We start from the raw sequence: 134,487 nt of genomic DNA, 5'->3' as shown, positions 1-134,487 counted from the left end.
AAACCTGAGAAGGTCAATCACCGGTAAGGGGATTGAAAAAGTCATCAAAATCCTCCCAAAAAGCAAAAATCCAGGACCAGACAGCTTCAGTGGTGAATTCCTCCAAATATTCAAAGAAAATTTAATACCTGTAATTCTCAAACTCTTCCAGAAAATTGAAGAAGAGGGAATACTTCTTAACTCATTTTACAAGGCCAAAATTACCTTGATACAAAAACCAGACAAGGACAACCCAATAAAAGAATATTATAGGTCAATACCTCTGATCAACATAGATGCAAAGATCTTCAATAAAATACTAGCAAATCAAATACAACAATACATTAAAAGGATCATACACCATGATCAAGTGGGATTCATTACAGGAGTTCAGAGATCGTTTGACATGGTCAAATCAACCATAGTGAAACACCATATTATCAAATTGATGGATAAAATCATATGATCATCTCAATAGATGCAGAAGAAGTATTTGACATGATTCAAAATCCATTTATGATTTAAAAAAACTCTCAATAAAATGGGTACAGAAGGAAAGTATCTCAACATAATAAAGGTCATATATGATAAACCCACAGCTAGTATACTGAACAGAAAAAACTAAAAACTTCTTCTCTAAGATCAGGAACAAGACAAGGAGGTCCACTCTCACCACTGTTAGTCAACATAGTATTGGAAGTCCTCGATATAGCAATCAGGCAAGAAAAAGAAATAAAAATTGGAAAGGAAGAAGTAATGCTGTCACTACTTGTGTATGACATGATACTATATATAGAAAACCCTAATGTTTTTCCACCAAAAAACATTAGAAATAATAAACACAGTAAAGTTGCAGGGTACAAAATTAACACATGAAAACCTGTTGCGTTTCTATACACTAACAAAAAAATCAGAAAGAAACATTACAAAAACAATCTCGTTAACTGCAACAACAAAAAGAAAAAAACCTACGAATAATTTTAACCAAGGAGGTGAAATACCTGTACACTGAAAACTATAAGACATTGTTGAAGGAAATTGAGGAAGACACAAAAAATTGGAAATATATTCCATGCTCGAGGATTGGAAGAATTAACATTGTTAAAATGTCCATATTACCTCAAGCAATCTGCAGAGTCAATGCATTTTCTATCAAAATATATTTCACAGAAATAGAACAAAAAATCCTAAAATTTATGTAGAACCACAAAAGATCCCAAATAGCCAAATCAATCCTGAGAAAAAAGACAAAACCAGAGATATCACACTTTCTGATTTCTAACTATACTACAAAGCTATAGTAACTAAAACAATAACTGGCAGGGGAAAAAAGAAAAGAAAAGACACATGGATCAATGGAACAGAATCAAGAGCCCAGAAATAAACCCACACATGTATCAACAACAAATTTACAACAAAGGAGCCAAGAACATACAACGAAGAAATGAAAGTCTCTTTAATAAATGGCTTTGGGAAAATTGGACAGCCACATGCAAAAGCACGAAACTAGACCACTGTCTTAAACCATACATAAAATGTAACTCAAAGTGAATTAAAGACTTGAATGTGGGGAACCGGTTGGCTCAGTGGTTAGAGCGAAGTGCTCATAAGACCAAGGTCACCGGTTCGAGTCCCACATGGGCCAGTGAGCTGTGTCCCCCACAACTAGATTGAAAACAATGACTTGGCTTGGAGCTGAGTTCCCCTCCACACACATACAACTAGATTGTAAAAACAATGACTTGACATCCTGGAAAAACACACTGTTCCCCAATATTCCCCAATTCAAAAAAAAAAAAAAAAAAGACTTGAACGTTAGCCCTGAAACCATGACAGACCTAGAAGTAACATAGATAGTAAGCTCCTTGACATCCATCTTAGTGATGTTTTTGTGGACTCAATTCCAACAGCATGGGAAACAAAAACAAAAATAAATGGGACTACATCAAACTAAAAAGTTTTTGCACAGTGAAGGAAACCATCAAAAAAATGAAAAGACAACGTACTGAATGGGAGAAGATATTTGCAAATCATACATCTATTAAGAGGTTAGTACCCAAAATATATAAAAGAACTCATACCTCTCAACAACAATAAAACAAACAACCCAATCAAAAAAATGGGTAGAGGATCTGAAAAGACATTTTTCCAAAGACATATAGTTGTCAACAGGCACATGAAAAAGTGTTCCACATTGCTAATTAGGGAAATACAAATCAAAACACAATGAAGGAGGATCAAATATATGGTGATGGAAGGAGAACTGATTCTGGGTGATGAACACACAATGGGATTTATAGATGATGGAATACAGAATTGTACACCTGAAATCTATGTAATTTTACTAACAATTGTCACCCCAATAAATTTAATTAAAAAAAAAACCACAATGAGATATCACCTCATACCTGTTAGAATAGCTACCATCACAAAGACAAGAAATGACAAGTGTTGGTGAGGATGCAGAGCAAAGGGAGCCCTCATACACTGCTGATGGGACTGTTAAGTGGTGCAGTTGTCATAGAGAATAGTATGGAGGGTCCTCCAAAAGTTAAAAATAGAACTACCTTATGACCAGCTATTCCACTCTGGATATTTAGCTGAAGAATACAAAAACACTAATTAGAAAAGATATATGCAGCCCTATGTTCACCGTAGCATTATTCACAATAGCCAAGATATGTGTCCCTCTATGGATGAATGGGTAAAAAACATGTGAGATATATAGATATGTATGTGAGATAGTTAGATAGATAGATGATAGATAGATTGAGCCATACATACCATGGAATATTACTCAGCTGTAAAATAACAGGTGAAGTCCTGCCATCTGTGTCAACATGTATGGACCTTGAGGACGTGGATGCTAAATGAATAAGTCAAACAGAAAAAAACAAATACCATATGATTTCACTTATATGTAGAATATAAAAACAAATGAACAAACAAAACAAAAACAAACTTACAGATGCAGATTGGTGGTTACCAGAGAGGGGGGTGAAACAGGTAAAGGGCTTGACTATGGAGATGGATGGACACTGGGTGAGCGTGACACAGTGCATACAGGTGTCTGTAATGTCACACACCTCAAACTTACATAACGTTATAAACCAATGTTACCTCAATTAAAAATAAATTTAAAAAACCAAAATAATAAAAATAAAAAGTTTCTGCAAAGCAAAGGAAACCATCAACAAAATGAAAAGGCAGCCTATGGAATGAGAGAAAGTATTTGCAAATCATGCATCAAATGACGGGTTAATATCCAAAATATGTAAATAGCACATACAAAGCAATAGAAAATCCAGTATAAAAACAGGCAGAGAGACGCGCAGGCAGGCAGCCCGTGTGGGAGGCAGGCAGTTAGTGCAGCTTCTCCCCGAAGTGATGCTTGTGTGAGAGGCGCCTGTGGAGCAACAGCTGCGAGGTTCTGCTTTTCAATTTGAGCCAATTAGCTACCAGGAGTCCTTCTTGGTAGGTATTTTCTTTCTCAGCGTCAACACCTGGCTCCTCCACTAAACTGTGAATTCTTTTCTTTTCTTTTTTTTTTGTCTTTTTTTTTTTTAATTTTATTAGTTTCAGGTGCACAAGACAAAGCACTACTTAGACATTTATCATTTATATCCCTCACACTGTGTGAACCCCCCTCCCCCATCCACTATCCCTCCGACATCGCACGGAGCCATTACATTACCACTGTCTCTATTCCTAATGCTGTACTCCGCTTTAAACTGTGAGTTCTTAAGAGAAATGAAATACCTGGATCATCTCTGCTTCTCCAATATTTAGAATAGAGAGATGAAGAAGAATTGAAAGAGGAAGAGAGAAAAAAAGGAATAATTTTCTGTATACACTGTACTTCATTTTTCATATATTTTATTTAATCTTCACAATAACATGATAAAGTCATTATCATTATCCTCAGCTTATAAAAAGGGAAACTGAGTCCTGAAAAGAGTAAATAATTTGTCAAATGAGCCATTAACAAAGCAAATATTCAAATATAAGTAAATTTGTCTCACATCATATCCTGTGTATTTTTCATGATCCTCCCAATAAGCATTCAATAGAAAAGTGAACTAATGAATAAGTGACCTTTTTGAAGCTAAAATCAGTTTTGCTTTAGCTATTCAGTCTTAGTACATATGGGAATTTGACTCTTTGGCCAAAAGTGAACCTTAAAGCAAAATCTCTGTGTTGCTAGTTCCCTCTGAAATTTATGTAGCAAGAATTACTGATTCTTGTCAGTGGAAATTCCTTCCTACGCAACCAGTTTGTCTTTCTTTAGAGCATGAGGCACATTGCTAATTTTCAAAGTGAATTTGTGTAATGGCTACATCTAGATCAGAGGTATCCAAACTGCGGCCCGCGGGCCAACTGTGGTCCCCGATCCATTGTTAATTGGCCCGCAGCAGATTCTAAAAATATATTGAGTTTACTTAAATAAACCAGGTGAGGCAATACGTACTTCACCTCGAGTGAATGGCCCGGCTGTTTGTGTATTTTACCGCATATGGCCCTTGGTGAAAAACGTTGAAAAAAGTTTGGACACCCCTGATCTAGATGGAATAAAACAGGCTCCTCTTTGTAAACTCGTATGTTCCTTAACTTATACTTTACAGAGTTTGCGGTAACTTTCATTCTGGATTTGAGATATCTAAAAGGCAATTTTCAATGCCATAAGTCTGTTTCTTTAAAAGGCATTATTGGAATTATAAGAATATGTTTCTTTGTGACAAAAGCCAAAGTTCACATTAGAGATACAAACATGTGGACAGAGTTCCAGATGTTTAACTTAAACTGAATCATCGTGAAACTGAGAAAAATGTCAGATGTAATGATGTTTAAAATTGATAAAAAGGTCCAGAGTCTATTAAAATATATAAGAATAGCATCTATTATTAGTGTATCATGTCAATATGTTTCTGTCATGTAAATATTTTTAAACAACACATTTTAATCATGTGAGTTTTGTTGAAATCTATATCAGCTCTGTTCTCTCTATATTTCTTGTTAGTCTTCCTCATAAGCTTCTCTTCATTCAGTTATCCTTGATTGGGTTCCTCAATTATCTACTCTAGGTCCACTGTTCTTCCAGTAGAATAACTGTGTGAAGTTATGGAAGTTATTTGGTCATCCTAACCAATTTGGCTTTATGTAATAGATGAATTGAAATTACTAGTTTCAAGCAGGGAATGAACGTTGGTATGTGAGGATGAAAGTATATCATGTTTCTTTCTTCTACAAGTTTTAATCAAATTGAAGAAGGAAAGAAAAAAGACACAAGAATCAAGCAGATGAGCAAGTACCCACTTCATATCTGACAAAATTGTACCCGAGAATGTGGTCAGATGGTTGGCCTTGATTAGACTTCCTAGTACTTTCTCTCTTGATCTAAATCTCAAGACCACCCACCCCAGGAAGAATTTGTGTTTTTTGGTTTGATGCACTACCCAGGATCACTGCCCCACACACTGGTGTGTTTACTCATTCATTTAGCCAACAAATATTAATTGAGCACCTATTATGTGACAGGTTCCATTTACTGTAGTAAACCAAATAAACTAATTCTACTGAAAATTCCTCACTACAAGGAAATAGAAGCTAATAAGAAAGACTATGTCCATCTCTGGGGGAGGCAGATCTGAAAACGGGAAAGAGAATGGGCTGAGAAATAGCTCTTCTCTAAGTTTCATTCATCACTGTACCATCCCCCTTCCTTCCTTCAGAAGGAGTGAGAGGGTGTGGAGAAAGACGGCTGACGTGTTTCTCCCAGGACAGTCTCTCCTGTGGAGTATAAGTTTCCTCTACAACCTAGAAAAAATAATATCATCAGCTTGTGAGTTAGAAAGATCCTCCTAGTGGCAGAACGGAGGATGAAGTGAAGAGGAACATGTTAGTCTCAATAGCTTTTGCAAGAGATCCTCTTAAAAATCTTCGGGCAAGTTACCTTAATTATAGAGGCACAATTACAATAACATGAAGTGACTTCTGCATTGAACTTAGTGTCATTGATAAAGGTTAATGAAAATAGTATTTGTCCCCAAATTTCCTTTGCATTATCACCTCTCTGGTGGACTAGAATTTTTTTTCTAGAATGCTTGAGAATGTGAATATATTATTACATTAACAGGCCACAGCTTTGCATTGCAATCACTAGAAAATATGATAGGAATAAAAAATTAAAAATTTAAGAAAAATAAAAATGGGCAGAGAATCTCAATAGACATTTTTCCAAAAGAAATGAAAAGGCTAACTCGAAAAGATAAATGTAACCCTACGTTCATTGCAGCATTATTTACAATAGCTAAGACACGGAAACAACCTAACTGTCCATTGATGGATAAATGGATAAACAGAATATGAGATTATATAGATAGATGATAGATAGATAGATAGATAGATAGATAGATAGATAGATAGATGGATAGATAGATAGATATTATTCAGCTATAAAAAAGGGATGAAATCTTGCAATTTGCGACATGGATGTACCTTAAGAGCACTGTGCTAAGTGAAACAAGTCAGACAGAGAAAGACAAATACTGTATAATCTCACTTACATGTGGTATCTAGATACAGAAAACAGATTGGTGATTATCAGAGTGGGAGGTGAGGGGGCCAAATGGGCAAAGGAGGTCAAAAGGTACCAATTTCCAGTTATCAGTAAGTCATGGGACGTAAGTACATTGTGGCGACTACAGTTAATCATACTGGATCGCATATTTGAAAGTTGCGAAGTGAGTAGATCCTAAAAGTTCTCATCACAAGGGAAAAGAATTTTGTAACTGTGTGATGGATGTTAACTAGACTTACTGTGGTGATCATTTCTCAACATATACAAATATCAAATCATTATGTTATTCACCTGAAGTACAATGGTCTATGTCAATTACATTTCAATTAAGTTGTCTTAAATAAATGGTAGCACTTTAGATTCTTATTGGCCATAGATGTATGGGTTTATTTCAGGATTCTCTTTGGTCCCTGTCCCTTGAGTGACAGGGAACTCAGTCCTCTAAAGTCAACTTCTTCCAGATTGGGTAAGCTCTCACACTTTTTGTAAAATGGAGCAAAAGTCTGCCTTTCCTGGGTCCTTCCCTGTCATGCTCTGTTGTCTCTTTGGGTTCATGGAGAGCCTCTTCTCCCCTAGCTCCAAAACCCGCTGTCACAGTCCTCCATCCCCTACTTCCCCAGTCAGCTATCCTCCAGGGAAGGGAGTAATATTTATTAAGCACGTACTATGTGCCAAGCTCATACATTTTCCCACTTCCCACTCATCACCACCCAGAGTGGTAAGTAAGTACAATTATTATCCCCATTTTATAGATGAGAAAACTGAGGCTCCCCAAGGATTAGTAACCTGCCTGGGGTCATACAATCAGACTCCAGAGCCCACACATTTTCTAATAAACCAGGGTAAACCTTGCCAGCTTTTCTCACCTCTTTTGCCAAGGACACAGTGTTGAGTTGGTGTTGCATGTCTGAAGGGAAGAGGTCAGTGTCCCCAGCTCACAGAGGGAAAAACTGTCCAAGGAACACATAGCTAGTAATGAGTCAGAGCCAAAGTTAGCACCCAGGTGGCCAGACATGGAGGAGTGGAGAAGGTCTAGCCAGGTTATAATTCTCCCTTCTAGCTGTGTGTCCTTAGCAAGTGAAGCCCCCTTTCTGAGCTTCCCTGCACAATGTTTACAGATGATAAAACCGGACTTCGCTTCAAGAAATCAAGTACAACAGGTCCTCGGATAATGTTTCATTCAACATCATTTCATCATAACATGGATAAGGTAAAAAAAAAAAAGAAAAGAAAAATGGATAAGGCGCCGTAGGAAATTAACTCCTGTTTATATCAGTTAACTTGCAGTAAAATTGTTTTCGTTATACTTCGTTTCTCTTAAAGTCACAGAACCTGTCGACGACGTTAAGCGAGGCCTTACTGTACACACTAAAACCATCCATCCCACTGCAAACATTTAGAAATGGCAGGAAAATACTAACATGAATGAGAGTCCACAGCAGAGGAGCCTGATGACATTGGCCATGTCCCCACTCACCCACGGGAGGCTAGGACCAGTGCTGGGACCCCTAATATGTGAGGCTAAGAACACATGCTTTGTAAGCCCTGACCAGGTGCACAGGGGAGAAATCCTGAATGATGATGGACTCATTCCTTCATGACGTTCCCACAAACTCCCCAACTAGAAGAATTTGCATCTGAAGAAACAGAGATTAAGAGCAATCTCAAAAGGGTTTAACAACAAATATCTTAGATGACTCAAAGAGATCCAGGATGGCATAACAGCCATGAAACAAGAACAGGAGACTCTGAAACAAAAAACAAGCAGATATAAAAGAGGTCGGATGTATAAAGCAGAGTTGCTAGAACAAAAATTCAATAGAGAGCGAAATGAAGACCCAGAGCCGGGAAGGAACTAAACAAGATCACGTCCGATTTTGGTGGCAGACATGGAACCAGAACCAAGACAGAATTCAGGAGTCAGATTCTCCAAGAACATTGGATGTTCTGTTTTCCTCTCCCTCTTTCTTGTTTCTGTTTCTTTCCCTGAAGTGTAAGGCTGGTGTGGAGCTGAACCCCACAGCCCCTTCCTAGATGAGAAGCAAGGCTTCCATTCCCTGACTGGGCAGGTGAGACAATAGGTTTCCCTTGGAGACAGACAGGTAGCAGCCACGCTGCTCTGGAACCTGAATGAAATTACACAGAATCAGAATGTCTGAAGAGGAACTGGTTAAATGAAGCCAAGAAAAGCAGCCAATAGAATTACCTTTTACATATTGGTCATTGGATGCTGAGTTTGTGCCTTAGCCTCTCTGAGCCTCAGTTTCCTCATCTGTAAAGTGGGTAGGTGTTTTGAGAATTAAATGGGAAATTATGTGTCTACGACATTCAGCACATGAGACTTTTCTTGAATGGCACACCTTCCTGGGGCTTCATAGCCTTGCCCTTTGAGTTCAGACACCCCAGACAAGGACAAACGTACAGGCACATGGGACCCCAGCCTCCAAAAAAGAGAGAGATTTAAAACTGTGAAGGGACATAAAAGGGGAGCGGGGGGCGGTGGGGGGGAGATGACTCAAAGAAGAGCAAGAAGACTTCCCAGTCCTTTCCACCCCTCCCCCCCAACCCCCCTGTGGCTTTCCTCTTTCTCGGGAGAAGATGCATGTTCTCTGCTGGGTGTGAGGCCTCAGGCACATCTGGAACCACCACCCAGCCACTTACAAGAGGAATGCTAATGTGTCCTCCTCTCCACAGTGAGAGACCATTTTCCCCATGTGAAGTTGAAAACGTTTTTTAAATGATAAAACCCAATGCTAGGAAGGATGCAGTTCTGTACTTGGGGTGGGGCTGGGCAGGCGTGTAAGTTTCTTCCTGGCAAGAAAACTAGGAAATACAAAAGGTGCCATTTGTCTCCCATGGGGGTCACTGTTCCAGGGCCCCCTTATCCCTTTGCTGGCTTCACCAGCCCCCCTCAAACACAGAGCTCCAGCCAAAGTTTCCAAAATGCTGTTATCTCACCTGCATGCGCTATTCCTTCTGCCTGGAACACTTTCCTCACCTCTTCCCCAGCCAAATCTCACTCATCCTACAAGGGAACCAGCTTAGACATCACCTCCTACAAGAAGCCCACCAGATTGACCCCCTCTCAGATCAGGAGCCTCTTCTGGGCCCCAGGGCCCCGTGGGCTTTCACCGTCACAGCAGTGGTTACTCTGGGTCTGTGTCCCCATGACACCCATCTCCACAATAGGCACATGACAAATATAGGAAGACTGAAATGTTTGGAGAAAGAAGTGAATTTTGTGTGTCCTTGGGACCATGGAGAGAGTGGTCTAGGTTGGGGTCAGCATTTGAAAGAACATTCTAAGAATTCTAGCACACCAAGAAGCCTGGGCTGCCTTGGTAAGTAATGAGCTGCTCATCACGGGAAGGTATGCAAGCAGGTGTGAGAAAGTGTTTCCCTTAGCGCTGCTTCGTCACATTCAGAGAGCTGAGGCTGAGGCACGGCCTCCCTCCAGGCCTGTGTCCAGAGCACTGAGCCCCAAGCTCGTGCACATGCCTCGTACTCCCTCCTGGCTCAGAAGGCTGCCCAGGGGTGCTGGGGTCAGGTGGACCATAGGGGCTGTTTCCAGAGCTTTGCCCAGCCCAGCCCATTCCTCAGAAAGCCTTGGGCCCTGACTCACCTCCTGGCACATGAAAGCCTTGGTATGGTCCCCACCTGAGCTCAATCAACACTACATCTGCCATGGCAGAAGGCATGATGCAGAGGCTGTGTGTGGTGTGCCCTGGTATGTGCTCAGAGCCCGTACATGCCCAGCCCCAGTGGTTCACACCTCGCTTGGAGTAAAAGCCAAAAAATCCTGCACACTCTGCCCCCACCTCCCCCACCTGCCCCTCACTCTGCTCAGCCACAGGCCTGCTCGCTGCACTGCAACACACCGGGCCCATTTCCATCCCAGGCCTTTGCACAGGCTGTTCTCTCTGCCTAGAACACTCTCCCCAGATATCAGCATGGCTGCTCCCTCTCCTGATGCCTACGACCCTTTCTGTCCCAAGGGGAAGCTCCCTGCACCTGCCCGGGGTCTGTGGCTGGGGCTTCCTGAACCCCACATACCCAGGCCCATCCAAGCCCCTAGGACTTGGCATTCAAGGAAAGGAGCCTTAACTTGAGACACAGTGGCCAGCCCTTTTGCCCCACCAATGATTTCATTCCCAGGGCCAATCTTCAGGGGAGGGGGCCCCCCGTCTTCCCCATGAGCAGGGCCCAGAGCCCCCAAGCCCCTGCTCCATACAGTATACAAACATACAGCAAGTGTTTGAGTGGAAACAGGAGGTCTGGGGCCAGGAGAGGGGCAGATAGAGAGAGCCAGGTGGAGACAAAGGAAGACAGAGCAAAACACAGAAAGAGGGAAAGATGGGGCAGCTGATCTTCATTAACTGCACCCCAGGGTACCCCACACAACTCCGACTCCAGCAGACGATAGCCCGGAGTCTGTACAAACTGACTGCCTGCAACAGATACTTCATCGTCCTCAGGACGCCCAGAGGCTATCCCAGGCCCATCAACCCTGGACCAGCAGGGCCCTGCAGCAGCCAGACCCCCACAGCCAAGGACAAGCACGACAGCCCAGCCCTGGCGGGGACAACTCTCACCCCAGACCATGGAACCAGCCCACACAGGCTCCGCAGTCAGAGCCCTGTCACCACATAGCTCCCCTAGATGTTCACAACTGCTTCTCCTCAACAGTCAGGTCCCACAGTGAAGCTGGACTCCCCAGTAACAGCTCCAACCCTTCACAGCAGAGCCCAGGAACAGCTAGCTACCCCAACAGCTGTATCCCTGCTCTGCCAGGAGCTGCTTCCTGAGCGCCCACAGGCGCTGCCCAGGCCACCTACACCGTACCCCCACACACACCCCTGCTAATGGCTGTGTAAGGACTTTTCCGTGGTGACTAGCCTAGGATTGTCTGCAATTAGTGTTAAGAAGGCCGGCTGCAGCGGCTGCAGCAGCTGCAGCAGCTGCAGCAGCTGGGCAGCGGGTGATATGTTTTGGGAACCCTGGAACAGGTTCAGACCTGCTGGTAGGAAAGATCTCGCAAATGGTCTGCGGTGAACGGATTGCAGGAGTCAGGGAAGAGACAGCCACAAGGAGGACCGGAGCAGAGGGCCGGATTGGAGGAACTGAGCAACCTTGGCATGGGGAACAGCGGCACCTGGTGATAGCTATGGGGAACCGCACCCTCTTTCATTAATTCAACAGATACGGGGAGCACATTTAATGTTCCCAGTATATTTGACATCCAGAGCGGGTCGTTTTTAACACCTTCTATAAAATAAAATTATTTTCAGCAATAATACTAAAAAAGAACAAATAATAATGGGGACCTAAAAGAGATTCAGTTTAAAGTTATTTCCCTTCTGATATACTTTATATAGTAATGTAAATAATTGTCCATTAACAAGTAAATGTAATAAAACTGAAATATCTGTGAACAGTACAATTTGCAGAGCCACAAAATTGTACCATTGATGTGATTTTTTTTCTTGATTTGTCCATTAGTTTTAAAACACTTCATTTAAAACAGTTTGCCTTTTAATGATGTTCAAATTCAGTAACATAGTTCACATATGAATACGCATTTCCCAACTAAAGACCTTACATTTCATGGTTTGCAAGGCTTCACTGTTTTACATTTTAAGCACAGATAAAATCTCCAAGTGGTCACATAGGAGGACAAAATGGAATTCAAGTTCTGTCTTTATCTTTACAATCTCTGTGCTTTCCTTGTCTGTTTTGAGCCTAAATGCAGCAAGACAGTGTCCGGCGAGCTCAGAGACTTCACACAATTCCAGTCCTTCATAGACTTGCTCTCCAAATGCACACACACGGCTCAGGACCTTTGTGTATGTGGAGTTGGCTGTATAACTGGGGGTCCTTTGAACTCACTTCCATGTAGGATACAAAGTTCATTAAAGAACATGCTAATATGAAGCTAACACATAAAGCATGAAAACGCGATAGCAAATGGCAAAGTCACAGCAAGGTGTGTATGTAACTTAATAATCCCAGTGTCAGTTTCCTGGTTTCAACAATGTACTCACAGGTCAAGAGGGCTCAGGGGTTTGCTCCCCGGCGTCACCATCTGGAACTCACGCTCCCACTTTGCACAACAGCTAAAACCCCCGCCCCACAGCTCTACAAATACCACAGGCATTCCAGATCTCCACAAATAAGGACTGCTGTCTCCTCCTTGCTCTCCCCCAGCGGGCAGGCTCCACATGGGTCTCTGGAGGGCCAAGCCATGACAATGACCGGTCTTCTGAGCAGGACTCAGCTGGCACTTGAGGGCACCAGCTGATAAAAACCCCAACTATGACTGTCCAGCCCAGGGAGGAAGGTGGGGCAGCTGAGAAGGATTGCAGGGGGCAGGATGGAGGGCAACCACGGAGTTTAGGTTGTTCCTGGGGGTAGAATTACCTGAAGACACTTTAAAATGCACTAGTGTGGGGTGTGGGGTTAGGAGAGGGTCAGCATTTGTGGAAGTCTTCCCAGGTGATGCTACCATACAATCCACAAAGACAGGGAACCTGACCAGCCACGCACACAGCCCTTCGGTCCCCACACTCACTTGCCTCAGTTTCCCCACTCTGCGATAGCCCCTCACTCGCATGAATATTCCCAGGGTAGAGAAGTGGGAAAACCAGCGCCACACAAAGAACGTCGTTTTCAGATATTTCCTTGTCCCTCCCTCACCCCCCAAAAATGAGGGATTTCCAGTAAGACAGAAGCTGAGTTTATTCCAATGACTGGGGTCTTGCCACCTGAACATGTCCAGAGTCTTCCCCTTCAGGGCCCAGAAGAAAGAGGGTCCTTGCAAGTAATACCCCTCAGAGGCCAGGACCAGGCTACACAATCCCCCCCTCCCTTGAGCTTCCGTCCTCCCCCAGCCAGAGGACAGGTGACTCGGTAGACAGTGTGGGCCTCAGGCCTCAACTGTCCCCTTCCACAGCCCACCTGGTGGGGGAGAGGAAGTGAGCTGGCCCAGCCAGACTGCAGGTCCTGAGACGGGGCTGAGCACACAGAGGAGCGGGGCACAGGGGCCTGCCGGCCCTGGGCAAGGTGGGCGCTCAGGCACAGGCAGCCTCAGGCCCCTGCCCACACTCCGGGGGGCCCTCCATCTTGCTGGCCAAGCTGTAGTAGTAGGTCCGCATGCGCTGCTCCACGGTCAAGAAGTCGGGACGATCCTCCCACCTGTGGGGATGGGCAGAGCTAGGCCACTGATCACATGGCCAGAACCAACTTCAGCTGGAGGTGGACACACAAGGGGCTCAGAAATCATGGGGCCGTCGGGCAGTCCTGGCTAAGGGGGCAGCCTCTCAGGTGTGAGATCTGGAATTCAGGGGTCTGAGAGAAGAAGGGCTGACAGACGGGCAGTGGGTGGTAAGGAACAAGATTGTGCGTTGGGCTGACACTACTGACCATGGGTGACCAGCTGAAGCACTGAGCATGGGATGTGCCCAGGGCCGGGTGCAAGGGTGCTGTCTGCCCTGACCTGCGGGCACTGAGGCGGTGGGGCTAGTGGGGAGCGGGACATTAAGGGCACTACGTGTAGGATACCCCTTTATCACTGGGGTGTCAGGTGCCAGCCTCTCTGGGTGTTGGCGTGCTGGTGTACTATGGGTAGGTTAAGGCATGTTGGAGTAGGAAGGGCTGATCACTCATTGTTTATCCTCCATATTGGATTGCTTCGGCGGCTGGGTATTCATGTCTTCAGTGTTGGCCAGGGAAAGACAGCTATTGAATGTGGGATGCGTGTACTGCACAGCCAGTGTGGGGTGACAGTGCATTTGGGCGCGTGCTGCCTGCTGTCTGATGGGAAGGCAGGATATTGATGGTGTTAGGAGTTCGAGCTTTGGGCTTCAGCCAGAGATGTGGTTCTGAATATACTGAGTGTTGGTGTGCTTTCCTGTTGGCCTGTCTGGGTACCTGTGGGGACTGAGGAATTCCATACCGGAGTCATAGCCCATGTATGAGTATTGGTACCCTGTGGGGACAGAGCCAGGAGAGCTGTTTCCAGGCCCTGGACCTCACATGGAAAAGTGCTGGCTCGAGTAGTAGATGGCCATCAACTGTGACTACTTGGCCATCAGCTGTAACCAGTTAGCCATTAGCCATGAAGATAATTGCCATGGCTATGCTGGCAAGTTGGTTGGTTGGCAGAGAAGCGGACGGGTAATCGCACACCGTGTGGAGCCTGTTTCCTGTGTCTCCAACCCAACCACCAGCGAGACTATAGTGGTGTGACTCCCCTATCCATGGCTCCGTGGGTGTTCCTTTTCGGCCTCACCATGTCCTGCATTCTTATGTGAAGAGCAGCACCAGAGTCCCTGCATGACTTGCAGGATTGATGAGTGGAGTGTTGGCTAGTGGGGGACAAAGGTTTTAGATGCTGGAGCACTGGGTGTACACAAGTAGGGTGCTGGCCCACTGGAACACTGTAGTGTCAGTGTGTTGGGGAGCCAAGCAAAGATATGGGGGGCTAATGGTGCCGAGTGCTGGAAAGGCCGTGAACTGGGGAGCATCTTTGAGTGGGATGACACCAGGGAGTTTTGTTGGACCGAACGACTGAGCACTGAGACCTCCTGTCCCAGGCCCACGTGTCAGTACGGCCAGGTCCCCACCCGCCAGCTGGCACTCACTTGTAGATCCAGCAGTCTCTCATGAGTGCGTACATTTCAGGCGGACACTCCGGCGGGCACTCCATCCGCTTGTCCTGCTCGATGAAGGCCATGACCTCGGGGCCCTTCATCTTCTGCTCAAGCCAGAGCCAAGTGCACACGTAAGTAACCGGGGCCCTCGCGCCGCCCCCCAGCGACAACCCACCCGCCTGCATGCACGCATGCCTGCCTTGTAGGGCTTCTGGCCATAGGAGAAGGCCTCCCACATGGTGACCCCGAAGCTCCAGACGTCACTGCGGCTGGAGAACTTGCGGAAGTTGATGCACTCGGGCGCGTACCACTTGAGCGGCCACTTCCCGGCTGAGCGGGCCTGGGGGTGGGAGACACTGCTGAGGCAAGGTGTGGGCCCCCCACTCCTGCCCACCTGGGCAGAAAGGGGCGGGACTCACGGTATAGTAGCTGTCATCGGCGCCTAGGGCCTTGGAGAGGCCAAAATCACTGATCTTGGCGTAGTGCCGGTTGACCAGCAGGACGTTGCGGGCTGCCAGGTCTCGGTGCACAAAGTTCTTCTCCTCCAGGTACTTCATCCCCATGGACACCTGGTGCAGCAGCTCTGCCACGTTGCTGACAGGGATCTCCTCCCTGGGTGCAGGGGAAGGCAGGGTCAGCCCACGTTCCCAAGGGGGCCAAGCCCATATCTCTGACCCAGCTGGGCGTGTGTTAATGAATATTAAGCATCTGCTGTGTGCCAGGCACGGGGCTGGGGACACAGCAGTGACACACAGGCAAAAGCCTCGGCACTCGTGCAGTCTGAGACTCGTATTTCACCCACATGCTGATTCCCAAACTCATATATTTGTTGCATCCTCCATGAGCCCTCCAGGGTGTCACGGCATCTGACAGTAAGAACAAAGCTAAGATCAATTGTTCTCTCTCTCTCTCACACACACACACACACACACACACACACACACGCATGGCCAGCTCCTTCTCCCCACCCCCTCTCTTCTCCACCTCCATTCTCTCACCCACTCAGGCCAGAAGCCCTGTCCTTGCCCTCGGTACTTTCCTCACACCCAGCATCCAACCCATGGGCACACCTAGCAGCCTTGCCTTCAGAACCCCTCCAGAACCCTCCACTTCTCCCACTCCAGCTTCTGCCACCCTGGTCCATCACCTCACTCAGGGTCAAACCCAAGTGCTTCCTGTGCCCACCAGGCCCTGCATGACCTGCCTGTCACCTCCCCAGCCACATCAGCTCCAGCCACAGGCCCCCATGTAGTGCTCCCACACCACAGCAGGCATGGGTGCACCTCAGGGCCTTTGCACTGGCTGTGCCCTAGCCTGGAACGCTCTGCCCCAGAGCTGCGCTGGGCTGCCTTCCTGTTTGCAGACCTCACCTCCTTCTCACCTCCCACCGACACTCACAACCCTTTTTCCATAGTATTTATCTTCCAACATACTCCATACTTTACTGTATTATAATTATTATTTAAAGCCTCTCTTCACCCAACCAGAATTCAGGCAGAAACCTTTGTCTCTTTTACTCACTAATGAATTCCAAGTGATGTAATAGTTCCTGTCACAGAGAAATTGCCCATTGAACACCTGTGGAATGACCAAATGCATGAGCCAGGCCCACCTTGAAGGTGAGTGTGGGCTGGCAGCACAGGCCTCAGTGAGTGTCTGTGAGGATAAGAACTTGAGGCACGTGGGAACACAAATGAACTGGCAATTTCTTTAGATCAGAGGTTGGTCAGTTTTTCTGTAAAGGGCCAGATACCGTGTTTCCCTGAAAATAATGCCTAGCTGGACCATCAGCTCTAATGCACATTTTGGAGCAAAAATTAATATAAGACCTGATCTTATTTTAGTTGTAAGACCTGCTCTTATATAAGACCGGGTCTTGTATTAATTTTTGCTCCAAAAGATGCATTAGAGCTGATGGTCGGGCTAGGTCTTATTTTCAGGGAAACAAGGTAGTTAACTATTTTATAGCCTTTGCAAGCTGCATGTGGGCTCTGCCACATATACTTGTGTGGTTTTTTTCCTTTACAGCCCTTTAAAAATGCAAAACCATGCAGGACAAAACAGTGTCTGCAGTTAGCCGACCCTGCTTTAGACAGTTGACTTAATTACACAGGTTGTGAATGTGGCTGACAGTAGGGTGGCAATGATGACAACATTTAGAGCCACACTTAGTTGACAAGCAGTGCCAGCCACTGTTCTAAGCACTTTATAAGTATCAGCTCATTTGACCCTCAATGGGCCTCCTGAGGCAAGCACTGTGAGCACCGCTGTGGGACAAATGAGGAAACTGAGGCCGGATGAACTGAGAGAGTTGCTGGGGCACACCAGTTAGTGGCACAGTTAGTGTCTGGGTGTGCGCAGGGGTAGGTGGGTCCATGAACGTAGAAACCCCCGTGTGTCTAGGCAGACCCCACGCCAGCAGCCGCTCACCTCTTCCCGAGGAGGAACTTGTGCAGGGGCCCGCCGCCCGCCATCTCCATGACGAGCATGAGGGCCTCGGCCTTGCACACGCCGATGAGCCGCACGATGTAGGGGTTGTCCAGCTGGTGCATGATCTGGGCCTCGCGCATCATCTCGTCCTTGTCGGCCTTCTCGGTGCCGTGTTTCAGCACCTTGACGGCCACGTCGATCTGCTTCCTGCCATGACGCACGCGGTGTGGGAGGTGCGCGTCGCGCCAGCACCGGCCCTGCTCCGCCGCCCAGTGCCCCCAGCCTGCCCCTCCTCCTGGGACGCGAGCCGTGGACGCTGTAGGCGGCTCCCTCACGCCCCATCTCCCTCCAGGGCCCCGGCACGCAGTCCCCTAGCAATGTCTTCGGCTGGAGCGGCACTCAGCCAACTCCCTCCCCGGGAACCGCCCCTCGCTGAGAAGAGCATCTCATTCACCCTCCCCGGAAACAGCCTTCACCCAATGACCACTCGACGCAGGGGTTCAGAGGGGCCCTCTGCAACTCCCGGGGGTTGGCCGAGGCCTCTGTTACAACCACGGCCCAGCCAGTCTCCCGTCCCAGGCTGCTTCTCTCACGCCTCAGGGGCTGTCCCCACTGCACACTCCCAGGAAGTCCTCTAGCAAGTTCCTGTCCCAGGGCCTGTTTCCCAGGCACACAGGTGTCACATCCTGGCCCCCACCCCATCTTTGCCACCCCCCCATCGGTCCCCACACCGCACAGGGGCAGCCATACTTGCGCATTCGGTAGACACCCTGGCGCACTGAGCCAAAGTTGCCGCAGCCAAGTTCAATGTCAGCTATGAGGAGGTTCTCACGCTTCAGGAAGAGCTTCTTGTCCTTGAGCTCCTCAGGGTCACTGTAGGGGCTCTCATACACACTCGTGTCCATGGGCAGTGGCCGCGCTTTCTCTGGGGGTGCTAGGCATGCTGGGTAGGGTACACACACAGGTGTGCACTCCCAGGTCAGGGGAAGGGCGACGGACAGGGGGATGGGGAGGGCAGGGCAGCCTCGGCACCCACAAGGCATATGCCCCAGACAGGCGTGTACCACCCAGAGCGTGCACATGTACAAGGGTACAAGTGTGTACGTGTGTGTGCACACTTCTGGTCCCATCTCTGGGAAGCCATGTCCAAGTGGACTAAAGGCAGGTGCCTGTGTCCACACAAATGCACCCATGTATACTCCCCCCCACATCTGTGTGCGTGCTGGCACAAGCATGAGCGTGCCAGCAGGAACATGCACATCTGCCTGTGTGTGCACTGATGTGCGTGCACCTATGTCCATGCTTGCCCGTGTCTATGCCGGCACCACACAGCCATGTTTCAAGGGCTCCAAAGGGGAGCCTCCGTGCACCCATAACTATGTGTGTTCTCTGAGCCACACACGGGCAGGCTAGCACCACACAGCAAACACAGGACCATCGGCAGCAGGGCATTTTAGGGCTGTGGGCTCTGGAGCCTGTTTGCCTGGGTTCCAATCCTGCCTCACCACTGCCTAGCTGCGTGACTTAGAAAGTGATTGCCCTCCTTTCTCATCTATACAATGAGACTAATTACTGTGACTACCTCCTATGGCGTTTCAGGAGAATCCAACGAGCTCATATGCCCGCGAGCTTGGAGCATAACTGGCATATAATAGGTGCTTAACAAATGTGTGTCTGTGCCTGGTGGCCCAGGCACAGCCATGTGTCCTCCCCTGCAGGTCAGCATGAGCTCATGTACGTGCACACAGGTGGGTGTGACGGGAGTGCCCCCGTGCAGGATTCTGTAAGCTCAGTGTATGCACAGAGCCAACCAAGCCGACTGCCACAGGCCAGGCCAGGCCCATGCTTGTTCCCCAGCAGACTCAAAGCCAGCAGGGACCCTGCCCGCAGCCTGGCACAAACCCCATCATACACCTCTGCCTCTGCCAGCTCACCTGGTTCAGGGGTGTATCCATCTGAGTTGAGGGTGTCGATCCGTCTCTGAGGCTAAAGGTCATGGAGTCAGCAAGGGTCAGCAGGGCCTGAGCTGGGGCACCAGCCCCTCTCATGAAACCCATATCCCCTGACAACTCCCAGGGACAGTGCAGGTAGGGGAGTCTCCTGTTCCACGGCAGCCCTGCTCTCCACCCTAGCCTCACCCTGGAAACAAAACCCATGGCCCCACCAACTCCATCCCTGAGGCCCCAACCTTGGGGTGCCACTGACTCACGTGGGTGAACGTGGATGGGTGGGCTGGGAGTGTGGGAGCAGCGGCCCCTGGGAGAGCAGAAAGGGGGGTGAGGGGTGAGGGACGCATCTCCCACTCCCACCCCACCCCACCCCCGCTGCCCTACTCACCTGCACTAGCGCTTGTGTTGGGGCAGGCCTCCTTCAAGGAGTAGATGAGCCCGTCAGCCTTCAGCTTCAGGTACTCCACCAACTGCAAGGAGGGCATCAGGGCAGGGCTCCCCTGCTCCCCAGGAGCCTGAGAACCCCGCCACAGCGTCTCCCCAACAACAGGGTGGGCGAGCAGCTCACCTGCCACAGGGTGTCAAACTTGGTCCCCTCAGGTATGCAGTATTTGCCCGCCTTGTCCTGGCTGATGAGGTAGTGGTACACGGTTTTCCCGTAGATCAGGGACAATGCGTACGTGCCTTGCTCCTTCCGGGGCCTCAGCCTGCCAGGGGCAAGGAAGGAGGCCACTCCTACAACCACCTGGGTCCCTCTAGTGGTGCCCCCCACCTGAGCCCAGCTCCCACACACACAGGGCATCATACAGAAGCAGCAGAGACAGGGGAAGCCAAGGTCAGGCCCCACTCAACCTCTAGACCTACTGGTAACCTCCAGGCCAGTGGGGCATGAGGCTGGGGGGGGGGGGGGAGAGGCAAAGAGGAGAACCAGTAATCCCAGGAGATAGTCATCTAATGTGACATGTGACCATCCATCCACAGGGAAGCATTGGGCTTCCCACCGCAGACATTTAGCCTGCATTGCCTGATACTCAGCCACCCACAGCTGGACACTGGGACACCCATGTCCCACTCAGCCATCCGCAGGGGACACTCAGCCAAGCACAGAGTACATTCACTCACCCACACGGGACACTTGGCCACCCATGGAAGGCTATGTGGCCACCTCTGGTGGACACAGAGCCACTCACAGGGAACACACAGGTCTACTACACATGTAGACTTAGGACCATTCTCTTGTGGAGAAGTGCATTCCCATGTACTTCTACATGAAGAGCAACAAAGGTAAGCACAACTCTATGGCCAGCACACGGGACACCTTCGTACTAATCAGAACAAGTCACCTTGTCATCACAATAGACCCGCCAGTTATCCTAACAGACCAACCTTTGACAGAATAAGACCCTTCACTGTCCTCTGCTGGAAATTTGCCAAAATAAATAATTCTTCCATGTCTATGAAAGGGAATTGAGCCCCTCAAAAATCGTACCTGTCTATCCACACACACACACACATGCACATACAGACCAACTGACCACACATGTGCACACACACATGCACACACACCAATCTGATCACACACACAGATGCACACACAGGCCAGCCTGACACACATGCACAGACACATACATATGCACACACACGTGTACACAAAGACCAACCTTACCATATGTTCACACACACAGACCAACCTGACCACACACACGTGTACACGCACACAGACACATGCGCACACACGCTGATTTAGACACCAACACCCACACCCTCACACCCCACGGTGAAACTGGTCATCATCTGCCACCATGAGTCACCGGCACAAGATTCTATTCCACAGTTAGGGGCAGATGTCCACCAGAGGACAGAGGGCAGCTGGTCCTGGAGGTCTCGGGCTCTGTGGAAGGTGTAGGCGTCTGACCAACAAACTAAGGAATTGCACTGAGTACAGAATAGCTGGCTGGCAGCATGCAGCCTGAAATAGCACTGGAGTCCTGACTAGTCGTATAAATTCAGACAGCGCTTGGGATCTGCCACGGATATCCATTCACAGGACAAATGTTTACTGAGTGTCGACCCCGTGCCAGGCACCATTCTAAGGCAGGGATTTAGTGGAACCAAGTCAGATGTAAGCCCACGTTGCAATCAAGCACTTCCTTGGATCAAAGGAACAGAGAAATCTCCCCTAGATCACCATGTGAAGGACTGAGGGGTGGTTTGTGAATGTCCCATCCATTCAAGACAGCAAGTTCCCCAGAGAACCATACAGGTCCCAGGCTAGGCCACAAAAGTGAGGAGATGCCTGAAGAGATAGGAAACCAGAATAGGGTGATGGGGAGCACCAAAAGGCTAGGGGGGAACCCCACAACAAACAAATGTCCCGCAGAATAGAAAGCACTTCCATAGCTAGACTGGTGGGCTAGCCTAGGCGTTATGGTCTCTTATTACTGCTTCTCTTCTTTTGAGAAGTGAAAATCTCTCTTAAGGTCAAAACCTTAAGTTTTGAACTGACAACAGAAACTCAACGCCCAGCCGCTCACCAGCAAATGTGGAATATTGAAAATACAGCCACACATTAGGCATTTCTGCCCATCGGTGGCTGAAGCCTAGTTCCATGTTTCCTGAATCAGAGCTTGGCCATGTGACTTGCTTTGGCCAATAAGACATCAGCAAACATGACACAAGAAAAGGCTTGGAAAGTGGTTGACCACCAGGGCTTGCCTGACCTCTCTTGCTTTTCCTGGCAACCCTGCAACCACTGTGGTTCTAACATGAGTCCAAGTCAGCCTGCTGGAGAAGTCACGTGAAGAACAAGGCACCCAGCCCGCCAGCTGCCCAACATGGGAGTGAGGCCATCCGAGACCATCTAGCCCCCGGAAACCCACCATCTGACTGCAACCACAAGAGTGAGCTCCAAAGAAACCAGCAGGAGAACCACCCAGCAGAACTAAGCCCAGGCTGCCAACCCATTGAATCAAAGGTGAATAAATGACATGTTTCAAGCTGTGACATTTTAGGATGGTTTGTTATACAGCAAAAGCTAACTGAAACACTCGCTTTGGAAAGAGACATAAAAGAGGAGTCACCAATTCCCAGAAAATAACCACTTAGGCAAAGATATTGGTGTGGTCACCATATACAAGGTGTGATCAAAAAATACAGTGAATGTTTAAATTTTTAAAATTTATTATAGTAAAAGACACATTACCATTAATCCCCTCAAAACACTCCCCCTCGCTTTAAACACACTTATCCCATCGTTCTTGCCACTTTCTGAAACAGTTTTGGAAGTCCTCTTTCGTGAGTGTCTTTAGTTGCACTGTCGTGGCTGCCTCAATGTCCTGAATCGATTCAAAATGTTTACGTTTCATGGTCATTTTGACTTTGGGGAAGAGCCAGAGGTCGCACAGTGCCAGATCCAGTGAATAAGGTGGATGAGGGCACCCTGTAATGTTTTTATTTGACAGAAATTGTCATATACCAGAAGTGATATGTAACACAGAGCATTGTCATGATGGAGGATGATTTACGGCACACTTTAAAACACACCTTCTCTCAACCATGGCTCACACCCGACTGACTGCACCAAACAAGTTGAAACTTGTCACCCACTGTTACTAAGGTTGATGCGCTGCTTCCTGTATTGAAGATCCTGCCTTTCCGTTGGGTGGCACTCGGCAGTAGCATTTCACAATATGTTTTGATCACACCATATATTTCAACGCCCCACATTCTACTTTATTCACCAAAACACCACTAGGTGGGGCAGTTCTTTGTCCTTGCAGTTCAAACTTGAACTTAAGCTAGAGGTTCAGGCGAAGAAATCAACTTGCATCTCCACTTTTAAAAGAATATAGATAACCTGATAATGGTGATAAAAGTTAAGAGCCCAGATTTATGAAGATACTGGTTCTAAACTCTTCACATTTTTGTAATTTCGTCTTCACAGCATTCCCCACAAGGTAGGTACTAGTGCTATTATCCCCGTTTTGCAGATGAGGAACTGAGGCACAAGAGCTCTTGCCTACACTGCACAATTTGTTGGAGGTAGAGCCAGGATTCCATTTGACTCTACCATTAATTCTACGTAGGACTGACAGCCAGCTCTGTCACAGATTACCTGTGCAACCCTGAGCAAGCCACTTATCCGCTGTGCCTGTTTCCTCGCATGTAAAATAAGAAAACTGAACTAAATCAGAAGTTCTTAATCGGAAAAGATCTCTGAGAATGAGATTCAGGACCAATCAAAAACTCATATAAGTATATAAGGGCTGACAACTAAGTTCACAAACTTGCCACCATGCGCTTACATTGGCCGCACTGTACAAACAGCTCGGTAATGTTTCATAACCTGGGTGTATCAGTGTCTCACAGCTGTGTTCGTGTTGATGTGTGGCGGTGTCTTGCTGAGTGGTGTTCACTATTGTTGTTGCATGTTTTTGTGTGCTGTCGTGAGAATGTCTGAACTTGAATTAGAGCAACGAACAAACAATAAATTTCTTGTTAAACTTGGCAAGAGTGGAAGTGAAATCAGGGACATGTTAGTCCAAGTTTATGGGGATAATGCCATGAACAAAATGGCCGTGTACAAATGGATTAAATGTTTTTCTGAGGGGAAAGAACGCTTCACTGATGAAGAGAGGTCAGGGCGGCCAGTAACGAGCAGAACTGAAGAAAGCATTGCAAAAATTCATCGAATTGTGCATCAAAATCGTCAGAGTACTGTGAGATGCATAGCAGACCAAGGAACATCAATAGAGAAACAGGAAAAAATCTTAACTGAACATTTTGGCATGAGAAAGGTGTGTACAAAAATGGTCCTGAAGGAGCTCAGCGATGAACAAAAGCAAAGGAGAGTCGACGTTTGCCAAGACCTTTGGGAGAGACAATACGATGTTTTAGGCTGTGTTATCACTGGTAATGAAACATGGGTGTACCAATACGATCCTGAAACAAAGTGTCAAAGTGCACAATGGATGTCAGCCAGTTCTCCACTACCAAAAAAGTTCCGTCAGTCCAAACCAAGAGTCAAAACAATGTTGCTAACCTTTTTTTATATCAGAGGGATTATTCATTATGAATTTGTACCAGCTGGACAAACAGTAATCAAGTTTCCTATTTGGAAGTGCTGAAAAAGCTACATGAAAAAGTTAGACGAAAACAACATGAACTTTTCACCAACAATTCATGGTTCTTGCATCACGACAATGCACCACCTCACACACCACTGTCTATGAGGGAGTTTTAGCCAGTAAACAAATCACTGTATTGGAACACCCTCCCTACTCACCTGATCTGGTCCCCGGTGACTTCTTTCTTTACCCGAAGATAAAGGAAATATTGAAAGGAAGACATTTTGTTGACATTCAGGACATCAAGGATAATACGATGACAGCTCTGATGGCCATTCCAGGAAAAGAGTTTCAAAATTGCTTTGAAGGGTAGACTAGGCGCTGGCGTCGGTGCATAGCTTCCCACGGGGAGGACTTCGAAGGTGACCATAGTGATATTCAGCAGTGAGGTATGTAGCACTTTTTCTAGGGTGAGTTCGTGAACTTAATTGTCCGACCTAGTCTGCAAGATCTCTCGCATAAACATGTTTTGGGAGGTTGTGAAAGGGGTTTGGCTTCAGTAAGATTCCGAGGGATCCATGATCCAGAAGTTCAGAACCACTTAACAATATTCTCTTGAAGGCCCTTCCCAGGGGTCAAGTTTCTTATCAAGTTGAATCAACCAGTACCGCAAATGCTGCAATTATGCAGAAATGCAGGGAGCTGTGGCAGCAAATATCATTAGGAACAATGCCACCCCTTCTATAATATTCTGAACAGTCAGTGGTAAGCGTGTCCCTGGTCTCACTTCCAAGCCTGAGTGGCATGCATATCTTTCTGTCACACCCTGACCTCAGAACTAGACCAGTTCCAGGCATGTCCCAGGCCCCGTGATAGCAGGGGTGTTCCTCTCACCCCTGCCCCACGAGGTTCTGTGCCTACAGCTGTGACCTTTGGCTCTATCCACTGAGAAAGCAGATACTGGCTACAGGAACTGCCAGAGAATCGACAATAGTTTCCATCCAAAGCACTCTTTGCCTAATTTTCCAGCAATCTGGCTCATTGTAGCTGCTTCTGTCTCTTGACATTTCCCGGCATGAGTCACTGTCCCTCATAATGTCACCGCTGCACCTGCTTCTGAACGTGAGGGCCAGCTTCAGTCTCTGTACTGTACCCAGATTCTAGGTCCTTCAGCCTCACCCTCTGTGGCCATGCCAATCCTGCCTGCCTCTGAGCCTCCAGGCCGCCGGATAGGCAGAGCCCAGCAGCTCAAAGCCACAGGCCCTGGTTCTCCTGAGAGTCCTTTCATCTCAACAGGCCAGTTAATTTGAAGCCTGTCATAACTGCTGCTGCATTGATGCAAAAACTTTGCAAACTTTTCCTTTTGGCAGTGGATTTCTTTGTCAAACAACATCTTTCATGAAAGCTTAAGCTATGAAACAGGTCAAAGCTGCACTGGGATGGGACCTCAGAAGCCCCCTGGCTCCACCCTCCACTCCTTCCACCAGTTCCGCCTGGAGTGGGGAGTAGAGAAGAAGAAGAAAGAAAAACCAAGACAGAAGGGAGGCAAAGACCAAGGTGATGAAAAGCTGAATTAGGGACTTGAGATGAAACCAGGGAAGGGAAGCCTAGACTGTGAAAACAACAGAAAAGGAAATGACACGTCATGAGGAGAAAGCAGAGACCAGGAGAAGTGGCTGTACCAACTGGAGGGTCATACAGCCTCCTTCGTGTGGCCAGCTTGGAGAGAGCCCCAGACACTCAGGCACCGGGGGTAACATGTACACGAGAAGTGAGGCAGGGATGTGTGCGAGACACAGGACCACATGTCCGCAGCAGTTTCGTGAGCATCTCACCCTAGATGGGGAGTGTGCCACCTCTGGATGAAGACAGGTAACATCGGGACAAGTGCCAGCCCTCACTAGAAGATGGAAGGCTCTGCCCCCAAGTTTACAGTCTGAAAGGAAAGTAAGAGCCCCAAACACTTGTGTGTGAGATGCTCGTCACCTCCATTATGGCTCCTTATTCCAATCCTATGACAGACTGCTTGCAAAATTGGCTGCTTTAATTTCTCTCCTGTGGGATTAGCCTAAGTCATTAGGCAGGGTAAAAAATTTAGTTTATCAGCTGATAGCACCGTCTTGTGGAGGAACGTGCATCCTGTGGGATACCCGCAGGTAATCTGGTACACGCACAGAGACCGCACATGGGTGGGAAAACCAAGGAAGGGGTCCGCGAGGTGGCCCCAGGAGAGGAACAGGGAATGGAGGCCCTGAGAATTCAGACACGTTGGGGAGGATAGGATGCTGGACTTCCTGGGGTCACAGGAAAGAGGTAGGCACCGAGTTTCACTGTATCTTGAGGCCTGAGTGATGTCAGCTCACATCTGGATAACATCCATTATATAAAGGGACCTGTGTCCAGACCAGAAAGCAGCAGCCAGCAAGACTTCCAACACGCAGCAAGGTTATGTAAATAGCTTCAGAGATACCTTCACAATAACCAATTCACAAATAGCCACCTGGCTCAGCTGTGGCCCAGACATGGGCACATACCAGTACATGTGTCCACCCATATATACTAACGGCTAACATTTACTGCACTTTTAGTACATACCAGACACTGCATGTTGCTTTACACATAGTAAGTAAGTCATGCAATCCTTGTAGCAGACCCTTGGGGGGGCACCACTCATCCCCAGAGCAGTCAGAGGGAGTCACCGCCTCCCTCCCTCACCTCTTCTACCCCAGCCCTCACTCAGCTCCAAGCACACTGGCCTCTTCGCTGTTTCTTGAACGTGCCACCAACTTGCCCCCTGGTCTTTGTACTCACCTCCCTTATCCCAGAGGGCTGCACAGCTCACTTCTTACCTCCTTCGGTTCTTTACTCAAAAATCACCTGATCAGACAGGCCTTTTCCGGCCACCCAATCTCACCCCTCTCCCCACCTACACACTCTTACCACCACTTGACAGACTGTATTTTATTGATTCACATTTTTTGTCTATCTGCTCCACAAGGACAGGGATCTGTGTCTGTTTTGTTCACCACCATGTCCTCAGTGCCTGCAACAGTGCCTGGCACATGGTGGCTATTCAGTATATTTGTGTTGAATGAAGGTGCGGAAATGGAGGCAGGCGGAAGTTCAGCTACTTGCCCAGTGTCCCCAGCTGGTAAGTACCAGACACTGGATTCCAACCCAGGCGGTCCAGCTCTGGGGTCCTCACCACTGCTGCTCCTGCCCCGTGGAACGGCCCTTTGCAGACTCAGAAACGCATCCCCACTTGCACGTGGAGCACAGGCACGCTGCCCACCTCTACCGGCACACTGACACCTGCGCCCACCTCACTGCCCCAAAGCCCAGGCCCAAGACCCACGTACAGGAACTTGCCGTCGGTCTGCGAGCCCGAATAGAGTTTGCGCTCAGCCTCCTCACGCGTCAGGTTGCTGTGGTACCAAGGCATCCGCTCGTGAGCTGTGGTAGCAATGAGCTTCTCCACCTGGGGGGCCTGGCTGATGATGGCCTGCTCCAGAGCATCTCCCTAGGGAACGGAGGATCAAGGGCACTTATACACGTGCCAAGTGCGTGACCACAGGAACCCTCTTCTATCTCCTGGACCTTCCCAATTGCCTCTGTTCCCATGAGACCCCACTCCCACCCCAACCAGGCGCACCTGGGTTAAGTCCTTCCGGTAGTTGAGGACAGCCACCCTCCCTTGTCCATGTTTCCACCTCAATCCATTCCAGGCCCCGCCCATCCAGGACCGAGCCCCAGACCCCGCCTTCCAGCCGGCTCCTAGCACATCTCTGGCTTGAAGTTCTGATACTGGTAGTCGAACACCTCGGTGTATTACATCTGGTCGAAGACCACAACCCACCGCCCTTCTGGCCACCCTACCCCAGGGCACCGCCCCCAGCCCAAGCCTCTCTCCTTCAGGGCCCTGAAGGACCGCCACCTTCCGGTCTATCTTCGCTTAGGCCCCTGCTTCAGAAGACCCCTCGTAGTCCCGCCCCTCCGGCTTCCAAATCGGACGCAACACAGCCAAGTGCCGGCGGAAGAAGAGGCTCCGTCTCGCCTAATCCCCAATGCTCCCTCAACCCCAGGGTCCGCCCTCCCCAGCCCCGCCCATTCCGAGCCCACCCCTGGCCCCGCGCTCTCACCTCCAGCTTCCACGTCTGGCGCACGTAGTCGCGCACCATGGCGTCGCGCAGGCAGTCGAAGACCCCGGGCTGCGGCTCGAGCCCCGACGGCCGGTTGCAAGGCTTGCGCAGGTTGCAGGGCAGTCCGTCGGGGTCTCGCGAGTAGAACTCGCAGAGCTCAGCGGGGCCGCAGTGCGCCTTCCCGCCGGCGATGGCGTAGGTGCCGTTGAGTTGGCGCTCGATGGGGAAGTGGTGGAAGCGCACGTCGTGCACCAGCGACAGCACGTAGCCGCCCAGCGAGCGCAGGCACTGGCGCAGCAGGAAGAGCCCGTCGGCCATGCCCGCCAGCTTCAGATGCTCCTCGGCCTCGGCGCGCGAGATGCTGCCGTAGAAGAAGGGCAGGTGCGCCGCGGGGTCTGGCATCGCTTCCGCTGCTCCGCGCAGGTTGCGCGCCCCTGCGCCTCACCACACCCTGCGGGTTCAGAGCGGGATTTGGGGCATGTCAGGGCCTCGCTTCCCTTCCTGAGCTCCGTCCGTGGGCCCAGAGATAGTGAGAGAGAGGCCGCAATGATGGGGCATCCGTGCCGATCGTGCAGAGCATGCTTTGTGCCAGAACCAACTTGGAGAGGAGACCCAGCCTGCGTCCCAAACCCACCTCTGACTTTTCAGAGAACTTGTGCGGGAGCGCCCAGACTACACGACTGGCCCCACACACCAGCTCCTGGAACTATTCATCTCCAAAACACGTGTTGAATTCTTATTGTTTCAGGCCAATGCTGGAGATAAGCTGGAAAAGACAGACATGGTTCCAGCCTTCTTGAAGATAACAGTCTTGGGGGAGGGAATGCAATAAACAAAGAGACAAAAATAATAGCTACGGATTTAGGTCAGTGTTATAAAGGAAATATAGAGCGATATTAAGAGAGAGAAGAGGCCACAGTAGCTCTGATGGTCACCTTCTCTGAAGAGGTAGCATTTGAGCTGAGATCTAAAGAACAAGGAGGAGCTAACATTTCAAAAAGCAGGAAGGAGAGCACATCAGGCAGACGGAACAACAAGTGCAAAGACCCTGAGGTTAGAATAAGCTTTGCTCATCAAAGGAAGCTTACTCTGTCTTCCCGACTCACTGATTATTTCCCCCACAGCCTTAGAAATTCCCCTTGCCTTCCCACCTCTGCCTTCATGGACACGTTTCTAGAAAGCCTAAACTAATCTGAATATCCATCAATAGGGGATTGGTTAAATACATTAGGGTTTAACTTCAATGTGAACTTTGATAGAGCCATTAAACAAAACGAGATATGTGATTGGGAAATATCATATATGGGGAGAAGGAGTTAAGGATATTTAGGTAAATGGGTATCTGGTGAGGCAGATAACCTAAAATTATCTACCTTCAACTTCCTGGGGTAATGGTGATGTCCGATATCTTGATAAGTGTTGTGTAACACAGGTGTCTGAATTCCTCGAAAATTAGAGATTGTACACTTAAGATTTATTCATTTCATTGTATTTGGATCCCTCAGTAAAAAAGAACCATAAATTATTGAACCATAGTTAATGATCTGTGTGCAGAAATATTTATCGATGACTGTAATTTACTTTGAAAGGCAACCAAAAATTAATATTGACTGATAGATGAATAGATAGGTCCAGTCAAATCTTATTATTCGCAGTAGTTCTGTAGTCACTGCAAACATGGAATTAACAAATACTAAACCCTTACTCCTAGAGGAAATCCAAGGCTAGGATTCTCTGAGACTCTAGTTACATTTTCATCCACTTATCAATACGTAACCTTGTTCTATGTGTACTGCTGTTTAAAGGCACCTTGGTTTATGTTGGTGATCGATTAACATTGAACTCTCAGCCAACAGCACTATAACTAGAAGCTTATCTAACACATTCTTTTTGGCACCCCACAGCCTGCCTGCACTTGGGAACACTAGACAGCACTTCAGCACTGCACGTGGGACCCATTGGAACAGTGAAATCTACAAACAGCACAAAAATTTGGCACCAAGTGGACTGAGGACACTTGTTTATGATATGAGAGCTGAGACAGGAAGGTAGAGTGTCTTGTACAAGCTTGGCTTTCTTGCTGCTCTGCGTGTGTCCTTGTGACCGTGAAAGTACCTCAAGTATTAGTTTTGGGGTTTCAAATAAATTTTAGTGATAGGCTAATTCGCAAGTACAGAAAGCACTAATAATGGGATCAACTATATGTGATCGAGCAACTATAGCAAAATGTTAATTGTAGGATCTAGGGGGTGGCTATGGGTGTACAACTAATTCTTCCCATTTTTCTATATATTTGTAAGTTTTATGTGACATTGAAAAAAATTGTCTCCCCATAGCAGTTTCTGGTCATTTCTCTACTGAAGTGGGCCCAACAAAGCCACCCAGGCATGGGTTGTGTTCAGGGAAGGGGCTTGGGAGCCTTTCTTAGTTAAGCAAATGTAAGCAGGGGTGCAGAGGAAGCTGTTGTGGCTTGAGCAAGGGAGCCTGTCCCCTGGGTGTCCAGGGACACGCAAGGACGGGTACTGGGGCTGGGAGGAAGGTACAGGTCTTCACTTAACGTCAACAGGGTCTGGGAAACAGTGACTTGAAGCGAAACAACGTGTAACAGATCAGTTGTACCTGAGACTAATTGATAGAAACGAGAGTTAGATTCCTACAGCATATTTCTAGTCACAAAAACATCATCAAACTTCAAAATAAGACCCAAAATACTTCTAATATTAAGCATTGGAATAAAGGTGAGCTCAACATACATTGAAGAAAGATGAATGAAAACAAGCAATATCATTCTTTTCCAACCCTCTGATTCTAGTTCAGGGTCACGGTGGCCAGAGCCTCTTGGTAGCTCAGGGTGCCAGGCGGGACCCAGCCTGGACAGGACGCCCTTCCATCACAGGGCCACTTACACACCCCCACTCACTCAGACGGGGACAATGCAGACACGCCATCCCCTCACATGCTCATCTTTGAGATGTGGAAGTCCCAGGAGAACACCCACGCAGACACAGGGAGGATATGCAAAGTCCACACTGACGGTGGCCCCACTGGGAATCCTGTTTGTTTGTTTGGTTTTTCCTCATCAACATTATGACAAAACAACATTGAATGAAACATTATTTCAGGACCTGCTGTACTGAAAATTTCAGGTGAGGTTTGGGAATCATTTTAGGCATGGCCCGTGATTCCTTTCAGGTGAGGCCTGCGAATCATTTCAGGTGACATCTGGGTTGGGACAGCTGGAGGAGGGGCCAGAACCTGCATTCTGACCAGATACCTCTGACACCGGGGTTAGGAGGGCCAGGGTTGTGGGGATTCCTGGTTGTCCTAGCAGTTACCCGGAGGCGATTAATCAGGGACTGCAGCTGTGTCCCCATCTGGAGCCATCATAGGCCATCATTCTGTAATATATGCAACAGCACGGGCGACCCTCAAAGGCATCACGATGAGTGAAAGAAGCCAGACTCAAAGGCTACTACTGTGTGATTCCATCAAACCTATCAATGGGGAACACTTCAGTGGCTGCCGGCAGTGCGTGTGTGTGTGTGGGGGGGTGGGGGTGCTGACTACAAACGGGCATGAAGGAATTTGGGGGAATAGTCTAATATTGATTGACATGGTAGTTTCTTGGCTCTATGCATTTGTCAAAACTCAGAATTTTTCTCTAAAATGAGTAAATTTTACTATATGCAAATTATTCCTTTGTTTGTTTGTTTTTTAATTAAAGGGGAATAAAGGAGCTGGAAGGTATAGACACACCAGGCACTAAAAATAATAACTGAAATCGGAAAAGGAGGGCTGTCTCCACTCCTGCTCCCCTTTCTTGACCCCTGCCTTCCATCCAGCCTCAGAGCCTGCCCCTCAAACACAGGCTGCTCCCCAGTCTCCGTGGACTCCCCCCGGCTGGCCTCCTCCCTCTCTGATGCCAGCTCTCTGCGTCCCCAACCTGGTCCCCTCACTTGGGCCATCCTGTCTGTGGCTAACTGCTGCCACTCCCACTTATCTAGTCCAGATCTCTCTCCTGAGGTCGGTTTGTGCTGCCATCACCTCCTTTGATCTCTACCCACTGCTTCTATTAATAAAACTTGAGATCCAGATCTAACTCATGGTGCCTGTGATTGGCTGAACCCCACAGTCTGTTTCCAATATGAGCTGAGCTCAGGGGTCTGCAAGTTGCTTCTACGCATCTCCTACCCAGGGCCTCCCTTATTCAAGAACCTACTGTGGCTCCCTCCTGCCTACTCCACTGACTCTAACTAAACTCCTCAGCCCTCCCTCTGCTCCAGCCAGGCTGCACTATTAGTCTGCCTGCAAATCTGCTTACAAACTCTTATTCCTAGCGTGCCCTCCCCTCGGAAGGCCCTCCCCACTCCTCTCCACTTCCCAAGTCCAGCCAGCCCTGCCGCACAGGTTCATAGAGCTGCTCCCTGTAGACACAGGACAAGGCAGTAAGGTGGGGGCCTGTCCAGCGACCGTGGGGAGGGGTGAGGTTGGGGAATCTGGTCTCTGGGGCAGGAAGCTGTGGCAGGAAACTGTCGACAACACAGTTTGAGAAACTCCTCCCCACAGTGGTCGCAGGTGCAGCCTGGGTAGCCGAAGGGGGGTTGGTGCAGAAGTGGGGGTGGGGAGAGGCTGGCCCCTAGGGCCATAAGCCATGCTTGGCCACCGTGGACCCGAGGCCAAGGTGTCCCAGAGACAGCCATGCTCTCTGTGCGTCCTCAGCGTTACCCCAACTTGTCTGCCTCACTGCAATCATGACAACAGTATCAACAGCCTTCAGAGCAGCTGGGCCCGTCTGCAGCCTCCTGTGTGACCCCAGACTCGGCCGGAGGATCCGCTGCTTCTGTCCTGAGTGGTGCCCCACAGACTCCATGGCTTTCCCAAGAGATGTGCCCTCCGTGAGACTCCCCATCCCATTCCTGCCTGGGCTGGCTGTGTCCTGCCTCCCCTCAAGTGTGTGAGCATCTTGTGACACCCTAACCTGGCCTTCTCCGAGTGTGCAGCTCCACCCAGACACCAAGGGACAGCGGCCCTGAGACGGGGAGGAGAAAACCTCTGATCCTTGGCCAGACACATCTGCCTGAAATGCCACCATTCAAGCGCCCTCCCTGTGTAAAGGCTGGGTTCTGTTCCAGGGAAACCTGACACCCCAAACGTACTGCAAAGGGAGGAAAAAGGGTCAAGGGATCAAATATATTTTGAAAAACATATTAGCATATTAAAGGTTCTGATGCAAAACAGTAAGGAGGTTCCTCAGAAAACTAAAAATAGAACTACCTTATGACCCAGAAATTCCATGTCTGGATATTTATCCGAAGTAATCCAAAACACTAATTCAAAGAAATATATGCACCCTTATGTTCACTGCACCATTATTTACAATGGCCAAGATGTGGAAGCAACCTGGGTGTCCATCAATTGACGACTGAATGAAGACGAGGTGGTACATATAAACAATGGACCATTAATCATAAAAAAGAATGAAACCTTACTATTTGCAACTACATAGATGGACCTAGAGGGTATTATGTTAAGTGAAATAAGCCAGACAGAGAACTACAAATACCATACGATCTCACTTATATGTAGAATCTAAAGAACAAAATAAAGAAATAAATACATAAATAAATAAATACCTGCGTGGAAGGCCCCTCTCCAGCTTTGTTTAATCCCACAGCTATGTAGCAGGGCGTTGAAGGTCCACTGTTCCACACAACATATTCTGAGCATTAAAAGCCCCAATTAAATGGCCATCGTGAGAGCCCAGAGGGGAGGCAGGCTGCAGAGGAGCTGGGTCTGCTGGGAGTGGGTAGGAGTGGCCCCAGCCAGGCCTGTAGGCTCTGCATGCCACCCTCAGTCAGATCCCGAAGCATCCCCACCCAAGGCATTTTGGAAATGAGGGCCCGGCTCCTTACTGTCCATGGCTCATCTCACTGACCCCTAGTCCTCTGGCCCTAGACCCCAAGGCCCCCCTGAAACCATGTTTCTTGCTCCTACTCCACAGGCCATGGTGGGGCCCCCTAAGCCCACACACAGAGGCAGCACAGGCATTTGTCAGCTAACAAAATGCCACCTCAGTTACATTGTAAGTCACAAGCACAACAGTTAGCATGGTGCCATAGATGGCAACAGGCTCCTTCATATCTTTTCTCTCAACAGGGCATCAGATTGGAATCATGGAATCATCGATCCATTGCATAGGAGCAAGTGTGGTCCTGAGCAGTGAGCTAAGCTCGCCAGACCCCACCTGGAAAACGGGTCAGCAAAGGCGCCCGACACTGGGGCACTGCAGAGGTTCTGTGAGCGACGGCTCGCAGAGCACCATGCACAAAACCTGGCCCACCCTTCCGCTTCCATGTCCTGCCTGCTCACAGCCATCCAGGACCCCCGCCTCACGCAAGGTTAAAGCCCAACACTCGCAGTGACCCCAGGCTTCGCACCATCTGCCCCATCACCTCTTTGCACTCACTCCCTCTCTAGCAGCCACACAGGCCTCCTTAAGTTACTTGTTCAGGTCACTTAAACAAATCAGGCAAGATCCAACCTCAGTGACTTTGCACAGTCTGTTCCCTCTGCCTGGACACTTTCCCCAGTATCCCTCACTTCATTCAGGTCTCTGCCTAAATATCACCCCCTCCTCCAAGAGGCCTTTCCCGACCTCCCTCTCTAAAATCACCTCCCCTTCTTCCTCTGTCCTGAGCCAGCTTTATTGTTCTTTACCACCAAAAATGGGATATATATATCAACTTGTTGACATGTGATCTTTGACATATGTTAACAAATGTTATGACATATCTTATAATATGATAGAACGGGAACAGTGTGAGAGTGGAGACCCTGTCTTGTTCCCCTGCCTATACCAGCAAGGTACATAGTAGGTGCCCAATAAACGTTTGTGGTGTTTGCAGAGGCCACTGATGCCAGGTACCTGAAAAGGTATGCAGCCCGCTGTGATGGGTGGACACACCTCTGCGGGTCCCTGGATAGGGACGAGGGGCCGTGGGGGCTTCCTTAGGAGAGGGGGGGAATGGTGGGTCTAGAGTCCTCCTCCACTAACAACGGCGGGAGAGGAGAGGACCAACGCCAGCAGCCTTTGCACAGGCTGCTTTCTGTTCCCAGAAAGGCGCCCATACCCTTCCCTTGGCCAGATGCTACAGGTCCCCTCAGTTGTCCCCTCTCCTGGAAGTGTTCCTGCCCAGGCTGAGTCGGGCACCGCCTCTGCTCTCCCAGGGCCTGTCCTCCCACATCACAGCCCTGATGGCTGCAGAGGACCGCTGTCAGTCTGCTCCTCTGCCTCTGACCAGGCCGGTCACCCCAAGACAGAGCCTACAGTGGTCTTGTTTTCTCCTGGAGCCCCTGCTGCCTCCCAATAAATACCTGTCACCCGGGCAACAACAACAGCCTCTGTGCCAGGGACTTGATGGCACGTCTTATGAGCATTATCCATTTAATCCAATCCTCACCTCACCTGCATTCCCAGCTAGCCCCATTCCTCCTCAGCTAAAGAAACTGAGGCTTAGAGGGGTCAATGCTGTGTCCAGAATCATGCAGCCTGCAATGGCAGTTGGGATTTGAACCCAGGCCTCTCACCCAGCAGCCGGCATCAACCACTCCAGTCCCTGAGGAGAGTGGAATCCCTGGTTCCAAGCTGTGCGCTCAGGGGCTCCGCCACCCCCAGACCCCGCATTGACCCAGGTGTCACTGTCCCCTGAGCTGCCTTCAACTGTCAGGGCCCAGGCTGTTGGGGGGTCAGGGGCAGGTCCCCACATCCAGCTGACTCTCTAAGTGTATGTTGAGTGACTGGATGATGCCACGACACCAGCCTCCCCACCCCCACCCCAACCTCTGCTGCCTGGGTTTTAAGGGCTGTGTGACCGCGAACAGGAGCTTTCCCTCTCTGCGCATCAGGCTCTGTGACTGTGAAAGGGAGATGGAAAAAGGTTTAGGGGATGAGTGTGGAGGACGGAGCCTGGTGGAGATGTGGGGACAACATGGTCCTATGCGTTGCAGGATGCTTAGCAGCATTCCTGGCCTATAGCTACTACTTAGATGCCAGTAACACTCCCCAAGGGACAGGGGGAAGGTAAAATTGGCTGTGTCTTAACCCTATGCTTGGGGAGGGGCCGGGAGTGGTCAGCATGGAGCAGTCTGGCTGCTGCAGCCCCCAGAATGGTCTAGGAGATGAAGTCCAGAGCCTGAGACCACCCGGAGTGAGACCGATCATCACAACTACAGTTATGCTGGAACTACACGCGTTTGAACTGCCTGGGGCCACATACACGCAGATATTTTTCAGTAACTATGCAGTCGGCCCTCCATCTCCCGGGTTTCGCATCCACAGAGTCAACCAACCCACAGGTCGAAAACAGTATTTTTGATCCGCGGTTGGGAATCCGCAGGACTGACTGTAGCCATTGTTCTAGGACATTTTCTGTATCGAACTTGAGCCTCTGCAGGGTCCTGGAACCAGCCCCCATGGATACAGAGAGACGACAGTAGAATCAAAAGTTATACACAGATTTCCGACTGTACAGGGGTCAAAAACCCTAACCCCCACATTGTTCAAGGGTCAACTATAGCAATATACTTATATAGCACCTACTGTGTGCCAGGCACTTAGATGTATTCACTCACCTAATCCTTGCAAGAGCCCTGTGAGTGAAGGATTTGTGGATTTGGGACTGAAGCACACAAAGGTGGAGGGTGCTTCACTTCTGTGTGCCCAAGGTCACACAGCACACACAGTTGGTGGCAGAGCCCGGAGGCTAATCCAGGTCTCTTGTGTCCCTGCAGGGCTGCAGGCATGAGGCTGGAGGACAGGCGAGAGGAGGAAGAAGCAGCTCTGGGGTGGCAGAAGAGCCTTGGCAGGTGGCACCCAAGGATGTGGCACCCCAGGAGTCCCAGAGCCTAATCTCTCAGGCAAGCTTTATTAAACACCTACTGTGTGCTCACTGCCTTAGCTGAATGAACAGTAACAACGATCATCTTGAGTTGTTCACCACACGAAGCCCTGATCCTTTCTGCCAAGACCGTTTCCTGCCTGGGGCACCTTTCCAAACCTCTCACCCAGCAGTCAGGAGCCAAGCACCTACTAGGTGCCAGTATTTTTATCTACATATATCAGATATATAAACTGAGGCTCAGAAGGGCCAAGCAACTTGCGAACGACACACAGCGATTGAGCAGGATTCAAGCTCTTTGCTCCTTCACCCCTCTGGTCCCCCTTTAACCTGAGCTGCCCTACAAGTGGCCCAAGCCTGCCCTGGACCCCTCATGGTACTCACTGGCATTTTGTTGTTCAGATTCACAGCCCTGTTGAGCCACCCTCATATTCATGGCCTCGGGCCAGAGCACAGGTTTACTTTCTCTGGAGGTTTCCCTGCTTCCTGGAACCAAGGATGCTGGCCTGGCAGCGCCCAGCGGGAGGCCAGCAACTGAACAGGCACTTCTGTGTCCCCAGGACACTTCTGCTCGGCTGAGCCTCTGAAAGGGTTGGGGGTGGGGGGTGCTGCTTCCCTCAGTGTGGCCGCGTCTGCTTCCCTCTCTAGCTGGACACCACCTGTCCCAGTACAACAGCACTCCGGACTCTATCCTCCTCCACCAGACCCAGGCCACCCCTGGAGACAGCAGCCAGCTGCTGTTCCATCCATGATGACTTACCTGGGGACGGATGTCCAGTCAAACGGGCTACCCACAAGGTCTCTGATCCCCAACGCAGACACACAGCTGGTTGTAGATGAAGAATGAGGGCCCAAGAAAACAACTTGGGTCTCTCTGTAGCCCAAGCCCCCAGCCTAAGGCCCCCGCTGGCTAACCAATGCCTCTCAGGCAAGGTGTAAGGAGGTCCTGCCCTGCCAGTTTCTCACTGGCGGGAGTTTTATTCACCTTCTGTCAGCTGCCCCAGAGTCCCCTGGGGTGGCTGTGCTGGCAGGACAGAGGCAAAAAACAAAGGATGGCCACTCACCTGGATGCAGCAGCGACAGCACGAAGGCCCCAGCCGGGCAAGGACCTGGGCCGGAAGGCCTGATGTGCTCTCAGCAGCGGGTTTCTCAGCCTATTTCCTTGATGCGAAGACAGGAAAGGGGGCTGTGTTTGAAGTTTACGTATAAGTCATAAAGTGCTGTGTTCAAGGAAAATCGCAGGCCACGTGCTCCGGAGAGGGCAGAGGGCATTTCCGGGGCCAAGCAGTGCCTGCCCCAGCGGGGTGGGGGGAGGAATTGAGGCCAGCTGCAAGCAGGGGATATGCACGAATGAGGATTCCAATGGTACCCCCAAACCTCAGGAGGGGAGCTGTGTGCGCTGGAATTTGGGGGAGTGGGACAGCGGCAGTGGGAGGGGGATCCCCAGGACTCACTGGAAACTAGAATCCCCCCACTTTCCCTTCCCAAGGGGTCATGGACACAGGCCAGGCCCTGACTGAACTGCCCCTACGAGTGATTCATTATTTATTCCATGGGCAGGTTAAAGCTAACAGAGGAGAAACCTACAAAGTCAGTGCACACCTCAAAGTTTCCAAGCACCCTCTGTGTGCCAGGCATCAGGACAGTGATGACAGCCCTGTCCCTGCCCTCAAATGGTTTCAGGCTAGAGGAGGAGGCAGCTGAGTCACCAGGGAGACAGGGCATGATAGCAGAAACCTGGGCACTGTGTGTCCCCAAAGGAACCCCACGCAGCCTGGGGGTGTCAGGGAAGGCTTCTGAGAAGGATTGGCCATATCAAGGCACGGAGGCAGGGTGTCCCCAGTGCCCACGCAGTCCGGCCCCACCTGGACCTTCCCCTCACACTGCACCTGGCTGATCACCACCTCCGCTCCGGCCACAACCGCTTCCTCATCCTCTCGCCCTCCCTTCCCCACATGGCCCACCCGTGATGGCACACACCCAGCCTCTGACCAGATGGCGCACCTCCATCCGCTCCTTCAGTGGCCCGCAAAGTACCTGTTGCATGGAGCCCACTTCGCCCCATCTCTCCCTCCTGTGCCCCAAGGTCTCTGGAGGCTCTCTTGTCCCCACTTCCTTGTCCTCTTGGACCTGTGTGGCCTCAGGCACCTGTGTGGGGCTCTCCTAGGTCCACTGTTGAGATCCCAAGAACCTTCCTTCTCTGGGTCCTGCTGCCCTGGGGGAGGTGGGCTCAGCTCCCCAATCTGACTGCATTTCCTCCATGATGCACCCAGGTCTCCTCTCCTGGGGACCCTCTCCCCATTTCTGCTATCCCCCAGTTCCCTGAACCTCCCTCTCCCCACTCAGGAAATCCTTCTTCTGGGCTCCAGGCTGGGACACTTTTCTCCTACATAGATTTTCCCCTAAACCTGCTTTTGGTTAGAAGCCTTTCCTTTCCTCACAGCCATCATGAAACTCAGGATGTAGAAAAAAATCTTTGTTTCCATACTGGACTCCCCTTTCCTGGGGTAGTGAGAGAAGACTGCCACAGGCTAGGAGAGGACAAGTCACAGCATCAGAACCCCTACTCTGCAGAGGTAATAACAGGAGCATTTAGCCAGCACCTACTATGTGCCAGACAACCCTGTAAGCAGCTCACAATTTAATCTGTTTTCCACATAATGTAAGTGAAGCCCAGAGAGGTTAATTAACAGATGCCAAGTGGCCAGGCGGGATTGGAGCTGAGGTCTGGCCCCACAGCCCACCTCTGGACACAGGAGGAGGATAGCTCCCTGCGAGCTGGCCTCCCAGAGACCTGGAAGGTAAGCAGGCTGCATGTGGGGGCTTCCATCTGGGGTCTTCTGGCCTGGGAAGGGGACTCCCAGCCTCTGAGAGGCACTGGCTCAGCCGCCCTTGAGCCCCCTTCCGGTCCCATAGGCAGCCTCCTGAAACTACATGGCCCCAGATAGTCATTCTGAGATGGGCCTGCAGATAAGGCTGCGAGTTCTGCCCAAGTGAAGATAGATGGATGCGTCTCTTGAATGTTCAGAGGAAAGAGCAAACAGGATGGAAACGTGGGCTGGGAAAGTTGTGGTGCATTTGCTTGGGGTGGGTTGGGGTAAATATTCATTCCAGACATGCAAAGAGCCTCAGAAGAAACTGATTGCTCACTCTCACACCCCACACTAGTCTCCCCGCCTGAACTCTCTCCCCCCACCTCTTCTGTCTGACCTCTTCTCCTCCTCCACGTCTCTGGTTCCATGTGGCTTCCCCCAGAAGCCTTCCGAGCCTCATACTGGGCAGGGTGGGCTCTGTGTCAGTTCCCCCCGACCCGTGCACAGGCCAGATTTGATGCCAGAGTTCAAAGGACCCCAGGCCAGGGAAACCTGCAGCAGGGAGGGGGGCTGGAGGGAGAGAGCTCACACCTCAGAGCATGATCCCCCAAGAGAGGATAGCCCCTCCCCCAGGATCCCTCCTCAATTCCCTCCCACCTGGGAATCTTCAGCCATGCAGCTCACTTGCCTTTCCTCTGGATGGTCAGACAATGGTGATCTTTCTCTTGTTGTTCTTTTCTGGTTCTGCCACTTACAGTCCAGGGACCTCAGTAAGTTCCTTGACCCCTCTGTGCCTTCGTTTCCTCATTTAGGAAATGATACCTATCTCATAGGGCTATTGTGAAAATTAAAAACAGACCTTGACGCACGTGCACTATTATTGCTGTCATCGCCGTCGTTATCATCTCTAGGTTGTCCCACTTTTTACAATGTGCTAGGGATTCCAAGTCCAAGGGCAGCAATGGGACTCCCTTGCGCCCTCCAGAGGCTTCTCTCTAGTACTGCACCCTTCCAAGTACAATGCAGGAGCCTAGAGGTTGAAAGTGAAACCCATCCCCACACCACTGCACCAAACCCCGCCCCCCAAAATTAATCCAACCTGGTTTAAGTCACAGAGAATCAACTGGGCACAACAGCATATGTGTGCTTTCCCCTGGGGTCATCAAATATCTGGGTCCTTAAACATTCAAACCACGATGACAGTGTCACCTCTTCAGTCCTTTTGGGGCTCCCTATTTATTCAGCCCTGAGCCCCTACTCTATGCCAGACTCTGTTCTAGGCACTAGGGATCTGCTGTCAACAACTCATATGAAAATCCTTTCCCTTGTAGAGCTGACATTCTAGTGAGGGTGAAAGAGAAGTAACAAAATAAATAAGTATTCTATAGAATATTTCAGGTGGTTTCAACTGCTGAGGACTAAAATAAATCAGGAAAGGGGAGAACAAGTGTGTGGGTATGTGATTTGAAACAGAGGGGTCAGGGCAGGCCTCATGAGGGGATAGTCTGAGAGTTTAGACCTGACAGAGGTGCAAGAGGAAGCAATGGAGAGAGACATCAGAGGAAGAGCATTCCAGGCAGAGCGAACAGCAAGTGCAAAGGCCCTGGGGCAGGTCCGTGACCTCTGAGAGATGGGGAATGTCTCATTCCTGGCTGCATCCCCAGCAGCGGAGTGGCACTTGGCTCAAAATAGTGTTCGATAACTGTGGTCTGAGTGGAGGAAAAGCCCAGATGAGGGCTTTGAAAATGCTTCCTCAGGGTTTTAATGCTGGCTCAAAAGTTGCTGCCTCTTCCACCTGTTGGTTTCATGCTCAGACAGCTTTTCTCCCTGTGGTCCAAGACAGTGATTCAGCTTCGAATGTACTTGGGGAGCAAGAACTTCTCTCTCGGTGCTCCCAGAAAAAGCCCCAAATAGCTCATTGGCTGAAGGGATCACATGCCCATCCCCCAGCCAGTCCCTGAAACCAGTGGCTGGGCCGTGAGTGGCTTAGGACCAGGTCACATGCCTTAGCACACCACACTGAGACAGGGGAGAAGAACCCCAGGGAAGTCAGAAGCTATGTTTGGAAGGAGGGGGAAAGGGTGCTGGGCAGGCACAGAGGCAGTTTCACAGAGTAATGATCACAGCCCCATGAAACAGGCTAGCCCCATTTTCCAGGTATGGAAACTAAGGCCAAGAGGTTTCACAGCTGGTAAGTGACACAGCCTGTGATCGCCTGTTTCAGAGGAAGCCCAGAGCCTCCACAGGGCTGGACCCTGCAGTCCCCGTGCTGCTGAGCGGCCATTCCTCCCCAAGCCAGGGACAGGCTGCTGGGGCTACCACTGAGCTGACGGCAGAAGCCCTTAGCGGACAGCACACTGAGAAGGCAAAGGGAGCCACCTCTTTGATAAAGAGGGAGATGGGAAACAGCTCAGGACAGGCTGCCCGGGGGCCCTCAGGTAACTGGGGGGGGGGGGGACTCTGGCAGAGGCTAAAAGTGGCTGACCCCATTTGTTCCTCAAATGGCAACCTGAGGGAGAGACAGGAGGCCAACAGGAGGGTGGGCTGCCTCTCGGGTCTGGGGTCCCAAGAGATCGGAATGAGGGTGGGGTACCACTTGCCGGGAGCGCGAGGAAGAATCCAGTGTCTGTGGCATGGCTGCTGCACACCCAGGCCTGCCAGGCGCACCACACTGCATGCTCGGGAGGATGCCAGCCAGCTGCTGTGCCACCTCCTCTCCAGGGTTCTCAGCACCCAGCCCAGCAGTGCCAGGCACACAGCCAGCACTCAACTGTACTGCTGAGGAAACACCCAACAGCCCTGCAAAGGAGGCAAATTCCTACCCCCTTTGCCAAGACCAGGAAACTGAGGTCTAGAGAAGGTCAGAGTCCAGCTGGGCCCAGCTTCCCAGGGGCCATGCCTGGAGTTATGAGGTGTGGGGCAGTCAGATGTCAGGCAGAACTGGCCACACACCCGTCTCCACCGCTCCCTCATGGGGCACCTGCCCTGCACAGGCACCCACAGGTCTGTGGGGCAGCGTTCGCTCTTTCCCTCTGGCCTCAGTTTCCTCATCTGTGAAAGGGGACTGGTCGTGCCCTCCTCCCAATGAAAGGGATACATCAGAGGCCAAGGGCAGGCCCATGCAGGGCACCTTCCCGCAGAGAGCTCTGGGAGGCCAATGAGTCAGGATGTGTTTGGCACAGGGAGGTGCCCCATAAATGCTTGAGGGGGACCGGGGCTCAGTAAACTCCAGCTATTGTTGCAGCTGATGGGGAGAGGGCTCTCCCTTCCTGCCTCCATCCCTCCACCTCGTTCACTAGTCCCAGCCAGTTCTCCCCCACCCCTCCTGCCTCATCCCCACCCCACCCGGCTCCCACCCCTCCTCCATTCAGATCTTCCCCTCCACACCATCCCCTCTTCCTCCACTTTCTTCCCACCCCACTGCCCTACTCTCCTCACACCTGCACCAGTTCTTCCTTCTTCCTCCCCCCCCAGCGCCCCCACCTCCTTTCTCGCCCATCCTCACCCTCCACCTTATTCCACCTCTCCCCGCTCAACTCAGTCCAGTTCCCACCCACCTTGCCCTCTCTCTACCCCCCCCACTCCTACATCCCTCCCCCTCACAGGTGTCTTAGGCCAGTTCCTGCCCCCCGTTGATTGGGACCCTTTGCTTAGGCTGCACTCCTTCCTTGCTCACTGCCTCCTTCCTCTGATTTCCCTGTCCTTGCCCCTTGGGACCCCCACTTGGTGCTAGAGGAGCCTGTGCCTCTGCTTGGGTGTGGGGGTGGGGACTGCACTGCACCTGCTGTGCTCGGTCCTCCCCAGCTGCTGCTGTGACAGCCCAGGACAGCTCTCAGGATCCTCTTCTGACCTCTCCGGATCCACCCTGCAGTGTCCAAGGGACTCTCCTGCCCCCGGCAACATCCAACACCAACTGGAGGGCCCCAACCTTGGAACAGAGCCCTAAGGGACCACCTGAGAGCTTCAGCCTACCCCTGCCATCGGCTCAGAAACTTGCCAGGGCTGCACCTGCCTCCCATACCTTTGCTTGCCAAATGTATTTTGATATTGTCTACGTATTAGCTGTTCGGTTCATGTCTGCCGAGGAATGGCTGAATCGATGAATTAATGCTTTAATAAAGTCCATTGGTAGGTTTGTCTGCGGGGAAATGAGCTAGGTCCCCTGCTCTGTCACAGTGCCATTCCACCATAAGCATCCCGGGATGAGGCATTTTCTCTTGGTCCACCCAAGGTATGCATGCAGAGCACACCGCACAGCCAGAAATCCAGGGGCCTCTCAGGGGTGTGGCTAGAGACTGGCCGGGACTCACAGCTCCCAGTCGCTGGGCTGTCCAGCCGGCCTAGACACGGGAATCGCAGGTCAGCTGTTTCTGCTTTCCTGCAAACTTTTTGGAGTCCTTTCCTTCAGACTTTTGCCACCAGGTCTTTCCGTTCATTATAAAAATGTTATACGTTATGTTTGCCGGAGAGTATCTGAAACAAAACACAAGAGCCACACTGCACAACTGCATGATGGGAATCCCTGCTGTGCCCTGCTGAGGGGTGGGGACTGTGTGTGAAGTCCATTCTGTCTCTGGGCAGCTCCTTCCCCTGTGGCCTCCCCGTTCAGGCTCCCACAGCTTTGGTGGATCTCTGTGGGATAGAGCCTATCTTGACCCAGTCTTCTGATGCCTCCAAGAGGCACGGAGGGAAATGGTGAAGCTAATGGATGAGCCCCCGTCAGAAATGGGGAATGGCTCAAGCTTGTTTCCATGAGCTCCTTCCATCTTCCGTCTCTAACCCCTGCCCCCTTAAGAACTGTCCTTTGCTTCAGGGGACCCATTCCTGTCTCAGGGAAGGAAGCTGGCTGTGAGGCGGTGGTGGCTGGTGGCATGCGTCGCCAGGCCTGGGAACCTTGGCATTTTAAAGAACACCTTTAGGGAAAGCTGCGCCATGCTGCTGGGGAATTAAAACACTGCAGCCTCGGAGTCAGAGAGTGGGCAGGGCCAGGGCCGGACACTTAACCCCTGGTGCCACACCAGTCCCCTTTCTCTGTGCAGGAGCTCAGCGCCCAGCAGTGTCAGACAGGACCTGAACGGCCTGCAGGGAGCTGCTCCTCCTGTGACCAGAGAGATGCAGAACAAGGACCATAATATCAAGGTGCAATGATACATATATACAATCTTGTAAACGATTTACTTCCTGGTGCCTGCTCCTGGTTAGAGCCACTGTGCCCTCTAATCCAGGGGGATAATCAAAATATTTAACATCTGGTAGGACAGGCACTGATGAGTCAGAGCGGCCACTGCTGGGCCAGGCGTTAACCCTTCATTGGCAGGGTCATGGGGAGGACAGAGAAGTCTGTGGGAGGTTCTGGAGGGGCGTTTCCCAACCAGGAGAGCTGTCTTCCAACACCCAAACCACCAGTGCTGCTGTACCAGTGAGGACAAAGCCTGCTGCCACCTCCTTTACCCTTTTACTGTACTTTTCCTTTTTTTCTCCATCCATGTTCCTATGTTTTGGTCTTCCAGCCAGAGGCTGCATCATCTTTTTCAGTAGCCCTCACACAGAAATAGGGGTGGCCTAATCTGTGTGGTCTGTAGAGGCCAGCATGGCCCAAACCGGAGGCCCCCAAACCCCGCTGCACACAGAACCTCCAAGACAGCACCCAAAAACCACCAGCTGGGTTAGTTGTGCTGTCATGGCTCCTACCAGGTGGTGCTGATGACGCACCACCAGGTTAGTCGCCGGCCTTCCTCCTGAACCCACCCTGAATCGGCAGGGGCACGGGACAAACACCCATGAGTTCTGGGAAGGAAGGAGGGAGCTGAGAGCCACTCACAATGGCCGCTTCCTCCTGCTGTGTATGGTCAGCATGAGCAGCAACAAGCCCGTGGCCACCAGGATCCCTGCCACTGAGGCGGCGGCAATGACGATGTTCCTCTGGAGGAAGCTCAGAAGCTGCGTGCACGGCACAGCCCTGCTTTGGGTGTCTAGATGAGAAGAGCCGTGGCAGGGTGAGCGGAGAGGCCCCCACACTGATCTGCAGGGACAACCTTACTGCTGCATGGAGCAGACATAGAAACTTAGCATCTGTGCTGCTGGCTCCAGAAAACTTCTCAGGGGAAGGAACTGGCTTTGTTCAGGAAAACACATTTGTAAGCTTTTCGGGGGTGGAGGTGAGATGTTCTGGGTGTGAGCTGGGAAGCAGCAAAGCAACCAAGAAGAAGGTCCCACAAACCACACCTTGTAGAAGTGAGGAGAAGAGAGGAGAGTTCGGATGGAGGGAAGAGGCAGCGGCACCAGGGGAGGTGACAAAGTCGTACTGCAATGGCTTTTAAGGACAATGGCATCAGATACTCGTTTGAAGCTTTACCCAGGGCAGTGCTACAACCTCTCTGCTGTCCCCTTCCTCCCGCCCCCACCCCACTTTCAGGAAATTGTACCGTATACACGGCCTGTCTCATGTGTGGTTTGGGGAATGTTGTAACATAAGGCACACGTGATCCCGAGATGATCCCGAGCTCTCATGGCCCTCGGATAACATGCAGGAATCTTGAAGGTGGTGTGTGTAGGCTTGAGAGCACAAGGTAATCTTAGCTAGATCTCAAAGGAAGGAGATGCCAGCTGACATCAGGGACTCCTTGAGCTTCTGTCACCCGTTTGTAGTGTGGACCCAAAAGGAAGAGGACTCCAGGAAATGGGCACAGAGGCACAATGACAGGAATCCAACGGTTTGGTGTGGAGAGCTGTTGAAGGGACAGTTGCTGGGTGATGCCGGCGGGCAGTGCTGGCCAAGGGTCCTCCAGGGTTATGGGGAGAAAACCAGGCCTTTCCACGTACTGCCTGCATGTCTGCCATGTCCGGAGGCAGCAGGCCACTGTACGGGCTCTGCTGGAATAAGTCAGCATCTAACCCTCCGAGTCAGGAAGAGACACAGCTGCGATTCTGACAGTGGGGGGAGTGTGGGCGGGCAGCACTGGTTTGGGTACCCACATGCTGCCATGGTGGGCAAACTCCTCCCCATGCCAAATGGGCTCAGGCTCGGATCATGCATGGCTGACGATTAGGGACTAGGTTCACGTGTGGCATTTAACCCTTCCTGTAGTGGGAGAGCCTCAGGGTCCTGTCCTGGGGGGGTGCCCAAGATGACGCCCGTGGTATACATGACCCTGGCTGTATAGAAACAACATAAAAGTAGCATCTTTGTGAAAAAGTGGCCTGATTCCTGGAGTTAAATTCATAAGTTTCATTGCAGTTCCTATGCTTTTGTGGGTGAACTAAAGGTGTGCCGACATCTACTCTGTTTAAATACCGTGAAAGGCAAATGGACACACCCTGACTCCTCTGTGTTTCAGTGTCTTTTCGTGCTCATGCTATAGACATTACCTGGCTTTACTCTTCCTTGGTCCACTGTAGTTAACTGCTCGCTTACAGCCCTGTCGAATAGAGAGGGTTCCTTACTCCTCCTCTCCTCTGAAATGTGACCTACGAGAGACAAAGGCAAACCGTGTTCCTTTAAAAACAACCATTGGGGGTTCGTGACTAGTTCTGTCTAGGATAAAAGTAACTTCCTCTTGAGTCAAAGTGAGGACTTAGGGAGGGTTTTGGAGAAGAGTTCAAATGTACATCAAAGTTGTGTTATTTATTTTTTTAATTGAACAAATTTCTGGGTGACCCACGTGTAGACTGAGACAGTGGTTCTCGCACATGAGTGTGTATCAGAATCACCAGGAGGCCTTGTTAAAACAGATCACTATCGAATATCAACTGTAATTGAAAAAAATTTGTTAAATTAAAAAACAAATCACTGGGCCTCACCCCCAAGTTTCTGATTCGGGTCTAGGAGAGCCTGGGAATGTGACGCTGATGCCACTGGTCAGGCACCCGAGCAAGCAAGTACCTTCCAGCCAATTGCGAGCCTCTCTGAGCCTCAGTCTCCACTCGTATAAAACAGGGATAAGAACACCTACCTCACAGATGGCATGATGTTCATGAAAATTTATAAACCACAAAGTACTATAAAAATGTTTCTTGAGGGGCCGGCCCGGTGGCTCAGGCAGTTAGAGCTCCGTGCTCCTAACTCCGAAGGCTGCCGGTTCGATTCCCACATGGGCCAGTGGGCTCTCAACCACAAGGTTGCCAGTTCCATTCCTCGACTCCCACAAGGGATGGTGGGCAGCGCCCCCTGAAACTAAGATTGAACACGGCACCTTGAGCTGAGCTGCTTCCCGAATGGCTCTAGTTGGTTGGAGTGCATCCTCTCAACCACAAGGTTGCCAGTTCAACTCCTCGAGTCCCGCAGGGATGGTTGGCAGTGCCCCCTGCAATTAAGATTGAACATGGCACCTTGAGCTGAGCTCCCAGATGGCTCAGTTGGTGGGAGCGTGTCCTCTCAACCACAAGGTTGCCGGTTCGACACCTGCAAGGGATGGTGGGCTGTGCCCCCTGCAACTAGAAATGGCAACTGGACCTGGAGCTGAGCTGTGCCCTCCACAACTAAGACTGAAAGGACAACAACTTGAAGTTGAACGGCACCCTCCACAACTAAGATTGAAAGGACAACAACTTGACTTGGAAAAAAGTCCTGGAAGTACACACTGTTCCCCAATAAAGTCCTGTTCCCCTTCCCCAATAAAAAATTAAAAAAAGAATGTTTCTTACAGAAACTCATAGACACAGACAATAGTTTAGTGGTTACCAGAGGGTAAAGGGGGAGGGAGGTAGGAGATGAAGGTAAGGGGGATCAAATATATGGTGATGGAAGGAGAACTGACTCTGGGTGATGAACACACAATGGGATTTATAGATGATGTATTACAGAATTGTACACCTGAAATCTATGTAATTTTACTAACAATTGTCACCCCAATAAATTTAATAAAATAAAATAAAAAATGTTTCTTGAATTTTAAGGGCAAGATAGGAAAATGAACTAGACTGAAATATTCATTTATGGGTAAAGGGACCGCAGAATGGTTTAGGAGAAAGAGGCCGGATTGAAAATTAGAAGTATTTGCATCCTATCTCTGCCATTGGCTGTCTTTGGCTCCTTTGCATACAGACCTATCAAAGGGCCCGATTGAACTCAGCTTGGGGAAAATTGGGTAGCCAGAAAGCTGTCTGCCCAACACAGGAATGGCCCTAGAAAGGGACTGAGGAAATTTCTGAGAACTTCCACGCAACAAACTAGAACCAACAGGTAGGAGCTCCGGAGAAATCTGTTTGGACTGTTTACAGTTAGAAAGTAGGGCTGTCAAAAAGGGAATAGGGAAGAGTGAGAAGTGATGGAGCTTGTGCCCCCAGGAAACCTCAGGCCAGGATGGAATCCTGGTCCCAGATGGGAGAGCTCTGAGTACCCAGCAGCAATTCTCATAAGTCTTCCTTGGCCCACTTCATGAAGCAGCGAGAATAAGACAGTTGGGTTACGACTGTCATGAGGGGGTATGATTACAGCCTCATGAGGTCTTACTTATTTCTGGGTAAAGACAGAAATTTGGCTAAGAAAAGAGCGAAAGCTCCCAGTATAATATGACTCCTAATTACTTGACTTTGAATGGCCAGATTGTCAAAGCAGAGTTGCGAGATTAACCACCACAGACAGAAAACTAGATAACATGGAGTTGGTCTATGAAAGGGCTGTGTTTGCCTCACTTTTTCATGGAGTTGTAAAGAAGACAGACTCATCACTTGAACACAAAGGTTTTACTTTCCTGGTCTCCGTACCACCAAAACAAAGAGGAGAATGGGAGCCAGTATCCCCACTTATCATCAGTATGGTCCTACGTTTTCAATTACCTACGGTTCTTTGGAGAGTTTGAAGAATGTTTTCCCCATGTGGTGGGTTATGGTTTTGATCATTTGTGGGATTATTTTCTGTGGAAAATAAAAAGCACAATTATCAAGTTTTGCATAATACAGGCAATTTCCAGACATTAACTTTAGAAACCCACTGGCTGTGAGAGCAGCAGCCCACTTCACTTCCAGAGCTGGCACAGAATGCGAGTCACCGGTGCTTTCACGTTGCCACTCACACCCTGGGCCTGGTCAGTGTCTTAAAGGAGCACAGAACCGAGCAATTTTGGCTCTATGCTCAAGAAGTTGAAGTCTTACATCTTCATAATTTGTCTGTGTTTTTTTAATAGTCTTAGGAGACTCTAGCATTGAAACGAGCCTTTGACTCTGTGAACAGGACCTTATTGCTGCAGTGTTAGCTGAGCACTAGCATCCGTCCAGCGGACCAAAGGTCATCAGTAACAGGAACTCTGTGCACACCTGGGCACACCTTGCACAAGACACTTCACTTCTCAGAAGGTAATGTCCTCCCCCCAACTTCCGATCCAGACTTTTTAATCATCTGTTTGAATGGTCACCGTTGCTAAGGAAGAGGTAAAAATCAGCCACAATGTGTCTTTAAAACAGACATTCGGCAAGGGTTAACTGCTGTCTCCTTCAGGCACCCTGAGTTCAAACACCAGCAGTGGCTCCTACTAGCTGCCCAGCCTGAGGCAAGTTACTTAAGTCCCTATGTAAAATGCCACATACGTAGGACTGCTATAGAAATGAAATAATGTAGCTGGAAAACTCCTATGTCTGGTCCATAGTGAGTGCTCAGCATATTTTAATTTTCTCGTTATAACAGTGATTATTGTTGTTACAGAGAAATGTACCATGCATTCGTTTACATATTTCCTCATTTAGCAAATATGACTAAACACCTACTGTGTGTCAGAGCTCAGCTCCTCAGCCCTAGGACACACAGCCTAATGAAGGTACAGATTCTATTGTGATTCCTCTTCTGGTCATTCCAGCATGTGCACTGGAAGGGTGAGTACCAATAAATTCAAAGGGGGAAACAGACAGCCCTAAATACAACAAGGCATTGATTAGAAAATAACGTTTGCAAAGATGAGAGGGGAGTTCTAAATTAATTCTGATGTTAAAAAACCAAACATTTTGTCCTGATCCTCCTGAAGGAAACTATCTAAGTCAGTGGTTCCAAAGGTCACAGGCTGGAGGCTGCTGCCTGCAGACAAGTCAATCTGAGGAGCTGTGCAGAGCCCTGGACTCCGCTGTTGGATTTTCGGTGGGTTCCAGGAAGCGGGGTTTCCAACAAGCTCTCCCTCCTCATCCTGCTCCCCACAGCTGACGCTCAGCTGCTCTGGGAACCACTAACCTGGTTCATGTTCCTGCACCCAGGAAGACCACACACTTGCCAGTCAGACAGTGACCTGTGGGTCTCTTTTCCCTTTTCAATCTTTAAATCTCTTGAGGGAAGAAATGCTTCATGGGACTCTAGTTCCTCACCCTGTCTTCAGGCCCATCTGCCTCCTCCATCACTGGAACGGTGACATGGCCTCTGCTAGTCAGCCGTCAGCCAGTGGGCAGCACTTTCCCACACTCTTCTGGGGCGTCCCTTCAGAACCATGCTCAGCCCCCCCCCCAGTACCCCACCTCCAGGGAAGAAAGGGACTTCACTGGTAAGTTGGCTGTGCCTGCTGCCAGTACCTTCCTCTATTTGGCATCCATCTTCCCTGGGGAAAGCAAACAATCTGATCCGTTCCTCTATGCTGTAAATTTTACTGAAGCAAAGTCTCTCACAGTGGGGGTCTAGAGAAGTCATGGGTCCCCTAAACCTCACCAGTGATTAGGGCACTTCCTAATTCAGGGTGAAGCACCAACATTATCCAGCCACGTATTTCTCGAGAAGACAGGTTACATTCCATGTGCTGGGCCCTTAGCTCATCCTTACATATGGTTCTGAACTCAGACAAGAGGAAGAAGAGGTACTATGTATCGATCCAGAATGACAATTCTACCCGTTTGCAGTTACCATTATTGGAAATTCTGTCCACACAGCTGAGAAAAGATGCTGGTTCAGGAGAATTCCCTGTAACACTGGCTGCTTTGATGAAACACATGAAAAAAAAATGGAAAGAGAAAAGGTTTTGTCAGTCTGTGAGCACCTCAGGCCCCCACTTTAAGTGTTGAAATGCTAATACCATAGAGAATGCCACTTGTACTTGGAAATGCGGATTCCAAGTGTGTGTGTCAGTGTCCGGATTCCAAGTGTGTGTGTCAGTGTCCGGATTCCAAGTGTGTGTGTCAGTGTCCGGAGAGGCACCAGAGACTGTTGACTGCGAGGCTGGAGCCCAGGCAGAAGCCGGGAAAGAACCTCGGGGGGGGGGGGGGGGGGGTGAGGCTTCACATCCAAGTGCAAATCCCAGCAGCGCCCTCCCCACTGCCCAGGGCGCTTTCTGCTGGCAATTTCCACTACACAGTTGGGTCCTGGTGACCTGTGATCAAACACCTGTCTTAATTCCCAAAGTGCTGCTTTCGAAAAATAATGTGAAGTTGCTTTAGGGAGGAGTATGCTCCTCATTTCTGTCATTTCTCCGGTGTGCCTGGGCTGTGATTGACTTCCGTTGGTCTCATCTGTGGAATGGGGTGCCCACGACCAATGCCACCGGCTCTCACAAGGGCCGACAGACATACGTGCATTTACAGAGCTCAAGACATATACTTGCTTTCTTCCATGGCTCTCCTTGTCATTGATTTGCCTGCTGTTCTTCTTGTCTCATGAAAGGGAACACTGGAAAACATCTGCAGGAGAATTTCATCTCGAGAGAAGTACAAAAGGCAAGTCAACACCAGCATGCAGGCCCACACTCTGCCATGCTATGAGGCCCTCAGTCGTCTGTATAGGGAACAAGTGGCACAAGTTCAATGGACATGGGAAACAGTACTCCAAAATACCTACCCTTGGAAGGGCAACTACCTAAATCACTTCTGAAGATAATTCTGATTGCCCTGTGTGCCCTGGGCAGCAAACGCTGCTCACTAAAGGTATGTGGCTGGAAACATTGCCCAACATTTCATGGTGTCTAGTGTCATAATTTCCCTTCTCATTCCTGTTGTCATTCTGACCACTTCTGACACCTTCCCCAACTGGTCCATAAAAAATAGATGAAGGATATGTGGGTAAAAATAAAGAACAGTCTTTTTAAAATCAGAAAACCCTTTCTTAATTCCGAAGATCTTTAGTTATCAAAATGTTCTGAATTTTTCACGGTTGTTTTTTCTTTAAATATGTTTATTTCTCCTTCCCTTTTAAAAGTTTTTATTCTTCTACATCTCCCTGGAGAGAGCAGTTTTATTTGTCCTTCTACATTTACTTTGTAAAGCCACAGAAAATAATGATCACAAATTCCATTCATTTAGCATTCTTAGAATCCTTTTACGAAGGCTGTTGATACCTTGGTGGGTGGTCTACTCACCCTCTGAATAGATGCTTACGATAAGGACACAAAAAAACTAACCATCACATTCACTCATTCCAGATGATGAGTTCTCATCACCAGCCCATTCCTTGCTGAACGGGCTGACCTACAGGTTCCGGAATGCTGCTCAGACAGAACCCGGCAAGTTCACCAGCAGCCCACCACTGCCAAGGCCGACACTGCAGGGCACTGGACAGTCCAGAAGGCTCTCGAGGGAGACGGGATCCTCCCAAACCCAGAACCAGATACCCATCTTCAGGTGCACACACCTCCTCCCACACGTGTGGGTTCAGAGACACGGGGCACCTGCGAGGAAGAGAGCAGCCTCCTCCTTACTAGATGGGAACCGCTGAGAGCAGGGACAGTGGGACTGCAGGAGCTGGCCGCACCCATTCCTTCATCACTCGCCACCGTCAGCCAGCCAGACGGTCATGGCACACTTACTGAAGCGTCTTTAACAGCACATGGGAGAAGGGTGCACCCAGAATTCCTGGCATGGGCCGGCGCCTGGAACAAAGGGCCACGTCTCCTGTACAGAGACGTCCCCTTCCCAGCAGGACTGGCAGGCGTGGCCCTGTGATCACAACACCCAGCAGCTCTAACCCTCAGGGAAGCATCCACGCTCTCGTCCCAGGAGCCCTTTTTCGACCAAAGGCTCGGGTCCACTCCTGACCCCCACACAGCACCAGAGAGGAGAGACGTCTCTGGAATCTGGACGGCTGGGGTTTCACGCCTTCCCTCAGTCTCACCTCTGGCAGGACTCCTGGGCCTAGTTACTCTCCAGCAGTAAACGGGAGGCCTGGGCTACATCAGAGTCCCAGCTGAGACTCACCTGGAGGGCTTAAAACTGACTCACGCAGAGGTTTCACCCCACGCCAAGGAACCTCGTGGCTGGGTGGGTCTGAAGTCTCTATGTGACAATCCCCAGGGACTGTCGTGCTCAGTTAGGCTGAGGACCTGGGCAGAAGGCCGAAATCAGCCTCAGGGCCTCACCACCTCCACTACGTGCAGCATCTCCTGGGCACCTTCCAGGCAGCTGTGATGCACCTGGTCCCAGCTGGCACTGAGGCTGCACTTCTGACACCTGCCAGAGGGTGGACCCTCTGTGAGGAGCAGAATCCTTTCTGCATGTTGCTCTTCTATGCTTTTGATGATATCTAGAGAATCTGCCTGCCACTTAGAGAACTGGTTCCAGCCTCCATGCCAAGCACCTCCCTGCCCATCAGGGCAGCCGATAGGTCATCTGGGGGCCGGCCAGGGACGAGCAGGAGACGCTCAAACACAGCCCGACGGGTTCACGGGAGGAAGGTACTTACCAAATATTTTAGCCATACCTTCCTCCAGAGTTTTTGAACTTGGTGAACGGTTAGTATTTGATCCTGTGGGGGAAAGTAAACCGTAGCTGTGAATAAATCTTTCTTTCACTGGCTCCGCGTGTAATCTCAAGTCGATCGTCTCCCGGTGGTGTTCCGAGAACAGCACCGTGCAGGGGGCCTGCTCTAGGGGACACACGGGTCCTAGGCCCCCTCTGAGTGCCTGTGGGTTTGGGCACTAAAGTGCTGTGGGTTTGGTTTTCTCCTGAGACTGGTGGGCAATGCGCCAACCACAGGAGGCCTGCGAGGAGAGGAGATAAAAGGTGCTGATGTGACTGTGGAAGGAGAAATGCCCTTGCATCTCCCATCTCAGTGTCATCATCTGTTGTGACCTGATGGCTGTGCTCAGTGCTCAGTGTGGGGACAACAGAGGGAGACAGACACCCATCTCAGGTTTTTGAAGAGAAACTTTCCCCATCCAAGGAACAATGCCCATAGGAGGGACCGTCACCATTTTGAAATGTGGTGCTTACTTGTTTTGGAGGTGAGCAATATTATTGCATACTCTGGGTCTATGTTTGGGAGGGACTCAGCTCTGAGGCTGTCCCCACTTGAGCTGTTTGCTCAGCCCAAGGAACCCTGATTTCATTGCCAAATGAAAAAAACATGAAGGTACAAATGAAATGGACCAGTTGACAATTCTCCTAGGACACTAGGGACTGAGTGTAAGACGTCTGCTCACATTCCCGTGGCTCCTCAAGGACATGACTCAAGTGGACTAGAACATCGTAGCGACCTGGGTAGCTTCGGAGCTGTATTTTCAGGCTTCTCTTTATGGAGGTTGCGATATCTCAGTGTCCAGACACATTTTCGTGATTTAAGGTCAAAGCCAGCCATTTTTTTCTGATCTCAGGATAGTAGGTTAGGGTTACCCTAACCAAGGAGGAGAAACATACTCCCTAATGAAGTGGTCGCCAGAGCCACAGCACCCCCTACTGAGTGAGTGCCGCAGAGCAAGCATGAGTGTCTGCGGAATCTGAACTTTAACCCCAAACTGGTGACATCGCTGATTTTCACCTTGTTTCCTGGCATACAATCTGCATAGCCATTGAGTAGTTTTGTGCACATGACAGCTTTGAACTCTACAGGAAAATTGGTAGGACAGCCTGCATCGTAAATGCCAAATGACTTCAAGTCTGACTAGTTAGATCTGATAAATGACAAACACACAGGTCCCTTGAGACATCGGAGACTCATTAGGAATAGGTGCACTGAACCATGCGAGTACTTTGCTGAAAACGTACTGTTCATATGGTGTCAGCCAAGGACGCAGAACCAAACCCCGTGCAGGCACAGCCTCCTGACTATAGTAAAATGGTCACTGTTCTAAAACGTGTTTCACGAAATGCACTGGCAGGGCGTTAGTTATAAAATTGGTTTGCTCATAGTCTTATAATTTCTATATGGCATACATGCCTGCTTGTCCTGAAAACTAATTACCCAATTTTATTTTTTTCCCTATTGCAGTGTCCTCCTTACACGGTTTCCCTGTCACTTGTGTGATTGGGGCTAAGGTGTATCTTGTTTGCATATGTGACCCCTGGCTTCCCCTCAGCTTTGGCATTTCACATCAGTGCAAAGGCAGAAATTGGCCCTGCTCCTCAGTGCAAGTATTTTCCAGAAGCTGGGGGTGGAGAGGGAGGTGGGAAGGCTTCCCTCTCAAAGCCAGTGACCCAGGCACTCACGCACGCAGCACAGGCACTGCTGAGTGGAACACTATTAAACTACCCATGGCCAGTGTTACCAGGAACAGAGCATGCCACTTGGAGGTCGGTTCCTGTCCTCTGAGCAGCCTGCACTGTGACAGAAGCTGGCCGACGCTTGAACAGAAGAAATCAGCCCAAACCACAGGCCTATCCACACTGCACACCAGAGACTGCCATAGTTGCTAGAAGGGTGGAGAGTATTTCTTCCTTCCACGTCTCCATTTGTGTTTGCCCCAACACACCTGGTTTAAAAGATGCTAAAATGACAGGGTAATTGTCGTGCGGGAGACCCTGCTCGCTGCGCCATTTGTCGTGCAGGCAGGCCTGCAGGGTCTCTGCTCCCGCTCCCCACATAAGAACACAGGATATGGTGAGGCCGAAAAGGAACACCCACGGAGCCATAGGTAGGGGAGTCATACCACTATGGTCTCACTGGAGGCTGGGTTCACTGGACGTGCGACCTGCTGTCCGTTTTTCTGCCAACTGACCGACGACTCTCCTCGGCTCTCCTCAGTAGCCGCAGCAGTTATATTGGCGGCTAATTGGCTACAGCTGACGGCCAATCAGCCACAGCTGACGGCCATCTACTACCGGAGCCAGCACCTTTCCACGTGAGGCCGAGAGCCTGGAAACTACTTTCTGGGGCTCTGTCCCCACACTAATACCAATAAGACAATACACAGGCCTGCAGAAATATGTGCGTCATAGTTTTAAAGACATATACTTGCTTTCTTCCATGGCTCTGTTTGTCATTGATTTGCCTGCTGTTCTTCTTGACTTATCAAAGGTAACACTGGAAAAAACTTGCAGGAGAATTTCATCTTAAGGGAAAGCAAAGAAAGGCAGGTATTACCAGCAGGGCAGGAGTGACACAGTCTGCGCTGTGAGGATCTGAAGTTGTCTAGGAACACAGTGAGTCAGTGTATTCACTGGCAAATGCATCTTTTATTGGATACAGAATGTCATGCTCTAACAGGCCTGTCCTTGGGCAGGGGAACTCATCTATCAAAACCATTTCTGAAAGATTGTGATTTCACTGCTATCCCAGACAGGAAACATAGACCTACTATGGAAACTGCTCCAAACCTCCTGCTAGTTAATGTCATACTTTTTCTTTTCTTTTTTTTATGGTTTTTTTTTGTTTTCTTTTTTTCCCCACCGCCACCTGCCCCCCCGACTTCCCCTTCCGCCATACTTTTTCTTCATACTCGTGTCGTCATTCTCCCCAGCTCTGAGACTGTCCTCAAGCTGTCCTTCTGTCTGAACAAACCTCTGTCCTGTTTCTATAAGAAGCACATAATTTCCTCCCGTGGAACCTGCTGCCCCTCCCAGGAAGCTGCTCACAGGGGAGTGTTGCTCTGGTGGCAGACAGACCTAGTCCGAGTCCAGAGACTGGCTGTTTAACAATGGGCAAATAACTCCACCTCTTTGATCTTCAGATGACTCACTCATAGGACAGGAATACGATTATTTAACTCATAGAACTTCTGTGACAATTAAGTAAAACTGTGTATATAAAAGCACATAACATGGGTCAGAGTGAGGACCAGGCTAAGGGCTCGCAGCTGGAAGCTGCTCCTCACCACCTGATGATAACAAGGGCCCCGGATCAGCTACTGCTTGTTTTCTGCTCAGTGGAACCCTGCACACGTGGAATAATATGTGGGTAAGGAAGAAAAAAAGACATAAAATACAAACGAAACAAACATGTAATTAACATATGACAGAAAAAAATAAATATGTTCCGTAGATTCTGTGGCATTCTGTCACTAGCTATGCACGCCCCCTTCCTGTCTACTACGGTTGGAGCCTCAGGGGCCAGCCCTCAGACAGACATGTCCTTTCCACCCTCCCTGGTCGCAAGAGGCGGGGGGGCTGTGGGACTTGCAAAGTTCCTCTGAAGACTCCTGTGACCCTGGAAGAATCTTGCTCCTCCAGATGGAAGAGAAAGCAGTGCTGCGGCTGCACTTCCCCACCCCTTACCTCCTGCCTTGAAGGTGGATATGATGTCTGGAGCTGCAAAAGCCATCTTATGACCAAGAGACATAAGCCCCAAGGAAGGCTCTGATGATCTCAGACAAACAGGCCCCGACCTGAAGCCACTGAGCACTGCATCAAAGCCATGGCAGCCTCCCTCAGGCTGCTTGGGACAAAAGGAAAGTGAACTACTCTCTGTTGAAGCCACTAAATTCAGGTCTCCGGTAACTGCAGCCAAGTGCATTCTTAACTGGCACAGTGCCTCTGGCGACACCTGCATGTCCCTCACTCACATGACCTTGGCCAGTTTTTGTTTGTTGGGTTTTTTTTAAGATTTTTTTTTTTTTTTTACATTGGGGAACAGTGTGTACTTCCAGGCCTTTTTTCCAAGTCAAGTTGTTGTCCTTTCAATCTTAGTTGTGGAGGGTGCCGTTCAGCTTCAAGTTGTTGTCCTTTTTTTTTTTTTTAAGTCTTAGTTGTGGAGGGCGCGCATCTCAGCTCCAGGTCCAGTTGCCATTTACTAGTTGCAGGGGGCACAGCCCACCATCCCTTGCAGAAGTCGAACTGGCAACCTTGTGGTTGAGAGGACGTGCTCCAACCAACTGAGCCATCCGGGAGCTCAGCGGCAGCTCAGCTCAAGGTGCCGTGTTCAATCTTAGTTGCAGGGGGCGGAGCCCACCATCCCTTGCGGGACATGAGGAGTTGAACCGGCAACCTTGTGGTTGAGAGCCCACTGGCCCATGTGGGAATCGAACCGGCAGCCTTTGGAGTTAGGAGCATGGAGCTCTAACCACCTGAGCCACTGGCCAGCCCTAAGATTTTTTTTTAACTGGGGAAGGGGAACAGGACTTTATTGGGGAACAGTGTGTACTGCCAGGACTTTTTTCCAAGTCAAGTTGTCCTTTCAATCTTAGTTGTGGAGGGCACAGCTCAGCTCCAGGTCCAGTTGCCGTTGCTAGTTGCAGGGGGCGCAGCCCACCATCCCTTGCGGGAGTCGAACCAGCAACCTTGTGGTTGAGAGGACACACTCCAACTAACTGAGCGGATGGCTCAGTGCCATCCAGGTGCCGTGTTCAATCTTAGTTGTGGGGGCGCTGCCCACCATCGCTTGCGGGGCGCTGCCCACCTTCCCTTGCGGGACTCGAGGAATCAAACCAGCAACCTTGTCGTTGAGAGCCCACTGGCCCATGTGGGAATCGAACTGACAGCCTTCGGAGTTAGGAGCACGGAGCTCCAACCGCCTGAGCCACCGGACCAGTCCCAACCTTGGCCAGTTTTGATGAGCCATTATTATATGGAGGACCCAAACATCTAGGTTCCTAAAACTCATAAAGCCCATGCAAATTGGGACAGAATAGAAGCCTGTCATTCAGATGCCAAGCTTTTACTGAGCCCTAGCTCTGCTCAGAACTGTACAAGGAGCTGGATGTTCAAAGGGGACTGAGACCTGCTGCCTGGTCCACATCCTTGAGCCATGCAGACACGTGGGAGAAGCAGGTACACAAAGATATGACCAGACACACCCACACAGCCACAGAGCAACAAGGCCAGGGCCAGAGCAGAGAGGAGAGAAACACCAATTCAGCCCCAGGACACCAGGAGGAAGTGGACCCTTCCAGGCCAGGCTGAGTCTGACTGAGTGACCACAGTCGTCACTGAGACCCCCAGGATCACTGCTGTCCACAGATGCTGGGTGCTAGTAATCTCCCTTCACCTGCACTCTGGTTCTCATCGTGGTACAGCAGCCCTGGTGGGTCAGCACGTGACATGAAGAACCTGGAAGAAGCCCCTGGAACACTAACTTGACGAGCTACAAGCATCACGCAAAGTCCTGGAAGCAGTTATCAGGCAGCTGCTGCAGACCAATGACGGCCCCACTAAGATGCCACAGGACTCCCAGGGCCTGGAGAAGAACCTGGAGTGAGGGGTTGTGACCAGACAATTCCATGTCCCAACAGGACTGCTGAAGACATGAGAAACCCAGAAGACATGGCTGTCCTCAGAGGTTTCAAATCCGCTTCTATATGAAAACTATACCCACAAAAATTGGGTGGAGGCTGGGTGGGAGGGGGGAGAAGAATAACAGATTCTATAAGCTCAGAAAACTCTTTTCATAAACCTGTTACTAATTTTTCATAGCCACATTTTTTGAAACATCAATTTCTCCTTCTCTTATAAAGTGTTTCGGTTTCTACCTGTCCCTGAAAACAACCATTTCATTTTTCCCTTTTAGGTTTACTTTGCTAAGCCACATTGATGTGATATTTATTCTGAATCCTTTTACGAAGGCTGTTGATACCTTGGTGGGTGGTCTACTCACCCCCTGAATAGATGCTTACGATAAGGACACAAAAAAACTAACCATCACATTCACTCATTCCAGATGATGAGTTCTCATCGCCAGCCCATTCCTTGCTGAACGGGCTGACCTACAGGTTCCGGAATGCTGCTCAGACAGAACCCGGCAAGTTCACCAGCGGCCCACCACTGCCAAGGCCGACACTGCAGGGCACTGGACAGTCCAGAAGGCTCTCGAGGGAGACGGGATCCTCCCAAACCCAGAACCAGATACCCATCTTCAGGTGCACACACCTCCTCCCACACGTGTGGGTTCAGAGACACGGGGCACCTGCGAGGAAGAGAGCAGCCTCCTCCTTACTAGATGGGAACCGCTGAGAGCAGGGACAGTGGGACTGCAGGAGCTGGCCGCACCCATTCCTTCATCACTCGCCACCGTCAGCCAGCCAGACGGTCATGGCACACTTACTGAAGCGTCTTTAACAGCACATGGGAGAAGGGTGCACCCAGAATTCCTGGCATGGGCCGGCGCCTGGAACAAAGGGCCACGTCTCCTGTACAGAGACGTCCCCTTCCCAGCAGGACTGGCAGGCGTGGCCCTGTGATCACAACACCCAGCAGCTCTAACCCACAGGGAAGCATCCACGCTCTCGTCCCAGGAGCCCTTTTTCGGACCAAAAGGCTCTCGGGGTCCACTCCTGACCCCCACACAGCACCAGAGAGGAGAGACGTCTCTGGAATCTGGACGGCTGGGGTTTCACGCCTTCCCCTCAGTCTCACCTCTGGCAGGACTCCCTGGGCCTAGTTACTCTCCAGCAGTAAACGGGAGGCCTGGGCTACATCAGAGTCCCAGCTGAGACTCACCTGGAGGGCTTAAAAACTGACTCACGCAGAGGTTTCACCCCACGCCAAGGAACCTCGTGGCTGGGTTGGGTCTGGAAGTCTCTATGTGACAATCCCCCAGGGGACTGTCGTGCTCAGTTAGGCTGAGGACCTGGGCAGAAGGCCGAAATCAGCCTCAGGGCCTCACCACCTCCACTACGTGCAGCATCTCCTGGGCACCTTCCAGGCAGCTGTGATGCACCTGGTCCCAGCTGGCACTGAGGCTGCACTTCTGACACCTGCCAGAGGGTGGACCCCTCTGTGAGGAGCAGAATCCTTTCTGCATGTTGCTCTTCTATGCTTTTGATGATATCTAGAGAATCTGCCTGCCACTTAGAGAACTGGTTCCAGCCTCCATGCCAAGCACCTCCCTGCCCATCAGGGCAGCCGATAGGTCATCTGGGGGCCGGCCAGGGACGAGCAGGAGACGCTCAAACACAGCCCGACGGGTTCACGGGAGGAAGGTACTTACCAAATATTTTAGCCATACCTTCCTCCAGAGTTTTTGAACTTGGTGAACGGTTAGTATTTGATCCTGTGGGGGAAAGTAAACCGTAGCTGTGAATAAATCTTTCTTTCACTGGCTCCGCGTGTAATCTCAAGTCGATCGTCTCCCGGTGGTGTTCCGAGAACAGCACCGTGCAGGGGGCCTGCTCTAGGGGACACACAGGTCCTAGGCCCCCTCTGAGTGCCTGTGGGTTTGGGCACTAAAGTGCTGTGGGTTTGGTTTTCTCCTGAGACTGGTGGGCAATGCGCCAACCACAGGAGGCCTGCGAGGAGAGGAGATAAAAGGTGCTGATGTGACTGTGGAAGGAGAAATGCCCTTGCATCTCCCATCTCAGTGTCATCATCTGTTGTGACCTGATGGCTGTGCTCAGTGTGGGGACAACAGAGGGAGACAGACACCCATCTCAGGTTTTTGAAGAGAAACTTCCCTTGAAAGCATGTTAAATAAAGGAAACCAGTCACAAAAGACCACATGACTCCGTGTATGAACTATTCAGAACAAACGAATCCATAGAGCAGACAGATTAGTGGTTGTCAAGGGCTGTGGGAAATGGTAAATGGGGAGTGGAAGGCAGTGAGTGTGACTGGCTTTTTGAGGTGATGAAAATGCTCTAAAATTAGATACTGGTGGTTCACAACCCTTTGAATATACTAAGCCCACTGAATTACACACTTTAAGAGAGTGAATTTTATGCTACGTAAGAATGTCTCAAGCTATTATTGAAAACAACGTGTGTGAGGGAGCAGGTGACACCAGCTCGGCCTGAGTAGCACGTGGAGGTGCATTCTACTAATCATTGTACTTTGTGTGTGTTTGAAAACGTTCATCATGAAAAGTTGAAATGTATGTTTATATATGCTACCCTCCTGTGGGGCTCTGGATTCTGAGAAAGCTGCTAAGTTAGGGAAAATGCTAAAGCTACTCCCTTCTCCTGAGCAGCAATTCCTATGGCAGATTTGAGGTGATGAGAGGCTCCAGGGTCACCACACCGGGGCCCCCAGAAGAAGACTCACAGTGAGTCTCCCACTTCTCCATTTGCCCCAGCAATATACCTGTGACCGTACCTTCGACCCGGGGGAAAGGGAGATGCATGTCTGCACACTGCCAACAGTCCAGGAAGAGGACAAATAAGAGGGCCCCTGCTCCTCTCATCTTTACCATGGTCTGGACACCACTAGAGAGAAGCAAACCTCCTGAAACCCTCAGCCGGGATACTGTGGAACCCGCCGATCTGTGAAGTCACAACCGGAATGGGTGGAGGTAGTTCTACAGCTGGTAGGGGGAGGGCCCAGGCTCCGTGCACAGGGACAGGAAGGGACTCTGGTGCCCTGCAGGGCCTTCCTCCATCCTGGGAGCGCTGTGACCTGAAGGCGGTAGGAGGATGTTAACCAGGACGCTTAAGTCGCGAGTAACAAAAACTAAATCAGCTTCAGTGAGTTGGAAGTGGCTAGAGTAGCCAGAAAAATCTTAGGATAAATCAGGATATCACATTAAGTATTATTTATTGTGTTACATAAAATTATAACACCAAAAATATTGTAAACAAAAGTATAAGTTGATGTTCTCACTCACATATCACTATTTCCCTTGTTATATTTTATAAGTATTACACTACTTCCAAAGGAAAAATCTTTATATTTTAGCACCTTTAAGTGCACTTTTTTCCCTGCATTTTCATTTTGCATCTCCTCCCTATGTCTTCACATCTTCTTCCCTCCATATATATTTGCGTCCAAAGTTCCTCTTCTTATAAGGACACCAGTCGTATTGGATTAGAACCCACTCTAGTGACCTCATTTAACCTCAGTAACCTCTGTAAAGACACACCAAATAAAGCCACACTCTGAGGTACTGGGTGTTAGGACTTCAACATATAAATTTAGGAGTGGGAGGTGGGGGACAAAATTCAACCCATAACATTAGGTAATGGCAGCAGCATAAATATTATTTCTCTAAAATATCTTCAAAAAAACAAAAACAGAACAACAACAAAAGAACATATAAAACAACACAAAACTCACACTTTCAGTATAACCAGGAGAAGGTGGCATCAAGCCCAGGATTCCATCATCTCTTTCTTTTGGGGTGTGACTCTAGGGAAATTCTTCAAGGACCCTACCCTATGGGTTCCTCCATATGTGCTAAGAACTTACCTGCATTGGTGCATTTTGTCTTGTCAACAAAATGTTACTGCCACTAATCCAAGGACAACAGGAATCCTCAATCCAGGGTGCAGTAAAAGGCAAGATTTTATTCAGGGAAACTGAGGAAACTCAGAGGAAACCGAAAGTGTGCTTCTCCAAGACAAAGCGGAGGCCCGCTTACATAGAGAAAGTGCCTGAGCTGGTCCCTGATCTGTCCATTTTTATGCAAAGAAAGATCCAAATTTTAAGTTTGATTGGTCCAAATGGCAATGTCCTGATTGGTTGGAATCACATGTCCTAATTGGTCGTTATGGAGCCACTCTGATTGGTCAGTGAATATGCAAATGAGTATGTAACTGTGCAGCTCTGATTGGATAGGGCTGGTCTCAGCCCATTGGTCAAAATACATTCCAAAAAGTCTTTTATACAGGCGAGCTTTAGTAGGTAGGAACACAGTGTAGGAGGAGTCTTGGCGTCCCAGTCTGTGGCTTTTCCCTGATGTGCAGCAATGCAGCTGTGTCGGGGTGGGGGCTCTGTAAACAATGGCTACTAGACTCGGATTATGAATTTGGGCCCAGTTAACCATGAAGAGTCCTTTTTGACAGGTATAATCCTTCTCCCGACCAACAGTCCTTATTTTGTAAAGTGGGTGTAAGTAACAGTTACTGAGATTGAGAAGAAATCTAAATGCTAGGTTGACATTCCGGAGAGAAAAGGAGGTGCTGTCTGGGAGGTGCTGAGAGGATGGCTCCAAGGAGCAGGAGGGAGTGGCTGGCCCTACAGGGTTTGGAGGATTCTCTCCTGCACTGTCATTCTCTTACCCACCTCTCTCTCTTCCTCTCTCTTTCTCTTTGCTTCTCCCTCCAAAGTAAAGTTTCTGAGCTCTTCCTCTTCCTAGTTATCTCAGTTGATAATTGAGGAGCCTGCCCACCTGCCTCCGTAGCTGAGTTTTCTCTATAGTCTTCAACGACATGTACAAATTATAATAAACCATTGAATGTATACTTAATTATTTCTGCACTTTTCTGTATGATGTTTTTCAATTTTACCAAATTTAATCTCACAATCTAATGGGAAAGGCATATGTAGAGGCCATGACTATGGCTCAGTTTAATAAGTAAATTTAGCACTGTTGCACGTTGACTCCTGCGCGGCTGGAGGCTGCCCGCAGGTTAGTCCCCAGCTGTTGCTAGCTCCATAACCTAGGGCAAGTTACATAAATGCGAGGCTCCTCGGTGCCCACACCTGGAAAATGGGAATAATAATACAACTACCTGGTAGACTTATTTCCTGGATTGAATAATGTAACCCACGTAAAGTGTGTCGAAGAGCTCCGCAAGCACCATAGCAGGCGCTGGCTAAACGGCAGCTACCAAGTTACCACGAAATTGTAATTGTTACAAGGGAGAGGGTCCTCCTTGGTGCTCAGTAAAGAAATGGTTTGAGTGCTAATATCCAGCGCGGGCCTCCTAGGGGATTGCGCGCCCACGAAGGTGTAGTCGGAGGCGCTGGGAACCCGGAAGACGTCTTCCTGGACAGGGGACCTCCCGCCCACGAGCCTGACGTCTCCCGCGTCCCCTTTAAGAGCAGGGTCATGACGTCATCCCCACACGGTGCAGCCTACCTTGGAAGCGCCTGGGCGGTTCTTCCCCTCGGCCGCAATTGGCTGGCGGGCTCCCTCTGCCCCGCCCCTTTGCCGGCAGGGGGCCGGGGGCGCGCGCCGTCAGCCGCCCGGGTGGGAACGGTGATTGGCCGCGGGGCGCGCCCTCGAGGGAGACCGGGGCTCGCGTAGGCTGCGCGCTCCGGGCGGGAGGGGCGCGGCCCCACGTCTGGAGCCGCCGCGGTCTGATCCGCCCGTCTGCGCGTCCGCCAGTTTCTCCTGCCGCCCGCCTGCTGGGCAGGGCCGGCCCGGCCCGGCCCGGCCATGGAGTCCTACGACATCATCGCCAACCAGCCCGTGGTCATCGACAACGTGAGGCCCGGCAGCTGGGGGAGGGCGGGCGCCCCGCCCGCGGGTCGCCTGCGGCGGCGCCAGGAGGAACCCGCCTGCCTGAGCTGGTCCTCCGCACGCTGCCTCCGCCCGGGGCCCGCGCGCCCGCCTGGCCCTGTAGCCCGGGCCGTGGGGCCCCTGCCCGAGCCCTGCCCCAGCCGGCCCCATGATGATCGTCTCGGCAGAGCAGGCGTGACCGCGGGCGGCCCGGCCCGGCACGCACCCGGGACCCGCTCGGTTCAGAGTGGGGTCGCTGGGCTGGTGCCGAGTACAGCCCTTTTATCCCTTTTTCGGGCTGTGCCTCTGGCTGCCCCTCTTGGTAGAGGAGGGTTGGCATTTGCCCTTTTGCACACTGCTGGCCTCGCCTTTTGGAGAGGGTTGGCCTGGTGACCTCTAAGAGCACTTCCCAAGGGGCTGCACCCCCCAGGCAGGACCTCCGGAGTGGACAGCCGTACTGGGCTCTTTTCCTACGACTTGGGGAAAGATGCAAGTTCAGCTCTCCCAGCCACAAATCCACCACCACCAGGATGGCCAGTTGCCTACTTTGACCCTCTGCTTAAGTGCTCCCTGTGTGGAGCAGAAATGCCACAGCCGGCAGGGCCCATGAGCTGTTGGGGATAATTGTTTGGAAGCCGCAGAGAAAGATGCCTGGCTTCCTGTGTCTATGTCGTTCAGCCCTGGTACTCAGCATGCTTGCTGTCAGCTGCCCTCTGAGGATTTCTGGCCTCAGAAATTTCTGATCCTTGGGAAGTAAATGAAGGGCAGGCGTCTATGGCATTGCCCCTAGCTGGCTGTCTGCCTCTGGTGTGCGAGCCTTGCAGTTTTTGATAACGACTCCCTGCTCTTTCGGGGCTCTGTGTCCCTCCCACATGATCCCCGTGTCATCCCCAAACAGCTGTCTTTTTTGAAGTACCCCTGTGGGCTCCCAGAGTCACATGAGGCGATGTTTACTAAGAATACTAAAACCCAGCTTAGGGGATGCTCCCCAGCAGGCCACAGGAGAGACCGGGCCCCTCCCTTCTTGTTGGGCAAATCTTCACATGGGCTAATCAACAAGCTTGTGCGTTCAGAGAGCTACCTGCTTGTCTCCCTGGCCTGCAGCTGCTCTGTAATTTGGGGATGTTTGTTCGTGCACTGCAGAAAGGAAGTGTTATGATGCAAATCTGGGAAGAGGGTGAGATGCTGATTCCTTCATTGGATGGGAGGTGCAAGGTCTCTGTGAGACCCAAAGTCCAGCTTCCAGGCTAGGGCAGTGGCAGGACAAGTTGTCCTTGGCTTTGCAGTCTTTGGGAAAGCCGTGGAAGAGGTGCCAGTGTCCCCAGGCACCCAGTGGTCTTCCCAGTGGGCCCTGTTTGTGATCCCATCTGCTGGGGGCCAGGGGACAGGAGCTGCTGAAAACTACACTTAGGGACTGCTTCTAGCTGGCTTTTGGGAGTAGCTTTCCCATGGATCTCTCCTACCTGGAAGTGCCCCTGGAGTGTGCAGGGGGTGCTCCGTGGTCCTTGCTGCTGGCATTCTGGGCTCGATCATTCTCGCTTGTGAGGGGCTGGCCCGTGCATTGTAGGGTGTTTAGTGTCCAGTGTCCCTGGCCTCTACCACTGGATGCCAGTACCAACAAGACACTGTTGAATTTGGGGGAAGGGGTGCAAAATCGCCCCCCCACACACACACACACTGTTTTGAGCCACTGGTGTACTAGTGAATGAACATGCCCTCTTGGCAGGATCCCGGCTTCTTCCCCAGCAGCCATGGTCCGGCAGCCCACATCCTCCGTGCCGGCAGCTAAACATTGTTTTTTCTTGCAGGGTTCGGGGGTGATCAAAGCTGGCTTTGCAGGAGACCAGATTCCCAAATACTGTTTCCCAAACTAGTAAGTGTCGGCCAGGTAGCAGCCCTCACCCTTTTGTTTGCTTCCCAGGAGAACAGTGGTCCTGTGTCACAGCTCTCTTTGAGGCCAGCCTTGCCCCCACCTGTAGGGCACCAGATGTATGAAGCTCATGCTACTGAGGGCTCTGGAAGGAGCAGACAGGTGCTCTGGGCTTCCCCCTCCTCTTTGGAGTCTGACTTTGGTCTCTCCCTGAGCGTCGGAGGAGGAGAAGCCCAGCCTCAGCCTGGGGACAGGGTGTGGTAGCAGCAGTAAGAATAAAAGACAGACAGTTTCCATGAGAAAGACCTGATCTCAGGCGGAAGAGTGGGGAGTTAGTGCACAGCCACCCCTTCCTCCTAGGAGAGCTTTTCTTTGGAACTTATTTTCAGACTCTAAAAAAGATTTTGTTTCAGTCAAGGGGGTCTTTTCCTGAATGATGGTGGTGGCAGGGGTCAGAGGAGGCTAAACCCAGAAAAAGCCTGGGGTGCGACTTTGGCTACTCCAGCCCATTGGGAAATTTTCCCTCAGCACCATCACCTCACAAATCCGAGAGGCTTTAGAGGTGATTGACCTAAGCCGGGCGGGGGTCCTGAGGCCCCCAAAGTGGCTGGCTATGGTCTGGGGACAAGCCAGCATGAAGCACGAAATCAGGCTCCAGCTTTCCTTTCTGACCCCCACTGGGTGTAAATTAAGGTTCCAGTTGATGTGCAGGGAACTTGGGTCAAATTGTGGAATCTTGTTTCTGGAAGCCCTGGCAGTAGGAAGGGCCCAGATCTACTGAGTGAGAGAGGGGTGCACATGGGGGCTGCCACCCAGCTTCCTGGGGCCATCCTCCCTCAGTCTGCAGACAGTAGTGGCAGCCTGGCCCTCCTGAAGTCAAGAGCCTGGGCTGAGTCAACTGTGGCTGCAGCTGACCCTCTGCCAGAGCTCTCAGCCCTCTCTGGGAGGGAAGGTGGGGAGGGGAGGGGACGCCTTGTCTTTTGACCTGGGCTTTCTGTCCTGCCAAGGCCCACTCTGTAGTCCCATGTCCCATAGGCCTGGGTTCCGACCTTTGCCCCATGGCCACATCCTGATGCTTTGGGGTACAGTACTCCTTTGACCGCTGGAGTTGGACTTTGGTTTTCTGGGGCTGGACTCAGCTGTGCCCCCTGCCCACCTCACTGACTTGACGTGTCCTCACAGCGTTGGGCGCCCTAAGCACATGCGGGTGATGGCCGGAGCCCTGGAGGGGGACCTGTTCATTGGACCAAAAGCAGAGGTAACGCCTATGGAGCCTGCCTTTGCCTGGGTTTGGGGTCTTCACAGTCCCAGGAGCATCTGTGGCCTCCGAGCTGTCCTGCGGAGGCCCCCAGGACCCTGTTCTCTCGACCATGTGCCAGGTGCCCTCCTGGGCTGTCTAGGCTCCAGCTCTGAAGAACTCTGCCCTGTGATGGGGCGATCATTCAGGGGTTGGGGAACACCATGAAGTTAGACCACTTCATGCCTGTCTTGTGGAAGGTGCAGAGGAAAGAACATTAAAAAGTGACTTAAGGGTCTGAATCAGCCAGACTTGATAACCAATCCCAATGAGAGGTGTGGGGCCACCTCTTGTGCCCCACTGTGGTGATTTGCCAGGGGCCGCACGGCTGGAGGAAGCCCTCAGAAGGAGCAAATGTGGGGTGGGAGAATGACAAGCAAGTGCCATTTAGGTGCCTGGGGAACACGGTGTGGGGGGGCTTGAGCTCGAGGTGCAGATGGAGGCTTGCTGGACATGGCTCCAAAGAGGCCCAGTGGTATGCTGTGGGGGACATCGAAGGCAGGGCTGTGCAGGAGATTGAGCACTGGCTTGGCAGCTGGGAGGAGGGGGTGACGGGTGACCACAGGAAGGGACTGTCAGGGGTCGGCCACAGGGAGGCTCCTACTGTGACAGGAGCAGTAGTGATGAATGGTGAGGTGGAAGCTAGGCCCTGTGTGGGGAGAGGAGGGGAGAACGTGCTGGCAGTGAGCATAGAGCAGTGTGGGAGGGGAGGGAGCACATAGCAGCCCTCCTGGTCCCTGGCCACTTGCAGCTGGCTGGGCTCCGAGAGCCTGAGACGCTGCCAGACAGTTGAGCCTGCAGTGAGTTCAGGACCAGTGTGGGGACACTTAGTAAGCAGCGGTGGGTCTACTCCGGGCAGGTGAAGGGCAGCTTCCTGGAAGGCAGAAGTGGGGCTGGGGTAGGGCCTGGAGCCACAGCAGCCTTCGCACTGTGCCGTCCCTGTCTGGGCAGGAGCACCGTGGGCTGCTGGGCTTGCGCTACCCCATGGAGCACGGCGTGGTACGGGACTGGAACGACATGGAGCGCATCTGGCAGTACGTCTACTCCAAGGACCAGCTGCAGACCTTCTCCGAGGAGGTGCGGCAGCCCAAGTCCCTCCCGGCGGGCTCCCACATTTCCTGTACTGTGAGGCCCAGCCACCTCTTCACTGTGTGTGTCTGTGGGCCCAGTGGTCAGGGGCAGCTAAGCAGAACCTTCCAGAGAGCTGGTTCTTTGCAGGAATAAGTGCCAGCAGATAACAGGCTAGTGCCCTGGTGAAGGAAGGACAGCGGGCTGCAGCCACGGTGCTGGCCACTGGGCGGCTCCTGACAGACCCCTTCAGGGCCCAGGCTGCCTGCACATGCCCACAGCTGCCATCTCTTGCAGCATCCTGTCCTTCTGACGGAAGCCCCGCTCAACCCGAGCAAGAACCGCGAGAAGGCAGCAGAGGTGTTCTTTGAGACCTTCAACGTGCCAGCCCTGTACATCTCCATGCAGGCCGTGCTCAGCCTGTGAGTGCTCCTGGCCCCATCCTCCCTGCCACCCTCCCGCCAGGGGCCACCAAGTGTCTGCCTTCTCTGTGCAGACAGCCCCCATGACTGTTCCTTTAGCGAGTTCCTTGTGTCCCTTTTTTCAGACCAGATCATGTAGTTGTCCCAGGTCCCTCCCAGGGGTGGGGGGGGGTGGGGTGTCTCTGTTCCTTACTGGCGGATGTGAAGGGATGCTGACCTGCTGACAGGTACGCAACAGGACGCACAACAGGAGTGGTTTTAGACTCGGGGGACGGGGTGACCCATGCTGTCCCCATCTACGAGGGCTTTGCCATGCCGCATTCTATCATGCGGGTGGACATAGCTGGCCGTGATGTATCCCGCTATCTCCGGCTGCTGCTGCGTAAGGAAGGCGTCGACTTCCACACCTCTGCTGAGTTTGAGGTTGTCCGAACCATCAAAGAGGTGACGAAGGGCAGGAGGGCATGGACATGACCAGGAGGGGGTGTGAGGTCGAGCCTTGGTGGGTGTCCAGGTCCCAGCCTTCTGAGGGCGTGTCCCTGCCCCCACAGCGAGCTTGCTACCTGTCCATCAACCCGCAGAAGGACGAGACTCTGGAGACAGAGAAGGTGCAGTACACTTTGCCAGACGGCAGCACACTCGACGTAAGTCGCCGGGCCTGGCCCTGGGTGACAGCAGAGCTGCTGGGACCTGGGTGCGGAGGTGGCCTGTCAGCTTCCATCTCATGTTCCGAAGGTGGGGCCTGCGCGATTCCGGGCCCCCGAGCTGCTGTTCCAGCCGGACCTGGTGGGGGACGAGAGTGAGGGGCTGCATGAGGTGCTGGCCTTCGCCATTCACAAGTCCGACCTGGACCTCCGCCGGACGCTGTTTGCGAACATCGTGCTGTCGGGTGGCTCCACGCTGTTCAAAGGTACCCCTGCCGGCAGGTGGTGGCAGGACCAGAGGCCCAGGCCCAGGCCCATTTTCTATGGGCGTTCTGGTGCTCAGTGAGCATTTTTTAAAGAGTAAGATTTGAAATTAAATTTTATTCACTTTGTAAATATAATAGGTGGTAAGTTTACATGGGACATAAAATATGATAGATGAAGTCTTCCTTCTCCATTGTCCTGGCCACACAGTAGTTGCTGATTTCTCAGGCGGCTCTCAGCCACCTCCCTGCACAGCTGAGCAAGTGTGTGTACCACAAACACACACACACGCACACACGGTAGTGTTCTCTACGATCCCGACGGGGCATGGCCCATTTAGCGCCAATCTGAAAGGTCTTTTCCACCCGTGCAAAGTCTTTTATATGGCCATGAAGTATTTCACCGAGTGGACAAGCCATTTAGCTGCTGTCCCGCTGCTGGCCTTTCAGAGAGCTGCAGTCGCTTTGTAATCACAAAGGCTCAATGGCTACTGTCCTGCACTGTCACTCAACATGGGGAGAATACACCTGAGGGCAAACCCTGGGGTAAAGCAGCTGACACAGTGGGTGTGCTTTTGTGATTTGGTGGGTGCCACCCATGTTCCCCTCCTGAGAGGGCCCCACCCAAGACGCCCCAGCAGCCCCCGACGCTGCAGTGATCTTTGCCCCTCTGATGGGCAGAATGGTAGACGTTTCTTCCTGGTTCGTCATTGCCCTTGACATTGCTTCCAGCGGGTTTTGGCTGCTGGCGTGGTGGGTAAGGAAGAGCGTGGGGGCCAGCAGCAGCATGTGACTTGGGGTTCCATCTCATGTTACCATTTTTTGGAAGCTGAATCTCCCTGCAGGTGTGGTGCTGGGTCTTTCTGCCCTTGGGGTGGCTCACCCCTGCCCTTAGTCCTGGAAAGAACTACTGAACAGAGGACGGCAGCTGGGGACATCACATTGGATATGGGGAGCTAGAGGTAACGGGGTTGGAAGTGCACCCCGGGCTCAATCAGCCTTTTGTTCACAGGCTTTGGTGACCGGTTACTAAGTGAAGTGAAGAAGCTTGCCCCAAAGGACGTCAAAATCAAGGTGAGGTTGCAGGGAGTCCCCGTGGGGCACTGGGGTGCTGGGCAGCCTTGGCCAGGGGAGGGCAGAGCACCTGCCGCCTCCAGAGGCCCTGTCACATCCTGCCCAGCCACTCCTCCCTACCCACCAGCTCCTGGCTGGTGCACTTGCTGTCTGGCCTCAGGCCCTGCAAGAGCCACCCCCAAGTCTGGGACGGGCTGCTGTGTGGGGACAGGCAGTGATATTGCCACTTGCTCCCTCTAGATCTCGGCCCCTCAGGAACGGCTGTACTCCACGTGGATCGGGTGAGGCAGGGCTCACGGGGTGGGCTCTGGGAGGAGAACATTTTGCCCTGGACATTTGTCCCAGGGTTGGCCCAGGCCACGTGGAGGTGGGTGGATTTTCCTCCCAGGTGAGGGGAAGGGATCTCTGAGTGCCCAGGGAGGGTGGCCGGCTCAGCCCTTGGGTCTGCAAGAACACCACCCTTCTGTCCTCAGTGGCTCCATCCTGGCCTCACTGGACACGTTTAAGAAGATGTGGGTCTCCAAGAAGGAGTACGAAGAGGATGGCTGCCGTGCTATTCATCGTAAAACCTTCTAGTGCCCAAGGAGGGGCGGCATGTTGAGAGAATGGGAGGACAGGGAGCCACAGCCCTTGGCCCTCTCTGGTCTGGCCTCATATTCCGGGCCTCGGGTCCCCTGCATGCCAAGCCCCAAGTAGGCAGTGCACACACACACGTACACACGCACGCGTGCACACATGGTAACATTTAGCTGCATGGGTGGGAGTCTTGAGCTAGAATATAGGAATTGGGGAGCCCAGCCTAGGGTGGTTCTGAGTGTCCCCATTGGCAGGGCCAATTCCAATTGGACCCTTGGTTTCTTGCTCTGACCATCAGGGATGCTTCTCCGAGCTCCAAGGCCAGACACCCAGATGCCTCCATGTCCCCCGATAGGGTCCTTCCCAGGGCCAGCATGCCTAGCTGCCTGTGTAAGCAGCCTTGGGAGTGGGTGGAGGAGGGGTTGTCCAGCAGCTCCCCACTGGTGCACCATTGCTTTTCGTGCCAGCACCTCTTATGACCCAACAGGGTAGCACACAGCCATTCCTAGGCATCCCTGACCTTCCACACTCTGTGCCCCGTCTTCCTGAGTGGACATCTTTGTGCAGGCTTAGTGCTGGGGTTCTGGCCCAGGGTTGGACCCTTTGGAGCTGGGCAGGCGATGCCCGGGGTCTGGGCAGCCAGCCTGTCACTCTCCCCTCTCAAAGCACTTGCTGACTTCTGCCCCCTCTCCTTTGCCCCAACACCGTAGACGGGGAAGGGTTGAGGGGAAGCCACTTAATCAGGAGTCAGACCCGAGGGGTGAGGGGGCCACATCTCCTCTCCCAGCTCTCCCACAAAGCACGTCTTCATCACCCTGGGCCAGGTCCCCCCTCCCTCTCCCTCCCAGATCTGTACAATAATTTAACACAGTTGCCTGAAGAAAACTTTTTTGTAAATCATTATAGTAATAATTATGGACAAGGCCCAGTGTGTGGCTGTTTCTTGCGCTGTTGTTTACGCACCCATCCCTGGGGACTTTGAAAGGACCGGTGAGATTGCAGCATGGCCTCTCGTCCAGAAGCCTGAGAGTTTCAGTGGTTGGCAGGCAGCGTGGCACAGGAGGTCCCAGGGGGCTGGGCTGTCAACCTGGTGGCCGAATTCCCAGCCTGCTGCCCTCCGCCAGCAGAGGCAGAGAACAGGCTGCCGTCCTCAGCCTTGTTCCTAGACAAGGCCTCCTGGCGGGCAGGTCTGGGGCGTGGTGCCCCACGTCCTCACCTGCTCTGTGAGTACCTCTGCTGCCCCCTCAGACGTGGCTGAGGTTGACAGACCCAGGCTCAGCGTCAGATAGGTCGGGAAGGAGAGTGACAGGGACATGGCAAAGGCTGTGTCGGTGAGCTGGGCTCTGAAGGTGAGCTGAGGACAGAGGGGGCACTGAGAAGTTACAGTACGGAGAGTGCCCGCCCTTTCCTTCCTTCACCAAGTATTTGAACACCTAGTGTCCAGGAGGGTGCCACATGTTTGGGCCAATGGTAAACAAGACGTATCTTTACCCTCAAAACATACAGGTCAGAGAAAGATAAACAGACCAATTCAGTGTGGAGTTGTGGGGGCCAGGGAGGGGCATCTAACCCAGCAGGTGGGCAGGCTGACTTGCACAGGTCAGGGAGGTGTCAGGCGGGTGGGGAAGGGTGTTCCAGGTGGAGGTAGCAACTTGAGGCGATGCCTGGAGCCAGTAGGGCTGAACAGAGGTGCATGGACCCCAGTGATGCCAAGTCAGCAGGGGAGGGAAGGAGGTCTCTGGCTGGAAGGCAGGACACACCCAAAAGGTAGGTTGGGGCCGCATGGAGGGTCTTGAGAGTTTCTAGCTTTGTCTTAGGTGACGGGTGGGCAGCCATGGAAGGGTGCTTACTACAGCTGTATGTTGCAAGTAGTCGCAGTTGGTGGGGCTGAGGGAGGGCCCAGAACTGAGATCAGGTAGGAGGGGAGAGATGACTGAGTCAGGCTGCCTTTACAGGGCACTTTGTGAGGCAGTGGTCAGAGCGCAGTTAAGCCCGTTCCCACCCTCAAGGTGGAAACAATTTACAGAGACCCCTTTGTTTGGGGTTCTGTTCATGCCACTCTCTCCCACCCATACAAGTTGAATCCTTATGGACTCCTTTCTTCCTTACCTCCCCCACATTCTGCCAGTTGCCAAGTTCTGTTGGTTCTCCTGTACTACCTCTCCTACCCATCATTCCTTTTCCATGATGGCCACTACCACCCTGGCTCAAGACCACAGCTCCATTCTCTTTCCCACCAAATCCGTTTATTGTTGGGCCTACCACAGCCTTGGTTCTGCCATTTCCTAATCCCAAATGGCAAGTGGTTCTCCCCTGCCTGGTGAAATCCCCTGCATGAACTACACGTTGCATTTGGTGCCCACCCTTTGGGGTCTATCCCTTCCATGTTTTAGGCTTCTGCATCATCATGCCCTGCTTTGCCTGCCAGCTCTACTCACTATTCTCCCTGCTGGGAACGATGTTCCCGTATGTCTAGATCCCGTCCTTCAAGCCAAGCACGATGCAGCATTCTCCTTACTCCTTCCAGCAGGGCTGGTGTGGTTACAGTCTGGCCCTGCCAAGTTTCTCACTGCTGGAGCAAAGCTACAGCTGAGAAGGCGGTAAGGCTAGAATGAACCTGTGGGGTTGGGTTGGGATTGGAGGTAGGGACTCAATGGTTAATAGACATTCAGGTAGACACTGAAATTAATACACATCTGTCTAAGGGCTAGGGTTAGAAATATTTGTGTATTTCCTAGCCCAGTCTGCTGGGAGGGCCTCGAGGCAGTGAAACCCCATGGCAATGAGCACATAGTGTTCAGATCTTGGTTTCTTAGTACCATTCTTTGATAAAAAGGAACCGGAGCTCCTTGGAGAAATTCCTATCTGAGGCAGAGGGAATATAAAATACACCTGGAGTATCTTGTGGTGCATAAAGGACATGCTCAAAACAGGAAGTGGGCTTGTCTGAAGGACACAGGAGCCAACAACTCTGGGAGGACCCAGTGGTCAAACTGTAATGGATTATAAGCCACTGAAGAAAATGGTCGTGATTCTACTCTGATATAATAGATATATACATGGGGAGAAGGGACAGTTCTTCCTTAAAATTCCAGTAAATGCTAATCTGCTGCCATAAAAAAATGATCACACACCTAGTGGCTTAAAGCAACACAAATACAGTTGTACAGACATCTGACATGGGTTTTACTGGCCTGAAATCAAGCTGTCCACAGGGCTGCGTTTCTGGAGACTATGAAACAATTATTTTCTCTCCTTTGCCAGCTTCTAAAGGCTACCTGCATTTATTGGCCGGTGGCCCCCTTCTTCCATCTTCAGACCAGCAACACTGCATTTCTGACCATTCTTCCAGTCACATTCCCCTGACTTCTGCCACTTTTGTGATTATTGGGCCACCCATGGAACCAGGAGAATCTTTGTAAGTTAGGTGATTAGCAACCTTCATTCCATCTGTCACCATAATAACCTTTTACTATGGAACCTAACATACTCAGTTTCCAGACATTAGGACACATATATCTTGAGGGAGCCGTTACTCTGTCCACCAGTCTGGAAAAAGTACTGGAGATTTTTCTTTTTTTTAGGGAAGAATTGATTCAATTTTCTAAAAGACAGGGAAAAGCAGCAAGTGGGTTTAGAGATGAGGAAGACATCAGATCAATGATATGGAGAGTCATTTAAGGTGGGAGTGGTAGGCATAGATTTCATTGTTACCTAGGTGTTCCCCTCCCCAAAGGGAAAGGCCTTGAATGGTAGGTAAATGCCTGGGCATTTCCTGGAGACAAGAATGACTGATAGCAAGGAATGGAAGCAATTTTCACTGTACCTGTAAGAGGAGACATTGAAAGCCTTGGGCAAAGGGTCTTTTCTCTTGGACTCTACCATCAGTTCAAGTAAAAGATCTAGTTTAACTCTAATCAATCTTGTGGAGACGGTAACTAAAGCACCTCTGTGGCTAATCCCAACACAAAATGGAAAGGTAGTTTCTATTTTATAGGTCAGCAGTTTTTGAGAACGTAATTGTCCAAGGTGTCAAAAATATAAACTGGCTAAATTGGGCTGTTTGCTAGCTTGCTTCCCAACTCTCTTTTTTTTTTTTTTTTGGCGCTGTTTTACTGTGATAAAGCCCAAACATATACAAGAGCAGAAAGAACAGTGAAACCCTCATGTACCTGGCTACAAGGGATGAAGTATACCCCAAAGCACTCTGTGCCTTCTTCTCAGTTTTAAAGCTAATCCCCAGGCATATTTTACCTGTCAGTACCTCAGTATGTATCTCTAAAGCATAAAAAATGAATTCCATTAACACACCTAAAAATTTAACAAATCCTTAAAACATCGAATATCGAGGGTTGAAATTTTTTTCTTTACAAATCAAGATCCAAACAAGGTCCACACATTGCTTTTGCTTGCTGTCTCCCTCACATCCAGTCCGTTCTATAGGTTCTCCCTGCCCTTTGTTCTCCTTGTAACATATGTGACAACACCTGGTCATTGGTTTCTGGAATTGTCCCATATTCTGGATTCTGCTGATGGTATTCTCATGAACTGTGCTTTCAACTTGGGTCCTTCAAGACTTCAAAACCCCCAAAACTCTCTTCACCAGTTCATCCTGTCTTTATAACGATACTGTGAGGACCTACCATCTTCCAGGCTCCTTCTATATTATGACTTCTGACACCTCACAAGGTCTATGTATCTTTTTTGCAGATATAACATACCCTCAGAGAACATGTCCCCAGTGACAAAGTTAGATGATGGAGCCAATAAGACAAGTCCAGTCAGCCTGGCTCCAGAGCACATGCTTTTCCCTGTACAAGGCAGTCCCAATCGTGGCATTATGGGATCGTCAGTCTCAGTGTACCCAAGTGGATGGCAAGCTAATATCAACAGATAGCTATTCCCGATATAAGAATCATCCATATCTGTTCAAAAACACAGGAAAGAAAGAAGAGCAGCCAACTCTGGGAGAAAGAGGCAAAGCAATAGCTAGCCTTTATTGGAAAGAAGAAACCTTACAGCACATTGTGCATGAGTGAGGGCAGGGGTTCAGTGGGCCAGCTGGTGGGGCACCAGCTTGTAATGGGTTCCACAGCTAGGGCAGCGCTGGGTCTCGCCTTTGTGCAGCCAGAACCAGATGACAGCACTGTTGTCCTCTTCACCTAAAAGGAAAAAGGTGGTTGAGGACCATCCAGCCTAGAAGGAGACTTTCAATATGAATCTCTTTTCCTGAGACACAAAATTATGGTTGACATCGTAACAGATCAGTTCAAGCTCTCCTCCCTTTTTTCAGATGAAGCGGCATAGGACATTCAGTAAGGCTGACCTATGTGGGCATAACGAGGCTTGAGAGGGCCAGGACCCTTACAGCAACATATTTACACACATATCCTCTTTACACACATTCACACAAAAGATCTGAAACAGCTTATAGACATCCTGTATGTACAGTAGCTATGCTAAACAAATGGCTAAAAAAATCGTGGGCAGGTACTTACAGATGCAGCCCACTATTCGCTTGTTGGTGATGGAGGGGACTAAATTAGGGTCTTCCTTCGTGCCGGAAGCTGCCTTTGGGGCTAGCATATTGTATGGGTCCTGAAAAGCAACATTGAGCCATTATGCTGGATGACCCCTACCCTCCAGGGGTAAGGATACTGTTCCCACAGCCAGGTTTTCTGGCTCGAGTGCTCCCAGAGAGGAGACTGCTCTGGTCCCATCCATGGCCATGAGCTCCAGAGAAGACACAGAAAGGAGTTTTCTCCTCACCAGTCCCTTCCGCGCAGCCATCATGACCTCCCTCTCCAGCCCAGTCGCCTGGTCATCATCAGTAGGGACACCACCTAAAGGAACATGTGAATTATGTCGTCTGATGATGATAAAGTCAGAAAATGCACCAATGTAAGTAAATTTTCGCATAGTTTAAGTGGGCTCACAGGCTTCTAAAGGCTACTCATCCCCACTGTCTCCTAAGGAACAGTGTCATCCCCAAAGGTGGCAGCACAGGGGAACTATTTTCTTTCTCCAACCACCGAAGCCACCCATTTTTTCTAGGTCAGTAACAGTCCTAGCGGGGTTCATCCAACTTATGGTGCGCGCGGGTCTGAAAGGCTGCTTAGCCTCTCCCCGCCGCGCCTGCAGCACCTGCCCCCAAGGTCACTCGGCCATCCGTTTCGGATTCTTTCGTAGCGGGGTCAATTCGGTGGGCGGCTGCAGCGGGGGCCGAATAACAGGGAGACGCCCGCGGAGCGCGAGGCCCTCAGGTCTGCGGGGCGGTCACTGGGGCCCGGAGGAGCTGAACCGCCGACCCCGCCGCGCCGCGCTATACGCCCCCGCGGTGGGCACGGCGCCGCGCCCTGACGCGCCCGGCGGGCCGAGTACCTCCAGACGCCATGGAGCGCACGGCGGCCACCGCACTGGGCCCGCGGGCCCTGAGGGCCTGCGCGGCAAGCGCTCCCGCTCCGCGAAGTAACCTTGAAGCCATCGCGCCCTCTACAACAGCAGCACGTCCGCGACAAACTCCGGAGACGAGCGGGGCTTCCGGGGAGGGCGCTTTCCCCCGGGCGTCAGCCTTCCGCTTCCGCTCGGCCCCGCGCCCGCCCCGCACGTGACTGCCTGGGGGACGGAGAAGGCTGCGCGTGCGCAGTGCTGCCCCGCTGCTCCTCGGGCGCGGCGGCGGGAGTCGTGTTGGTCACGGCCTGGGTTCCGGCTGGTGGACTTCGCCCTTCACTGACTCTGGCATTTGGGGAGCTCGTTTTCCGTTCGCGGGACTCCGTGGAATGGGGCAGCCACACTGGCTTTCCTGTGCGTGGTGCCTAATAGTTGTGCTCGTAAACGTGGAGGCTGCTGAGAGAAGTCGTTAAGCCTGCGTTTGTCAAAAGACTTGCTGGATCCCAAATGGTTTAAATTTAGGCGTGGGCTCCTGAAGGCCCCTGTGCTCGCTCTTACGCTTGTTTATGGCGATGCTGGTTCTGGCGGCGTGGGAGCCACCGCGAACTTGCTGCGTTGGCCCAGCAAGAACTCGAGCAGGACCGGCCCGCCGCGCTGGCTGGCGTCGGGCTCCTGTCACAGGGGTGTTGAGGTGATGAGGACCACGAGGGTAGGGCCAGATTTAGGACCCCGTCCAGGACCAAGGCCCTTGGTGATGGGTGAGGGAATAGCTATACCGGGAGGTCATTAACCAAAGAAGACGTTACGGGAGGGGCGACGGGAAGGGGAGTTGACAATGGGAAATGGAGTCACAGAACATTCTGTGTTCGGAGTTCTTTGTTTAAAACGGGAAACATCTTCCATAGCTTTCACGACTCACAAGCTAAGGTGTGCAAGCTTCTTAGCAGGGTGAGCATTCAAAAGGCTTTGCAAACACTGCCCTCCATCAGCTCCCAAGACTTTGTTCACATTGTTGTGTAGCCTTGTCACAGCCTGGCTTCATGCGATGTCTCTGTTTTTTCTACCAGATGGAAAATCCTTTCAGAGAAGGAGTTCTGTTCTACTCTTTGTAATCCTCAGAGCCCTACAGAGACCTCGAATATAATAGGATCAAGTGAATTTTAGTACATTTACTGCTTGGACAGAATAAACAATATGTTATGTAGGGCTTTTGGACTGGTCAGTTTGAGGCAAACGGGAGGGTGGAAGTGCCAGGTGTTCCCACCTGTCTCCTGCAGGCCATGTTTTCAGAAGGACCTGGTGGAGCACCCTTCTCAGGAGTACATCTGGTATTCGTTCGTGCCCCCTCCATCAAGAAAAAAATGGACTTTATTCTGAGGCCAAAAATGTCTTCAAAGGTGGGTTTTGCTTTGAATGGCTGTCATTGTTACTCCATTACCGCCACTGTAACCCCTCAATGTGAGATTGAAAATAGTTTTTTCCTTAAATCCTAGGGATCTGAAAATATTGTTTTCCTTGAATCCTAGGAAAGATCCCCAAGAATCTATTATAATTAATTTGCACCTGTGGTTAGATGTCTAGTGGGGGGATGGGGGGGGGGGGAAGGCCTGGGTCTGGAAGACAAGTGTTCTGAGATGGAACCCCAATAGCCAGTCACTTTTTCTTTTGCCCACCATCTTCCTCATCAGTAAAACTAAGATTAGACTAGATCAGTATTTCCCAAAGTGTATTCCATGAATTCTAGTCTCAAGAGATGCTCTCGGTAAAAAGGACTTGGTCAGGACACCCTCTGCATTTGATGACCATGCTCTTGGAGATGCACATTGTAGCATATTAAAGGCTCTGATGAGGCCTGCAACAAAGAATCCTGTTTAATTTCCCAAGAAACACTAACCCACCTCTCAGCAAACCAGTGAGAAATTCAGATTGTTTAATTGATTTGTAGAGACTCTTTGAATGTTAGGGAGATTATAGCGACTCCTTTCCATGGGCCAATGCTGGTCAGTGTTCCAAGAGTGAGCAAAATGTGGTCTCTACCTTAAATCTATCACAAGAAAGTGGAAGAAGGGAGGTGGTTCTTGGTTTGGGCAGAATTCACACAAGCTTGAAGTAATGGGGTCAAAAAAGGGAATCTGCATCATTTCTGTTGCTGGACAAGCAGCTATGAGCTCTGACTAGACCACAGAGGCCCTGCCCACTTACAAAGTCACTGGGATGGTTTTTAATGACAGCAAGGATGGGGGAGACAGTTGCTGTTTGCAGGCATCAGCCAGGGCAGCCCAGATGTTAGGGCCCCTCAGGGAGGCCTGAGGGAGATGTGACAAAGTGCTGAACCTCGGCAGGCTGCTGGGCTCTCAGACCCTTCCTGCTGAAAAGCCAGGTCAGAACAAATCAGACGGTTTTGTATAGATGCCACAGATCCAAATAGGTCTTCTGGAACTGCTGTCAGCATGAGGTCTGCTGCAGCTGGGGCTCAGAGGGCTCAGGGGGATTGTTATTGAGAGTGTGTGTGTGTGTGTGTGTGTGTGTGTGTGTGAGAGAGAGAGAGAGAGAGAGAGAGAGAGAGAGAGAGAGAAAATCAGCCTGACAAACAAGTGGGGCAGCACAGGCCATCTCACACAGGAGAAAACGTGACTTGCCACCCTTCCCCTCCAGGGACCCTTCTCTCACCCACTGACCTCCCTTCCCAACCCCACAGAGCCCCATTAATTACTCCAGATAGGAACCTGAGCTCCACTTGGGAAATCCTAGCTTACTCTCTTTCCCCACATCCACCTCTTCCTCCCCACCTCCTCCCTCTAGCTCCTTCCACCTGCCCCTGCCCGGAAACCAGTGGGACCTGTGCTTCCTAAGTCAGTCCGGGTCCCACTGAACCACACGGAAAGTGTTAGTAAAGGACTGTTTGCAGAGGGGTGACAGGGTTGAGGGAGCCCCAAGGAACGGTGAGGATCAGGGACAGCCACCCTCCACGTTCCTGCCAGTGAATGAACCCAACGGGGAACCAGAAGGCGAGGGAGCCCCTTGATGTGAGCCATGGAGGACAGCCCCCTGGCAGGGTGGAGGGTGGACCTGGGGGCAGACAGAGTGACAGCATGGTTCTCTGCCTGAGAGTCCTCTGCCCAAATGGTTCCACCACGCTGTCTCTGGCATTCTCAGTTGTTTACTCTCTTGTCTCATTGGTACCCAGCACTAAATTTGCCCAACCCTTTGTTTTCTGGGTCCTTGCTTCGAGGTGGCGAGCACTGCTGGAGGAAGTCATACACCATGACAGGCTGGTGACCATCACCCTGGGCTGAGCCATTGATGTTGGGAGCTGGGTGGTTCTTTCACTTGCTGTCCTTAAGCCCTGGCCCTGCCTGTCATGTATTTCACTCACCCTCCCCTCTTCTTCTTTTGCCCCTCTCTTCCCCTTCCTTCCCTCTGGTCTTGGAGGAACTGGATCTCCTCCCCAAGGCTGCCCTTCACCTGCTGGGCTCTTTGCCCCCTTCCTGCATCAGGCACCTGCCCTCACCTCCAAGGATGCTGAAACAGGAGTCTTCCGTCAGTACTGCGCCTCTGTCATCAATCTGTCTTCCACTCATTTCCAGACTTCTCAGAAGAGCTGCTCCCGCCCAGCATCTACCTCTGCAGTGACCACTTACAGCTGGTGTCACCCATCCTGCCTTCTGATCTCCTTGTGCCCTCAAATTGTGTTGCTCAGGTCACCCCTGGCCTCCTATTCGCCAGTCCCCAGGCTCTGTCTACAACCTCATTCTCTTAAACACCTTCCCATCAAAGTGCTGAACCTTGGCAGGCTTTTGGGAGCTAGGACGCCTCCTCCTTACTTTCCTCAAAACTAAGCATCCTCACCCTTGCCCTCTGACCTCTCATCTTGGCCCTTCTCCCTCTACTTGGTCCCTAGCCGCTGTTTCTCATTCAGGGCCACCAGAACTCTGTTCGCTCGGAGCCCACTTTCCCCAGTTAAGCTGCTTGTCCCCATCTCAACCTTGTGGTGACTCAAACGCATCTTCTTTCCGCTCCAAGTTTCCTCCACCTCCTCCTTCTTATCCATCCCTTTCTGGCTGACAAATGTTACAAATCCCACTCTCCCAGAGAGAGAAGGCCCAATGTCCTGGCAAGTCTTTGAATGCTGCCTCCTGTGGCCCTTCCCCTTGGCCTTCCACCCACACAATTCTTGCAGTTTTCCCAAAGACCTCGCAGCTTTTTCCTTTGGAGACTTCAGGACTGGTCCAGGCACCTGCCTCCTGGGGTGGGGAATTACTCTTTCCACCATCTTGTTCTCTCACAGCAATTTACACAAATCTGTGAAGCTGAGTGTGGATCCAGTGTCCTTTATTAGCTCTGTGACCTTGGCCAGATAGCCTTACTTCTCTGAACCTCTGTAAAATGGTGATGGAAATGCCCACCTTAGTCCTACACATTTATGGCCAATTGATTTTCAACAAGGTCATCAAGACAGTCAATGGGGAAAGAATAGTCCTTTCAACAAATGGTGTCAGGAAAACCGCACATCCTCATGTAAAAGAATATGGACCTTTCTGTATCATGTACAAAAATGAACTCACAATGGGTCAAAGACCTAAACCAAAGCTAAAACAATAAGATTATTTTTTAAAAGCCTTGGTATGAATCTTAGGTACCTTGGGTTAAGCAATGTTTTCTTAGATATACCTAAAGCACAAGCAAAAAAAAAAAAAGTTGGATTTCATCAAAATTTAAAACTTGTGTTTCAAGGACAGTATCAAGAAAGTGAAAAGACATGTAGAAAAGGAGAAATTATTTGCAAATCATGCATTTGATAAAGGTCTGGTAAAAAAGAAAACTCAACTCAATAGAAAGACAACACAATTAACAAGTGGGCGAAGGATATGAATGGACATTTCTCCAAAGAAGATATGCAAATGACCGATAAGCACATGAAAATATGGTTAACATCATTAGTCACCAAAGAAATGCAAATCAAAACCACACTGAGATACCACTTTATATCCACATCAAGTGCAAGCTATTGTATAAATGAATAAAATAATTGAAAGTGTCTCTCCAGGCTGGCCTTTGGGAGAATAAGTGGCCACTCACGGGAAGACAGGAAGGAGCGAGGCCAGCTCGCCTAAAGTTCCTCTCCGGAGTCAGTCCCATCACTAGGGTCACTATTCAAAGGACGCTTGGAAACAGCTTTTTCTCCCTGGTTTTACTGAGAAGTCAATTGGCATACATCAGTGCAAGTTTAAGGTGTACAGCATGATGATTCGTTTTACATAGTTGGGAAATGATGACTACAATAGGTTCAGCTAACATGCATTTTCTCATACAGATGCAATGAAAAGAAAAAGAAAGGAAAAAACTTTTCTGTGAGAACTCTCAGTAAATCCTGAGAAAGGATTTACTTTCTTAACAACTCTCCTATGTATCGTACAACATTAGCTATAGGCATCCTGTGGTACATCAATCACATCCCTAGAACTTACTTATCTTAGAACTGGAAGTTCGTACCTTTGGATCACCTTCCTCCCAATTCCTCCTGCCTCACCTCCCACCTCTGGTAACCACAACTCTGTTCTCTTTTTCTGAGTTTGGTTTTTTGTTTTTACATCACATATAAATAAGATCATACAGTATTTGTCTTTGACTTACTCCACTCAGCATAATGCCTTCAAGGTCTATCCATGTTGATGCAAATGGTAGGATTTCCTCATTTTTCATGGCTGAATAATATTCACACACACACACACACACACACACACACACACACACACACACACATATATATATTCCATAATATATGTATTCCATAATATATATATTCCATAATATATATATACATCTATACCAGTATTACATATAAAGATGTGATATATCTATCTACATCTATAATATATATGTATTATTGTATATGTATATACAATACATGTATATATATTATCTATATGTATATATTATATATATATCTTCTTTATCCATTTGTCTATCGATGGACACTTAGGTTGTTTCCATGTCCTGGCTCCATGTCCTTGTCGATAACGCTGCTGTAAACGTGGGAGTGCAGATATCTTACCGAGTTAGTGTTTTCATTATCTTTGGATATGCTCCCGGAAGTAAGACTGCTCAACCAGATGGCAGTTCTATTTTTAACTTTTTGAGGACCTTCCATACTGTTTTTCATAGCGGCTGCACCAATTTACAATCCCACCAACAGTGCATAGGGTTCCCTTTTTTCCACATTGACACCATTATTTGTTATCGTTTCTATTGTTGTTTTTTTCTAAGCGGAGCGCAGCTCACAGTGGCCCATGCAGGGAATGAACCGGCAACCACGGTGTTATTAGCACCACACTCTAACCAACTGAGCTAACCGGCTGCCCCTCATCTCTTCTATTTTTGATGATGAGCATTTATAACAAGTGTGAGGTGATATATCACTGTGGTTTTATTTTGCATTTCCATGATGACTAGTGATGTAGAGCATGTTTTCATGTACTTGTTGGCCTTCCATATATCTTCTTTGGAGAAAGGTCTGTTCAGGTCCTTTTCCCATTTTTTAATTGGGTTATTTATTTTTATTTTTATTTTTTGCTATTGAAATGTATGAGTTCTTTTTATGTTTTGTATATTAACCCCTTATCAGATACATGGTTTGCAAATATTTTCTCTCATTTCATAGGTTGTCTTTTCACTTTGTTGATGGTTTCTTTTGCTGTGCAGAAGCTTTTCAGTTTGATGTGTCTCACTTATTTTTTATTTTGTTGCTTGTGCTTTAGGTGTCATATTTTTAAAATCATTAGCAAGAGCCATGTCAAGGAACTTTGTTTCTATGTTTTCTCCTAGGAATTTCATGGTTTCAGGGCTCACTTGTAAGTTTTTAATCCATTTTGAGTTAATTTTTGTGAGTGGTGTAAGATATTGGTCCCGTTTCATTCTTTTACATATGAATATCCAATTATCACAGCACCTTTTATTAAAGAGACTGTCTTTTTTCCACTGAGTATTCTTGGCTCCCTTGTCAAATATTAATTGGCCATATATGCTTGGGTTTATTTCTGGGCTCTCAATTCTATTCCACTGGTCTATTTGTCTGGTTTTTGTTTTTGTTTTTTTAAATGCCAGTACCATACAGTTTTGATGACTATAGCTTTACAGTATAGCTTGAAATAAGGAAGTGTGATACCACCTGCTTTGTTCTTTCTCAATAGTTCTTTGGCTATTCAGAGTCTTTTGTGGTTCCACATAAATTTTAGGAGTATTTTTTTCAATTTTGTAAAAAAATGCCATTGGAATCTTGATAGGGATTACATTGAATCTATAGATGGCTTTCAGTGGTATTGACATTTTAACAATATTAATTCTTCCAATCCATGAACACAGGATACGTTTCCATTTATTTGTCTTCTTCAATTTCTTTTATCAATATCTTGTAGTTTTCAGCCTAGAGATCTTGTACCTCCGTAGTTAAATTTATTCCTAAGTATTTTATTGTTTTTGATGCTATTGTAAATGGGATTAATTTCTTTATTTCTTTTTCAGAAATTACATTGTTAGTATATAGTAACACTACTAACTTTGTATGTTAATTTCGTATCCTGCAACTTTACTCAATTTGCTGATTAGATCTAACAATTTTTTGGTTGAGCATTTAGGATTTTCTCTATATAAAATCATGTTGTCTGTAAATAGAGACAATTTTACTTATTCCTGATTCAGTCTTAGTAAATTGTATGTTTCAAAGAATTTTTTCAATTTCTTCTAAGTTGTTCAGTTTGTTGGCATATAGTTGTTCATAGTAACTTCTTATGTTCCTTTGAATTTCTCTGGTATCAGTTGTAATGTCTCCTTTTTCATTCATAATTTTATTGATTTGTGTCCTTTCTCTTTTTTCCTTGGTTAGTCTAGCTAAGAGTTTGTCAATTTTGTTTATATTTTCAAACAAACTTACTTAGTTTAACTTTTCTATTATTTTTCTGTTCTCTATTTCTGCTCTCACCTTTATTGTTTCCTTCTGCAAATGTTGGGCTCATATTGTTCTTCTTTTTCTAGTTCTTTAAGGTGAAGAGTTAGGTTGTTTATTTGGGATCTTTCTTGCTTCTTAATGTAGGCATTTATTGCTATGAACTTCCCTCTTAGAGCTGCTTTTGCTGCATCCCATAAGATATAGTATTTTCCATTTTTGTTTGTCCCAAGAAGCATTTTTATTTCCCCTTTAATTTCTTCTGTGAACTATTTGGTTTTTCAGGAGAGGATTGTTTAATTTCCACGTGTTCATGAATTTTCCAGTTTTTCTCTTGTTATTGATTTCTAATTTCATGCCATTATTGTTAGAGAAGACACTTGGTACGATTTCAATCCTCTTGAATTTGCTAAGACTTGACTGTGGCCTATCATATGGTCTATCCTAGAAAATGTTCCATGTGCACTTGAGAAAAACGTGTATTCTGCTGTTGTTGGATAGAATGTTCTATATATGAAATCTATTAGGTCCATTTGACCTATATTGTTGTTCAAAACCACAGTTTTTGTTATTGATTCTCTGTCTGGTTGATCTATCCATTGTTGAGAGTGGGGTTTTAAAGTCCCCAACTATTATTGTTTTTCTGTTTATTTCCCCTATTAGCTGTGTTAGTTTTTGCTCTATATATTTAGCTGCTCTGATGTTGGATGCATAAATGTTTACAATTGTTATATCTTCTTGATGTATTGACCCCTTTATCATTATATAATAACCTTCTTTGTCTCTTTTTACCATTTTTAATTTAAAGTCTGTTTTGTCTAAGCATAGCTACACCTGCTTCTTTTGGTTATCACTTGCTTGAAATATCTTTTTCCATCCCTTCACTCTCACTGTATGTGTGTCTTTAAAGCTAAAGTGAGTCTTTTGTAGGTGGCATATTGTTGGATGTTGTTTTTTAATCCACTGAGTCATTCTATGTTTTTGATGAGATAATTTAATCCGTTTATGTTCAAAGTAGTTTTTTTTTGACAGATCCTGCCTCAGCTTTATTTGTCCAAATAGCACAGGAGGACACCAGCCGCATGCAGACAGCAGTCAGGGGTCACTCCAGTCCTTCCATCCTCACATCGGCGGACAGAGGCCTCTACTCTGGAGCCTTCATGAGGGCCTGGGAGCTGGCGACTGAGCTGGAGGCAGAGCTGCGGCTGCGGCTGCAGGCATGCTTGGGGCCTTGGTTTGATCCTTGGCCTTGGACTTTGGCTGGAAGAGCCTGAGACCCTTGGCGATGTGGGCTCGAGCATGTTTCCCAAGTTTGGGGTGGGCAATGTAAGCAAGTCGACTGAGCTTGTGGCTGCCGCCCTTTGGGATCTTGGGCTTGACCTCCTTGGGGTTTACAAGGGGCTTGATGGCCTCAGCCCATGCACTCATGGCCTTGGCATTGTTGGCTTGCATCTTCTTCAGGCCCTTCTTGTTGTGCTTGGCAAAGCATATGTTCCTCGGGAACTTGGGGTCCACCCCCTTAAGGGATTTGTACCTTTGTGAGTGGGGTTTCTTGATGCTGTTTCTGTGCCATTTTCATGACTGGTTGTGTGTGGTGTGGTTCTTGGACTTGGCCATGTCTGCACCCAAGCCCACAGCTCCCAAACCCCTCTCAAAGTAATTTTTGATAGGTAAGAACTTACTTTTGCCATTTTGTAATTATTTTCTGATTGTTTTGTAGGTCTCTTTTTAAAAAATGTTTTTATGTCTTTTAGTACCAGTATGCTTTGACTTTATCATATTCTTTTGTGTAATTGCCACAAGATTTTCCACAGTGGTTACCATGAGACTTACATAAAATATCTTCAATTTTAACACCCTGTTTTAAATTAACAATTTAACTTCAATAGAATTTGTATACTTTACACTTTTATTTTATTCCCCCTCACAGTTAGGTTATTGTTGTTACAATTTACATGTAACAGTATGTGAATTATTTAACTAATATTATATTGTTTAACTAATAACAAATTATTGTATTTATGGTTATTTTTCCTATGTTAATTTTTTTAAAACTAGAGTGTGAGTTATGCACCACTATTATCATATTACAGAATCTATGACTATGAATTTACCATTACCAGTGAGATATATGCTACCTTTTTTGTGTTTTTATGGTATTAATTAGCATTCTTTTACTTCTACTCAAAGAACTCCCTTTAGGACTTCTCATAAGACAGGTTTGGTGGTAATGCACTCCCTCAGCTTTTGTTTGTTTGGGAAAGTCTTTACCCCTCCTTTATTTCTGGACAGCTTTGTCAAGTATAGACTTCTTGGTTGGCAGTTGTTTTCTTTTAATATTTTGAATATGTCATCCCATTCCCTCCTGACTTGAAAAGTTACTGTTCAGAAATCTGCCAAGAGTCTTATGGGAGTTACCTTGTATGTAACTTCTCTCTTTTCACTTGCTGCTCTTAAAATTCTGTCTTTGTCTTTGATTTTTGACAATTTAATTATAGTGTGTCGTGGTGTGGCCCTATTCATATTGAACCTATTTGGAGTTCTTTGGGCTTCATGGATCTGGATGTCCATTTCTCTGCTGACGTTCAGGATGTTTTCAACCATTATTGCTTTAAATATACTTTCTGTCTCTGTCTCTTTCTCTTTTCCTGGAATTCTCGTAATGTAAATATTCTTTTCACTGTGTCCCATAATTCCTGTAGGCTTTTTTCACTCTTTCATTCTTAGTTTTCTTTTTGCTCTTCTGACTGGGTAATTTCCAATGTCCTATCATCCAGGTCACTGATTCTTTCTTCTGCATGATCTAGTCTACTTGAAACTCTTTTGAATTCTTCAGTTCAATTATTGTTATTTTCAACACTAGGATTTCTGTTTTTGCTTTTGATGGTTGCTATTTCCTTGTTAAACTTCTCATTTTGTTCATGCATTTTTTTTTAAATTTAATTTAGTTGTCTGTCTGTGTTTTCTTGTAGTTCACTAAACTTCCTCAAGAGGATTATTCTGATTTCTTTGTCTGATAGTTCATAGATCTCTATTTCTTTAGGGTCAGTTATTGGAGCTTTATTAGTTTCCCTTGGTCGTGTTATATTTACCTGTTTTGTTTTTGTTTTTATGATCCTTGCTTCATTCCTTACATCGGCATCTGCACATTGAATAATTGGGTTTCTCTTTCAGACTTTATAGGTTTCTTTGTTAGAGACAGTTCTTCACCAGTCAGTTCAGTTTAGGTTTCTGGTATGTCTGCTGGTAATGTATTTGGGCAGGTGGGACCTGCTATTATGGTCTATTTGGGGGCAAGATAACTATTCAAGCTCTGAGGTTAGGGATGGGTGTGTGTGTTACAGGCTGAGAACAGTTGGATAGGACTGCTGGCTTGGTTCCCAACCCAAGTGAGGCTATAGGATGGGCTCCACAGTTGCCTGGTCAGGCTTACTAGATGGTCGGGCTGGGTACTATATTCAGTAGTAGATGGGACTATGAATTAGCTTCCTTGTCCTGGAATGGCAGCATGCCAGGGCCCAGGGCCTGTACAGCTCATTTGGAGGGGAGCCCTGAATCAGGCCTGAGTGTGCACTGAATTCCCTGGTTACATGAGGCTTTCAGTTTTGCTCTGCAGATGGGAGAAGCCATGGGCTGTGATCTCTGTTCAAGTGCAAGTATATGTAGGGTTGTTAAATGTTCTATGCAGCTTCCCATGTGCTCGGGTTAGGTTCCCTGGTCAGATAAGGTGAAGGCTGTATTCAGTGATGAGCAGGGCTACGAATTAGAGTCCCTGCCCACAGAGAAGCAGCTCTAAAACAGGTGAAGTTCTTTGTTTTTTATCTTAACTCAAGCCAACCCACACCCCAAGTTCCCTGGCCAAAGAGGGCCACTCCCTTTGCTCTCCAGACTATCAGCTCTGTTTGCCCTTCTCTTGGCTTGAGCACCACTGGACCACAGAGTTTCCAGGAGTTGTCACCAGCTCTTCTGGTCAGATGGGTGGGAAGGCTCTCTCTATAGCGGGTGGGGCTGTGACTCAGCTCCTTGCCTGGGCCTGGGCAACCCAGGCTCTAGGGCTGGGAAAACTCCTCATTTGAGGATTGAATCAGGCAGGTCTGCACCTGCTGAGTTCCCTGGTCAGAGTATGCCCCCGACTTGGTTCTGCAGATGAGCAAAGTCTCTGGTGGGGATTCCTACTTGAGCACTAAAGGTATTAACTCAGCCTGCCAAGACCCATGTGCCGTTGTAGCAAGTTCCTCCCCTCCTTCCCCATCACAATCAGATTCCCCTACAATCCCCCTGGGGCGAGGTCAGAGTAGGGGCTCCCACAAAGCAATCCACAATGCTGGGGGAGCTGGTTGACCCTCTGGGCCCTGTTTTCCCACTTGAGGAATCAGAGACTCAGGGGAGACCTCATGAGGTGTTGTGTTGGCCTCAGGGAGGGGCAACGCTACTTCTCTTCCCTTGTAATACAGTCTGTCTTGGTCTGAGGTGCAAGGGAGGGCTTCAGCCTCACTCCCGTATTCTAGGACTCTTTCAGTGGTATCTTGTTCTTGAATAAATGTTAATTGTTCTTCTTGCTTGGGGAGCAAAGTCAGGAATGACCTGTGTTGCCATCTTGGTGACGTCACCCTCAGAAACGTAGCTTTATAAGTGGCTAAGAGATCAAGTCACTACTAGGAGTGGACACATGCTGCATGTGGTCCCATGGAGCAAGGCTGAGGGAACAGAGATCTTAGGAATAAGAGGAGAAGGAAGAAGAAGAGGAGTAGGCAGAGGAGGGAGACAGGCAGGGCCTCAGCTGGGCATGGCCAGGCCATGCAAGGGCCCTCTGTTGGGGTCCCACCTGAAGCAGCCCTATTGGCCAAACCTCCTTTTCTCCTTCCAGGATCCTCTAGAAGGAATGTGGAGGCCTCAAAGACATAGAGCCTGAACACAGACAGTGTTTGGAAGAATTAAGGACAATAGGTCCCTAAAGTGAGGGCAAAATGCTGATAGATCTAGGATTAGAAAGATAGGTCAGTAGCAATGGGAGCCCTGGGCTTAAATGCTGGCTCTTATAACCCAGTGTATGCCCCTGGGCCAAGTAGGTAGCTTCTATGCCTCAGTTTTTTGTCTGAAAAATGAAAGTAGTAAGAATGCTTCAAGCCTGCTGTGAAGATCAAATGAGGTAATGTTGGTGGAAGCAATTTTTATACTGAAAATTGGTTATTCTTGTGTATGTTATTATTTTCAGTTTTGCCTGGGGCCAGCTTTGTCTCTTCATATTAAAATGGATCTACCTATGAATGTTTAAAACATTTAAAATGGGGGGCTGGCCCGGTGGCTCAGGTGGTTGGAGCGCTATGCTCCTAATGCCGAGGTCCCCGGTTCGATTTTCACATGGGCCAGTGAGTTGCGCCCTCTATAGCTAAGGTTGTGGACAACGGCTCTCCCTGGAGCTGGGCTGCTGTGAGCTGCGGTGAGCTGCTGCCGCGGGCTGCTATGTGCTGCGGACAAAAGCTGCCATGAGCTGCCGTGAGCGGCCCACCGACCACTGGCAACCGACTGCCTCAGCCGGAGGGGAACGTAAGTCTCATAATAGCAGCATGGGCCAGGGAGCTGTGTCCTACACCTAGACTGAGAAACAACAGCTTGAACCGGAGTGGGGGGGAGGTGGAAGAGGGGAATAAAATAAATATATACATACATAAGTAATTTAAAATGGTAGTTCTCCAAAGAACAGTAAGGAGTTTGGATAATATCATTTCAACCTCTGCAATATCCCCTTTGACAACTGGAATTCAGATGAACTGATGGGCCCAAACTCCTAGAGGAGTTGATCAAAGGAATTGAAGATCAAGTAGCAATGTCGCTACAGCCTCCTAGCACACCAGAGCTGCTGCCTTCTCACCCATCACATCCTGACCCAGAAGAGGGGCTCACTTGGCCAGAGTCCCAGCAGTAGCATTGACCAGCTCAGCTCACCTCTACCACACTCGTGCCTGGTGAACCACGTAGAGGATCATTAATTATTTATTCATAATGCCTAATTAAAAATCAGTTCCCCAGAAGAGTAGTATGTGAGTTTTAACTGATGACAAGGCTGGCGGAGGCTAAGAAGAAATAATGTGTGTAAACGGCCATGCAGAGGGCCGGGGCTCAACCAATATGAGTGTGAATCCAAGGGCCGACATCCTCCAAATCACGCACGCAGGCTCGTGCACTCAGATACACGCCCAGGACAGATCTGTTCTCAAAGCAAAGGGTAGCAAAGAATCACCGTGGGTGGTGGTTATGACCAGTGTGCTCTCAGCATACATGCCTGTAGGGCTTCAACTTTGCAAAGATCTTAAATTGTCAGATGGCTGAGTGGCCACAGTCTGTTCTGGGTTCAAATGTTGATGCCACCCCCTTCAGTCCATGTGCCCTTGGCAAGTGGCTCTTTCCTTCTGGGCCTCAGTGCCCTCCTCTGTAAAATGGACATTCTCATCCCCAGGTGAGGATTCAATGACTTAATACACGTGAAGCCGCGGGCACAAACCTATGGTTTGGGAAAGGGGAGCTGTGGCCGAGCAGCCGGAGCGGGTGGCCTGGCGAGCATAGCCACTGCGGTGGGGCTGCGCATGTCGGGACACACGGGACCGGGCTGCGCACGTCGGGGCGCGTCTGCGGCCCACGTGGGGCGGGCTGGCGACCATGTCCTCCTTAGCACTTTCACTCCCACCCCTTGAGCCGGAGACGAGATGCTGGTTCCCTCTCAGGACAACGTTGGGGCGCAGGGAGGCCCTGGCTACCCTGGAGATAGGGACCCGTGCCTCTCCCCTGCCCGCCTGGGCCCCGTCCTGCCAACCCCCTACCCTTCACTCCCCCACCCCACACCCCCTAATCCAGGAAGGCTGCACCTGCTTCCTGTCCCCACCAACTGGCGCCGTCCTCCAAGGCCTGTGGCTGCGCATGCGGCGCCCTTCCTGGCCCTTGGACCCCAGCTCTTCTGCCCTTCATGCTGAAGGCGACCTACACAGTGCGGGCCAGCCGCGGCAACTCAGGTGATAGGAGGCTGGCTCCATTTCACAGGTGAGGAAATGGGGTGATGAGCCTCAGGCCCGTGGTGGTCACACAGTTAACTACTCAGCGGGGGTTCCCGCCTGGGCCACTCCCAGCACCGGCTGGCTCTGGCACAGGTACCGCCGCCTTTTTGACGCTTTCACATATCCCTTCACTCAGCTTGTGTGTTGGGTGTTGGGGACTTGGGAGGGAAAGGGCAGAAGTGAAATTTAGATGTTGTTTCTCCCCATTTGACTGTAGGGGGCGCTTGATATCATCACTTTTGTCCTCACCGTGTTCCGGTCTCGACACCTGAAACAATGCTTGGAGCATGTCAGACTAACTAGAATTATCATTTTATATAGATTCTTGGCTGCGTCTCTGTTCACATTTAAACAGCAGTGAGTTGAACTGGGTCCCACAGTGGTTGATGTCTTCCTTTGTGTCTTCGTGTACCTGGCAGCTTTTTATTTTTCTTAGTGGCACAGAACATAACAGTGGCATCTTAGCTGATGAAGTACTGTCTATAGTCAACTGTGGCGTTGGTCGGAGAATGGCAGGTTTTGGAATTGGAGACTCAGCCAGAAAAGATTACCTTTTATCAGACTGTACCCTTCTACTGTCATTCATTTCTTTTTCTTTGAAAATGCAAATGTTTTCAAGGAATGTACGAGGAGGTGTTGGTAAAAGCCCAGAACAGCAGGTACAAGTATGAAGAATGTGTTACTTTGTGGATTGGAGAGGGAAGAAACAGCTGGTGGGTGTGTCTCCTTTCCGGGTAACACTGGACTGCCCTAGTCATAGCTTTTTGACTTGGGTGATGGTTACCTAGACAAGATGAAGAAATAAAAGACATTCAAATTGGAAAGGAAGAACCAAAACTGTCACTTTGCAGTTGACATGATACAATATAGAGAGAACACTAAAGATTCCACCAAAAACGATTAGAACTGATAAATGAACTCAGTAAAGTAGCAGGATACAACATTAATATTCATAAATTGGTTGCATTTTTATACACCAATAACAATCAGAAAGAGAAATTTTAAGCAATCACATTTACAAATGCATCAAAAAATACTAGAGAGGTTGCCAGTTAGCTCAGTTGGTTAAAGCATGGTGCTGATAACACCAAGATTGCTGGTTCGATCCCCACATGGGCCACTGTGAGCTGCGCCCTCCTTAAAAAAAAAGAAAAAGAAAAAAAAAAAGATTTGAAGAAAATAAAAAACCTAGAAATGAATTTAGGGGTGGACGGCTGTCTCAGTTGGTTAGAGCACGAGCTCTGGACAATGGGGCTGCCAGTTCGATTCCCACATGGGCCAGCGAGCTGCACCCTCCACAACTAGAATGAAGTCAATGAGCTGCCGCTCAGCTCCCAGATGGCTCAGCTGGTTGGAGGGCAGACTCTCAACCACAAGGTTGCCGGTTTGACTCCCGCAAGGGAGAGTGGGCTTTGCCGCCTACAACTAACATCATCGGCAACTGGACCTGGAGCTGAGCTGCACCCTCCACAACTAAGATTGAAAGGACAACAACTTGACTTGGAAAAGTCCCGGAAGTACACACTGTTCCCCAATAAAAAAAGAAAGAAAGAAATTTAACCAGGGAGGTAAAAAATCTGTACTCAGAAAATTATATAAGAGACTGAAAAAGATACAAATAAATGGAAGCATATACTGGGCTCATGGATAGGAAAAATTAGCATCATTAAAATGTCCATAGTGCCCAAATTAATTTATAGATTCAACACAATCCCTATCAAAATACCAGTGGCATTTTTCACAGAACTAGAACAAACAATCCTAACATTTATATGGAACCACAAAATACCCCATGTGGGGACAGAGCCCCAGAAAGCAGTTTCCAGGCTCTCGGCCTCACATAGAAAGGTGTTGGCTCAGGTAGTAAATGGCCATCAACTGTGATTGGATGGCCATCAGCTGTGGCTAGTTGGCCATCAGCTGTAACCAGTGAGCCATTGGCCACTAATATAACTGCCATGGCTACTCTAGCAGCAAAATGGGGGCTAGCAAGAAGATAGTGACTGAGCCTGCAAGCGGCGCAATGAGGGTTGAGAATTGTGTGGCTCCTGTTTTGTTTCTCCAACCCAGCCGCCAGTGAGAATATAGTGGTATGACGCCCCCATCTATGGCTCCGTGGGTGTTCCTTTTTGGCCTCACCATGTCCTGCATTCTTATGTGGGGAGCGGGAGCAGAGACCCCGCAGGCCGCCCTGCACGACAAATGGCGCAGCGAGCAGGGTACGGTGCCGGCCAAAGCTCCCCGAAGGGCGGTGGAGCAGTCTGTGCGTATGAACACTCAGTCTCAGGAAGACCAGGAGGAGCAGCTGCCGGAGAGCTGGACCCCCATGGAGGGGTGGAAAGACGTGGACAGTTCCCCAACCAGCACAGGCCGGAGAAAGCGAAGGTCGTTGCGGCCCTGTGGGCTGGGAAGTGCTTGCTGAGGCAGCCCGGATGCAGGACTTGTAGTCCCAGGAGGAAAGGCTTGCTGAGTCCTCCTTAGGAGATGAGGGTGAGGTCAAGGTCGTCCCTCACCCCCAGGACAGCCCTGGTGAATGACTATGGACTATGGGGAATTGCCTTCCATCCCTAATTTAATGGACAGCTTGACTGTTTGCTTGGAACTTACCACCATGTAGTGGAACTGTTGGATGTTTGCTTTTGTGTCTTGACTGGCTGCCATCGAGAATATGTAAGCACCTTGACTGTGAGCCGCTGTTGTTCCAGCAGGGTACCCTGAGAGGCCCAGAGAGAGTGGCAGTGCCCTGAGAGCCCTGGCTGTGTCCAGGAGGTCTGGCTGTGCCCAGAGAGAGTGGCAGTGCCCTGAGAGCCCTGGCTGTGTCCAGAGAGCCTGGTTGTGTCTAGGATATTGCATTCACCTCCAGGCTCCTCACATAGGGCCCCTCTCGGAAGATGCTTGTCGCGTAGATTGTGAGGCGAGAGTCTGTAGGGGTGGAGTGTGGGGACAGAGTCCCAGAAAGCAGTTTCTAGGCTCTTGGCCTCACATAGAAAGCTGCTGGCTCAGGTAGTAAATGGCCATCAACTGTGATTGGATGGCCATCAGCTGTGGCTAGTTGGCTGTCAGCTGTAACCAGTGAGCCATTGGCCACTAATATAACTGCCATGGCTATGCTAGCAGAAAATTGGGGCTAGCAAGAAGATGGTGGCTGGCTGGCAAGCGTGGATTGCAGTTAGGATGGCAGGTTGCGGACAGTGTGGATCCTGCTTCCTGTGTCTCTGGCCCAGCCACCAGTGAGAATATAGTAATATGACTCCCCTATCTGTGGCTCCGTGAGTGTTCCTTTTTGGCCTCACCAAATCCTGCGTTCTCTTGTGGGGAGCGGGAGCAGAGACCCCATCGGATGCCCCACACGACACCCCAAATAACCAAAACAATATTGAGAAAGAAGAACAAAAGGGGAGGTGTCACACTACCTGATATCAAACTACACTACAAGGCTATAGTCATCAAAACAGCATGGTACTGGCATAGAAACATACATAGATCAATGAAACAGAATAGAGATCCCAGAAATAAACCCATGCCACTTAATTTGTGACAGAGGCAAGAATATACAATGGGGTAAAAACTGTCTCTTCAATAAATGATGTTGGGAAAACTGGACAAATGCATGCAAAAAAATGAAACTGGGCCACTTTTTTACACCATAAGCAAGAATGAACTCAAAATGTATTAAAGACTTAAATGTAAGACCCAAAACCATAAACCCCCTAGAAGAAAACATAAACAGTAGATTATCTGACATCGTTCTTAGTAATGTTTTATATATATATGTCTCCCTGGGCAAGGGAAATAAAAGGAAAAAGAAACAAACAGGACTATATCAAACTAAAAAGGTTTTGCACAGCAAAGGAAACCATCAACAAAACGAAAAGGCAGCCTACTGAATGGGGGAAGATATTTGCCAACAATACATCTGATAAGGGGTTAATATCCAAAATATACAAAGAACTCATACAACTCAGCACCAGAAAGACAAATTGGTGCAGCCACTATGGAAAGTAGTGTGGAGGTTCCTCAGAAAATTAAAATTAGAACTACTATATGACCCAGGAATTCCATTTCTCAGTATTTATTTGAAGAATCCAAAATACTAATTCGAAAAGACGTATGCATTCCTATGTTCATTGCAGCATTGTTTACAATAGCCAAGACATGGAAGCAACCTAAATGTCCATCTATAGATGGTTGGATAAAGAAGATGTAATAGTACATATATACAAAGTGTGATCAAACAATATGGTGAATGTTTAAATAAATAAAAAATGTATTACAGTAAAAGACACATGTCATTAATCCCCATCAAAATACTCCCCCTCGCTTTGAACATACTTTTTTGCCACTTTCTGAAGCAGTTCTGGAAGCTGTTTTTCATGAGTGTCTTTAGTTGTGCTGTCATGGCTGCCTCGATGTCCTGAATCATTTTGACTTTGGAGAAGAGCCAGAAGTCACATGGTGCCAGATCCAGTGAATAAGGTGGATAAGGACACACGATGTGTTTTTATTTGACAGAAATTGCTGTACCAGAAGTGATGTGTGACACGGAGCGTTGTCATGATGGAAGATGAAACTATTTGCCCATTTCTCAGGCCATTTTCTACACACATCGTTTCTTAAACACTCTAATAAGCCCTTATAATCAGAGTTCACCGTAGTGTTCCTGGGTTCAAACTCAGCTCACACAGTTCCATCAAGGTCAAAATCACCTTGCAGCAGCATTCACCATATGTTTTGATCACACCTCATATACGAGATTTAACAATTAAGTTCGTGAACTTGTTGCAGCAATGTTGCTAACCTTTTTTGTCAGAGGGATTATTCATTATGAATTTGTACCAACTGGACAAACAGTTAACCAAGTTTACTATTTGGAAGTGCTGAAAAGGCTGCGTGTAAAGTTAGGCAACCTGAACATTTCACCAACAGTTCATGGCTCTCCCATCAGGAAAATGCACCAGCTAACACAGCACTGTCTGTGAGGGAGTTTTTAGCCAGTAAACAAATAACTGTATTGTAACACCCTCCCTACTCACCTGATCTGGTCCCCAGTGACTTCTTTCTTTACCCAGATATAAAGGAAATATTGAAAGGAAGACATTTTGATGACATTCAGGACACCAAGGGTAATAGGACGACAGCTCTGATAGCCATTCCAAGAAAAGAGTTCCAAAATTGCTTTGAAGGGTGGACTAGGCACTGGCGTCGGTGCATAGCTTCCCAAGGGGAGTACTTCTAAAATGACCATAGTGATAGTCAGCAATGAGGTATGTAGCACTTTTTCTAGGATGAGTTCACAAACTTAATTGTCCAACCTCGTATGTATGCATAACACACATACCGTGTTTCCCCAAAAATAAGACCTAGCCAGACCATCAGCTCTAATGCGTCTTTTGGAGCAAAAATTAATATAAGACTTGGTATTATGTTATATTATATTATATTATACTATACTATATGATACTATATGATATGATATGATATGATATGATATGATATGATATGATATGATATGATATGATATGATATGATATTATACCCGGTCTTATAGTAAAATAAAACTGGGTCTGTGGGGACAGAGCCAGGAGTGCAGTTTCCAGGCTCTTGGCCTCACATAGAAAGGTGCTGGCTCAGGTAGTAAATGGCCATCAACTGATTAGATGGCCATCAGCTGTGACTCGTTGGCCATCAGCTGTAGCCAGTGAACCACTGGTCACTAATATAACTGCCGTGGCTATGCTAGCACAAAACGGGGGCTAGCAAGAAGATGGTGGCTGAGCTAGCAAGAGCGGATTGCAGTTAGCACGGCGGATTGCAGGTAGCAAGTGAGGTTGGTTGGCAGAGAGAAGGGGACAGCAGGTTGCGGATTGTGTGGCTCCTGCTTCCTGTCTCCAACCCAGCCGCTAGCGAGAATATAGTGGTATGTGTGGGGACAGAGCCCCAGAAAGTAGTTTACAGGCTCTCGGCCTCACGTGGAGGAGTGCTGGCTCGGGTAGTAGATGGCCGTCAGCTGTGGCTGATTGGCTGTCAGCTGTAGCCAGTTAGCCAATTAGCCGCTAATATAACTGCTGCGGCTACGGAGGAGAGTGGAGGAGAGTGAAAGAGAGTCGCCGGTGGGTTGCAGACAAAAGGGACAGCAGGTCGCACGTCCAGTGAACCCAGCCTCCAGTGAGACCGTAGTGGTATGACTCCCCTACCTATGGCTCCGTGGGTGTTCCTTTTTGGCCTCACCATATCCTGCGTTCTTGTATGGGGAGCGGGAGCAGAGACCCCGCAGGGTCTCCCACACGACAGTATGACTCCCCTATCTATGGCTCCGTGGGTGTTCCTTTTTGGCCTCACCATGTCCTGCGTTCTTATGTGGGGAGCAGGAGCTGAGACCCCGCGTGACACCCTGCATGACAGGGTCTTATGTTAATTTTTGCTCCAAAAGACGCATTAGAGCTGATGGTCCAGCTAGGTCTTATTTTTGGGGAAACATGGTATGTAAAAATTCTTAAGATTTGTGCACCTTGTCTAATGTGCACATCAATAGAAATAAAGTAAAAATGTATATTGTGTAGATTATAGACCTAAATGTGAATGATGAAATAATACAAGTTCTAAAAGATGACGTAGACTAGGTTCATGTCTCTGGTATAGGGAAGAGTTCTTAAACAGGACACAGAAAGCACTAGTCATAGAAGCAAATTTTGATAGATTGGGTTACATTAAACTAACAAGCTTCTGTTTATCAAAACATGCCAGTAGAAGAGTGAAAAGACAGGCCACACAGGGGGAAGGGGTACTTGTAGCACGTATAACTGACAAAGGGCTCATTTTGAGAATTTATAAAGAATGACGTGGGCCGGCCCGGTGGCTCAGGCGGTTGGAGCTCCGTGCTCCTAACTCCGAAGGCTGCCGGTTCAATTCCCACATGGGCCAGTGGGCTCTCAACCACAAGGTTGCCAGTTCAATTCGTCAAGTCCCGCAAGAGATGGTGGGCAGCGCCCCCTGCAACTAAGATTGAGCACGGCACCTTGAGCTGAGCTGCCGCTGAGCTCCCGGATGGCTCAGTTGGTTGGAGCACGTCCTCTCAACCACAAGGTTGCCGGTTTGACTCCTGCAAGGGATGGTGGGCTGTGCCCCCTGCAACTAGCAACGGCAACTGGACCTGGAGCTGAGCTGCACCCTCCACAACTAAGATTGAAAGGACAACAACTTGACTTGGAAAAAAGTCCTGGAAGTACACACTGTTCCCCAATAAAGTCCTGTTCCCCTTCCCCAATAAAATCTTTTTTAAAAAAACAGGGGCGGCCGGATGGCTCAGCTGGTTAGAGCACGAGCTCTCAACAACAAGCTGGCCGGTTCAAATCCCACATGGGATGGTGGGCTGCACCCCCTGCAACTAAGATTGAAAATGGCGACTGGACTTGGAGCTGATGGGCCCTGGAGAAACACACTGTTCCCCTATATTCCCCAATGTAAAAAAAAAAAAAAAAAACAGGCAAAACAAATCTCTGGTGTTGAGTCTTACCTGTGGGGCAGAAGGGGAGCGTCCTGACTGGGTGGGAGCACAGGGAGAACTCTAGGATGCTGTAATATGCTGGTTTTTTTACTTGGTTAATTGTTACCTAGGTGCATTCACTTTATGAAAATCCAGCAAGCTGTATTCTTACCGTGGTAGGATGTTGTACTTCTTTAATTTAAAGTTGATTTATTTGATCTGATCTGTACCTAGTGTAGTGATATTTGGTATATTGCGTGTCACTGTGGACTGAATTGTGTCCCTGCCCGGCCCCCCAAAAAAAGAAAATTCACGTGTTGAAGCCCTAATCCCCAGTGTGGCAGTGTTTGGAGCTGGGGCCTTTGGGTGTTAATTACTGTTAGATGAGGTCATGAGAGTGGGACCCCTATGGTGGGGTTAGTGTCCTTGTAAGAAAAGGAAGAGACCAGCGCTCATTCACAGTCTCCCGTTGCACAAAGAAGAGGCCATGTGAGCACAGCGCTGGCGGCCTCCCCCAGCCATGAGACAAAGTCTCAGAAGGAGCCCTGCCTCGCCAGCGCCTCGAGCTTGCACTACAGCATCCAGAACTGTGAGAAACAAATGTGTTGTTGGAGCCCCCAGTCTGGGGGGTTCCATTATGGCAGCCAGAGCAGACTAAGGCACGTAGAAATGGACAGCCTTGACCACCTCGTGTTATGGGGATCCATCCTGAGCTGGGCCCGGGCTGCACGCTGCAGCACAAGACAGGCTTTGTCTGGGCACTGGCATGACTCCCGAGGAGAACTGACGCATCGGTGTGGTCAAGCTGCATGAGTGTTATGAGGGTGACTAGCGGGGCTGAGACAGCCAGTGTCATCAGTCAGTGATGCATCTCTCACAGACTTGAAAGTGCCCCCCTTGAGCTGCATCAGGAGCCGTGAATGCTGAACTTTCTGAAACCAGGGCGTGCTGCTTTTCATCATTTGTGGATTGGCCAAAACGGGAACAGCAAAGCCCGTGGGCGCTGCAGTGGAACAAAGGCTGGTGTGTTTCCCAGCCCAGCAGGCTCTGCATTGTTCGGAAGACACAGAAGCACTTGTGCTCGGAAGAGTAGCCGAGTTCAGGAGGACAGCATCACCCACCCTCCCCGTACACTCACAGAACTGGTTTTAGACGGGGGTCACCAGTTTCTGATCTTTCTGTTTTATTTTATCATCTCTATGGATTTCGGTTTGGTGTAGGGCAGTTTTCTTTGGCAAATGTTCCAGATTCAACTTTAAGAACCCCAAATAAAAATTTAAGGGCAGTTTTCATTCCCCCAAAATTCTCAAAGGCACTATCATTCACATAGACCATTTCTGGACGATTCTAGTGACACGTTTTGGTCTGTCTCTCTCTCCCTTCTTCTTGATCAGCACCTGCGCGGTGAAGAGCCCGCTCCACGCTTGACAGCCCCCTGCTGTGCTGTCCCTCATCCTCTCAGAAGGTTCGGCTTCATGTCAGCCCCGACCTTCAGTGTTAACGCTCCTTGTACTTGCTTTGTTGACTGTTTACTTTTTAAAGTATGGTTGGCATGCATTGTATTAGTTTCAGTTGTGCCACACAGGGATTCTACATTTGTGTACCTTCCGATGTGATCACTGTGATAAGTCTAGTAACCATCTGTCACCACGCAAAGTGAGTAGGTTCTCGACTGTATTCCCTGTGTTGTACATTACATTTCTGTGACTTACTTATTTTATCCCTGGATGTCTATACCTCTTACTCCCCTTCACCTCTTGCGCTTCTTTCGTTGTGTAAAAACAGTTGTATTGAGATGTAACGCACGTGCCACGCAGCTCTCCCATTTAAAGTGCACGGTTCATAATGCGACCATCACAAAGATGCCTGCATCCCTTAGCTGTCACCCCAGCTTCCCTCCTCTTTCTCTCCCAGCCGTAAGCAGCCACCAATCTGCTTTCTGTCCCTATGCATTTGACTCTTCTGGACATTTCCTATAGATAGAACCACACATTATGTGGTTTTTGTGAGTCTAGCTTCTTAGCATGTTTTTGAGATCCATCCATGTTGTGATGTGTGTCTGTAATTGATTTCTTTTAATGGTTGAGTAATATTCTATTATCTGGATTTACCACCTTTTGTTTATTCAACAGCTGAGGGACATTTGGGTTGTTTCACTCTTGGCTTTTCTGAATAATGCTCTGTGGACATTCATGTACAAGATTTTGTGTGGACATGTTTTCCCTTTTCTCTGGTATTCACCCGGGAATGAAATTGCTGGGTCGTATGGTACCTCTCTGTTTAACTTGAGGAACTGCCAGACTGTTCTCCAAAGCCCTTAATCTTACCTTATCAGTAAGCAAAGGAAACATTTTATTGCTCTTTAACTTTTGTAAATTTTACTACTGGTGAGTTTTGCAGCTTGTCCGTTAAAATGCCTCTGTAGAAGGCAGAGGTATAATGAGTGTGTGGCACCCCCTTTTCTCCACGAACTTCTCAACCTATGTGGGGTCCTGGTCTTCAGTGCTCTGAGAACGGAGACACTGACCACACATGCACTGCTACTTATGGGCCAAACACCCTTTCAGGTCATTCTGGTTACAAGATCAGCTTCTTTGGCTGCTCTTTACCTGTGATCTCACTTTCAGATTAAACCATTGAGCATTTAGGTAGAAGGCTGCTCACAATATTTGGTTGCTTGAGCTGATGTCTGGGTCATCTTTTATGATCATGCTGATGTCATGGTGGTATCGACAGCAAAACAATGTCCAAGTCAGGCCCACAGGGAAGACCTTGACTTTGAGTATCACCCCTTCTGATACACATAGAGGATTTTAAATGTTTTCAGAGGCCTCACTGCCAGCCTCCACCTTCTGTGGCGCTCAGGGCTACAGCCGCCAAATGAACCATACATCCTGATTGGGAACCCCTAAAATTCATATGTTGAAGTCCTAACGCCCAGCACCGCAGAATGTGAATGTATCAGGAGACAGCGTCTTTAAAAGGGTAATTAAGGTTAAATGAGGTCACTAGGGTGGGGCCCTAATCCAGTATGACTGGTGCCCTTGTAAGAAGAGGAAATTAGGACACAGACACACATGGAGGAGAAACCATGTGATGACACAGGAAGAAAATGGCCATGTGCAAGCCAAGGAGAAAGCTTCAGAAGAAACCAACCCTGCTGACATCTTGATCGTGGACTTGTAGCCTCCACAACTGTGAGAACATAAACTCCTATAGTATAAACCACCCGATCTATCGTATTTGTTACATCAGCCCAAGCTGACCAATACATGCACTCAATACCCCTTTGCCCTGACACCTGCCTGCTCTCCTGCCCTGTGGGCCTGATGGACAGAACGCAACCCTAAGTCCCAGACCATATCTTCCGCTTGGGTCATCCTGAAGCCCCCATTTTGGCCCACTTTACCCTGGACCCCACCCTGGTCCTTCTTGTTTCCCCAGGTCCAAAGGTGGCTCCCACGTAGAAGGCATACCCTAGTCCAAGTATCACCCCCCCAGTGGGAGAGAAAATGCTATCAGGGACCCTGGTCAAGCCATGGACCTCTCGCCACTCCCACTTCTTTATAAGGGGAAGTTCAGTGATTCCTTAGCACTTGCCAGGGTCCCCTGTGGAGGGTGGGACCGGAAAGGCCAACAGTGGATGCTTTATCCACAAAGATAGCTTGATTTTCCCAGGAGCATTCACCCCATTTAATACAATTTGCACCTGTGCTTTCCTCCAGATGATTTCTAATGTGGAAATAATTATGTGTAGAAAAGCTGGTCTCAACATTTGCTAAGTAGAAGCTGGTGCTATTTTTGAAGTTAGGTTTATCAAGCTGTAACTCACCTACAGTAAAATTCACCCTTTCTAGATGTGCAGTTCAATGAGCTTTGACAAGTGTGTGTAGTGTGAGTAACCAATACGGCCACGATCGGGAATGTTCCTGTCATGCTCGGAGGAGCCCGCGTGTACCTTTGTCTGGGGACAGCTTCTGAGCACAGGAAGTTACAAAGTGGAGCTGATGCTATAGGAAGGTTGAGTGAGAAGAAATTTTCAGGAAGGATGGGAAGGAAAATAGACTGGTTATATTTTAGGGCAGAAAAAAATGGGAAAATTCCACTGACAAGTGGGTGGATGGCAACCTGGGCAGTAGCTCCCTGAAGGTCCAAAGGAGGAGAGGGTGTCAAGACCAGGAAATAGGGTGACTTTTAAGGTCACCCTACCTCCCTCATCCCCTAAGAGCATCTGATCCTGCCCTCCAGTGTGTAGATAGGTGCAAATTTAAAACATTTCATCATTTAACAATTGTACAAAAATTACAACCATACATTATTCATTTAGTATGGTGATTTCATACTTCTCTAAGTATTTTTCTCTTTTTAATTCATGATTTCTACTAAGTTGTGTTGACTTCTACTTACTTGACATTATTTTACATGCACTTTTTCCAATGTATAAATTATATATTTATTTATATTTTGTGGTAAAATACACATTTTTAACTATTGTAAAATATATAATTCAGTGGCATTTGGTACATTCACAGTGTTGTGCAACCATCACCACAGTCTAGTTCCAGAATATTTTCATCATCTACAAAGGAAACCTTGTACCCATGAAGTAGTCACTGCCCCACGCCTTCTCTCTGCCCTCCACCCCCAGCACTAATCTGCCTTCTGTCTTTGTGGGTTTTCCTATTCTGGGCATTTCACATATAGAGAATTGTACAATATGTGGCCTTTTGTGTCTTCTTTCACTTAACATAATGTTTTTTAGTTTTATCCATTGTTATAGCTTATATCGGTGCTTCATTCCTTTTTGTGGCTCAGGAATATTCATTCCATTGTGCTGATGTATCACACTTTGTGTATCCATTTAGTCACTGATGTACATTTACATTGTTTCCACCTTTTGACAATGTGAATAGTGCTGCTATAAACATACATGGACAAGGATTTGTCTGCATATCTATTTTCCTTTCTCTTGGGTATATATGTAGTAGGAGTGGAATTGCTGGGTCATAGGTAATTCTATGTTTACCTTACCAGGGAGCTGCCAAGCTGTTTTCCACAGTGGCCGTATGATATTACATTCACACCAGCCGTGCATGAGCGTTCCAATTTCTCCAGTCCTTACTAATACTCGTAGTTTTGTCTTGTTTTGATGAAAGCCATCCTGGTGGGTATGCAGTGGTATCTCATTGTGGTTTTGATTTGCACTTCCCTGGTAAAGTGACTAGTAACACAGTGTCTTTTCATGTGCTTGTTGGCCATTTGTCCATCTTCTTTTGAAAAATACCTATTTTGTTGTTGAGTTGTAAGAGTTCTTTATATATCCTGGATACTAGACTCTTATCAGATATATGATTTGCAAATATTTTGTTCCATTCTGTAGGCTGTCTTTTTATTTTCTTGACAGTGTCCTTTGAAGCACAAAACCTTTAAATTTTGATGAAATCCAGCTGATCTACTTTTTCTTTTGTCGCCTGTGTTGTTGGTGTTACATGTAAGAAACTAGTGCCAAATCTGTAGCCATGAAGATTTACTTCATGGTCTGTATCTGAGTCATACAGTTTTAACACAAATTTAGGTTTCTACCTGTTTTGAGTTAATTTGGTATGTTGTATTTCTGTTTTCACTTATTTCTAAGTGTTTTCTAATTTCTCCTATGATTTCTTTTTTGACCCATTGGTTAAGAGGTGGTATTTTGTTTCTATATATTTATGAAATTCCTAATTTTTCTTCTATTGTTTATTTCTAGTTTCTATAATGATTGAGAAAGATACCTTATATGATTTCAGTCTTAAAATGTTTTGAAACTTGCTTTGTGGCCTAACATATGATCTATCCTGAAAAAAATCCTGTGTATACTTGCAAAGAATGTGTATTCTGCTGTTGCAGGGTGAGGTGTTCTATACATCTGCCATATCCTCTATTTTCTTTTGATCTTCTGCCTAGTTCCATTATTGAAAGTAGGACATTGAAGTCTTCAACTACCAAATTAATATTTCTCCCTTCAACTCTGTCAATTTGCTTCACATTTTGGAGCTCTGTTTTTAGGCACATATATGAGGTCTGACAATTAAGTTCGCTAACTCATCCTAGAAAAAGTGCTACAGACCTCATTGCTGAATATCACTACGGTCACCTTCGAAGGACTCCCCTTGGGAAGCTATGCACCGATGCCAGTGCCTAGTCCACCCTTCAAAGCTATTTTGGAACTCGTTTTCTGGAATGGCCATCAGAGCTGTGGTTGTATTACCCTTGATGTCCTGAATGTCATCAAAATGCCTTCTTTTCAATGTTTCCTTTATCTTTGGGTAAAGAAAGAAGTCATTGGGGGCCAGAACAGGTGAGTAGGGAGGGTGTTCCAATGCAGTTATTTGTTCACTGGCGAAAAACTCCCTCACAGACAGGACCATGTGAGCTGGTGCATTGTCGTGATGTAAGAGCCATGAATTGTTGGCGAAAAGTTCGGGCCGTCTTTTTCAAGCAGCCTTTTCAGCACTTCCAAATAAACTTGGTTAAATGTTTGTCCATTTAGTACAAATTCATAATGAATAATCCCTGTGATATCAAAAAAGGTTAGCAACATCATTGTGACAAATTCGTGAACTTAATTGTCAGGCCCTGTATATTTATAATTGTATCTTCTTGATAATTGACCTTTATATCAACCTATAATGACTCTCTTTGTCTCATAGTAATTTTTGACTTAAAGTGTATTTTGTCTGGTATTAGGGTAGCTACTCCAGCTCTCTTCAGGTTTTTATTTGCATGGAGTATCTTTTCCATCCTTCCACTTTCAACCTATTTCAACCTATTTGTATCTTTGGATATAAAGTGAGTCTCTTGTAGACAGCATATATAGTTAGATCATGTTTTCTAATTCCATTTGCCAATATCTGCCTTTTGAGTTGAGAGTTTAATCCATTTACATTTAAACTAATTACTGATAAGGATTTCTGTTTCACTATTTGTTTCCAATACATCTTATATCTTTTTCATTCCTCAGTTCCTCTGTTACAGCCTTCTTTTGTGTAATCAATATTTTTGTAGTGTACATTTTGATTCCCTCCTCATTTCCTTTTCTCAGTATTTTTTAGTTATTTTATTAGTGGCCACCTTGGAGATTATAATTTGTATGTTAAATTTATAACAAACTACTTTGAATTAATACCAACTTAGTTTCAATAGTACACAAACTGCTCCTATACAACTCCACCCCTCCCCTTTGTTTTTATTGTCACAAATTATATCTTTAAACACTGTTCATTAACATAGATATATAATTACTGTTTTACACATTTCTCTTTTAAATTATATGGGGGGGAAAAGAAGTTACAAACCCCAAATACAGTAATACTTGCATTTTATTTACCTATAAATATCACATAGTTCACAATCTACTTCAGATTAATACCAACTTAATTTCAGTAGGATGCAAAAACTCTGCACCTATATAGCTCTCTTCCCTCTCCCTCTTTTGTGCTGTTGTTGTCCTATCAATTATATCTTTATACATTGTATGCCCATAAGACAAGATTTATAATTATTGCTTTATGCAGTTTGTTTTAAATCAGGTAGGAGAAAAAGAGTTACAATGAAAAAATACATTTATACTGTCTTTTACATGTGCCCATGTAGTTATCATTATCAGTGTTCTTTTTTCTTCATGTGGATTCAAGTTACTCTAATATTCTTTCACTCCATCTTGAAGGACTTACTTCAGTATTTCTGGCAGGACAGGTTTTTTAGCAACAAATTTTCTCAGTTTTGTTTATCTGAGAATATCTTAATTTCTCTTTTTTTGAAGTATAGTTTTGTTGGATTAGTCCATAGTCTTCAGCCCTTTGAATATTTCATCCAGTACTTACTAATTTCCATGATGTCTAATGAGAAATCAGCTGTTACTCTTACTGAGAATCCCTTGTAGATTATCAATTACTTCTCTCTTCCTGCTTTTCAGATTCTCTTACTTGATTTTTAACAGTTTGACTATGGTGTGTCTCAGTGTGGATCTCTTTGTGTTTATCCTACTTGGAGTTTTTTTAACTTCTTGGAAGTGTGATGTTCTCTCTCTCTCCCTCCCTCCCATTTCTTTATCTCTTTATTCCCATCTCTCTCTTAACTCCTGCTGAGACTCCTGTAATGCATATATTGCTATGTTTGATGATGTCCCACTGGTCTCTGAGGTTCTGTTTTTCTTCATTATTTTATCATTTTGTTCCTCAGACTCAATAATCTCAATTGACCTACCTAAAAGCTCACTGATTCTTTCTTCTGCCTGCTCACATGTGATATTGAAACCTTCTAGTTAGAGTCTCATTCCAGTTTTTGTACTTCTCAACTCCAGAATTCCTGTTTGGTTCCTTTTTATAATTTCTGAATTTTTATTGATATTCCCTACTTGGTGAAACATCATTCTACTGGTTTCTTTTAGTTTTATGTCCATCATTTCTTTTGGCTCTTAGAGCATATTTAAGAAAGTTGATTTAAAGTTTTTGTCTAGTAAATCCAATGTCTGGGCTTCCTCAGGGGTGGTTTCTCTTCGTTTATTTTTTCCCCATGAAAACAGCCATACTTTCTTGTTTCTTTGCATGCCTTGTAATTTTTGTTGAAAAATGGACATTTTGAATATTATAATACAGTAACTCTGGAAATATTCTCCCCAGGTTTTGTTGTTGCTGCTTGTTATGAATAGTAGTTATTTAATTACTTTTCTAAACTATTTTTCTAGAGACTATATTATTTTGTTGTGTGTGGTCACTGGAGTCACTGTTCCCTTTATTTGGAGGTCAGCTGGTGATTTGATAGAGATTTCCTTACATGCCAAGAGCCAAAACAGCAACAAAAAAAACAACCCACCCAGCTCTCCTGGTCTTTGCAGACTGGCTTTGTGCTGGAGTTCTCCGTCAACTCTTAGTCAGGCCTCTCACAACTCTGTCTTAGCCTGCATGTCCTGACTAAGGTCAAAGCTAATGGTCCTCTTGGGTCTTTCCTCTGCATGCGTTAGTCGTGGGCATGCACTTGGCCTGCCTGGCTCTGGTTGTGTGGGAGCCTTCAGAACCTACTCCTCCATGCATGTCCTCCCTCAGCCTCTTCCTTTCTAGGCTGTACGTTCTGCTTGCCCTATCTGTTACCCTTTGCCCCAGGTAGCTGTGGCTTGTAGATTGGCCTTTGAACACTTTTGACAAATGCTGCCCAGGAGGCCACTCTAGCCCTGAGAAAATTGAGGGGGTTAAAAAAGGCAGGACTCTGAGCTCATCCCTCAGGGGGTCAGCAGACATGTCAACACACACCAACCATCTTTGACAACAAAGTTTGTACTGCCGCACACACACCAGCAAGCCATATCAGGAATGCAGTTCCTGGGGTGCCTCTGAAGGGGGGGGGTGATAGGGGAAATTCAAAAGCCAGGCTGTAGTCCCAGTGAAATTTGGCAGCTTTCTTCTTTGTTAAGCATCCCCAGGGTTGGTGTTAGTTTTGGGTTCAATTCCAGAGTTCTGTGCCTGTGGTTGATTCTGACAATTTTTGCCAGCTTAATTGTTTTTTTCTGTGAAGGGACAGATGTTTGGGGTTCCCTAATCCCAGGCATGGACATTTTTGCAGTTAGTGTCATATTGAGAGGTCACCCTCTAAAAAGAATAAGCTACCTTACAGTGCAGACAGCAACGCATGTCCTCACACCCACAGCGACATCACTGTGCTCAGTGTTTGAGTTCTTGATTATTTCATTCTTAGTGAGCAATACTTCACGGTCATGCTGATTTGCATTTCTGTCCCTGTTGCTGAGTTTGACCCCTTGCTGAGGTCGGGTCTGTTTTCTGTGAACTGCTCTTTCCTGAGATCATTAGACTCCAGTATTAGCCTTTCCCTTGCAATTCCCTTTACCTGAGCCTGGGCTTCATGTGACAGGCGGTGTCTGTGTAAGTGGCATGGTACACCTTAGCTGGGGACAGGTAGCTCCTAACACTGAAGGAGGCTTGTTGGACCAGCCCTGGGGTCTCTTTAAATCATTCATTCACTCAGCAGAGATGCACTGAGCCCTACCGTGTGCCAGGCCTGTGACAGCCCTCTCCCCACCCCTTGTGAGCAAGTAGCTGTACAGGGGTGACACCAAGCAAGGAACACGCACACGATGTCATCTCAGAACACACTTTCCTGCTGACCATCTGGTTTTGACTGTATAGTTTTTTTTTAACATTGACGTCCTTACATTTGCCCATCGCATCCTTAAAATGAGAGGTCAGACCGAGCCCCCATCACCTTAGCAACTTGATCTTTGTGGTGCATGTGCTCTGTCCTTGGGTTTAGCTGAAGGGGTGCCCTCCTGGGCACCGGTGGCTGGGGTACTGCTCTCTGGGAACCTAGGGTAACCTTCACCTCACCTGACAGGCGGTTCCTTCCAGGACAGAACATCCAGCAGTTTGCAGATGTCCAGGCCCCAGAAGACGGTGCTAGCCCTTCCTCAGAGAGAAGGCAGGACTCTCACCTGCACAGGTAGAGCCACAAGGGAGTAGAAAAGTTGTGGCTGAGGGGTTCCCCTGGAGTGCTGCCTGCAGCATTTGCGAGTTGAACCCTCTCCTCACCCTGTGTGACGCAGTGGTGGGATGGTGGCTGGTAGGTGGGGTCACTGTAGGCTCATCCCCCCAAAGGGGTCTGGGCAGCTGCCACCATTCCCATCCTCTTGCCCAACCTGAGGCGCAGCGGCTTCCCCCACCCCCTGGACCAGAGGCTCCTCCAGCCCCCCAGGGGCTCTGCAGTTCCACTTCCGCCCCAGCTCCTAGTGGCTGAAGGACCCAAAGATGCAGGCCACCGGGGACATACTCCCCACCACCCGGAGCCCACCGCCTGCTGAGTTCCTGACCTTGAGGGCACTGCAGGCCACCGGGGACATACTCCCCACCACCCGGAGCCCACAGCCTGCTGAGTTCCTGAACTTGAGGGCACTGCAGGCCAGCAGGGGGCTGGGCACGGTGGGGCCCTGGGGGCTGAGGAGCTGGCCTCGCTGGAGGAGCTGCTCTGGACCATGGCCAGCCGCTCCAGTGGTGGCCACCCGCAGTGAGGCCACCCCTCTCGGGCCAGCCCCTCTCCATCACCCCCAGACCACCCTTCTTGGGCCACATCCTTTCGGTCATCCCTCCTCAGCCACACACCCCTAATCTCCCTATAGCCCTTGGCCCCAACATTGGGGTGCTCCTCTCCCTTTATTTCCACTCCTAACTCCTGCTAGGAGACGGTTTGGGGTGGGTCCAAGTCTGATGCCCCGTCCTGCATGGGGCCCCTCAAGGCTTTCACAGCCAAGGCTGGGAGTACGACCCTGGAGAAGGACAGACCTCGGAACTGGGGCTAGTCAGACACAGAGACTCGGGCTGCCTCTGGTTCAGTGGGTCTGGGTTCCCGAATGGGCACTTGCATGAAGAACTTGTAGGGAATAAAGTGCTGTCGTAGGAGGCCACGTAGGAAATGTATTCTAAGCATAGAGCTTCGGTTGTCTGTGATGGCCCAAGATTGTCAGTCGCTGAAATGCCCACAACTAGGGCACTGATAAATTATGTTCTATCAGAGTACCCTGAAAGTGTTTTTATAAAAGTTATGTGTGCAGTGTTGAATGAATGACCCTCAAAACGTAATGTAAAGTGCAAAGGGCCGGTGCGGGACGGGGTGGACAGTGTGCCACCCTTTGTGTTAGGGGGTCTGTGGGGTCTTACTGTTTGCTCCTGCGCACAGAGCATCTCTGAAAGCAGGCTGGGGGGGGGGGGGACACGTTTTACTCTATGCCTTTGTGACTTTTGACTTTTTAGTCATGTAAATATATTGTCTATTCAGAAATGTAAACGAAATAACCAAAGGGCTTAATTTATATTAAACTTTGTTCTGTTTGCCTCTCTTTGTCTTTCTCTTTCTTTCCAATTCCCATGTCCTGTTTCTCCAGTTCACCTCTGGGGGGTTCAGAAAGATGCATCAGCAGTTTAGATTACTTACTGCAGGGGAAGATTTGAGTGCGGGAAAGGGCCCATCATGGGTGTTCGTCTCTGGAGGTGGCTGTAATTTCACGGGGTCATCCTCTAAGACTCGTAGCAAATGGCTCTCAGGATAAAGCGGCCTACCCTGCACACCCCCAGCATGCCTCCTGGAGCGTCTCCTGGGGCTCGGCTTAAAACGGCAGCCAGGTCCGAGCGGAGCACCACGTGCAGGCCCTCGTCCCGGTCCTCTCTCGCCCTTGGCTCTCTTCTGCCCAATGCCTGCCTTGTTAGGGGCGGGTGGTGTTGCAGCTCCCATTCAGGTGTTGGAGAGGTGAAGGCACTGGCCCTGGCAGGTGTGCAGCCTGACTCCTGCCTGGACAGAGATGGCATCTTCTGTTGGCCTGTGGAGTCCGGCCCTGTTGTGCGCTGCTTGTCCGCCAGCGCCCAGCTGTGTCACATCTCCTGGTGTTGCAGTGAGCCTTTCACACGCACAGGCCAAAGTCACGTCCTATCAGACTGAAGTCCCTCAGGGAGGTGAGGTGGTGTTGAGACAGCAGCTCTGTCGCCATGCACTGGGCCCTGACCAGGCGCTGGATAAAGAGGTGACGGTGTGGCCCCCCTCCCCTGAAATGTGACATGATGATTCTGGTGTTTCCCATGCCATAAAGCTGCTATAGAGGGGCCTGGAATAGTGGCACTTAGCTTAACCTGGGGATTGGAAAAGGCTCCCCCGTGGTGTCCTTGCTTTGAACCTCGGAGGATAAGAAAATATGGGGGTGGGGGGGCAGGGGTGACTGGAGACTAAGGGACGAGCAGGATCTGGAGGGCTGCCTGCCACTGGGGCCGGAGAGGCAGGCGTGGGCTCAGGCCTCTCCTGGTCAGTGCAGAGGCACCGGGAGGACCGGCTGTGCACAGGCTTGCTGTGTTACAAGGGAGCAGATGCCAAACCAGGTGCCGTGTCTGAGTGTGTGCTGGGGGCCAGCCTCCGTCCTGCCTGCCTGCTCATCTGCTCTTCGGGGCACAACACAGCCGATGCTGCGCAGCCCCCCAAAATTAAGTCTGTGAGGCCACGGCAGTGCAGCTGCCTGGCTCTCCTTCCTAGGTGTTGCTCTGCTCCCAGGGGTCCCTGCAGTGCAGGGAGAGGGTGGGTGACCCGTGGGAGCGGCACTGAACCCATTGTTGGCTCTCAGCTCCCTGCAGGGAGTAGGCTCTGGGGCAGGAGGGCAAGGAGCTGCTTGGCAGGACTGTCCCTGTGGGTGCCTTGGATCTCGGTGAGGACCTGCCCTCACACCTGAGCACAGGTGGGGGGCAGAGGGGTACGGGTGGGGGCATGGGGTGGGGGCCCATGGGGGGCACAGGTCCAGGCTGTGGATTTAAGGCCGACATGCTCTGGGTTTTGGATAGTTTTACCCAGTGATTTGTGTCATTTATGAGTGCTCAAGCTGCCTCCTCTTAAACCCACATTCATTCATTGATTCGAGAAATACTTACTCACCAACTGTGTATCAGGGCCTCCTGTGGCCTTTGAGGACACAAAATAAACACATCCTGCTCTGCCCCAATTCTCTGTCCACATTTTTTTTTTTTTTTTTTTAAGATTTTATTAGGGAAGGGAACAGGACTTTATTGGCGAACACTGTGTACTTCCAGGCCTTTTTTCCAAGTCAAGTTGTTGTCCTTTCAATCTCAGTTGTGGAGGGTGCTGTTCAGCTTCAAGTTTTTTTCTTTCAGTCTTAGTTGCGGAGGGCGCAGCTCAGCTCCAGGTCCAGTTGCCATTGCTAGTTGCAGGGGGCACAGCCCACCATCCCTTGCGGGAGTTGAACCGGCAACCTTGTGGTTGAGAGAATGCGCTCCAACCAACTGAGCCGTCCGGGAGGCAGCTCAGCTCATGGTGCCGTGTTCAATCTTAGTTGCAGGGGGCAGAGCCCACCATCCCTTGCAGGACTCGAGGAGTTGAACTGGCAACCTTGTGGTTGAGAGCCCACTGGCCCATGTGGGAATCGAACCGGCAGCTTTCGGAGTTAGGAGCATGGAGCTCTAACCGCCTGAGCCACTGGGCCGGCCCCTCTGTCCACATTTATAGAACCGTATCTCTTGGGACAATAACCACATAAAACCAGTGTAAGTGACAGCTGCCTTGAAAGGGGCAGAATATAGACACATGACATTATTCATCATCCCATTGGGGGAAAGAAGGTGGCTTCTGCCCACGCTGTCATGCGGGTGGAGTCCTCCTGCCCATTGCCTGGAGGGAGGGTTGTCTCATCTGTGCCAGAGCCTCAGAGATGTCCAAGGGCCATAATTGAATCCCCATTTAGGTTCTCCTGTTATCCATCCATCCCTGTGTCCATCTTTCCATCTGTCCATCCATCCATGCAACAAACATGTACTGAGTGCCAGCCTCATGCGAGGCTCTGTTACAGACTCTGGGAACACAGCAGCAACAAGACCAGATAGACATCTCTGCCCTCATCTCACTTGCTTTTGGGTGGGAGATAAACAGGAACCAGCTGAGTGACGCTCTGTGACAAGGGCTAATGAGAAAGGATGGGGGGGGGGCGGACCATCAGGAGGGTTGGGAGATTTGGGGTGAGGGGTCAGTGGGAGTGCTCCCAGTGTGTTGGGGGCAGGGTGCAGCTGAGGAGAGGTCAGGGAGGCTGAGGGGTGCCCATGCTAGAGCTTTTCCTCTGTGTGAGCTGCTTCCATCCACCTGAGCGGGATCCTCGCCTGTGAGGGGAAGGAACATGTGGGGGTTGCTGAGGACCTGGACGGGAGGGTGTGGGAGAAAGACGGGATCCAAGGGGCCTAAAGGGCTTTGGCCTAAGCAAGCGGACGTTTGTAGCTGTGTGAGGGATGTGGGATGGGGTGGCCACAGCATTGAGAGTTCATTGGGGGATCCCAGGGGTGGGGTCCAGGAGGTGACTAGAGTGCCATATGGGAGTCCCCATGTACAGGGGATGTCTAAAACCACGAACGTGGGTGAGATTACCTGGGAAGCGAGTATTGAGAGAGAAGAGGCAGCAAGGGAGCGATGGAGAGCTGGCATTGACCCTGACGAGGGCAGCCCTGGTGGACAGCTTGGGGAGAACCCGACTGGAATAGCTCACAGGGGAGCAGCAGAGGTCAAGAGAGCAAGACGGGCGGACCTGCAGGGGCAAGTCAGGACCGACTCCATGTCTTCTTTCTTGTCCTCCCTCCCTCCCTCCCTCCCCTGGGAGCCACCTCTGCCAGGTGACTGGGGGTAGGTGACCGGCTGCCTGCCCAGGCTTGGCTTTTCCAGGAGTGAGTGCTGTTGTTCAGCGCTGGTCCCCGCAGCACGGCAGGCGCCCTCCAGGTCGGCACCCAGCACCCACTTGCACCCACTACTGAGTGACAGCACACCGACTTCCTTGGGGCCTGCACCTTTGAGTCGCCAAGTGGTTTACATTGTCGTTCTCGGGAGATGATTACAAGTGACAGCTTGGCTGGCCGTTTGCTTTTTTCTCGTGTTTCTGATCATCATTTCTGGACTAGACGAGAGATCAGGACACTTTCTGGAAAGTTTGTAAATGGTAAATGTTTTAAGCTTCGAGGACTATACAGTCTCTGTTGCTACTCAGCTCTGCTGCTGTGGCAGGGATGCTCCCACACACGGCCGTCAGCGAGCGAGCGTGCCCAGCGGGCAGGAGTCCCCACACACCTGGCCCCGGTGCGGGGCCCCGCCTCCTGCCTGTGCAAATCTGAGTGACGAGTTAGCTGAGTGCTGCTCATGCTGCCTGGAGACCCAGGGAAGGGGCGCTGTGTGAGCCGCCCGGTGTGTCAGAGAGCAGACGTGCTGAGCGTGGGGACTGAACAGAGCCAGAGGGTTTGGGCCAAAGGCCTCGGTGGTGTCATAAGTGATGAAAGCACTGTTCTCTCTATGTTGGAACTTGTGGGTTCGGTTTCCAGGTTTCCCAGTCAATGGATAGATAGCCTTGGAATTGAACCTTTTAAAGTCTCTGTGGTGAGAATACAAGGTCGGACAATTAAGTTCGCGAACTCATCCTAGAAAACTTGCTACACACCTTACTGCTGAATATCACTATCATCACCTTCGAGGTACTCCCCTTGGGAAGATACGCACCAATGCCAGGGCCTAGTCCACCCTTCAAAGCAATATTGGAACTCCTTTTTCTGGAATGGCCATCAGAGCTGTCATTATATTACCCTTGATGTCCTGAATGTCATCAAAATGTCTTCCTTTCAATATTTCCTTTATTTTCGGATAAAGAAAGAAGTCATTGGTGGCCAGATCAGGTGAGTAGGGAGGATGTTCCAATACAGTTCTTTGTTTACTGGCTAAAAACTCCCTCACAGACAGTGCCATGTGAGCTGGTGCATTGTCGTAATACAAGAGCCATGAATTGTTAGTGAAAAGTTCAGGTCATTTTTGTCTAACTTTTTCACGCAGCCTTTTCAGTACTTCCAGATAGTAAACTTGGTTAACTGTTTGTTCATTTGGTGCAAATCCATAATGAATAATCCCTCTGATAGCAAAAAGGTGAGCAACGTCATCACAACAAGTTCACGAACGTAACTGTTAGGCCTCATAATTACCCTAGCCCTTTGCTTTCTGCTGAGTGCATCCAGGATTCCGGAAGTCATGGCTTCGATGTTTTGAAATTCCCCATAGAAAGGGAATTACCTGGGCACCAGCTTAAGACAGCAGGGGTTTCACTTTGAAATCACCGATAATTTTCTGAGCACGTGACATTTTCAAGCAGTACTCTGAGAAAGCCTTCTCGACAGCAGACACTTTGATGTGTGGTTTTGATGTGGGATCATTTTGATGGGATGGTTTAACTCTGCTTCAAAGAAAATTACTCACTTGATACACAAAGCCAGTGACCTGGTCCCTCCCTGAATGGGGCGGGGAGCAGGAAGGAGTACAAGTCTGGAGTGGAGAGCTGAGGCTGGAGGCTGGCCACATCTGACCAAGAAGTCACCTATGACCAGGACTCACTTAACTGCCACAGTTGCCCCTCAGAAAGGACCCTGGGTGTCCTGAGCAGACCGTCTGCTCTTGCTCTAAGGACTGGCTGGCATCTTGAATGGATGATATCCTATGTTCTCTATTTCTTCAAGTGAAAAGACCTATGTGTATGCTGGGGCAGGGGTGGGGACTTGTGGGGCTATTTAAACCACAACAGCGTCCTTTGCCCTCAGTTCTGGGCCGCACAGGAAATCCTCAATTAGATGTGCGTGGTCTTGGAACTCTGAATAACATGCAGACATTACACTGAATAGCACAAAAGTCCCTTTGAACAGTGGTTTGGGGACAGGGCTAAGACTCTTTTACAGGTGAATCTACTTCTTACAGACTTTTAATAATTTGTGCATTTTTAAAAATTATCAAAGCAACATCAGAAGCCATAGATACTCAAAAACTCAAACAGCAAAGAAATGAGCAAAACAGAAAATTGTTTGACTATGAGTGGTGGTTTTCCCAGGCTGCTTCCAGAAGGCTGCAGGGTCAGAAGCTTCCCCAGTGTCACCCATGTCACCATGGTGCTATTTCGTCCTCAGGGCAGCCCTGTGATGGGGGTTGGTGCCTGACCTCGGGTCACCTGGCAGGGAGTGAGGAGAGTTCTCCTGGCCACCGTCGGGCCACCACCTCACTGCTGCCAGCTGCTTGTGTCCCCGATCCCAATGGGTACCCCAGCAGTGTCCCCCTTGGAGTCCACTGTCTTGGCTGGCTGGGAACCTGGGTGTGGGCCTTCCTCTGATGACAGGAGCGGATGCAGTACCCATGGCTGGTTTACTTTGTTGTTGTTACATGTGGCCACATCACCAGGAAGTCCAGCAGGACACTTGTGTGACCACACAGGGAGTGCCTCCTCTTCATCCCTGTCCCCCAGGATTGACCCTAGAGCGTAGTTGGTGTGTGTAGGGTTCTGCATGTGTGTACGAATGTGTGTGCACGTGTCTGAGTGTGCACCTATGCACTCGCACCCTTCTGCTCTGCAGCTGGTCCTCCCACCCACCGTGTGCATAGGCCGGTGTCCATCTACTCCTTCTCCCTGCAGTTGCCTCCCCTTCCTGCCCCCTCTTCAGTGGGCCATCAATCCTGACTGTACCCTCCCGACATGGTCAGGCCGGATCCCTTCCTTCCTGCTCCTTCCATCCGTGGCCCCAGCTCTGACCTACTTACAGGATCAGAGTCACCGGGCAGGGGCAGGGGCGGGGCATCCCCCTCACCACGGAGTTTGAGGCCTGCCGCCCAGAGGAAGAGCCGGCTCCTCATGGCCACATGCTCCTTGGCCCTGGCTGACCCTTGTCCACAGCTCTGTGGCCCGTCCACCTGCTGAAGGGTACTGGGGTGTGTGAGGGCAGCCCACGCCTGACTCACCCTCCAGCACCTGGCACCTGTACATGGTAGGCACTCAGTGAAAGTTGGAACTGAAGGGAGCCAACAGGTGGGGATGAGGTTGTCACCAGGACCTTGGCTCCTGGACAGAAGCCCCGAGGGAGGGATAGGGTGTATGACAGAGGGAGGGGAAGAGCTCCTTAGTCTGCATCTTGCGGGCTCTTCCTCTACCAGCAGGTGGCGCTGTCCCCAGCGGTCTCGTCCCCCAGGCCCCAGCTGCAGACCAAGTGCACCTGCGGACAGCCTGCTTTCCGCTCCTCGCTTTACCAGGAAGCTGGTGGAGAGGTGCTCCATGGCCCTACAGGTCGTCCCATTAGAGCATCCAGGTGGCACTGAGTTTGTACCCAGGCGTCGCCCCTGCCTTGCATCCTGGACTGTTCACACCTGAAGTCACGTAACCACCTGGAAGGGCTGTGCCTCAGGTGTCGGTGGGCAGGGCCAGGCCCCTCTCTCTTGGAGCCCAGTGATCAGGACCATCCCAAAGGAGGAAATCCCAAAGCTGTGTCTTGGCATGTTTGCATATGTCAGCTTTTAGGGGTGGAGATGAAATCGTCACACATATCTACTTACAGTATTTAATTCACTAATTTGGACGCACATCTTTAAAAAGTCTGACATTTCAGCAAATATTAGCCTGTGCATTTCTGTATCCACACGGCGTTCTCCTCCCCTACACCCTAGCTCCATGGGGCAGCTTTGGTCACACTCACCTACATGCCTTTGGGGTCATGTCCTCATCAACACTGGAGACACTTTCTGGGCCACCCAGCATCATCGTCACTACCATCTGCTCGTTCAAAACACTGTACTTCAGTCTGTGTGACGCTAACACTGAAAAGTCTGTCCCCAGCCACGAGCACACACTGAATAATTTAGGACAGCCCGTTCTTCTCTTTGGAAGTAAATTCTCGATCATTATCACATAACACGGACTATGTTGCTTTTAAGAGGTTTAAAAAAACTTGACAATAACATCCAACATTTGCAATTGTGTGTTCATACGTCTAAGAATAAGACAGAAAGAGAAAGCGGCCATCCGCTGGGAGCACATGTTGGGCAGTAGCAGAGGCCGCGGCCGCCCCCCTCCCCCACCCCTCTGGCTGCCCCTGTGGCCTCTTCGACCTGGTTAGGACCTCAGCACCCAGGGATCCTTTCTCTTTTCCAGCTGTGCAGGGTGATCTTATGCCTATTTCATTAATTCTCAATCTCCCTTATTTTATAATAGAAAGATAACGTTGTGATGTGTTTCCTTTAAAGCTTTATTGAGGAAAGTTTCAGACATACGTACAAGTAGAGAGCAGTACAGCGCACTGTCCTGTGCCCATAACTCAGCTTCTGCAGCTGTCAGCTCACAGCCACTCGCTTCATCTCTTCCCCTACCCACTGACATTACTGACATTGTCCCCTCGGGGTTGTTGTTTAGCAAATCCCAGACACATGTAATTTAATCTGTACAGACTTCAGTGCATGTGTCTAAAACTCAGGACTCTATCTTTAGACGTAACTTCAATATCATTGCACCAAAAAAATACAGGAGCTTCTTAATATCATTAATATCAGCATTCAGATTTCCTTGACTATCTTAAAAATGCTTTTATATGTTGTTCATATCAGGGTCTAAACAAGGCGTGCACACTGTAGTTAGACAGTAACATCACTGGGAAATGGTAGTGCATTGCATGGCGCCTGACACATTCGCCATCGTCCTCATTTTTCTTGCCTTTTCCTTGTTACAACAACGTGGTAGAGAATATCCTTATACAAAGATGTTTGTCTGGACGCCTGGCATGTGGGTGTGATGTGAGGTGATTGGGCCTGAGTGTATGACTATTGGTAAAGGTTCAGCCTGCCAAGCTGTGAAAGTACCTAAGAAAGAGACGATGAGAAGAGGGGAAAAGGAAGGATGGGAGGAGAAGAGAGTGGAGCTGGAGAAAGGAGGGGACGGGAACAATGTGCTGGGCAGGAGGGAGCGGGGAGGACAGGAGAAGGGATGTGTCTTCCTGAGCTGCCTGGGACTCACAGTTTGTATCCTGGGCTGGATGGCCTGCAGGAAGTGTTTGACTGCACATAGAGGGTGAACTGGGATCAAAGAGCCCTGCCAAATGGGACCAGGTGGCCGGCCAGCTTCCCGGAGGGAGGAATTCAGCCCCCCCCCCCCCATGCACGCTGATGAAGCACAGTGGGGACTGTGCTAGCCTCTCAGATCCCAGGGGCTTTCTGGAGGGGGGAATGGCTGCCCTACACAAGGTCAGGTCAGAGGTCTCCTGCTATGTAGTGGGTAAGGGCCACTTCCTGAAGGTCACCGTTTAGCCTTGGGGTCATCTTTTATTTCCTGTTTTTGCCAAGGATTTCAAGTTCAGACAGACACAAGAGTGGGAATACTAGTCCTTTAATAATTATCCCGTTGTATTCAGCCGGAAACATGAAACTGGAGGAAGAATAAAAGATCACTTGATGTCTCAGAAAAGCAGTGTGGTTCCATTTCTTGTCATACAAAAACTTAACACTTTCTGAGATTACAGGTAATTTTGCATTTTCCAAATTTTCTGTAATGAATATCATTTTTATCATTCCAGGGGGAAAAAGTGATTTTTTTTTAAAAAGTAATATTTTAAAATCACTTCTGGAAATAGATTCACTTCTCCTCCCCATTCTGTGATGAGGGACATTGTCTTTCTACCCACTGTTCACCATGGGAAATCTTGGCACAGAGGAAGCAAGCAGTTTGTCTCAGATGGCAGAACAGGTGTGGGCAGCCCGGTGTCCAAGAGCCAAGCCCCGGACCCAGGCTGGACCTGCACAGGTTTCTGGGCAAGTACGCTCCCCGCCCCTGACAGTGGCTCCGGGACTGGAGATGGCCCAGGCCTTGTGGTGTCCCCTCTCATTCACCACCCAGCTGGATGTGTGACCTCAGGTCAGCTCCCTGGGACCAAAGTCACATGCCTTTCTGACACAGTTGATACCAGGGCTGAACTTTTTCCTCCTCCCTTGAAAGCAGTTCAAAAGGATATCTGATCCCCTGAGTGGGAAACTCAGGATGACGCCCCACCCTCGAGGCCTGAAGGAGGCGGGAGCTCCAGGCAAGGAGGACAGCCATAACTTCTCAACTCCATCATCAGGGGGCTGCCTCTGGATCAATTGTTCAGGGTGCTCCCCGCAGCATGTGTGGGGGCATCTGGAGCCTCATTTGTCCTGTGGGTGAGGTGTCTGCGGTGGGTTCCAGGAGCCTGGTGCCCGGCCTCCCTCTATGAATATTCCAGCAGGAGAACTTGGGTGGGTCTGAGCTGTGTGGGCATGAGCACCATTTCCTCGAGGCCTGGCCAGGGCTTTGCCACCACCTGCTCGTCTTCCTGGCTCGTGAGGGGGTGAAGCAGGTAGAGTGTGGACGGGGCTGAGTGGCCCAGCGGCTGCAGTGCCCCCAAAAGTACACGGAAGTGTTCAGCCCGCAGGGTGGTCTCTGGGGTCCCGCTCCTGACCACGTGGTGCTGCTGAACTTTAACAAAGGAACAAAAGGAAAAGAAGAGCAGGCATGAGCGCTCTCAGCCTTACTTCTTCCTATCCTCCCGAGGCCTTTCAGCTTTCGTTTCAGTTACTTGGCAAGGGCACAGAAACTGATACTGTATAAATAGCTACACTGGTGTTTATCCCTCTGCCATCACTTGGGATTCCCGAGGCACTGAGACACTTACCCTCTGGGACTGCTGCTGTGAGCTGGAGAGGAGGGAGAGGCTAGAGGACTCGTGGCAAGGCATTATCAGGGACAGACAGTCAAACAGGGTCAGAGCTCTGCCCAGCTGCCCACATGTGGACCCAAGCCAGCCCGTTCTGTGCTGTCCCTTTGTGTTGTGCATTCCCCTTTTTAGCTAATTTCTTCCCCTTCCTTCCTTCAGTTCCGAGGGCTCTCTGTCCCTGACTGGGTGGCTGGTGATTAGCAGTTGTCCAACTGTGGCTGTTCTTTGTCCCGTTGGGAAGCTCCCTCACGGGGATCCCTAGGGTTGACAGCTGGGGCTTCGTGCTGTGGCATCAGCTGTGACAGGCTTTCCCTCCCCTTCTGATTCTATGGTCCTTTGACATTCTCAGCATAACTTCTGAACTTGGTGTTGGCCTCTCCACAGGCGAAGACACCCAGTTGGGCTCAGGTCTGCATTCTTGATCTGTGGACACGACAAGGACATGACAAGTTTTTTGTAAATCTAACAACAGTTGATTGTGTAACCCAAGGATTTTGAGCTTTCAGCACACACAGCTCCCACCCCTCCCCCCTTCCTCCCGACTTCAGCCAGGTGCTGCTATGAGGACTCTCCCTCCTGCTCCCTCCTGCTCAGGCCCTGAGAGGGGCCGTCCGCCCTTCCGCCAAGCTGGAGGTTGCCTGTGCCATCGGCCTTGTCCCTTCCATTGAGGGCGGGAGGCTCGTGGATCCGCCAGGTGAAGCAGCCCTGGGGCCCAGCCTGTTGGGCAGGGTCCTCACTTCTCATCAGCCCTAGGCACAGAGTTTTCTGAAAGCCACTCGCTCCAGGGCACAGCTGGGCCTCCCTTTCTGCCTCTCTCGCTCGCATCTTCCCAAGTAAACCTCACCCAGCAGCCGTGAACTTGAAGGCAGCCTAATCATTTCTGTGGTAGAAATTGCGTTGCAAGGCGGGCGTAGCAGAAGACAGATGTGACCCAAGGGGGTGTCTCTTCCTTGGAGTGGCAGCCAACTGGGGCTTGTACAATCAATTCCCCTACCGAGGACTTGGCGGGGTGCCCCCAGCAGAATGCCACAGCCTCAGAGTCCAGGAGCACCAGCCTCCTTGCCCCAGGGCCCTGGCCAGGTCCTGCCCATTCGTGAGGTCCTCCAGACATGCTTCGCCTGGGTATTGTCTGCATTCAGGGTACTGTGCTTGAACCATGCGTGCATTGGGGGAGGGGGGTCAGTGCGTGAAAGCGTCTGTGTGACTGAGCATGTGGAGCGAAGGGTGCCAGCAGCCCTGGGGGGGAACCCATGTTTGTATGTACAAATGAAGGTCTATTTTAGAGCGGTCATCTTCACACACAGGAACAAAGCTGCTTTCTCCTCTGAACTTAAATGATTTGGATAAAAAACACAGAATTTGTAAATTGCCTGGACATACTCAAGGAGACAGCAGCTTGGCTCGGAGAGAATCTTTGTTTTGGAGCGTCCTGTTCCTGGCAGACGAAAATCTGTCCTTTTTACAAAGGAAAAGAAGGTTGGGCTGACTGAGGAATTCTATCTAGAGCCATGACTTTAAATGCTGTCTGAAATGTTCTTTGCATGGTTTGGCCGTTAAAAAGAACAAACACGAAATTACTTTTTCATTTCCTGGAATCCATATTAATTGCCTTTAGGAGGTTGTCTAGAAGGAGCTTCACAAAATTCAGAGGGTAGGAGCGCCCTCCCCCAGACTGAGGGTCCCCAGGATGAAGTCCTGCCAGCCTCTGAGGTGGCTTCTGAAGCTCCTTCAAGCAGAGCTCCTAAACCTTGAACACAGGATAGTTCACATCTCCCGGTTTACACAGGGACCTGGCATCTCTTAGGTCCCCAGGACTAACCAGGGCCCCAGTGGACTTCAGATGGGCTCCTCTCCACGCCAGCAGCTAGATTTTGAGAGCTCCTGTTAGAAGGGACAGGCCTGGCAGGGTCCTGTCGAGAGTAGAAACACAGGTCCTGGCCACAGGCACGTGGCATGTCTGAGCGCCGGTCCCCCTGGACTCTGGGGCCCTGGCCGCTTACGTGTGTCTAGAGCCCTCTGTGGCCACCCTCCTCATTTGTGACTGCCTTCCCAGAATTTCCCTGTCTCAGGCCCCTTTCTGTTATTTCCCCATCTTCTCAGGTGTCCCCTTTGTTTCGGAAAAACACAGGACGGGGCAGAAACGCCCTGTGTAACCAGAACCTGGACGCTGGTCTCGTGGGCCCTGCTGGTAACTCTGTCTGCCTGCCCGGGGCCCTGGGCTGAGCCGTGTGAACCCCAGGCTCTCCCCTCATCTGCATCAGACCCTCTGCTCAGCCTTGGAACACCTCAGTTTCCCCTCCATCCCACAGACAGGACAAAGTGTGCCACCCAGTCACGCATGTAAAGCACTGTGACATGTCCTCATGGGGAGCAAGTGATGGTGATGATGGCATGGGGGGTTTTCCTTTGTGACAGCTGCTGGTGTCAAGTGCTCTACAGACCTTTTTATCCATAGCAATGATTAGTGTGATCCTAGCGTCCCAGTGAAGCTGAAATATGAAAATCCCCCATTTTACGGAGACAGGTGTGTTGGGGATGGTGCTCAGCATGGAGACCGCTAACCTCGCTAGCGCTCTGCCCCGCAGCTCCCTGCTGGACCAGCAGCTCTCCTTCCTGCACAGCGGCCTCCTGACAGCCAGTGTCTGCCGGCGCCAGCCATCCCCTACCCTGCTCCAGTGGCGGATCCCAGTGAGGGCCTCAGGCCTGCCGCTAGGTGGCAGGAGCGTCCCAGCCTCAAGGCCTGGCAGGACTGCTGGCAGCCCCAGGGGCTGACCCTTTTCCTCTTCTGGCCTTAGCTGCTGCCAGGTTTGTCCCAGCTGAGGCCAGAGGAGGGAGGAAGGCCTGTGATGACAGTGTTGGGGAGGTGCGGGGACGGCCTGCAGCCTCACTCACCCCCACCTCTACCCCTGCCCCGAGCGTGTGCCACCAGCAGTCCTCTCTGTGGTCTGGTCCTTGCTACTCCACAGGTGCTTCCATGTGCACCAGCTCATCTCTGCTTCAAGTCACAGAGCCCCCTGTAGCCCTACAGCACCCTGGAGGTGTGGGGTCTCGTACATTTCAACATGGCAACGCTCAGGTGTAGGGTCAACTGGAAAAGCCTGGAACAGCTGCGCTGTCTGCCCCTTCCTTCCTGCTGGTGCTGCTGGAACAGGGCCCTGGGGAACATGCCTTCTGCCCTGGCCTGGAAACCTTTACACTGAGAAATACAGTGAGAAGCCAGCAGGGATGGCCCAGGAGCCAGCTGCTGGGATCTAAACGCAAGGCGCAAGCCTGCTGGCCTTGGCCCCCACCCAGGCCCATCCCTGCCTGGACAGGCAGGTCACAAGTTCCAGCTGCTCTCATTCCTGCCAGTTGGAGCCCGGACCCCAGCTGTAAATTAGAGCCACTGTGCGGGTGGGTTGTTCATGGAGCGGGTAGACTGGCTGGCTGCCTTCCAGAAGGAACCTTCCGCTCTCAGTCCTTCTCTGGGGCTGGGGGGCGGGGAAGGGGGAGGTTCTTCCCATTTGCCCCTCCCTGCCCCAGAGGGAAAAGACACCCTTGACACGGGACCCTGTGTGTGGCTGTTGCTCTTGCCCCTCCCCCAGGCCCAGTGGGAATGGCAGGCCAGTAGCAGGAACAGTGCAGCCATTCTTCTCTGCCCTGTCAGTGCAGCGTCTCTGTGCCCCATGCACAGTATGTGACAAACGCAGTCGGGCATTGGGAGGCACAAAGGGCCCATCTGAGATGTCTCCCACAGAGGATCCCTGTGTGACCCTGCCACAACATGGAATGCCTTCCCTGTCAGTCGGCCTGGGAGGAGTGGGCCAGCCCCACCCAGTCTCTCCTCCCACCTCTGTCCTCCTGGGAGGGGCCATGGAGCAGAGGACCCAGCCCTGAGGCCGGACAGACTAGGTGCAAGTCCAGCTCCGCCACTTCCTGCATTGTGACCTTGGGCAAGTAATCAAATGTCGACCCTGTCCTCAGTTTATTACTCTGTACACTGGGGCAGGTAGTCCCACGTGAAGGTTAAATGAGGAAATCCTGTGACATGCCCTGTCCTTATGGTCTCCACACAGCTCCGACCAAGGCCTGGGCATCTTCTAGAAGAAGACACCAAAGCTCCCCTCCCCCACGGCGGAAGCCAGACCAGTGATGGGTGCACTTGGCCTTGGACCCTTGTGGGGCAGACCCAGCCTCTTCGTCTCCAGATGGGAAGGAGGAGCAGGACAGCTCAGTGGTCATGTGGCCATTCATGGTTGTACTACAGTCTTTAGCAGGATGGATTCTGCCATTTTACTTTGGAGGTTTGGGTTTTCTTGCCACTGGGATATATTTCACACAGTAACAGCAGCATCCACTGCAGGTAGATGTCGGCTGAGGAACTGCTGCATACTGAGCTTTGGGGAGGGAGAGATGTAGGGAGGTGGCCCGGGGCCATGCCCTACGAACTGCAGAACCTCGCTGTTACAAGGACTCTGGGTGTGAGAGGCAGACATCCATGGGGCTCCCTGAAGCTGCTGGGGGATTCTGATGAAGGTGCAGGGGTAGCTTGTAGGATCCTCAGGAAGAGCTGGACCCAGGATGGAGAAGGGTCGGGGTCCTAGGACAGGCCTCGGCTTTTCTCCATGGGTTCCATGGCCAAGTAAATTCCCAGGAAAGAGTCTGATTGGCCTGAGAAGGGTTAGGGACCCCCCACCCCCATGCAATCAAAGGCAGCTGGGTGATCAGGATCACAGCTGCTGGGGACCCACATGTACATCTGGTTCACTCTGAGAGCTGGGGGTGGGTGAGTGGAACAGACCTCCAACCCTCATTCAGCTATTTCTTTAGAAAGGACACCCTGAGGCCCTGCTGCCTGCCACCCGCCCAGCCAGGGTTTCAGTGGGGTGCACATCACGTGCTGGTGAGCGAGCTTTGGCCCTTGTGTACACAAATTACGTAAGCTTGTTACTGGAGCCCTAGAGTGTACCTGCCAGGTGTGTTTTGCTGGGGAGATGGACAAGAGCAGGTAGCATGTGCATTGAATGAATTTACATTCTTGTTGGGAAATGGTCTTGTTGGTGAGTGTTCAGTTATGAAAAAGTTACAAGAAGTTATGAATCGAGGAGGAGGAGGCAGGGTTCTGGTGTCTTAGGTCAGATCCCCGAAGCCACCGACTCTGAGACGGTTTCCCAGCAACTCTCGGCAACCACCACTGTGAGGGAGGCAGAGCTGCAGAACCGGCAGAGGCCAGCAAGTGCAAGAGAAGCCACAGCCACCCTGCAGAGGCTCTGGAACTGGAGTGCCCCTTTGGAGTTGTCCAACACAGGCAAGGGGTCCAAGCCTTTGGACCGCAGCATCAGCCAGTTACCAAACAAAGGCCACATTTGTGTGACCTTGACTGAAGCACTCCCTCCCTCCAAGGTCAACACCCAGAGAGGGACTCAGCTCAGGGCCCTCAGCCCTGAGGACGCACCCAGCCCCTGGGGATGAGAGCCTCTGTCCTGAAGGGAGCTGTGCCCAGGACATCCCCCACACTGTCCTTTTCTTAGCACTCTTGGGAAGGTGGGGGCATGCGTGGCCTAGCGTGTGACTCAGACTCAGGGAGCCTTCGAGTAAGGATCCCAGTGCTAGTCAGGTGGGTGGCCTGACCCTGGCCCCGCTGCCAGCCCAAGGACCTCCCAGAACCGGTGGTCTCAGAGGACTGTAAGTTCAGTCGCTGACCTGGAAATGATGCAGGATCACAGAGAGGGGCCCGCCTCTCATTGTCCAGCTAATTTTAATGCTCTTTCTCGTCCCCACATTGGCCCCTGCCTGGGAGTAGCATGGCTGTGACCCTAGGGAGTGCAGGGCAGGAGGACGAGTCCCTCACAGGAAGGTGGAGAGTAGAAGGTTTCAAGTCATGTAGACCTGGGACTGAATCCTGACTTTGTGACTTCCTAGCTGTGTGACCCTGGGGAAAGCGGCTTGACCCCTCTGAGCTTGGTTTCCTCCTCCATAAAATAGCAGTAATGATAATATCCTGTACCGTGTGGGCCAGTGAGGATTAAATGATCCGGATTTATTTCATGTGGAGCAGTGCACGTTTGCTACTGTTACTCCATAGGAATGACCCAGCTAATCTGTTTTTTTCCGTCTTCCTAGCTGCTGATGTGGTCTCCAGAAACTTCTTCGGGAGCCTTTGGTCTCCAGTGGGATCTCAGCGTGGATGGGTTCTTCCATCAGTCCAGTCAGTACTAGGGTGCAGGGTGGAGACTCATGCCCTGAGCACCCACACTTGAGGGCCTGAGTAGTGCACAGCTCCCAGTCCCCTGGGAGAGGCATGAAGGAGAGGCCGGTGGGGAGGTTGCATCACCGGGAAGTGGAGACATCAGGCCATCTTTGGCTCTGGCTTCGGGATTAGTAAAAAGCTGAGCCAACAGGCTCCGTGGCACCTTGATCTGGCCACAGATCCATGTCACCATGGCCAGGTCCAGGCTGACCTCACGGACTCTGGGGACCCCAGAACAGTCTGGAAGGCGGCTGCTCTGGATTTAAGGGGACAGTTCTTCTTGAACACGTACATCACATCAGAGGAGCTCTTTGGGTTGGAGTGACCAATGGGGCCCTGAAACTGTGCCCCCACCAGCAGCCCCCGTTGGCTCCTAGGGTGTGAGTGGAACCCCTCAGTTTGGTCTGGGCTGGTGTGTGAGCCTCAAGTGTGTACCTTGGCCCTGACACTGAGGGGTAAATTTCAGTCATCAGTATACTTTAAGAAGTTCAGAGTTCACAGATACAATTAATTCCCTTTAGTGGCTGCACCCTTCCCAAGTTGTCATCATTTGGTACCTGACCCCAGACACTTTGGCACCAAAACAATACCGTGTAGCCAGTTGAAAATTGCTTATGGCCACCAGTGAGGGGGGTTGCAGGTGTGCAGACCCCGCCTTGGCCCACTGGTTGTCATCTGCTCATCCTCTGACTGAAGCACTAAAGACATAGCTCCGAGGGCCATGGTCAGAGCCCCGTGATGTGCCGTTAGTGCCCCATGGCCCTCTGCATTTCTGCTTCTGTGTCTCCCCGACTTGAGGAGTTGGCTGAGCTGGGGACCAGCTGTCAAATTAGAGCATTCCAGACCCCTGCCCCCTCATCCCTCTCCTCCCCGACTCCACGCCTAGGGCCTTCTAACCAGGCCTTGTGAATAGAACCAGTCTCAGCACCCCCTCCCTTTTCGTAACCTCTGCCCCTGCGGCCCGGACTGCCCTTTCTTGAGCCTCTGGAGCCACCTCTGCGGCATGCCTGACCTTTTGAGGAACAGGCGTCCCTTGTCCTGCTCTTCTCCTCCAGGCAGTGGTATGTGTCTCCTCCTGCAGAGACAGAGGGGACGCGCCCCTCTTCTTTGCTCCTTGCCACATTGTCCTTGGTGTGCCCTCCATCAGGAGGGCCCAGGTACCTGCTCCTGAGTTCCCAGTCGGCTCAGCTCTGTGCCCTCAACTCCAGAGCGTCTCAGGCATCACGTGAGAGCCCAGCCAGTGTTCTCTCTCCCTCCTGTTGGGATAGAGACTGGCCTAGAATTCCAGGCCCAAGGTGGGATCTTGACTGATTCGGGGAAAGTCAAAGGCCAGGTCCACAAAAGAACTGAGCACAGGGACTTGAACAGTTAACTGCAGCCCGTGTTCACAGCAGCACAGCTCACAGCAGCCATAGGCAGGAGCAGCTGTGTCCACTGATGGTGACTGGATAACACAGTGTGTACACACACAATGGAATGTCACTCACCTTAGCAAAGAAGGACATTCTGACACAGGCTACAACAAGGATGAGCCCGGGGACATCATACCTAGTGACATAAGCCAGTCACAAAAGGGCAAACACTGTAGGACTCCATTACATGAAGTCCCCAGAGTAGTCCAATTCATAGCAACAGAACGTAAGATGGTGGTGACCAGGGACCTGGGGGAGGGGAAGTGGGGAGTTAGTGTAACGGAGACAGAGAGATGCACCTTGGGAAGATGAGGACGCTCTGGAGATGATGGCGGGGATGACTGCACACGTGTGAGTGTGCTTCACACCACTGAACTGTTCACTTAGAGGTGGCTAAGGTGGCAAATTTTATGTTATGTGCTTGTTACCATCATTTTATAAAACAAACCAAACAAAAGGCTAAGTGCAGAGCCTAGAGCCAGGCGCCCAGAGAGAAACCAAGCTCCAGTTCAGGAAGCTTTCGGAAGGTTAGATTAGCTCCAGGGTTGATGGAGAAGGAATCTGTGCCCCAAGGTTATCGGCCACCTGAGATGCTCTGTGGGAGCTCAGCACTCTGGGGCAGAACCTGGGCTGCCCTTCCTCCCTCCCATTTGCATCTGTGATCAGTGTGTGTGTTTTCAGGTTCCCTGGCCTTTCTCTTTTGTAAACGGGGGAGATGTGTGTGTGTGTGTGTGTGTGTGTGTGTGTGTGTGTGTGTGTGTAAATTTCCATCCTTTCCTTTGTGGTGACCAGCAGTCCTTCCCAGCCTGGGAAGGGTCTTATCCCATCACGCTTCCTGAGCAAGGGGACAGGGTCTCTGGCCCCAGCGTGGGGCCCCAGCGTCAGCGCTACCTATTACACACGTGCTCTGAGTGAGCGGGGCTGAGGACCAAGCAGCCCAGCTTTGCTGGAGTATTGGGCATGATTTTCCTGGATTGAGAAGTAGCCCCAATCACCTGTTAAAGGCTCCCTGGTGAGCTTGGAGGATGGGCTGTCTTGGCCGCTGACATTCTTCATTGCAGGCAGTGTTTGCTCATTTACTCTGCAGATACACACAGGTGCCTCCTGTATTCCAGCACCTTGCTGGATGGCAGAAGGAGGTTCGGGGAGGAGTACGGCCCGGTTCCTGCCCTCCTAGGGCCTGTGGCCAGGTGGGAGGGGATGGCTGCGTCACTAAGAGAACATAGAAGAGAGGCTGTGACAAAACTGTGGGAGTTCCAAGGAGCGGGGCATTATTTCTAGCTAGATGGGGCTGGGGTTGGGGGAGGCAGGATTTGGGAAGTGCTTTGTAGAAGTGGGGCACTGACCCATATCTCAAAATATGTAGGGCAGGGACTACAAACAGCCTGTGGGGACCAAGTGAGATCAGTGCCTAGAGAGTTCTGCCCTGTCTAAAGGTCTGGCCGGTCTGGCACTGCCAGATCTCTTTCTCTATTTTCAAGACAAACTGTGTTTTAGTGGGGATGTACTTTGTAAGTAACAAATACCCAAGTAAGAGAAGTTTACTATCTTGCGTCACAGGAAATCCAGAGGCAGATGGTTCCGTGGCATGTCTAGCAGGTCAGCAGTGTCAGGGCTCTGGCTCAGCTCCTCTGCCTCCCTTCTCATTACTCCCCCTCAAGGTTGCAAAATGGCTGCCATGGCTCCAAGTGTCCCTCGTTCTCATGAGACAAGTGTTCAGGCAGAAGGGAGAACGGTGGAGGATAGGAGGTCATCACTAATTGTACTTTCTTATCAGGACATTCTTTGCATTTTGTTTCCTTAGGCAGAACTGGGTCACAGGCTTTAAAGGCCACTTGCTATGTTTTCGGACTGTCCAATGCCCTTTGAACTCTTGGAGGTGTCTGAAGAATTTTCAGCTTCATGAATCCTACGCCTCCAGGGTAGAATCCAGGAGACTCACCTTTCCAGCCTCTTTTCAAACATGTTATTTTTTAGTTGTGAAATTTCCATTTAGTTGTTTATTGTTTTTTATAGTTTCTGCTTCTCTACTGGGAATTCTTATTTGTTCATTCAATGTGAGCATA

The 134,487-nt window shown here is 49.7% G+C and overlaps 4 protein-coding genes across 14 annotated transcripts; 1 reads left to right on the top strand and 3 right to left on the bottom strand.

Moving 5' to 3' along the window:
- Positions 1-13,273: 13,273 nt before the first annotated feature.
- ZAP70 (zeta chain of T cell receptor associated protein kinase 70) lies at positions 13,274-38,907 on the bottom strand. Of its 4 annotated transcripts, XM_019716526.2 has the most exons (14): positions 38,750-38,888; positions 29,423-29,554; positions 28,789-29,239; positions 28,009-28,169; positions 20,152-20,290; positions 19,972-20,053; positions 19,844-19,890; positions 19,569-19,620; positions 18,385-18,577; positions 17,635-17,841; positions 15,624-15,816; positions 15,404-15,544; positions 15,196-15,308; positions 13,274-13,747 (listed from the first exon to the last, which is right to left on the bottom strand). In XM_019716526.2, exons 3-14 carry the CDS (start codon positions 29,188-29,190, stop codon positions 13,624-13,626), a joined length of 1,854 nt encoding a protein of 617 aa, XP_019572085.2. In that variant the 5' UTR covers positions 29,191-29,239; positions 29,423-29,554; positions 38,750-38,888; the 3' UTR covers positions 13,274-13,623. The 4 variants fall into 4 exon arrangements, with proteins under 4 accessions (XP_019572085.2, XP_019572088.1, XP_019572084.2 ...); XM_019716529.2 differs by lacking the exon at positions 29,423-29,554 and having other exon boundaries at positions 15,400-15,544; positions 38,750-38,907; XM_019716525.2 differs by lacking the exon at positions 29,423-29,554 and having other exon boundaries at positions 38,750-38,907.
- A 5,687-nt stretch (positions 38,908-44,594) lies between these two features.
- Positions 44,595-55,619, bottom strand: LG05H2orf92 (linkage group 05 C2orf92 homolog). 8 transcript variants are annotated; one of them, XR_012496486.1, is made up of 6 exons: positions 52,311-54,353; positions 50,276-50,353; positions 48,451-48,671; positions 47,867-47,965; positions 46,320-46,470; positions 44,595-44,971 (listed from the first exon to the last, which is right to left on the bottom strand). XR_012496486.1 is itself a non-coding variant. In XM_019716498.2 (5 exons), exons 1-5 carry the CDS (start codon positions 55,087-55,089, stop codon positions 44,839-44,841), a joined length of 477 nt encoding a protein of 158 aa, XP_019572057.1. In that variant the 5' UTR covers positions 55,090-55,602; the 3' UTR covers positions 44,595-44,838. The 8 variants fall into 8 exon arrangements, 1 of the variants encoding a protein (XP_019572057.1); XR_012496485.1 differs by lacking the exon at positions 48,451-48,671 and having other exon boundaries at positions 52,311-52,379; positions 52,480-54,353; XR_012496482.1 differs by lacking the exon at positions 48,451-48,671 and adding an exon at positions 55,074-55,619 and having other exon boundaries at positions 50,276-53,097.
- A 10,751-nt stretch (positions 55,620-66,370) lies between these two features.
- On the top strand, positions 66,371-74,770 carry ACTR1B (actin related protein 1B). Its single transcript, XM_019716523.2, has 11 exons — positions 66,371-66,617; positions 68,441-68,505; positions 69,685-69,760; positions 70,751-70,876; positions 71,165-71,289; positions 71,517-71,733; positions 71,841-71,933; positions 72,025-72,199; positions 73,209-73,270; positions 73,511-73,551; positions 73,744-74,770. The coding sequence occupies exons 1-11, from the start codon at positions 66,570-66,572 to the stop codon at positions 73,844-73,846; spliced, it is 1,131 nt and encodes a 376-aa protein (XP_019572082.1). The 5' UTR covers positions 66,371-66,569; the 3' UTR covers positions 73,847-74,770.
- Positions 74,771-78,809: 4,039 nt separating this feature from the next.
- Positions 78,810-80,410, bottom strand: COX5B (cytochrome c oxidase subunit 5B). Its single transcript, XM_019716534.2, has 4 exons — positions 80,228-80,410; positions 79,616-79,689; positions 79,345-79,444; positions 78,810-79,008 (listed from the first exon to the last, which is right to left on the bottom strand). The coding sequence occupies exons 1-4, from the start codon at positions 80,328-80,330 to the stop codon at positions 78,896-78,898; spliced, it is 390 nt and encodes a 129-aa protein (XP_019572093.1). The 5' UTR covers positions 80,331-80,410; the 3' UTR covers positions 78,810-78,895.
- Positions 80,411-134,487: the final 54,077 nt, after the last annotated feature.

The sequence above is a fragment of the Rhinolophus sinicus genome, linkage group LG05 (genome assembly GCF_036562045.2).
Source record: "Rhinolophus sinicus isolate RSC01 linkage group LG05, ASM3656204v1, whole genome shotgun sequence".
Taxonomy (NCBI): Eukaryota; Metazoa; Chordata; class Mammalia; order Chiroptera; family Rhinolophidae; genus Rhinolophus; species Rhinolophus sinicus.
The sequence above is the reverse complement of the archived record's forward strand: the minus strand, read 5'-3'. Positions and strand labels throughout refer to the sequence as shown.

Bases quoted from the DNA above. Each gene is read 5' to 3' on its own strand.
- ACTR1B (XM_019716523.2), top strand. From the start codon at position 66,570: ATGGAGTCCTACGACATCATCGCCAACCAGCCCGTGGTCATCGACAAC. The intron at 71,734-71,840 runs GTGACGAAGGGC...CTGCCCCCACAG, and splicing joins TTGTCCGAACCATCAAAGAG to CGAGCTTGCTACCTGTCCAT. The intron at 73,552-73,743 runs GTGAGGCAGGGC...TTCTGTCCTCAG, and splicing joins CTGTACTCCACGTGGATCGG to TGGCTCCATCCTGGCCTCAC.
- ZAP70 (XM_019716525.2), bottom strand. From the start codon at position 29,190: ATGCCAGACCCCGCGGCGCACCTGCCCTTCTTCTACGGCAGCATCTCG. The intron at 20,054-20,151 runs GTGAGCTGCTCG...CCCTCCTTGCAG, and splicing joins AGTTTGACACCCTGTGGCAG to TTGGTGGAGTACCTGAAGCT. The intron at 18,578-19,568 runs GTGAGCTGGCAG...TACCCTACCCAG, and splicing joins TGGATACACCCCTGAACCAG to CATGCCTAGCACCCCCAGAG.
- COX5B (XM_019716534.2), bottom strand. From the start codon at position 80,330: ATGGCTTCAAGGTTACTTCGCGGAGCGGGAGCGCTTGCCGCGCAGGCC. The intron at 79,445-79,615 runs GTGAGGAGAAAA...GTTGCTTTTCAG, and splicing joins TGGCTGCGCGGAAGGGACTG to GACCCATACAATATGCTAGC. The intron at 79,009-79,344 runs GTAAGTACCTGC...TTTTCCTTTTAG, and splicing joins GCGAATAGTGGGCTGCATCT to GTGAAGAGGACAACAGTGCT.
- LG05H2orf92 (XM_019716498.2), bottom strand. The intron at 46,471-47,866 runs GTAATGTCTATA...CTTCTCATCTAG, and splicing joins CCAAGGAAGAGTAAAGCCAG to ACACCCAAAGCAGGGCTGTG. The intron at 44,972-46,319 runs GTGAGTGGCTCT...GTTTTGTTTCAG, and splicing joins AGCAGGAGGAAGCGGCCATT to ATACTCTCCGGCAAACATAA.